This window comes from Asterias rubens, chromosome 5, assembly GCF_902459465.1.
Source record: "Asterias rubens chromosome 5, eAstRub1.3, whole genome shotgun sequence".
Taxonomy (NCBI): domain Eukaryota; kingdom Metazoa; phylum Echinodermata; class Asteroidea; order Forcipulatida; family Asteriidae; genus Asterias; species Asterias rubens.
The window spans coordinates 13,354,384-13,498,562 of NC_047066.1; the positions used below are offsets into that span (position 1 = coordinate 13,354,384).

A 144,179-nucleotide genomic window follows, 5' to 3' on the forward strand; every position below is an offset into this window, starting at 1 on the left:
GAAGTTTGAGACATCATTTAGCATTAAATACTCATAAAAGCTGCCTCTAAATCCCTTCTACCCTGCACCCCTACCCAATAGGAGACTTTCCAACGCTAGGTGGCAGCAGACATACCGGGTAAATTTCCATTGTTTACGTAGTTCTGAACATGCGCATAATTCTGAGAACAATGGATTTACCCGGTAAGTCTGCTGCCCTCTATCGTCCCAGAAAGTCTCCCATTATAACCACAACCACAACCGAACCCCAACCCAAGCATACACACCCTCACTGAACAGCCATGCTGTACCCATAATAAACACTTCTCTTACTATCTTAGGCACTGGACACTATTACGTAGTAGTTGTCAAAGACCAGTATTATTGGTTGGTGTATCCCGTTATGCATTAAAGACACTGGACACTATTGGTAGTTGTCAGAGACTAGTCTTCTCACTTGGTGTATCTCAACATATGCATAAAATAACAAACCTGTGAAAATTTGAGCTCAATTGGTCATTGAAGTTGCGAGATAATAATGAAAGAAAAAAGCACCCTTGTCACACGAAGTTATGTGCTTTTAGATGGTCGATTTCGAGACCTCAAATTCTAAATCTGAGGTCTCAAAATCAACTTCGTGGAAAATTACTTCTTTCTCAAAAACTTTGTTACTTCAGAGGGAGTCGTTTCTCACAATGTTTTATACTATCAACAGCTCTCCATTACTCGTTACCAAGTAAGGTTTTATGCTAATAATTTTTTTGAGTAAATACCAATAGTATCCACTGCCTTTAAACAACAAATCTGTGAAAATTTGGACTTAATTGGTCATTGAGGTTGCAAGAGAATAATGAAGGAAAAAACACCCTTGTTGCACATTTGTATGCTTTCAAATGTCTAATAAAAGGATACAGGCCTGAAGTCTTTTAATATTTGAGTAGCAAATTACGTGTACATGTACCTCCTTCTCAACAATCACATCACTTCAGAGGGAGCTGTTTCCACAGGTTTTTGAAATTTCAACAGCTCTCCATTGCTCATTACAGGTAATTTCTTATGCTAACAATTATTTTGAGCATTTACAGATATATCAATAGTGTCCAGTGCATTTAAACCATGTGCGTGTACATGTGCACGTACACGTACACAACTACAGGTAAACTAGACAGAGAACAGCCAAAACAAAGGTAGAACTCTACCTGTCAATGAAAATACATATTGTGCATGCCCTCCCCCCCCCCCCCCTCGCTAGAGAGTCTATCGAGTAATGCTACATGATGTATAGTATGGCTGTAGTTTATGATATTGGGAAGCTTTGTCATATCGCATTGCAGATGCCTGAAAATTACAGTCGGTGTCATATCTTGTCCCAGAAGACACAGCCATGCTCTGTTCCACTTCGTGTTTTCCTCCTTTTTTTTTTACCCATCTCGCCTCAGATCGGAATTAACAGGTTTAGATAAAAAAAGATGGAACGATCCCTAAATCCTGGCTAGCTTGTTCTGCACGGTGTCATTTAATAATTTGGACGTCGTCAACACTTTGATGGAAAAGGTTCTTGCCCTCTGTGGATTAACGTGTAAACCACACTCAACCCACCCAACTGAAGAAAAATTTTTTTAACAGTACGGAGTTCACATATAAGTCAATAAACTTGGTGCTTATGTACGCGTACTTGTTAATGTTGATAACCTATACAGATAAAAGGCACACGTGTGTGGTGTAGCCTTTTTTTTCAGTGTATTATAATACAATCTTAGTTTGGGTTTTTGGTATAATAACCTTGATGCAAGTTTTGCACCTCGGATTTATGACTTCAACTCCTGGCCAGGGTTTGCCCTTAACTTGGCTAGCCAGCAGCACCAGTAAGCTTGTCATTTCACTGGTCCGTCTGCTTTTTCAGTAGTCCATATTTCAAATGAGCATTCTGACTGGTCCTCAGGTGTTTTAACTGGCATTTGGCCGGCAGACCAAGGGAGAATGCTGCAGGCCCGGAACTACGTACATGGTGACCACGGAGGCCATCTCTAATGCCTCTGGTCTTAAGCTTAGTTTCCCTACAGAGGTTTCCCGAACAATGCTAAATGCCCTACGCTAAAACATGCCTGTTGCATACTTTACCCCACTTAAATTAAATAGCGTTAAGGGTAGAAATATTGTGCACACACCAATGGGTGCAAAAGCAAAAAAACACCCATTTTAATAAACCCCCTGTCCCACCCCAACACAAGCCTAAAAATAACATAATACATGTACCTCCCATCCTCCCAAACCCCACCCTTCCCCCATGATGTCTATGGGCAGGGCAGTGCAGTTATGTTGACCAGCCAAGATCCTATTAACAGCCTCCTCCCAAAGACTATACATTTTCCCTCAAACCCCCAACTACATACATAGTCCACTTCCCATTCATCCCGCTCCAAATTTGATAGTCAGACCCCACGTTTTCCCCTCGATGTCTATGGGCAGTGCAATGCTAAGACCATTATGTTGACCAGTAGGGATCCCAATAACAACCTCCTCCCCAAGACTGCACATTTCCCCTCACCCCCCCCCCCACCTCTACACGACATAGTCCATGTAGGATCATTCCACTCAAAATTTGATAGTCAGACATGAGACACCAGACCATAAATCACCATCAGAGTCTCACCTGCCCCGAACCACTCTCAACCATCTTCCTAATCAGACGCAGAATTACACTGGTCTCCCCTTACACGGGGAGCCAGCTCCCCAACACTGAAGGAAGGATTTCATCATTTCTCGCTATTTGTCCCGTCATTGATAAATGACAACCACTATATGGGGGCTCATCTTAGTTGCTAAGAAAAAAAACATAACCCCAAAAAGCACAGAGATACACGAAGAGTTCATGCTTTGTATAGGCCTACAAATGTACGTCAAGAGCAAAATGATGTGCGCACTCGCACTGTTGTTATTTGATATACTGGTTGCAATGTGCACAGAGGTGAGCGGGGACAAACACGTACTACATGTATGTGTGTGAACGGCTAACAACCATACCCCCACATTCTCTTCACTAAAGACAGCTGAGTTTTCATGGGCAAGGCCACTTTCCCTGATGGGGCGACTCTAGCACATACACAGGCCTGTAAGCTTCATTTTATGAAACAGCAAGGGCACCAAGGTGTTTTCTCCTTGGTAAAGGGCAGTACCTACATGTATGAGGAAATTATATCATCTATTTTCTAAAGCGCACCAAGGCAATGACTTGGAGGCAATCACGAGTTGCTTTAAAGGCACAAAAAGTAGCCAAGCACAACAAAAAGATGCTTACCAGAACAGGGTTATCGGCCAAAAATACCATGTCACATACCATCTGCGACTCCATCCTGCTTCTTTTCGCTTAGCAGAGATTTGTAAAGCAGTTTATGAAATTGGGTCCAAAACCCAGACTGTTTGTGTGTACGTTCGTGTATGCACTATGGACTCAACACGGAGACTTGGGCTCAATTTCAATTTAAAAAAAATCTGTAAGCACAAAAACTTGCTAAGCACAGGAAATATTGCTCAACAGAAACGGGTTACCAGCCCAAACTTAAGTGTACAAACAATGTTGTGGCTGGTGTACTACTCAATTTTTGCTTAGCAAGGCAAATTTAAGCAGTATTTTCTGCTTTTAAAAAGCAGCTCTATGAAATTGGGCCCAGTTGGACTGCAACTTGTAACACAAAACTGATTACTGGGCATTCTGACTGTCATTACATGAGTCCCGCATAGGACTACACTGAACAAGTGTTGAACTACCTAGGAACCTGCCTCTTCAATTATCCACAATGTGAGGTGTTTTGATGAAATATGACCACAGTAATAAAGCTATCAGCTTACTGCCTGGAGGGCGATGAGGAGGGGCTGGTCTATTGTTGATTGGTTGCAAGTTGATGACGGAGTGCAATAAACCTTTATTGTCACACTGGCACCATCTTGGACTGGTACCTTGCCTTGTGAATGCAATGAACTGTTTTCTCAGTCATACAGGATGTACATGTACCATACCAATTGTTACTTCCTGTTCCAATCTTAGTCTCAATTCTTAATTTGACAGACGCAATCAATATCTACTTGTACCATCTGACCTTCCATCTACAAGACTACCTGGAAGAGGGGGTTCCCAAACACTGACCCCACCCACTGTTCCCCACCCACCCCACCCCAAAAATTAAGGAAGGGGAACAATTTGAATCACTTATACACCACCCCAAAGAATCAAACATTTGTTTTAATGATTGGAATAGACTGCTGTCAGGCACCCTGTATACACAAAGTCAATAACAGTTTCAATTCCAATACCACAAAAAGGAACCAGCCTGCTGTCATCCAGCAGCTGTTTTGGAGAAGAAAAAACAATTGCTGCACAAAATAGTAACCAAAAAGCAGTCAGCTTGAACAAGGTGACAGTTTTTTTATCGAAAAGAGAAACGGTCGACATTGGACAGTTAATTTAAACGATGCAACAAGTTACACAAGACTTGTTTACAATCAAAAGTACATTTCAAACATTAATCATGACATTGGAGTGCATTAAACCACATGCTGTCTCTGATACAGTATAATTTTTACCTTCCCATCAACACAACAATGTTCTTGTTAAGCGATATCTTTAGAAAGTGAGCATCAATGAGATCAAACAGAATTCAATATTACATGAACTAAAAATGTTTCCAGGGCATTTAGGTTCTACTACAGAGGGAGATCCAATCACCAAATTGTTCCATTTTCCTTTTCTTCTTTTACATTAAATGAACCCTTCACTTGGTCACTTGGGAGATTCGCAGCACATGCATTTTTCTTTACACTTCTATATTATTTTTTTGTTTACCGATACTTTCGGTGAAACGAGACAGGGGATGGCAAACTGCAGTAACCGATATGACTTTGCTAGTAATGAAAGTGATGCTTGCTGACACACTGAGACAAATGAATGATGCCTCGTTGTTCGGTTTCCCAAGTAGGACCACGGCCCCATTTGGGCTTCAGATGACTTTGGGCAGGTGTCGGAGTATACGGAAAGGCATAAATTTGAGACGGGCTTGCTCATGACAGTGTGAAGGAGGAGAGAAAAGGAAGACGAGAGGGAGACACAAAAAAAAAAAAGAGAAAAAAAGCTTGTAAATTGGGGCTTTGACGAAGGCGGCCGTATGAAATCTCGCTGGCGATGAAATATTATAAGCAATATGGACGGCTTATTATTATCATCAAGCGGATTAGGGGGGTTCCGATTGCACATGGACCCATCAAACTGTCGTTAATAATTGATGGCAATTGAATCAACAAAGAAGCGACATTCAGCAAAAAACATATCAAGTTTTGTCTCGTGAAGAGTTGGGTTTCCTGTATTATGATCAGTTTATAGCGCAGTCATTTTTGTTTTCTGTTGATCTGTTTCTCAATCAAATCTACACAACTACTAAGCCTTTAGTACATTAACTACACAGGGCCAAATTTCTCTGCTTACTGTTAGCAAAACAACTGCACTTACGGAAGCAGGAAATTCCGTGCAAACGTCAAATGTATTTCAGAGTTACATGAAGCATGGAATTTTTATGTGTGATCCACGTAACTAGCCATTCAGTTCTTTGCTAACACAGCTAGCGCAGAAATTTGGTGCTGGCCCAGCAAATGGAGAATGGTGATCGTAAGCACAGAATTCGGCGATAAGCAGAGCCATGAAACTAGGACCTGATCGAGTTAGCAGAAAAAAAGTTAAGCAATATTTACTGCTTTAAAAGCAGCTCTTTGAATACAGGCCCAGGACCCAGTTTCATGGCACTGCTTACCACATAATTCTGCACTTACGGCACCTTGTAAAGCGCATGGTTCTATTGGCTGTAGTAAGCAAAGAACCAGGCATTTTCTAGGCACCAAGCTGAATGCAATCAAAATGCAACACAGCTACATGTAAATGCAGCAAAATGCAACAGAAGATTTTCTTGCATTGTGAGAGTGAACTGGTTCACGCCACCAGCCTTGGTACGAGGCCCATTTACCTTGAGCAGAATGCACAGAAGTTTGCCAGGGACTCTGATTGCGCCTAGCGTAGACATGTCAAGGCCATGTATAACCCTGCTAAATGCAGCACAGTGCAACAGAGTGTGGGATTTAAATTGACTGCTAATTGCAACAAATTACTCAAACTTTTTAATATTTGTCCATTTTGTTGTACGTATTTGGCAGCAATAGAAAAATCTTCCTTTTTAAAACAAAAACATGGTACCAGAAGGAATGCCATGTGAACAGGACACTCTACTTTTGATTTACAAATAAAAGTGCCAGGTAAATAATAAATTCTTCTAAGAACTTGTACAGTTCATAAAATTGGACCCAGCAGCACTCAATTTAACACAGCTGCTTTTAAGCAAAAACTAAGCAGGATACCAGTCGCAGATTGAACACATGACATGATACCTTGGCTGGCAAACTTAATCTGGTACAGCATAATTTTGTTGTGCTTAGTTCCTAGTGCTTTTAAAAGCAGCCCTTCAAAATTAGGCCCATATTAGCGAGAAAAAACCTAAACCTTATCATAACCCTTACCCTAACCCTAATCCCCCTAACCCTAACCCTAACCAAGTTTTAAATAGCTAAGGGAGGGGGCTGTACGATCAACAGAAAGATTACGCATCTTGCCAAGTGATGATTCGCCATGGAAATGTACTGTCTTAGGTATATTTAGAGAATTGATTGACAGACTGACCGAATGACTGACATGGGAGCTTACTTGCCCATAAGCACCATGTGTATTGTACATTATCCGAGCAGAGTCGCGATGAATGCCTGTCATGTGACGCTCCACTGAATACAATAAATATAACTGAATCAACAGACAATCGAGCATAAAATCATATTTCTTCAACACAATGTGCACTTATGAATCAACACAATGCAAACAATAAATAGTTTACAGGCTCGACCTGAAGGCCTCTTCGTATAATACAATAACAGCGTTGTCTTGGTTATGAGGGTCCAATTCTGGAGCGGAAAAGTTTCAGTGCACTGGACACTATTGGTAATTAATCAAAATAATTGTTAGAATAAAAACTTACTTGGTAACAAGCATTGGAGAGCTGGTGATAGTTTAAAACATTGTGAGAAACGGCTCCCTCTGAAGTAACATAGTTTTCAAAAAAGAAGTAATTTTCACACGAGTTTGATTTCCAGACCTCAGAATTAGATTTTGAGATCCCGAAATCAAGCATCTGAGAGCACAAAACTTTGTGTGACAAGAGTGTTTTTTCTTCCATTATTATCTCACAACTTCAGCGGCCAATTGAGTTCAAATTTTCACAGGTTTGTTATTTTGTTTAATGTTGAGATACACCAAGTGAGAAGACTAGTCTTTGACAATGACCAATAGTGTCCAGTGTCTTTAACATTCCATGGCAGCATACATTTTTGGACGGTAGATTTTTGGTGCCAGATATCCCTCATAAATCCATCATTTTCGTGAGCTATTTCAGCTCTCAACCGTTTTAAAACAGTTTTTGCTCTGGTAAGTTCTCTCAAACATAGCATAAAAAGAGATTGCTCCTAGGCTCGTGTTTTAATGTTTTTGTAATGTTTTTATAGGCTACATTTCAGTTATTTTGTTGCCGTGTGTTTTTTATTTTTTCAAAGACTGAATGAATAAATAAATAAGTAGATAAATAAATACGTTAGCCCCACAGGATGTTTATTTGAATTGAGTGTGTACTGCATATCAGAACCATGCAAATACACACGGAATAGGTTTGCCTGATGAAGTGTGTTATTAAAGACACTGGACACTATTGGTAATTGTCAAAAACCAGTATTCTCACTTGGTGTATATCAACATATGCATGCCATAAAATAACAAACCTGTAAAAATTTGTGCTCAATTGGTCAGTGAAGTTGCGAGATAATAATGAAAGAAAAAACACCTTTGTCACACGAAGTTGTGTGCTTTCAGATGCTTGATTTCGAGACCTCAAAATCTAATTCTTGAGTTATCAAAACCAAATTTGTGGAAAATTACCTCTCGAAAACTACGTTACTTCAGAGGGAGCCGTTTCTCACAAGGTTTTATACTATTAACAGCTCTCCATTACTCGTTACCAAGTAAGGTTTTATGCTAATAATTATTTTGAGTAATTACCAATGTGTCCAGTGCTTTTAAAGCTCTGCAGAATTTTAGAAAACATTAAACTTAAATGTTGAGAGCTCAACTTTTTGTAACGAAAATTAATTTATGAGGAAAAATCTAATGTCAAAAACCTTTCCCTCAAAAAATGTATGCTGCCATGGAATGTTACCCCCCCCCCCACCCCCTGCAACTCCTGACCCACCCACACCTACAAAACATGTTATCAGGCTTGGCCCCAAACACCCAGACTCTGACCCACGTCCCCTTGCTGGAAACTTTCGAAACCATTAGTCACTGCATGCCGCAACATGTACGGTGCCAACTTCAGAATACCTGAACTTTAGCCACATTATAAAAGGCGTGCATGCATTTATTCATCCAAGGCTACTTGTGGTGTGGGCGCAGGAAATATGACCTTTATCTGGGTCCGATAAAAAAAAGGGGGAACTGGATGCTAAAAACCCACAAACAAAAAGGGCAAACAAACAAACAAGGGGAAATATCTTGGGTTCACTGGTTTTACAACTTCAACACTATAAACCCTGAAATGAAATATGTTATTATACAAGAAGACCAACACTGGACATCATAAAAAGGGGCTAAACTGGAAGCTAATAACCCACAAACAAAAGGGCAAACAAACAAACAAGGGGAAAACATCTTGGGTTCACTGGTTTTACAACTTCAAAATTGTAAACCCCGAATGAAATATATTCAATTTTGTACAAGTAGAACACTGGACATTATACGCTTGCAAATATTTTAAGTTTCCAATTTCACCTGTAACTTACCTCCTCAAAATTTAGCTCCTGGGAACTTTCAGGGAAAACAAAAAATAGTTCCTGGACTGACAGAGCCTGGTAGAGGCCAGGAACTTCCAAAGGAAATGGGAAACAGTGACTCTACTGCCCTTGAATTCACATGCACCGCAAAAAATTTTCTTACTGACGATTTGAAATTCTAACTAACCTAAGGTGCCCTTTAACAAATTTACTAGACTGCATTCTTCCTTCAGTGGTCCAATGGACAGTTACATGTAATAAACCAGAGAACCAGCCAAAATACTATCTGCAAACATGTATCGTCTGTGACCGGTTTCCTGTGAGATTTTTGCTTAGCCGATAATTGATTATAATATGCGAAGAATTCTGCTTTAGAACTAGCTTTAAATTCTGGCCCTCATCCCTACCAGTACCATGATGACAACATGAATGTAACATATCATGCATTGTCCTTTGAATCCTGGGTCCAACTTCATAGAGCTGCTTCAGCAGAAAAAGTAGCTTAGAACAAAACAATAAATATCGCTTACCAGACTAAAAAAGTTACCAGCCAAATGCCACTCCACACGTACTATCTGTGACTGGTTTCCTGCACATTTTTGCTTGACAGAAAACAATTCAGTCCAATTTCCTGCGAGAGCAAATCTATGAATTTGGACCCCAGTAGAATGAGCAAGCTTTCAAACAATGTATGCATTAAAGCACCAATCCTCATGTACTTAGTAGCCTTACTCAAGCCTAGTAGAGGCCGAAAGCATCTTTTAGTTGTACCATTACATGTATTGCACACAGCCCCCAGCCGTAATGGCTTTAAGAGATAACCTACTCCCACTCAAACCAAAATGTAAAAGTGAACGTCGAATTCCGAATGATATAAATATTCCAGTGTTTCCAAAATAAATGTACACTTTCTAAAATGAAAGCGAAAATACTGTTTTGTATTTCTTTTTTTTTATGACCTTTCTACTGAAATAGTTAACATGTACAACCCAAAATCAAAAATAACACCCATACTAGCAAAGTATCTGTACAAATTATTGTACTGATTGTCCATAAGTGAACATGCCTCTATAAAGTGTAACAACAAGTTTGTTTCAAACAGTTCTACTGCCTCGATTATTTTACATCATTTTACGAATCACCGGATCCGCGGCTTCAAATTACAGCATGCCTAAAAACATTGGGTACCATCCACTAAATGAGTAACTCATTTACTGGTTGTACAATCGTGGAGGCCTGTATACACAGGTGACACTGCAACGTCCTTCTTTCGGTTTCCCTACCATTTCCTGAACTTCCCTTCCTGAACTCTTTCTGTGAAGATGAGATAAAGATAAACCCCCAGGAAGGTAGTTTGCAAGCTAAACACCAAAAAAAGAAAGTTGTCTACACGGTAGCTCAACTTGCAATAAAACAGATATAAATGTATGAACAATGGTAAAGGAACTTCCCAGTCTAAAAGACAAGGTGCGAGGTGAGTCTCATGTAGCGAAAACAAGAAAAACTCAAACATTACAATAGACTATAAAATTAGCTTTCTACGAAATCAAATCTTGAAAAAAAAAAACGTTGTGGTCAACTTTTTATAAACAATTTCAAACTTGGGATGGGCCCCCGGGGATTTACATTTTTTCATTTGTGAATCACCCCAATTTTGTTCAAACTTTACATTTAAAGGTTTAGAACTAATGTTAACGTCAACGTCAGTTGGGCAAAATGTTTTTAAAATGTTTACAAGTAACTGGAAACAGGGGCCTTACTCTCTTCTTGCCAGTTGAAACACTCGAGGACAAGTCAAAATTCACTCCAAGTGGTCCGGCTGGCTAGTTCAGTGTTAAAAAGCATCCCTAATTGAGTATGAAATATGGACACGTTCAAAAGCTGACGGAATAGTTCTAATGAAAAGTTAACTGGTCCTACTGGCTAGTCACTGATGAATTTATGGGCAAACCCTGATTGTACACATCCACGCTGAATAATGTGGTTATTATTTGTCTCCCTGACTCATTGGTAAGCCTACATTTAAGTTTAAAAGTGGGTTTTCAATTGTGATTTCATGTGAACGAATTCAATTCAATTCAATACAGTACAAAATCTATTCCATACTTTCCAAGTTCCATTAGTAAATCAAATTAAGGCAGCATACAGACTAGCATTCATAATCATAGCCTATTACCCAAAGTGTTACTCATACCCTTGGTCCATTTTTTTTTTTTTACAATAATTATGTGCCACTAAATCTTCCTTCTGGTGGTGAAGGGAAACTAAATGCTGGAATATGAGACCAACCTAATACACAAAATGACCCTGTGACCCAGGACCTACCAAAGGCTGTTTCTCCCCCACCCAGTCCAATCAGGGTCAACAGGAGGGTATTGCAGCCAGCCCTGCACTGGCTGGCTGGTCACACACACTACTAAAGACTCCCATAGCATTGGTCCCACGGCCAATATGTACACTCAGTGGGGGTACAAGAAGTGCTACACATGGGAGAAGAAAAGAAAAAGATAACGGCTTTGAACAAGGACAACATTTGCATATTATCCCTGCTATTCAGGCCAAGGTCGAGTTAGGAGGTGAGAGTGTGGGATGCAATAGTTAAATACAGTTATTGTAGTGGTATTGTGTCATTCTATTTTGGAAAGGAATGGATGGCCGACTCTACACACTATGGAGCCCCTAAACCAGGAAGGAAGGACATGCGCCCCTTGACCATACAGGCGCTCTTTCTTTTCTTTACTTTTTTTGAAGAGAGCAGGGAGAAAGTATCCAAGCAATCATAACACACGATGAATATTTCTAAAGGTTATTACTCATCTCCACTTGAGAGAATTGTTAGTGTTATTATAAAAATTGCTAGTCACGTTTTTTGGGGGGAGTAGGATTATATTTTGCGGCACAAACTATGAACTGGCATCCTTATACAAAGATTTCAACATAAGGTGGCCTTTAGTCGGTGTGCCGCATTGTTGATAGGATTCATTTACTGTACTGTAGTTTACTGCATTAAGTTTTATAATTCTAAAACTATTAACTTTAACTTTAATTTTTCAATTTAAAATTGTTGTGTACTACTGATAAATTACAACCAAAATTAACACTTTTTGAGTGCACTAATTTATGAGAAAAAAAAATTGTTTTAAAAATCCACCCTCCCCTTCCTGAGTCCTATGGGGAACAAATCTACCAAAAAACGACTCAAGTGTGATTCAAACCCACAATTCCAGTCACTCTGGAGCAGTAAGTTTTACCACTAGACTACTAACTTACTATGCTAGACCACTAAGAGTATTGTACACAGTATTAACACAGGCCAATACATAACATTGTGGGACTACACGTATACATAATAAACTGTAGTGCAAATCAAACATCAGCGCTGTATGGACATGAACTTGAAGCAAGAAGAATAGTTCTTTTAATGTTATGTAACCTGTCATGCCACGTATGATTTTTTGTTTACTTTTGCTTTAATAAAGCCTATATATGCAAACAACGTCCATCAATACAAATGATATTGATACCAACTTGAACTAAGTCAAATGTATTGCAAAAGAGTTATTTTTAAGAGGATCTCTTGTTTATTTATTTGTTTACAATTAAGAAAATACACATTTTTACAGAGCACTAAAATCAGACTCAAAACAATTTATTAATTTCAAACATGTTTCACCCAATTATGTAGAGCACATTGCAGACCTACAGTGTACTGTACCATGGAGGAAGGAAGAGAAGGAGCTCGAACGAAGGGACTTCAAAAGTCGAACTTGCGGTACCACGGTCGTTTAACAACACCTCGTAATCACCCACATACCTTACACAGACAATGGGCGACTTTGCGTATACGGGTCGTTTGAGCTCCATCTATTCCTTCCTCCATGACTGTACATAACAATATATAGAGGGAATATGAAGTTTTACAAACTTTAACAAAAACATGTTGAAGAGCTTTCACTACAACGAGGTAATGGTTGGTCACTGATTTGTCGTTCTAACATTATTTCCCTTTATGTTAGCATCAGGTCAAAGTGTAACCTGGTCACAATCGCGCAATTTGTTACTACGAAGAATTACAGAGCTATGCAGAAGGGGAAAAAAAATTCTACAAACTAACCACATGTAAGTGTCGGGGCTGGGATGACACTTGATGAATATGTACAAATTATTGAAATGCGCCTTGCTGGATTTGGGCTGCCCCTAAATACTAGACCCAGAACCTCCCACATGTTACAATTCAGAGCGTAGGTTTACAGACTGTGCATCACAAGAAATACAAAACTACAGGCTTGGACACAATGATGAAGACTACATGTGTTTCGTTGCCCCTTTGGCGACTCATTGGATGACATTAGCTTCACTTCTTCCAAGATATTTTGAAGACTCAGGGGGGAAAAAATAAGAAATTAAACACCTGACGAGTGTACAAAAGTTCAGTACTGACTTTGTCCAAACTGTAAACTTACATTCATTTCTGTTAAAAACAGGGAACCTCGCTCTCGTACATAATGTATGACGGTTAAACAGAGGACAGTTCATCCATATTGAATGCATTACATTAGGTGTCATTTTGTGGTTCACACACAATTTTCTTTTTCACAGCCGACCCTGTGAAAGTTTCATGAGACGACGATCGATGGTCAAGTATGTTTATGAAGAAAGCAACATTAATGTACAATTGTACGCATACAGAGTATCTACTCCTAGAACTACGAGGTTCGTTCCGCTATCGTCTCCACGTGCGGAGAAGGAGACGATAGAACCTCAGTCATACTTCTAGTATCAGGCTTACAAGTATTAATTGTGGCAATCAAAATAAGCAACGGTTCCTCCAAGTGCTAAATAGCATTCAGACAAAATATTGAAAATACACAGAACCCACCCTTCACTTTTGCACTGGCTATAATAATCTCCAAAAAATTATGCCGACTTGGTTTGATTCATACACGTCACCAGGCTGAAGTATAAAATAATTAATATGTGTACAACATACAAATACCTAAAAATGTGCTGGATTACACCATGTATTGTTATTCTTTACAGAGAATTTTCTCTGAGAATCCTGAGCTTTCAGACCAAATGAAACCATACTGAACCAATTAAATTATTGATTTTTTAGACAATTAATAACAATCCTGTCACTGTAGTGTCAATGCTAGTGCAGAGAGCAGTGCCCTTTTCTCCATAAACCAAAGTTCAACTTCTACCTCCATGGTTCAACACTTAACAAATCACACACAAAATAACAGACAAACTGACAACGAAATCAATAATTTTACAAACAATTTTATACGGGACAAAAAGGACACAAAGGGATTAGAGATGACTTTGTTCAGCGAATTTGATACTTTCTCATGATGGGGTATGACGTAGCGACAATCCCCCGGGTCGAAACGGCCTTTCCCCCCGGCCCACACTGCGTTTACACACGGACGACGGCCGGGGAGAAACACACACGAGTTAACGGAGTGACAGGGGTCACCGCTGAACATCTGTTTTGTCCCCCACCAAAAGTTCCCCCGGATTCTTAAACCATAAAGGAAATTCTCACCTTTTGGGTCTCCCATGTCTGCTTGATTGTCCTCTTCGATTGGGAATACTAACTCGTCTTGTTCCATCCTTAATTTATGGGGGAAAACCAGGGATTTTGTGGCCCATCCATTTGTAACTTCACCTCCCTCCACAGCCGGTTGCGTTGTATGTTGTTTATATCCGAGTTTAGTACACTTCTCATGACACTGGTACCCGTCGTCATATTTCTACGTTTAAGCAATAGACACATCGAGAGTAACCAATGGGAAAAGCCCTCGCATTGCCCGTGTACAAACTGAGTGGTACGGTATCAATAGGCGGCCTGCAACAACTACGCACGGGACGTCCTCCCAACTTTACTGTGCCGGCCGTGTACACTTTTCATGTGAACTTTTGTTTTTCTTCAAATAAAGTTCTCAAATTTTCTATATTGACCTTACAAACGGTGAACTTTTATTAATTTGTTTTGGTCGAATAAAACGCTGTATTTCATGTTTGAAGGGAATTCAGGGGGGGCCACTTTATTGGTGATTTAAAGTTGTGTGTTAAACGAAAAAGAATTCGTCATCCCCCCCACCCCCACCACACACACAGTCACACACCCACCCCACGATATAACAGTTTCCATTGTACTATAATAAGAATGTTTTTATAACTGTGATAGTTTGTTGTATTGGAATGTTCGCAAGGTCAACTTACAAGGTTTGAGGTTTTCTTTTTCGGCCCAACGTTTTACGTTTTACTATTTCTACCTCCATATGGTTTTACATAAGTTAAATTCTTTGACGATTGGGTAGAGGATGAAACCTCATTTTATGGTGAAACTAAATAAATTAATTGGCATGTAGCTTTCAATTGTGCAACATTAATGTAACTTTCTTTTACTGTTTGTACTTTTAGTTTTATGGGTTTTTTATTTTTTTAAATAAAATTAAAGTAGAACATATGAATTTGACCCCTCCCCATCCACAGCTCGAGCATTTTACAAGGGCGCCCCCACTTCAATTTTAGGTGGTGAGATGATCGAGGGGTAATGATTTTATTGTTTGCGGTGTGGTGTCTAAGGACACTTATGTGAAACACATTAGTGCCACTTTATTGGTGATTTAAAGTTGTGTGTTATGCGAAAAAGAATTTACAATTATTTACTCCCCCCCCCCCCCCCACCCCACGATAATACAGTTTCCACAAACTGTTTAGTTTGTTGTATTGGAATGTAAGCAACGTTTGAGGTTTTCTTTTTTGGGCCCTACGCCCTATTTTTAACCGTCAAACACCTGCAAAAGTTGGCCTGTAGATTATACATAAACGTAAAATTTACGCGCGTGAAAGTATTAGCAGCGCCCTGATTGGTCAATACAAAAACAGGTGGTGCATTTAACGCGCACGACGTTGAACGCTGAAATTCTCAACTTGTTCAAAATAATGTTTACCTTGCGGTGGTATTTTGTAATCGTAAGAAACATGTTTGGTTTTATGGCTGTATGCAAAAAGGTCCTTTAATTAAAAAGCACCTCTGTGTTGTGCTAATTATTAAGGCATAATAATCACAACAAAAATCAGCAAATTCGGTTTTAACTTCAACATTTTTTTTTAGAAGGGGGTATTTTTCTAACTTTGCGCTTAATCCTTACTGTATGGAAATTTAATTAATCAAATAGACTACAAAATTAATGTTTCATCTCCAAAATCATGGCAAAAGCACCTCCAGCAGTGTACAAAAAAATCTAATTTTGCAATACTATGAATGAAATAAAGTGTGTGTATAATATAAATTAGTTTGGGTTTGAAAAAAGCAAAACATTACTGGAGCGGCTCTTGAACTAAAGACCTCCGGATTATTGGCAGTCTTCCCAGTTTTTGTTGTGAAGAAGGCTGAGAACAAGGGGTAAGAAATGGATAATCTCATCCTCTTTGCCGGCTGGGTTTGAGGAACAAATTGAATGCCATTAGGCCTATTATACTTATTAGCACTCACTCTATAAACATGAATTTTACCCCCAAAAATGTCCGCTTTCCAAAAAGCACCATTCAGTAAACGGTTTGTATCTTTTTGCAATTGATGCCGTATAATAAGAAATAATTGTAGCCAACAAAGGCTATTTGCCATGAGATATTCACAGTGCGAAATATGGACTTGTGAACTGTATAAACGGACAACATCGTTCAATGTTCTTTGGAAACTTGTTATAGAAATAAATTATTTGTAATTTTGTATGTGGTTTTTCGTTTCGTTTATACAAAGGTAATTCTTTCGGACCAGTGTTGTGGTTTCGGAAGTATTTCGTAACCTAAGCAATCCCAAGAACACGAGAGCAAATAAGCCGTAAAACCAGAAAGTAGACGGCGACTGTATACCTGGTAATCAAATAAAAAATTCAAGGTATACTTTGTCCAGTTTAGCATTCAGTATTTTAATCAAATTTACTGATATATATTTCTTTAATCTGTTCTGCAAACTATTTAAAGTTTCTTTGAAACCAAGACATGCAAGACGAAGGAGGGAAAAGTGCTCCTGTACTAAAATAAAAAAAACCTCACTCTTTTGAGAGCTGGTTTGTTTGCCAAGTAATGGGATATTTTACAGTAGTTTTCATGACCGGTGCGTTTAGTTTTCTTCGCATCAGGGAAATTTCAGAAAGCTAAAAATTTAGCTGAAATTTGACCCAGGGTAGGAAGCCGATGCGATTTGCAATGGAACTTTATGACTGTATCCAACTATCAGATGTTGGGAAATTTTGAGTCATTTTTCGTGGACACCGTTTCTACGTTTTTTGCACTGCACACCGGAGACCAGTCTTCTCAATTGGTGTAGCTCACTTGGTGCAGCTTATCTCAACATAATGCATAAAATAACAACCCTGCAAAAGAATTAAGCTCTATTGGTCGTCAAAGTTGCGAATGAATATTAATGTAAGAAAAAAATACCTTTGTCGCACAAGTTGTGTACTTTCAGATGCTTGAATTCGAGACCTCAGTTGAGGTCTCAAATTCAATTCATATTAATATTGAGTGAGGAGAAATTACTTCTTTCTCAAAAACTTCCTTTCTTTCAGAGGGAGCCGTTTCTCACAATGTTTTATAGATCAACAGCTCTCCTTTGCTCGTTATCAACAAATAACACTTATTCTGAGTATTTACCAAGAGCGTCTTTAATAATCAACACTCTCCAGCAGTTGGCAGGAGAACATCGAAAGCGGAGCGTTCTCTCCCTACCACCAATGTGCCTCCTTGATTCACGTCTAACAAGGGGAGTGCCATGAGAAGAAGGGGAGGTTGTCCCTATCCTTCCGGAAATCGGAACTCGTTGTTAGTAACTGCTGCAGCCACCGAGCCAGGGCCCAATTTCATAAAGCTGTTTGCACATAGGCCTAAGCAAATTTGTGTGCTTACTGTAGCCGAAAAACGTACGTAAGCATAATTCACCATGATTTCTCAAGTAAGCAGAAAATGTCTAGGCACGCATGTCTTTTTAACCGTGGATTTGCATTGCTGCGTCACCTGTGTGCGCACCCCGTAAGCACAAAACGGCTGCTTGCATGCTTTATGAAATTGTGCCAAGGACCTCAGTGCGGGCACAATTTTTGGCACCCGGGTCCGCATTACTGTTCTGAATACGATTGGAATGTTGTTCACTTTATGAGGGCATAACTTATTTTGTATAGGGAATTTTATTTCAATACCGTCTCCAGCGGTTGGCGGGAGAACTTACCGTAGTAAGTGAAAAGATGATACACGATGGACAAACACGATGGACAAAATAGAGGTCGCCTTTAGTTGGAGGTCTCTAAAAGGGGGGGGGGGGGGGGGGGGGGTTAGAGAGATCGCTCTCCCTTTCGGGTAATCTGAACTCCGCTGTTTTGGGATTTAAGTTAAACACGAAATACCTCCTCTATAACAATTTGATTGTCAATGCTCAACCAGAGAAACTTGTGTTTCGATACATGTACATCGATCCTCCCTCTCAGCTCGCTCGGCCAATCTTGTTATGCTCAACCTCCCCCTCAAACCTATAACAAAATCTAGTCACGGTGGTGCAAAAACAACTCTGCGTATACGTTCAGTTATTAGCTAGATTTGATTGTTCTTTTTTAATATTCTGTTTGTGTCCCGTTAGGGAAAAACTCAACGTCTATCTTGGCTTCTTTCTTTCCTGACATGGTAAGCCGCAATAAATTTCCCCAAGACCAGCATTTTTGCCTACTTGCTAGTGCCGGCGGACGGACGGACACGCCCGGGCCCTCAAACGAAAAGGTCGTTTTTTTTGCGGGGCAGACAAAAGTGAAACACTATCCTTCTGAATACATTGTGTTCGTGACAATGAGGTACAAGTGACAATTTTTGTGCGTTCAGTTTGAAATCGGTATCAAAAATTGAGTTAAATGAAAATTTTCTGGCACAAACCCCCGATGATAAAAAAATTGCATGTTTTCGTTAATGGACTTTTGCAATACCGCCCTCACGTGGTTGGGAAACAAAAACCGGTAATCGGCACACCCTTCATGCACAGTGCGGTTATTGCATTCAAAGCACTCAACATAAGACAGGGTACCAACAATTTGCTGAACTGACGCCACGACGCTGACCGTTTTCTCTCGTTTTGAGGTGAGAAATTTATGACAAATTTAACCAAATATTCATAAAATGCACGCCAACTGTTCAGTTAATTAGCTTGACGGTTACTGCTAGTATGCCAGGACACTGTGTGAATAAACTTCATTGGACTTCGAGGCTTATTTAGCTGGATATTTTGCAAATAATGTAAAGGCGTAATTTGTAAATTTAACGAAAGTACCTGTGCACAACTCTAGCATTGGCTGCAGCTAGAAATAACTACCCCGATCGGGGTAAGTTAAATGATTTGGCGGGGACGGCGGGTGTGAACGTCGATTTAGATTGCATTCGATATGCAGTCAGCGTTGCTACACTGTCTGGCCCTGGGAATTTTACCAAGATCTTGGGAAATTGATACCAATCTTGGGAACTTGGAGAAAAATAGAACATAAAACTTAAAAGGGCAAACCTGTGTACTGTAATTTATCACGCACTTGTCAAACTCAAAATATTGATTTATTATTTAATTATAATAATATTATTAATAATATTAGTAATAGTAGGGCTAGCTAATTAAAAAGCTAAGTTAAAAAAATAATAAATATATATTTAAAGATTTTCTTTTCAAATCTGAAAGCAATCCACCACACAATATGCCGCATCCAAGTAGCATGGATGGCTGCAAATGTTTGATACATTAACATTTAAAGGAACACGTTTTTGTAACAATTTTTGTTATACAATGACTATTACTCATTAGAAAGATATTTTAAAAGAAGAATACAACAATGATACACACAAGTCACAAGTACCGTTAAAAATTGCGTAGTTCTCCTTTTACCTTGTCGACTGACACAATCGGCCATTTATGTAATTCAATGGTCGACCGTGTTAGTTCCCAAAGTAAAAGGAAATTAAAACCGCGCAACTTCAAGGCAAATCTGTGTGGATCAGTGTATTCTACTTTTAAAACATCTTTCTAATGATGCATTTGATAACAAACGGTTACAAACGCTTTTCAAAGATGTTCAGATTTTTTTTCTATTGTAGTTCCTATGAATAATGCACACTGGAAAATACTTTTTTTAACGATCACATATATAACAAACTGAATTTAATTGAATTAAATTTTTAAAAAATGACACACATTCCCATTTTCCCTTTTTCGTTTTTAATGTGCTTTCTGACCATCTCTCTCTCTCTCTCCCTCTGGTCGTACTATATTAGATGGTAAAAGAGATATGGCATCCCATGTTTATGGATGTTTTTCGTTTGCTTATTTTTTGCAGAAAACTTCTGTTAAGAAAGCAAGAGACATTAGCTGTCATCATAGTCACTGTGCAAGATGGCAGAGACCACTCCTCCGTCTCTGACACCAATCAACATGGACGTCCATCCCCAGGAGGCTGAGGTCACAACAACAGAGGGTGCTGTTGAGGTTCAAGAGGTCGTCTCCGACGAAGGAGTCTACATCACCCCCGAGATGGCGACCCGTGTAACCTTCCAGCAGGAGGGCGTATCTATCTTAAGCTGCGATGGGTCAAGAGACACCAGTCAGGTTCCGCAGGTCGAGCACATCACTGAAATTATCATCCCATCTTCAGAGTTTGAGTCCAAGCCGGAAGGTGAAGATGTCTTTAGAGCTGATCTACCTAACAACATGCCCGAGGCTGGGGAGACTTTTCCTGTTGATATCCCAATGGCTGAAAGTATCATCAACTGCCCCGTGGAGCAGCAACAACCTACAGATGGCTTTGCACAACAAGTTGAGACCATCTTTCCTTCACAATCAGGTACGTGATTGTAATAAGAAGTTGAATCTAGATATCAGTGCCGGAAAAGAACTTTGTTGTCCAGAACCAGTGCAAGATAGGAAGATGTGATATTTACATTTTGTAAATTGAATAACACCTATTTGAATGTGAATATTTTAATTTTATTTCAGCCACATCCAACAGCGCAAGCGCCAATGACAGGATGGATAAAAACATTAAATTACATTAAAAAAGCACAATAAAATTGTTTAAACAGACAAAACAGACAGAAATTAAAAAATGTGAATTTTATGTGTTTTGTTTAAAGGTTGTGCACACACTGGTAAAATCGAAATTAACGTGTTCACAGATTTACACAAAATGGTTTAGAGAACATCATGGTGAAAACTTGTTGGCTGAAAGTCTAAGGTTTTTTTTTTAAATGTCGGAGTGAAACAATCAGTTTTGGTCTAGTGAGTCTCAAATCCGATGTTTGAAAACAGTGGTTAGATTTATTCCAATTCTTGTGATCTGATGGGTGTTTGAGTTTAAACTTGCACAGGGCCGTGTGCTTTTAAGTCAACATTTTGTAACTAAACACTTTTTTCATAAAAAATATTTTTAACTTGACTGGGGTGGAGTTTCAAAATGAGTGTTGTGCAATTCATTTATTATGTTTTTAATTTTTTTTTTTTATCAGATGCAGGTTCTGAAATGAAAGACGCCATCGATGGAGTGGAAGCAGAAGGACCCAGGAATAGTAGTCAAGCCCCTCCATCTCAGCAGATTGACCCTATCGATGCCCTTGGCACACCAGCGGAGACACCAGAGAGTGAACCCCAGACTCTCGAGCAGACTCAAAATCCCTCTGACATTGTGCTTCAAGATACTGAGCAGCCGCAGGATAGTGCTGAAACCACGTTGGACAATGCAAACGAAGAGCCTGACCAACAGGATGAAGGCCCCAGTGTGCCAGACCTGATCTTTGTCTGTGTTCACGGACAGACTTTCCGCTGTAAACCCCAGACCGGCACCCCCATCAAAAGCCCTCCTAAGGAAGAACCAGTTAACTCTTGCGCTTGTAGTAAGTCGAAGAAGACAGCCCAGAGTAAACCAGCAGCAGACTCTCAAAATAGCAGATCAACGAGGAAGCTCCGTAACAGACGGCAGAATTTTTACTGCGATAGGTGTGATGAGACATTCACCCAGAAATCTTCCTTTGAGCACCACAAGGCGTCTCACGATGATGAAGAGGATGATGAGGAGGCAGCAATGGAGGAGGAATTATTGGAAGTGGGTGAAGAGACAAGTCTGACTGAGACTACCACCCAGAAGTCTCCAAGTGGACGAGTGCAAACAAGAAGCCTAAAGAAGAAAGACCGCCAAGAAAAACTCTGTCCAGATTGTGGAAAGCTCTTCAGAACTGACAAGGCACTGCAGACGCATAAAAGACAGCATGAGAGAGAAAATTGTAAGGAGGATGGCGGGGAGAACTCCCCGACTAAGGATGGGAAACAACGGAACCTGTCCTGTACCACTTGCAACAAGACATTTACCAGGATGTATGATGTTGAACGCCACATGGAGACGCACATTGACGGCGATCGTAGGAAGTGCCGGTCTTGCGCGAAATCATTTCAGACCATCAAGAGCAGGGAGAGACATGAGACCTTGCACTGTGACACTAAAAGGCAGAACAAGTGCGAGACCTGTGATGTGGTGTTTGGCAGCAAGTTCAAGCTGCTCCGTCACGAGCGCGAACACCTAACCTCAGAGGAGATTGAGAATCTGTCCTGCAAGACTTGCTCAAAAGTGTTCACCAATGCAAACAGCCTGCTGCGTCATGAGAAACTTCACCTCAAAGAGCAGGGTGCCACGATCACCTGTTTGCACTGTCCTGAGACTTTCGACGACCGATTTACTTTTAACACTCACAAAAAGACGCACACTGTTAAAGCCTATCAGTGTGACCTGTGCAGCATGAAGTTTAAGCACGAGTACCTCTTGAACATTCATATGAAGCGTTTGACGTGCCAAAAGAAGCGAGAAAGCCTATGCGATGTGCAGTGCAAACTCTGCCAGAAGATTGTCAAGGGAACGGCCACACTGAAGCGTCACATGCGTACTCACACCAAAGAGAAACCATATCCGTGCCGCATTGGATGCGGGTCTGCCTTTTCCAGCACCAGCAACAGGCTGAGCCACGAGCGTATGTATTGTAAAATGAGCCCGAGCTACCTCTGTCCCCACTGTGGAGAAGTCCTATCCAACCAGGCGAGGTTGATATACCACGAAAGCAAGTACCATGGTATAGGGCCTGTTGTTGCTGGACAGCGAACACAGACCACAGAGTTTCCGTGCAGATTCTGCGGGAAAGTCTTCTTCTTCAAGGGAGGCCGAAAGCGTCACGAGCGCATCCACACTGATGAGAAACCATACATGTGTCAGTTTTGCCCTAAGGCCTTCGTCCACGCTAGCGCTTTGGTTTGCCACGAGCGTGTCCACACCAAAGCGAGACCGTACAAATGCGACGAGTGCGGCAAAGCGTTCTCACAAGCGACTCACCTTAAGACACACACCCGGGTCCACACTAAAGAGAAACCGTACAAGTGTCGCTTGTGCGATAAATCCTTCTCCCACATGGGCACGCGGAAGAGCCATGAGGGAACCCATAAGAACGTGGACCCCGGAGTGCAAGCAGATGATCCCATGGTCCAAAGAGTTAACGAGTTCCAGATAACCCAGCAGGACCAACAAGGGATTCCTGCCGAGATTAAAGTTGTTCACCATGAAGTACCCGTTCAACACAAGCTCCACGCGAGTCACCATGAACATGAGGTGCAGGCAGCTGATGTGATCTTGCAGTTACTCGAGAGTGGGAGTCGAGTCCCGAACTTTGAGGGGTTTGTGCACCTTGCGCCATCTTAAGAGCAAAGGAACTTTGTGTTAATCAAAATGAGCATCTAGGATCCTTTTAAGGGGGGTTCCTTTCTGCTAATCAGACGTATGTAAAAATGTTCAGTTCCAGTTCTAAGGGCTCGTCAAAAGTTTTTGTTTCATAAGTGTTTGGGTACTTTTTGTACGACGCAAAATTCAAAGTAAATCGAACCCATCCTCTACATACATGTATGTAGTTTTCATTTCAACAAACACATCATACAACCTGTGAAGATTTTATCAAAATTGCCAAACGATTTAGGTGCTCCCTTGGGATATTTTGCACATCATATTGAGCTTCTTTAGATTGTGGCAATCAAAATATGTAATATTAGTGAAATCTGGTTTGATTTTTGTAATTTTGTGAGATTAGATTGAAAAACAGCTTGTTTTCTTTCTTTTGTTAAATATAACTGACTACTGACGAATCCTGTGCTTTGTCCTTTACACAAATTTGAATCTTTTTCTTACTTTATTGTTATGTACATGTATATTTCAAGGAACATTACAGAATTGGTTTTGCTAACAAAACAGTTTCTGGCAGTGTAAGCACTCTAGATGTAATCCACCATATACCTAAACTGACAAACTTGTAGAAGTTGGAGAAAATAGTGAAAACAAATTACACATTTTGCATGACATTGATGGAAGGAAACAAATGAATAAAACGCTCACTAACCAAATCGGGTATGACATTTCAGACATAAATATTTCAGGGGATGTTTTCTACTACCATCATCATTAGACCGTGTAAGTTTGATGTAAATCTGTGATCTTCACAGTTTTTTTTCTTACCAATTCTGTAACGTTCCTTTAAAGACACTGGACGTCTTTGGTAATTGCCAAATACCAGTCTTCTCACTAAATAACAAGCCTGTGAAAATTTGAACTCAATTGGTCGTTGAAGTTGCAAGATAATAATGAAAGAAAAAAACATTCTTGTCACACGAAGTTGTGTGCTTTTAGATGCTTGATTTCCGGACTCAAAATCTAATTCCAAGGTCTCAAAATCAAATTTGTGGAAAATCACTTTTTTCTCGAAAACAATAGGTTACTTCAGAGGGAGCCGTTTCTCACCATGTTTTATACTATCAACAATTTTGAGTATTTTTAACAATTGTGTCCACTGCCTTTTGTGTCCACTGCCCTTAAAGGCAGTGGACACTATTGGTAATTACTCAAAATAATTATCATCATAAAACCTTTCTTGGTTACAAGTAACGGGGAGAGGTTGATAGTACATGTATAAAACATTGTGAGAAACAGCTTCCTCTGAAGTGACGTAGGTTTCGAGAGAGAAGTAATTTTCCACGAATTTGATTTCGAGACCTCAAGTTTAGAACTTGAGGTCTCCAAATCGAGCATCAGAAAGCACACAACTTCGTGTGACAAGGGTGAGCTCAAATTTTCACAGGTTTGTTATTTTATGCATATGTTGGAATACACCAACTGTGAAGACTTAGTCTTTAAAGGAACATTTCAGAATTGTGAAGATCACAGAAATACCTAAAACTTACATGGTCTAATGATGATAGTAGAAAACATGTTTTCAAAAACTAATTCTGTAATGTAACGTTCCTTGAAAATAATAATTTACTGATTGACTGTGTTTTTTTAACACTGCATTCATAAGGTTGATTATATTGGCCCTGGTTATAATGCGTTTGTATCAGTAATAACGCACAACAGAATCCTTTGTGAACGTTCAAGTCTAAGCTGAAATTAGATTTGAGAAGTCAGCTTTGAATGATGTATTCCTTGTCTGCAGGCATTGTTACTAAAAGTTTAATTTGCAATTTTAAAGTACATTCAATACTAATTTGCAGCTCACAATGCATGGCATTGCACATAACACAGGGTGCTGCTTTGGTTAAAAAAACTTTACACATGAATCCCTTTGTATAGGCAGGCTTAGACACAATAGCCTTTAGCCAGTCTTTGGAGATTTTTGTTTAAGAATTTTTTTATTTATTGGTTTCATTTGTACTTTATTTGCGCCACTCTACTCGTCGAGCTACCATTCCGCCAGAGCTGTGTGAACGGTGGCTGTGTGTGCGTGTGCTCTGTATGCGTGTACTCACTGAATCGGTCTCCGCATGCGGAGAGTGGTACGAGTGCAGGTGACCTGCGAACGCACAGTGTATATGGGTGAATATTGCGACTAATAATAACAAGGCTATAGACACAAAGGCATTTTAACTTGCAATAAATGTTTGAAGGGGGGAGGGGGTCTGGTGTTTAAAGGTATATACATGTATAGGGTAATATATCTGTAAATACTGAAAAAAAATTCTTCATAAGAACATTCTTTGTGAGGAGCACTGCAGCCATTGATTGCTTTGGATAATTTGGAGTTGGTGTTCGTTCACGAATGGTGTGGCCAATACATACTGTCACCAAACGGGGAGGGATTCGGTGTTGCTTTGAAAATAAGCGAACAGTTTGGGGTTCATTTCTTGGCTAGTAGACACTGAAACTTGTGACTTTAATTGTATTTTTCTTTATAATTTTGCCTATAAAACAGAAAATTGTGACAAAAACCAATCTACTATGTATGACCCTACCTTCATTGATAAAGGCTAATTTTGTAAAAACTGCATTTGAATAAATTTGTTGTATAAAAGCATATAATCGTATCTTCCATAGTATTATTTTATAACATTTACTTTTCCAAGTAAGACTTGTTATTACTTTACCTTTGGAGGGACAACTTCTGTATTGAAATCCATTGAGAGTTTTGGCTGTTACTGGATGTTATGTTTGCTGTGCCAAATTATGCTTCATTATTTCTGTTTAAACCCCCCCCCCCCAATACTGGACGAGATGAATTAATGAATTTCTAATAAAGACAATACATGTAATCATGAATGATGGAATTGATCGTCTTAATTAATTTAATTTTTGTTTCTTATATAGCTCTCATCAGTCATGCAGTGAGGCCAAAGGCGCTTTAATATTTAATAATTTTCTGCAAGGTATTGTGGAGCTACGTTTCTTAAGTATGACACATTTTCCCTTTGCCAAGTAATGGTTTAAAAGGTGCTGTGGTGCAATATACTGCCAGACAGACCTCTTCTTTTTTTCAAAAGTGAACTGTTTCTTTTACGTTCATAACACAAAACACAAAACACATTTGAAGCACGCAGCAATAATGGCTATGTGTCTTGCTTAAAAACAAGTGTTATGTACAGGAACTCGAACCTACTCTGCTCAAAAACAAAAACAGAGTTCAATCCGGTGCTCTTATCCACTCGGCAACGTGCAATGATTGTTGCTGGGAAACAGTTAACCAGTTCACTATTCAAAGACGAAACCGAAACAACGTGTAAATCTTTGCAAGGGTCACAGATATGTAGTAATAATCGGTTGGACTTACTCGGTTTGGTGACACAAATGACTGGACAAAGACACGTTGAACTTGACTGGACGTCGCCATGTTGGGACATGTATTATCATAAACTCAACAGGTCAAGGGTCACTAGCCATGATATATAAATACATCATGCATTCAACACCGCTGCACTGTCGCTCCCTCGTTCATTAGCTTCATGGCAACTTGCAAGGCTCAAAACCAGGTTTTAAGATGCGGCATAAGCAATCAATGAAGGTAGCTGAAGGAGTGTCCTGCAAAATAAGAAATATATGATGTCTGAAAAAAAATCACAAGTAAAATGTGTTCAATGGTTTAATGCACTGGACACATTTGGTAAATACTCAAAATAAAATTAGCATAAAAACTTGCTTTAGATAACATTGAAATAAACACCCTTGTTGAGAAAGGCTTCAGGTCTGAGAAATTGTTTTTTTTTCAAAAACTATGTTTACTTCAGAGGGAGCTGTTTCTCACAATGTTTTATGCTATCAACAGCTCTCTGTTGCTCGTAAATTCAATGACAAACTGAGCCCAAATTCTCTGCTTGCAGGACAAGTGCTGAGTATGTGTGTTAGCTGCGTCTAGAATGCCTAGTTATGTGTACTAGGCATGCGCACAAGCCACAATTCCCCTCTAACACGTCAAATATGCTTGAGGTAAGCACGAACCTCCCTGCTTCAGCAAGGGCAGATTATTTGCTTTAAAGCATGAAATAAGGCCCAGGCTTGCTGGTGGCTCGAATGAACAAGACGTACTTCTTGGTTTAGCAAGAATAGGAAAAGGCAGTTTCCTATATAGAATTGAGTATAAATGGAAACATTAATAGTCAACTTACCACATGAACTCTCTGCCACTTGTTTTGCATTTTTGTGTGTTCACATTTTTGATGACTTTCTCATAACATGACTTTCTTGCAAGCCTGCTCATCAATAATTTACATGTACATGTACATGTACATGCATGTACACACAATCATTCAATGTTGAACAAGACACTTCTGTGCAGTGCTTTTCAGCTATCATACAAAAAAGAGGAAATTAGCTGCTAGGCTATGAAGTTGGTTATTTCCATGTACAAATGTACATGTATTCCTTTATTTCATTTTCTAAAAAGCAATGAAAAAAAGAAAAGAATTAATGATAATTCAACTCCTGCACACACAGAATGTGTACAAGTCAAAATGTTACATACAGCAGGGCACATATCATTTGAGATACTTAATTACTGATTCACACTTGTATTGGTCAAAATTTCCTTAAAAACACACATCAGTGGATTACTTCGGAGTAAACCACTTTTAGTGTACACAAAATGTATTACTGCTTGCTCCTTGAGTCCTTCATGCAAAAGCGAAGCAAATTTCAGTGGTGCAAACAATCAGGGTGCACCATTTTACAATTGTTATACCAAGCAAACTGACTAGAGACGTGACTTATGACCATTTAAAGTTCAATAGTGAGCTTGTAGGCTCTCTACCAACTGAGCTATGTTTGTTGGCAGTATCCCTATTTTGTCAATACCTTTGTTCGGGGGTGCCGTTTTCCAATTGTGGCACAAGAAAATTTGCATCAAGTATTAACCTGGGGCCGATTTCACAAAGCAATAAAATTCATCGCAAGACAATTTTTCAGTATCACCATAGTAATTTGTATTGGGACATTCCCATTTTCATAGCAACTACGATTGATTTGCAGTTACGATCAATCTTAGATCTTTGTGAAATCGGCCCCAGGCATTGCAGTTCACCTTTGATAGTTCCCTATTGAACATTGTTCCTCAAACTCATTAATACACTGAACAGGTTATCTAGGAGTATTCTACACATTAGCAGGCGTGATACTTCAAGGAGGCAATGGAGGCAATTGCCTCCATGCCCCATGTCACTGTCTTGGTGCCCTTGAAATGATCCAATAGAAGTTTACAATTTCCTCAAAGGGTGCCAAGGAGAAAATGCCTTGGCGCCCTTGCCCTTTTTCAAAAATGAAGCATACAGGCCTACATTAATGTAATGTCTGCATTTTTAAAGATATCATTGGTTCAAATCCTGCTCATGCAAGCAGTCAGGTTTTACATAACGATCATTATCTTCAAGTACGCGCTAACCCTCCAATCAGATTCGCAGAATGGAGTGGTGATAAATACCTGTATTGCACAGCTAATATCACTACCTGCGTCTTGTGTGTTCTATGGTTACGCGCCAAGTTTGCTTGAAGATAAAAACGTTATCACACGCGTCCTCCTCGTGGATACGAAAAATATAGCGCGTCTGCATTCCATATCCAACTAGGACTTCGGCTTTGTTGGATATGGGACGCAGAAGCGCTATATTTTCCGTATTCCACTCGCGTTTGTGTGATAACTTATAATGATGATAAAGACAACACACAATCATCAAAGTAAAATACACAAAGTTTTGATTTGAGAACTCGGTGCTTCCAAGTACAGGTTGTTTAAATCCAAAGGTGATTTCGACAGGACTCCAACGCAAGACATCCAAGAGTCGGTGCAGACGACCTAAAAGTTTCACGAACAAGTTTGAACAATGATGAAATATCGGCAGTCGTCCGATGTACTGGCAGCTCACTGTATATTCCACAAGCTGCACAAGTTGAGGTATTGGACCTGCATCACCATTGATTGGTCCCAAGATTAGGTGAGGTTTGCGGTGTAAATCTCTTTACAGTAGAGTTGGTTCTGAAAAGAACAGGTGGTTGACAACTCAACGTTACGATCAGTATGCTCTGATCGTCTTCAGGAGAATGCTCTGTCCGGTATAGGGGTAGTGAAAGTACAGCAAGAAAGAGCCAAAAGAAACATTCCTGCTTCACCAACATCAGAAGATCATTCTCGCCCTACCTCTCCCATGTCCCCTTCCAACCAAAAATGACTTACTCAACTAGAAAATGAAGCTTGGCTGGATAATCTCGCACTCTGGACCTTGGCAGAATCAACTTCATTTAGGTGGGCATGCTCCGTCGAGTCCAATGGAAGTAACAGTAAAGCAAGAAAGAGACCCCCCCAAAAAAACATTCCTGCTGCACTAACATCAGAAAATTATTCTTGCCCTACCCCTCCCATCGTCTCCCCCCCCCCCTCCTCCCTTAAGCTTAAATTAACAACCTCAACTAGAGAATGAAGCCTGGCTGGTTAATCTCGCACTCGTGACCTCGGCACAGACAACTTCATTTAGGTGAGCATGCTTTGTCGAGTCAAGGGGAAGAGGAGGTCTATTCTCGGTTGTTCCAAAGATGTGTTTAAGAGCAGCACGTGCTGCTTCTTCCTCCGCAATGGCCAAGGTTTCACCAGGACCTGTCAAAATATGTTTTAAAAGATTAAAGGCTAGGTATACTTTGGTAATTGTCAAAGACCAGTATCCTCACTTGGTGTATCCTAACATATAATATTAATAATAATAATAATAATAATAGATTTTATACAACACTTTATCACAGCCTGAAAGGCGTATCAAAGCGCTTCTGACATTATTACCCCCTGGTCACTGGGCGATATATTTCATTCCTTAAACCATCTCGGCTCCCTGGAGAGTAAACAGCCGGTGCTGCGAGTAACCGCGCTCCAAGCTAATCAGTCACGAAAACCATCTTTGCCCTCACAGGTACCTATTTTAGGAAGCAATGGTTAAGTTTCTCGCTCAAGGACCAAAGTGGCACGGCCGGGATTTTAACCCACATCCCGATGACTAAACACCAGAACTGGAGTCTTATGCTCTCAGTAATCACAATTTTTGAATTTTAAAGTAGAAAGTATATCATGCCAGCTTACCCCATCCAAGAAGTTTCTTGTCGCTGTAGACGCCAACCATGTACAGTGGCATGATGGTTGAGGAACCGGTCTGACGAAGTAACCTACAAAAACAATCCCAAGATCAATCAATCAATCAATCAATCAATCAACTGTAACATTTATATGGCGCCATATTCCAACGATCATTGCTCATGGCGTCGTACAGTAAGCTCTTGTAAACAGATGAGATTTGAGTGATGTCTTAAAAATCTGTATTGTCGGTGACTGTCTGATGTTTTTAGGAAGACTGTTCCATATCATGGGGGCTGCAACAAAATTTTACAATGCTCGATATGTGGCAGAGGTTGCCTGCCCCCCCCCCCACCTCCAAATAATCGCATATTAATGCGCGGGTTCTACATACCTGGCCTCTGGGGGCGCCCTTCCTTCTGACTCTATTATATCAGCGAGTATTCCCATTGGATTGCCGATGTGCCATAACTCATTCAGATCTTTGTCCACTAGCTGTGATATCACAAAGTCACGGACGAACAAGCCAGCCTTCTCTGCTCCCTAAGGTAATAATAATAATAACAAATTCTTATAGGCCTATTGTATAGCGCGTTTTACAATAACCGTCTCAATGCGCTTTACACTAGCGCCCTGGTCATTGAGCCAATAACATTCATTTAAAGTCACCTGGAAGTGGTATTTTGTCACAATAAAGCTTTTGCCACTTAAATATAATATGTGTTTTGATGAGTAGAATATGAATTAACAGTTTAGTTTCCATTTTATTAACAAACTTTAAAGTAGGCCCGACTCGAGAGGGCGCTGTTCGTGATGTCAATTGAGGCGCGATATTTGAAGCACGCCGGCTCAAAGTGTTTGGTGCACAGCGCTCGAAAAGACGTTGGACCGGACCACTTTCCAAACTGACCCCATTTTTAGTTGTTTTGCTGCCTCCAGCAGCAATACACCAGCAGCAATACACCTGGACGACATTGCCAGAAAAATGCAAGAAATAAACCTTTTTTTGGAATGTCCAAACTCACGACTAGGACTTGCATGTACTTGCACGTACGTGTGTTCGATGTTCGATCAAGGCAAAGTCTGCCTCGATTTTTGTCACAAAAGGGGTAGTCAACCCCCAAACAACTTTATCTATTTTTTAAACATATAAATCGTTACAAACAATTACTCAAAAAATTATTTTATTGGTCATTAACATATACTCTTATGTTTGGAGAAGAAAGAAAAAAAAATTCCAGGTGACTTTAATCTTTCTCAGTCCCCTGGGGAGTATACATTGTACAGCCCGGGCTACCGTGGCGCTCTAAAGGCTTTTTCATACACAATATCAACATCTACTCTCGCAGGTACTCATTTATACCCTAGGGTAAAGAGAAGCAATTTTCTGTTTAGATCAGGCATGATACTTGGTCCTTGGACAAAGTAGGAACATTTCATTGAGTACAAGGGCTGGCCTAATAGACTTTTCAGACTGTTTAATCATATTTTTTCAATTTCTCAAGGGCAAAACAAAATCGAAAATCAGACTTAAGTAGGAAGAATATAATTCCTGTTAGTGTTAGATTATTATTATTATTTATTCGACCAATACAAACAAACCAAAGTTACAATAGCACAAGACAGAACATTTTAACAGGGGAAAAAACAGTTATAAAAAAGCAAGAAATAAAGAAAACAAATACTAAATTTATTGCGAAGAAGATCTTCCAACGGTGAACACCCACACCCAATTCTAAATAAATGTGTTTGGCAAAATGGTACCAGGGTTTGCTCATCTGGAGGTTGCCATGCAAAGACTTGCCCCGAACCATTTTACTTTTTTGCAACTTTCTCCTTAATAGCCTAGGAAATTCAAACGTAAGCTGTAACTTGTGACTAGGTAATTTATTGTACAATACTTTATTAAAATCTAATTTGCAATTGGCTTATTACAGTACTGTAATAATAGCACTAACAAGGATGCACTTTTGACACAGCTTTTACACAGGTTTGTACACAAAAATTGTTGCACTCCTCACACACAAAATCTAAAAGCAGTGTAGGTTATAGCTCTACATGTAGTTAACATAAAAATATATGGCCCTAGGTTTTAAATGAATGAACGGCAATTTTTTTTGGCAAGCCTCCTAGATTTAGTTCCCGTATATTTGTTTAAAAAAATTTAAACAAAAGTAAGGGAATAAAAGGGTAGTGACGAGTTCTTACACGGCCGTTTAAAGCCGGCAGGGTCGAATTGCTGTGTGATAAAGGCCCTCGTCTACGGCTCCGGCCTTTAGCGCATGGCAACGACCCTGCAAGGTTTTAAACGGATGTTTAAGAACGAGTCACTACTCTTTTATTCCCATTCATAAATGCCCTTTTGTTAAAAAACGTTATAAAAATACAATTACAGACACTTTGACAGTTGATAATTCGAGGTTTAAAATATTTTTTTCAAAAACTTTGTATAGAGTCTGTTGCTCGTGTGTACGCGCGCGCGCTTAGAAATAGATTACCTGCGCGCACTTAGAAGTAGGTTACGCGCTATTACTAATAGCTATGAATTGCGTTCCGCGTGATAATCTTGCGCGCCTGACATGCAGAAGCCATCCGTTTATAAACACTGGTCATTTTGAACCGTTTAAACACCCCCACGTGACGCACTCTCCACCAATAGGAGTAGAGAAACTGTCTGGGGTAGTTATGAATGAAGTGTAAAAACACCATCAATACTTACAGAGTCATGTACGATGGCTCCCACCACTGCCTGAAGTGCTGTGCTTGTAACTTCCATAGGTATGGGGAAAGCCTACAGGAATAGAGGTCAATACAAACAAGGTGTCAATAATAATAATAGTAAAACTCTATACAGCTGCAAATCCATCAAGAACAATGCTCCTTGGCGCTTACAGAGAAACACATAAAAACAAAATCCCTATAGATAAACACAGAGTCATTATCAGAAATGACAACAAGGTATAAATTAGAAACAAATGACAAGCGAAAAATGACAAGCAATTTACTGAAATATACAATATACAAAATACAAATATACAATATTGACCCCTTGCACGCGTGTATTAACGCCGCGTCGCCTAAAACGTGCACTTCACTGCATAACGCACAGCATACTCAATGCATAGAGTTATATATGAAAACGCACAGTGAAATTGCCCACCAGTATGGCGCATTCAAGATTTTTCTGATGATGTCAGGTGAAATGGGTCAATACAACGAAAAGGGTATGTGAAGTCTAATAATAATTATGTACATTATAATTTATTTACAGTCTTATACAGTGCATGTATCTACCAATCTAATACTCAAGGTACAATGTACTTGACCAAACATAAATCTTTTAAATTGTATTTCTGGTTGAACATGAAGAAGAGTTTACAAGGGCTGAATTTGAATCAACAACCTCCCGATTAATGTGACGGTGCTTTACCAATTGAGCTTATCTAGACCTAATATTTAAGTACACAAACTGCTTCCGAATTATATTGTGAATAAAACATCTCGACATGGTTACTACACCACGTTGTACAACCTCAGCCACCAAAGTGCATTAACTCAGACCATCCAAAAACGACAACTCAGATGGGTCAGACACATCCTGCAGAAACCCACAAACGAGCCACTCAACATCTACGCTCTGTACTCCCCATCGCATGGCCGGCGCAAACAAAGTCGTCAGCGCCTGCTGTACCGTGAGTACATTGGAAGATTAGTCTCCCCAGATTTTCTGCTCTTCTCGTTTAAGATTCAGAGAATAGCACAAGACAGGAGAGAATGGGAAAAGCTTGTGTCCGCCTGCTGTGCAGTCGACTGATGATGATGGTGATGATTTTAGTACAAGTTTGTTTGTCTCTTGAATTATAAGCGGAACAAAGTGGTGAAATAAAGCTGCGATGTTTATGTGGAGTGCATGTAGTGAATTAATATTAGGCCAATAAAAGGACATGACGAAAATTCTGACTTGGGTCAAGTCTAGGGTAACCCACAAGACTACAAGGAATTGTAGCTCAAGCTACATGTATTTACTGGACCAAAGTGTCTCAAAGTAGTGACTGGACCAGACTTTTGTGTACCAGACCAAAATTGAAAAGAGAATAAAAACATGCCCACACAGGTTAATCAATGAAATTTTTGAATTTGAAAAAAGTGCTCAGAGAAGATTGATCTCAGTTGTACTATGGGTTTAGTATTTTTTAATAATCAACATAAATGTATTGATCAGACTTAGGGCCTTGTTACACGAGGCAATTTTCGGGCAACCAGTTCCAGGCAATCTCCATGTTGAAAAAGCATTCACGTTTGAACATTCACCTATCTCTCTTGTGGATCGTAGGACAATGTTTGAAAAATGACCTGTGTGCTACCAAAGTGGTCCTGCAGCATGCACTGCATTTGGTTGCCTCCAAGTTGCCTGCAAAAGTTGCCTCGTGTGACAAGGACCGAAGAGTCAACATGAGAACACAAACACAAGACTGTCGGACGGGCCCTGTAACAAGGTATTTGCCAAATGCTTAAAATACGGGCCTGCGGGAAGTGTAAAATCCAAGCCCTATAATTTAATTTAATTCTTTGTGCCATGAACTTCGGATTTGCCTATCATTATAATCATGTTCTTTTAATACTTACAGCACAAAGAATGGCGTCTCTCAGGCCAAGGTTCCGTCCAATATGCTCAAATACTTCATGTCTCGCTAGGAATTCATGGATTGCACTGTGGGTGGGGGAAAAAACAAATGATTTATATTTGTATTTTGGTATTGTTTTTTTTTCGTTCCAAAACTGAAATAAAACCAATAACCCTAGGGAGAGTCAGATCAACACAAAGAAAAATCCAAAGTGAAAGTCGAAGCAGAAGATAATTTTAACATTCAAAGACATCATTTTAACTCAATCTTAAGACATCATTTTAACTCAATCTTAAGACATCATTTTAACTCAATCTTAAGACATCATTTTAACTCAATCTTACATTTGAGTTTCTTTTAACACAGACCTGGGTCCAATTTCATAGAGCTGCTTAGGCAGGAAAAGAACCTAGGAAAAAATTAAATTATCCTTACCGGAATAAGGTTACCAGCCAAAATACTATGTACCAATTGTGGCTGGTGTCCTGCATAATTTTGTTAAGCAGAAAATGACTGAGCAAATTATTAGCTGACTCTATGAATTTGGCCCGGTTTGGCTATGTTTTGGGCCCAATTTCTGAGCTGCTTAAGCACAAAAAGAACCTCAGCACAAGTAAATTATCATAACGGAATAAGGTTACCAGCCAAAATACTATTCCACATGTACCAATTGTGGCTGGTATCCTGTACATTTTTGTTACGCAGAAAATGTCTCGCAATGCTGGCTCTGTAAAATTGGGCCCGGGCAGTTAGGCTACAAGTACATGTAGGTTGTGGGCCCTATTTCATAAAGCTGCTTAGGCATGAAAATAATGTTTTAAAAATATTGTTTAAAAGTACACAGATAAAAAGACATAAAATAGCACCACCGAGTACATAAATACATTTTAACAAAGATGACAACAATAAGAAATGTAAATTTGATAAATCATTGAATGAGCATTATAAAAATGCACAGGGTATTGTGGGAACCCTCTTATATACATTGAAACGCCACTAAGAAATGAACCACCAAAAAACAGAGTTCCCTAGCAATTAAAAACCCTAAATTGAACAACCCTAAAAATACATTGTTTAAAAGATTGCCATGAAAAGTACCGAGTATTCATTCATCAAACTTACATTTTCCATAAAACAGTACAAAGTAATTTCTAAAGGAGTAATCAACAGACAATGCTATTCAACGAGGCAGAGAAAAATTAATAAAATAGTATGGAAGCCGAGGCTTATTTATACACTGACCTGATTCCATCTTCAGGTAGCCTTGGGTAGACATGCCTCAAGTAGGACTTGATGTAGTCAGAGATAAAAACCAGACCTAGAGTAGAAACAAGGGTTAAGATAAGTAAAGTAGGTTTATAGGAACTTGTAGGTCTTGCAGCCAGTGATCTTAAACGACAATGTTCTGCTAGCAAAACATCCTTAAAAATACCTTCAAAATACCTTCAAAAGACTCTCCAGTATGACCTTGACTGAAGAATGATTATTGTGATTGTGAATAGCTACATGTAGGTGGCAGCAGACTTACCAGGTAAATTTCCATTGTTTAGGTGTAACCATGTGGACACTACCAAAAATGGATTTACCTGGTAAGTCTGCTGCCACCTAGCGTCCCAAAATCCCCCATAAATTGTCACACATCTCCAGGCCTTAAAACAACCAAAGGTACCCACAGCAATTGCTGTGGTGTCCTGTGCAAAGTTTCAATACTAATTTACATTTTCCTCAAAGAAACTCAAGCTTCAGATGTGGGTGTCAATTGGAATTATATTCAAGATTAAAGAGTGAAGACAAAATTATGGAACTCCAGGAAGACAGGGCACTCTTTGCTCGCATGCTAGTAGTTTCACGCTCTATGAAGACCCGAGGTGCCTATCGCTACCTTCCTAAATCCACAAATCCAGCCATCTGAACCCTTTCCACACGGTGGAAGCCTCCGCAGCACCAACATATCACAGCTTATAGACGACCTCAATGCCATCGGCCTACATGTGCAACATGATCAAGCTGTTCAAGCTGCCCAGGATCAACCTAGATGGCACAGACGGATTTCTAACATTGGACATACCCGTGGTCACAACGTCTTGAGCCGAGTTCGGCCCGAGTAGCGTCAACTATATAGCAGTCTGTGTATTATAATATCCATAACTTAAACAGTTTTCATACAACTCTTGATGACAAATCAGCTTCTATCCTGGTACATGCCTTTGTTTTATCTCGCTTAGATAATGGAAATGCTCTTTTGTTCAATATTTCTAAACACAATCTAAATAAACTCCAACATGCCCTGAATGCGGCAGCTAGGGTCCTCTCTGATTAGCATCAGGCTATCTTCAAAATGAACTTATTTCACCATACATTCCTCAACGCAGCCTCAGATCATCAAAAGTGTCTTCTTGTGACAACAAGTACACACACGTCCCATGGTAATAGGGCTTTTTCATCTGCAGCACCAACCCTCTGGAATACTCTTCCATTAGGCATTTGCACAGCTTCTTCCTTAGACACATTTAAATTGCAACTAAAAGCCTATTTGTTTCCTAAGTCACTTTAATTAGGCACTCTTTTAAACCTTTTCTTTGTATCAACTTCTTTGTTTAGGTTTCTTTTCCTCTCCAGCGCCTCAGATTTAGTTGCGTAGTTAGATGGCGATATATAAATGCTTATTATTATTAGTTTCAAAACCAAGAGATATTGACCTGAAACAAACTGTTGGTACTTATGAATTCTCCATTGCGCCTAGGGCATTGTTTGCAGCAGATGGCTCACTCCTACATTCAACATCGAAGAGTGATTTAACGTTGATTCTTGAAAATCTGCTACAGAAGAAAGAAGTTCCCCAGGAAGACAATAACAAGTCACATCATCAAGTCGACCCTGGCAAATGTGTCACCTCTGTCGAATGCAATGGCTTATCTCCAAACACTAGACAAACCAGAGTGGCTCCAAACCGGTCTTGAAATAGCGGTCTTGAGTATGATGAGGGCATTTGGTATTTGACCGCTATGACATCGATGAATCTATGAAAGCTTCAACTCGAACTGTTGCTTATCACACCACCGATTCAACGACAGTTGGAAAACTAAATATGATCAAACTGCTTGCCCACGCATCAACGAAAGACGTCCTCACTGCATACTTTGCTGAAAAAGTGCTGATACACGGCGAAACAAATGGTAAGTGCCTTGTGGTGCAAACAGAGCAATGAAGGACCTTGCAAGCATCCAGGAAGAATCGGATACATAAATCAGCTTTACATGGCATTCAGAGCCAGAGTTATGATAATAAAGATGTAAATGGCGGCCATTTTGAAAAATTGCAAAATTGCCAACATGTTTTTGTGTGTTCTTTAGTACCTAAATAACATGGAAAAAATGGGTGGGATCTTCTAATCATTCATTTTCTAGGAATCACCATAAGCTCCTGGATTAAGGGCAGAGATGGTTCTTGCGATTGATTAAGCTGAGTAGAGCGTAGCACAGGCTGTATCATTCATAGGGAGCTGAGATGGTTCGAGTAGACCAATGACTAGGGTAATGATGTTGCAGCGCTTGGAGAAGCCCTTTGGGTGTGAAAAGTGAGGTATAAAAACTGCCTATTAAACAATTGCTGGGCCCCTTAAAGACAGAAATTCACGGTCTGCATCTCACCTGTTTGAGCGAGTTCCTTATTGTCGCTCATCTCCAGTTTGGCTGAGTCTCCGGTCAGTCCCATCTCTTCTCTCCTTGCCTCCTCCATCTCTAAATAGCTTCTATCTGTCAGTGCCACCCTCAGGGTTGCGTCGTTGAAATCCTCCCCAAGGCGTTTGCCGAATGCGTACAGCTCACTCTCATAATCCCTGGAGCAAATAAAAAACTCAGGCCTTGAACTTTACTCTTGAAAGGGCACCGCAATGTCCGTCTGGTAAGGGGCATATCTATGAGGATTGCAAAGGGCACCACAGCAAAAGCACAGGGCGCCATGGCAATTTCTGTGGTTGCCATGGGTTATTTCAAGACCTGTTAAATTGTATGGTTTTTGTCATCTCGAAAAATAAAAAGAAATCCTGGTACATTTTTGAGAATGTTACGTACATGTACTTTGTGGCCTGAAAATTATCATATTATTGGATGTAAACCAGTGTAGAAACATAACCGCCCAATTTGCTGAGTTTTCCAAGATTGGTTACATGAGTCAGTAAAATAGAGGATAGGAATGCATTGAGGACTCTAGAAAAAAACCGAACCGACGATGTACTTATTTCTGAGAGTTGAACTCTTACCAGTTTTCCTGGTGTGATCTTGGCTTTTGTTCCTCTGGCCCATATCTACTCTTGATGGAATTAATCTGTCTGCGCAGAGCATGAAGGTATGGTGCAAACCAACGAGCATGATGACGTACACCTAGAGAGAAATAAACAAGGGTCAGAAATATTGTGACGGCTGCAGTATACTAGGCCTATGTAGTTTTTTTGGTACTACTAAAAGCCGACAACAAGCCGACAATGCAGACTTTTCGTGAAGTATTTTATGTGTGCGTGGATCTAGTGTTTTTTTAAATGAATGTGCAATGTTTTACTGTGTAAATTTTTAATATTTTATCTTAAGTGCACTTTTGTAGTTTGTTATTAGCTGGGATCCATGGGAGATCAGTGAGTTTTTCTTACTGAATGGATTTCCCAGGGTAAACAAGAAATAAATAAATAAATCAATCAATCAATAAATAAAATCAGGGTTCTCCACACGCGGTTTGCTCCAGGCGCTGCGCCCGGACAAAATTCTCAAAATATCAAATGCGCCCGGACAAAAAATGTAGCGCCCGGACAAAATCGTCGAGCGTCCGGGCAAAACATTTCAAAAAATACTTCACGGCGAACACAAACCACCATTTCAATGCATAAGTAGATCGATCTTTTTGTATAGTGTGCAGCGACTGGTACCCAGAAGTCGGCTATTTCGTAACAGCATTGCGCGTGCATTTTACTCTGTGTCGCAGGGCATCCTGACTACATTTTGAAAAACAGCTTGGTATAGACTTGGTTCCAAGTCTGTGATCGTGCGGTTTGGTCCTCCTGATATTACTATTGGCTGAAACAGTTCTCTTGTGGACTTGTGGATAAACCTCTGTCAGTCGCCCTGATAGCCGATACATTATTGGCTGAAACAGCGCCCTCTCATGGATAAACTAAGTCATTAGAGCGAGTAAGAGCGTTATAGCAAATCTACACGGGAAGATTGAAATAAAGTCTACGTGGTATTTGGAGACCGATCAGAGATCGAAAAATACCCGGACGCAAGACTGAAACTCGCATTTTTATCAGGCGATCGTGCACAAAGTGAATTTTTAGTACAGGATCAGTTGTTTTTATTCGTGCTGAAATGATTTGCACAAAAATGTTTGCACAATCAGTCGATCTTGCAGGAATGTCATACATGCGCAAATGCCGATCGTGCAGGAATGGTTTGTGCAATTTATTATGCATGAATAGTTAGCGCAATTTGCCGATAGTGCAGGAATAGTGTGCGCAGTATGCCAATAGGGCATTAAGTATTTGCCCTATTTGACTACAGTGCAGGAACGGTTTGCGCACATTTTTATGATAGAGCAGGATCGGACAAAATTCAACCCTGTGGAGAACCCTGAGTTATACCAATGTTGCATTTTTGATAATATTACAAACTCACACATATTCTAATGGTATTTGAAACTTGTTGTCGCCAGTCTGGACTTGTTGTCGGCGTTGTTGGCTTTAAGTAGGACCGTTTTTCTTTTTACATTGTTTTGGGAAAAAGTTTACATGAGTTTGAAAAAAATGTATGTGAAGATTTTAAAATGTGTTTTGGCCGAGCTCCAACCCGAAACCTTAAAAAAAAGATATAGATTTATAGCTTTTCATCTGTACCAAAATTAGGATCGATTGGTAGCACCATCAAATGGGCCATATTTTTGACCGTGTGAGGGCGCTCTCAATCACTTCCGGGGGTATATTCATTCATACCCAAAACAGTTTTTAAAGATTGGAACACATTACCACCACAGACATCTAATCCATCACAGACAATAAGACTTTTAAAGGAGCCGTCATAATCCACCTCTAAAGCAAATTGAAACTACGGCGCAACAAAAGTGACAGAACGCCTATTAATTTGTGCAGGGCGAATCGCGTGTACCCCCGGAAGTGATAAAAATACTATTTATAGCGCCCTCGCGCTGTCAAAAATAAGGGGCATTGTTATTCAATTTTGCAAATGGATGTCGGAGCACCGGTTTTGTACTAAGTGCAATTTTAGAAGTAAATCAAGGAGTATTTTGTTAAATTAACTTAATTTTTTTTACTAATAATAATTAATGAAACGGAAAACTTTTCATATATCCTGCCACCACCTTTTCCCTCATCTATACCAAAAAAGGAAGATCTCCATAATTATGTGCAAATTATTTTTTTTCACTTCATAACAAATGAAAAAGTGGTGGCAGGATATGAATTGGTTTTGATTGAAACTTTGGGATTTCTTGTATAACATTGATTGATTTAACGACACTTTTTATCTAGGGCCTAAACAAAATAAACTTATAATCGGAAAAGTTTCCGTATGGCGCCACCACTTTTTCATTCGATATGAAAAAATAATTATAATAGTATCTAATTTAATAATTTAATTTTACCTCAATAATGAATGAGATATCGCGGAAAAGTTTCTGTATTGCGCCACCACTTTTTCATTCAATATGAAATAATAAAGGTATCTAATTTACCTAAATGAGATATCCCTTTTTGTAAAAATTAGTGAAAAAGTGGTGGCACCATACGGAAAGTTATCCATAAAATGTTTGGGTGGAAAAGTTATAATTGGCCAAATGTTCGGGATATATTGTTTGAGGGCACAACCACTTTATATTATATCCTTGACTTATGTAGTTTATCATTGTCAGGCCCATTCAAGCTAATGAAGTCACATTTAAAAAAATGTCAAACTAAAGTTATAAACCATTTGTCACGTTACTGGTTAAGTAGCATTCCCAATACAGCAAAATTCAAAGGCGGAAAAAATGAAAAAAGTCACTGCAACAAAAGTAGGTCAAACAAAGCAGGACAATTGTTATTTCTAGCATTTTAAACACCTTCAAGAAGTTAAGTGTCATAGTTACCTAATTCCGTTGTAATTACGGGTTTTCTTGTAACCAAAAGTCCAGAAATTCGTCTGAAATTTCTGGCGCAAGTGCACACGTTTCTCACTATCGAGGTTGCCATCTTGAATAGACTTGACCAAGTCAAACAAGCGCGTTTGTGCAACCAAGTTTCGCTCTGATGAGGCGCCCTCTCTAAACGTTTTCACGCATTGCCGGGATTTTAGTCAGGGAAGTAACAACTTTTGTCCTGAAGGCTGATAAAGGGGAGTGGTGGTCGGTGGAAGAGGATAAAGGAGTGCTTGATGGTTGTTTAGTGAATTTTAATTATTAATTTTAAATTATTTAAAGGCATTGGACACTATTGGTAATTACTCAAAATAACTGTTAGCATAAAAACTTACTTGGTTAAAGCAATACATATGACACATTGTGAGAAACGGCTCCCTCCTAAGCAACGTAGTTTTCTAGAAAGAGTAATTTTTCACGAATTTGATTTTGAGACCTACCTCAGAATTAGAATTGAGGTCCCGAAAACAAGCACCAGAAAGCACACAACTTCGTTTTAAGGGTGTTTCTTTCATTATTACCTTGCAAGTTCGACGACGAATTGAGCTCAAATGTTCACAGCTTTGTTGAATAATGTTGAGATACACCAAGTGAGAAGACTGGTCTTTGACATTACCAAAGGTTTCCAGTGTTAAAGGCAGTGGACACTATTGGTAATTACTCAAAATAATTATTAGCACGAAACCTTACTTGGTAACGAGTAATGGGGAGAGGTTGGTAGTATAAAACATTGTGAGAAACGGCTCCCTCTGCTGAAGTGGAGTAGTTTTTGAGAAAGAAGTAATTTTCCACGAATTTGATTTCGAGACCTCAAGTAGAACTTGAGGTCTCGAAATCAAATTCGTGGAAAATTACTTCTTTCTCGAAAAACTAAAACTTGAGCCAGGGAAGTAATAACTTTTGTCCTGAAGGCTGATAAAGGGGAGTGGTGGTCGGTGGAAGAGGATAAAGGAGTGCTTGATGGTTGTTTAGTGAATTTTAATCATTAATTTTAATTTATTTAAAGGCATTGGACACTATTGGTAATTACTCAAAATAACTGTTAGCATAAAAACTGACTTGGTTAAAGCAATACAGCTGTTGATAGTAGCATAATATGACACATTGTGAGAAACGGCTCCCTCTTAAGCAACGTAGTTTTCGAGAAAGAGTAATTTTTTGATTTTGAGACCTACCTCAGAATTAGAATTGAGGTCCCGAAAACAAGCACCAGAAAGCACACAACTTCGTTTTAAGGGTGTTTCTTCCATTATTACCTTGCAAGTTGTTCACAGCTTTGTTGCATAATGTTGAGATACACCAAGTGAGAAGACTGGTCTTTGACATTACCAAAGGTTTCCAGTGTTAAAGGCAGTGGAAACTATTGGTAATTACTCAAAATAATTATTAGCACGAAACCTTACTTGGTAACGAGTAATGGGGAGAGGTTGGTAATATAAAACATTGTGAGAAACGGCTCCCTCTGCTGAAGTGGAGTAGTTTTTGAGAAAGAAGTAATTTTCCACGAATTTGATTTCGAGACCTCAAGTCTAAACGCACACAACTTCGCGTGACAAGGGTGTTTTTTCTTTCATTATTATCTCGCAACTTCGACGACCAATTGAGCTCAAATTTTCACAGATTTGCTATTTCATGCATAAGTTGAGATACACCAAGTAAGAAGACTGGTCTTTGACAATTACCAATAATGTCCACCGTCTTTAAATCAATGTTCTTCTTTCCCTTCAGAGATCATAGCGGCTGCAGGCGGCTGGTACAAAAAATGCCCAGGGCGGCCAAAAACGGCCACTTATTTGAAAACTTACTGTCTACCGGAAATTCTGTCCCATGTGGGCTGAAGGAGAATGTACGCCGGTAATATGGGGTAGACTCTCTAGGGGAAGAATTTCGGTACAAAATCCTCTAACCAGTGTGCGACCCCCCTGGAAATGCTCCCCCCCCCTCCCGTGACGGCTACTCTTGTCCAACATTCCTGTAAACGGGGCCCTACGTTTGACTCAACTTCCTCCGGCCCACAGGCCAAAGGACTTTCAAGGTTCAACATTATTTAAATAAAACCCAATCAAAAGTGTTTTCTTACTATGCTTATCCGTTATGCCTTTACTAATAAGGGTTATACTTGTATGATGTCTGAATAACACAATCAAAACACGTCCTCTAAATAATTTAAACAACAATGTCGCCTTGTGATCAGCTCACTTATTTAAATAAAAAATAATGTTATTTTTTATTGTGACCACTGACATTGGACACTTTCGGTACAGGACAAAAACAAAATTCACAGGTTTACAAATAACTTACAGGGTTTACAGAAGGTTATGGTGAAAGACTTCTCTTGAAATATTATTCCATGAAATGCTTTACTTTTTGAGAAAACAATATAAATTCTCGATATCGAGAATTACGGATTTATTTTACACACATTTCATGACACGGCGAAACGTGCGGAAACAAAGGTAGGTTTCCCGTCATTTTCTCCCGACTCCGATGACCAGCTGAGCCTAAATTTTCACAGGTTTGTTGTCCAATGGCTTTAATAATCAATGACTGTGACAGCCAACTAACGAATTCCATACAAAGACATTGTTTTCTTCTTCTCACGAATTGATGTACCGCACTCGATATTTTTTTTTCCAGCTCATTTCCACCAGGACTTGAAACTGAACAGAGGTCGCCGTGTGTGTTAAAAATAATTCTCAAACTAACTCAGTTAAAGGCACTGGGGAACTTTGGTAATAATAGTCAAAGACCCGTATTCTCACTTGGTGTATCACAATAATATATGCATAAAATAACAAATCTGTGAAGTTGCTAGAAAATATTGCCTTAAAATATTCTGGGTAAGAAATAAACTCCTTCTTAAAAACTACGGTTTCGCCATATTTTTCAAAACTTAAGGCCTAATGACTGATCCGAGTAGGCCGTGGTTGAAAAAGGCCGGAAAAGGCCGTGGTAAATAGCCTTTGCGAAACCACGGAAAGGGCTTGGGCCCCGGCTTCAGCTTGTTCCGCCTGTTACATTAGGCCTTACCACTGGTTTCGAAAAGAGCCATAGTTTATACGAAATGACGCCCTCTGTTGATTTATTCCATAGTCAACACACAAGCAGTGTTTATTCAAAATGTCACAAATGACTGAATTATTGATCCATGCCCGAATCAAGTCAAACTCAACACCAGAGTTCAGTTAGTTGTGATATTTCTTAATCATGGAGAGATTCCCTCCCGGAATGTTTGCCTTCGGCCCAGGGTGTGACAAGGGCCCAGTGCCAACAGATCGGCTCTCGACTTCTATTTACTCAAATAAATAGACAAAAGGATCAATTAAAGGAAGGGCTTTCGTTTCATTACTTGACAAAAGGTGCAACCATGGAGGAAGACAATCCTTCATGGATAAACGAAGCTCACTGAACAAAGCAACCCCCAATCACAAACTACAACCCTGCACAATGTATAGACGAGGTGACCTGTGACATCACATGTTTACAAAAGAGCCAATGGAAGAAATGCAAGATGAAGATTGCACTGTCTAATTCTTATCAACTTTTGATATGATGAAAGAGGGCACACCTCAAAACTTGTCCAGCTTTTACTTTCATAACTCTTGGATTAATGTGGAAATTGTGACACAAAATGTAAACTTTCCAATGACCTGTGCAGTATTGTGCCTGCCAGAATACTAAAAGAATGTACAAGGTCACACTTATTGTAAACAAAATTCACATGGTGACAACAAAATCATCACCAGACTGCTCAGAACAAATAATTCTTGGACTTGGACGCGTCCACCCCAGTTATCCATGCTCATCCCCGGGTCACGGCTCTTGCTTCATACTCCCACACTTGCAGTACCGTCAACTGGGTGGGGATGATGTAAAATCAAGTTTGTGGCAAAGAAGATCGTGTTTCATGTCACCTCGTCCTTGGCGCAAACATTGTTGGAATCACCTGATGATTTATGTACAGTTTCCATTGTCTTCAGTTTTTCCTTTCAATAGAAACAGAAGAAGGATAAGGATATCGAGAAGAACTGTTTTTTTTTTAAATAAAAAAATAACTTTTTAACATTCGGAGTGCTTTTTAAGAGGCAGAATTTCACCGTGAATCTGAGCCTACCAGGTTTAAACTCTTCAAGAGAAAAATCTTTGATTTTCTAATGTAGACCTCGCATGATTTCAAATGGCTTTCATGAGATGCGGAGTTAAATCTGACGTACATGAGTTAACATAAACACAATACCTGTCCTTAGGTGACCAGTCTAAAATTTCCGTAGTCTCCCTTATTGCAATAGAGGGCGCTTTATTATTATTATTTTTTAATAACAAAATGACGGAATTACCTCGAGTTCAATTACCCTGTTTTGAAGGGTTTTAATCTCCTTCGCTTGCCGCTCATTCTCTCGGTCTTTCGTGTTTAGCTGGCTCCGAAGGTCCCGGATGCGAGACGAGAGGTGAAGATTCTCTTTATTGTGTTGCTCCTGTTGAGAAGAGAGAAAGTTGTAAACAAATTGGCCTGAACATCTGACGTCACGCTTCGAGGCTCGTGAATTACGCCAGAGAGTGGCCTTCAGCCTAGGTCATTCCCCGTCCATAACCATATTTCACCTACATTCATTTCACATGGAGATTCTCAGTCAAACCCAACATACATAAGAACTGTACATAATATACAGTGCACACTGCATTTTTAGCAGACGAGTTTTGGTTGGTCCGAGGTTATGTTTGTCAACTGCACCTGCATCTCAAACACAGTATGGAAAGCTTTAACCACTGCACGTTCATCCAATGAAATTACTGGTTATGAACTTGAAAAGCAAGTGGTGCATTCTACTATCCAAAGCTGCTGTATTCTTGACACGCACGTTTTTATTGCCAGTAATTTTCAGAGTTGTTACCAAACATAATGTATTCAGACCCTTTAAAGACATGATGCCTATATGCTCTCATAGTGAAACAGAACGAATCCTTTTTTTTTTATCTGCGTGATATCTTAATTTTAATCAACATTAAAAGGCTATTATCCCCGATGCAACTGAATGAAAAATGGACTCCGGGCAAACCTATCTATTGGCTGGGAACTGGACATTCTTGTTGTTTAATTACCAATTTTTCTGTTAGTCTCGACTGCACTGTACCAATGACATCATTCACCCAAGCCTCGTTATCGTTTTCTCTGGAGGTTTCACTGCTCTTTGAGCCTCGTTTTCGTCGCGACACTTTCAGTGGCATAGGCTTCAGACTCCATCTTGACAAAGCGGGTGAAAAGTCAGCGAGCGGGGTGGCGCTCTCGCGACCAGGCGACGGGGGTTCCGAGGACGAAACGAGCTTATTTCTGCAATGTTTGTAAGAAATAAAATAGTAAAAATGGTATAGTATTTTGGTTTACTTTATAAACATTATCACATTGTGACCCGTGGTCATATTGCATGACAATTTACAAGATAAAAACATCAAAGTTTACTTAGAATAAAACAATTTAAACAATAACAATTATAAATTGAAAAATACCCTACAGTAAAAATGTTACAGAGTAAGAAAAAGGAAATTATACGCATTGCACAAACAATCATGTATATCTGCCTGCCTCAAATGTGTAAAAAGCGTATCAAATTAAACGTTCAATACATTTTTATGTCAGATTTAGCTCAAGATACATTCAAAATATTTAATAGTTTTTTTTTATTAATGAGAAGAATGATAAAGTTGGTTAGCGTGATGGCGTTAATTATCAGAGGTTGAAGAAAGAAATTATAAACTAATCTGGTGCGATCTTTAGTGCAAAAGCAAACACTTCAAAACAAACAATTTGAACTCAATAATAACACTCATACAAATGTAGTATTTCTAATTGTATAACTTGAACTAAACATGGACATAATTTTTGAAGAAGGGGTTTTGAAAATTTTACAATCTCAGAAAGATATCAATCCGTCGTGTAATGATGAACTACCTTGATGATCCTAATGCTGAAGCAGTACGACGTTTACTAAACGCCCGGACTGCACGTCTATCAATATCAGATGCTTCTGTACAGCTCGAGTCTGCAGCACCCATCGGTCGTATCAAACACTCGGACTTCCTACTCGTGTCTAACCGTCGTCTAGCCTCCTCCTCAAGGACTATCTGAATTATAACAACGCACAAAAACAAGAACATAGTTAGCCTACTAACCCTAAGCATAAACATACTAACTCTATAACCCTATAAACCCCAACTCCAAAATTAGAACATCTTATAGTGATACACCCCTACTGGTAAACTAGCTTGTAGCATCTGGGCCCAATTTCATAGCGCTGCTTAACGGTAAGCAAATCTGCGTGCTTACTGTAGCAGACAAATTTGCTTAAACCTTAGCGTATTTCACAGGTCAGCAGAAAAATTGGGCGGCCATCTTGCGTGTTTACCGTGGATTTGCATTGTGACGTCATTTATTTTCGTGCGGTAAGCACCGGAAGGTTAGCTAAAACATTTAAGTTAAAACGAAAAAGTGGTTGGACTTGGACCCCGAGTCCCCCGAATCCCTTGTCTACACTGCTACAATTGCGTTATTGAACAATTTTTTGTTAAACAATTTCTGATCGAATAAGACCGTTTAAGTTCGGCTCAAACAAAATACACCTTCCAAACTTCCTATAACGCTTCAAGTTGTGGATCAGTAAAGAGAAAAGTTACTGGCCGGCATTACTTGTCAATATTTGGTCAGGTCCATCTCGCAGAATGCAGGTACTTTGGGTAATAACATTGATGTGCCCAAAGCTTTCTTATGGGACTTGTCTTACCTGTGCCTGTGGAAAGTCGGTTAACGCAGCCAGTACGTCTCCCTTACAGAGGGTGAAGAGCTCAGAGTAACCCACGGAGCGCACGTCTGCTGTGCGTCTGATGGAAAACAAAAATCATAACTAAGGGTGATTGTGCTAGTTTCCCCCTTAAAACAAATCCATACCCTTTAACCCCGGCCTAACTCTAACCCCATAGAAAACCGTAAATCCCGGTTCATACTTCCTGCGAATGCGATACGAATTTTGGCGTCATAAATTATTCACAACGTATACTTAAAAATAGTTGAAATGTGCTTAACTCTTGCGAACAATTGGCAGCACAAAACATGGCTATGACGTCAATATTCGTTTCGCATTAGCAGGGAGTATGAACCGTGCTTCAACCTCCCCCTTAACCACATATAATTACATCGTCAATGAATCTCACCGGAAGGCGAGTTTTGAAGATTCAAATTTCCCTAGCGCCCGTATTGTGAATGCTACGGCAAGAGATGCGGTGATACCCGGCTAAACGTGTGTGAATATTCGAAGTTCTTAATGAAAATGCCACTACTAATGACTACTTTTAGATGTATATTCTCAATAGTAACACTACATTCAGCTGAATCTCTTACAGGTAACTTTTTATGAACATCTTTCCTGATATTGTTTGCCTTTAAATCATCATTACGCCGACAAAACCAAATAATGACCCCACTGTAACTTGTATCGATCGCTAAATGCAAAAGCTTATTACCTCCATTAATGTACACACGTTACTCTGTTCGGCCATCAACACCCTCGAGGCATGTATACTACCTCTAAGTGCTTCTAAACGAGATTAAAAACTCAAATTCAATGGGCCTTTAAAATAAAAGGTGGCTTTAAACCCATCAAGGGCACTCAAGAAACTAAAAGAGAGAGAGGGAGGTCTCACACCCCAATTGTCTTTTTTCATCCCCCAAAGGTGCTAAACAGAGTTTGGCTGGCTTATTTAAAAAGAAAACACAACAAAACACGCGGGGTCCGGATAGAAAACAAAATAGGCCTAAGTTTGGAGCTGTGTATTATTTTTTCTTCTTCTTCTTTTCACTCAGTTCTGACGCGGGGGGGGGGGGGGTGCGCAATACTGTAAAGGCTTAAGGCCCATAATGTTACCCGAGGCAATCCACAGGCAACCAGTTCCCAGGCAACATGATGAAAAGGTATCCACATTAAAATGTTCAAACTATTCCTGGGGATCGTAAGCTGTTCGAAAAAATTACTCATGTGCTGTCAATGTGTAGCATGCACTGCAGTTGGTTGCCTCAAAGTTACATGGGGTGCGTTTTGGCGGTCGTGACCAATAACTGTTTCGGTCATTGGTCAATGCTTAACCAATTGGCAACTCAACCAAAACAGTTATTGGTTACGACCGTCAAAACGCACCACTGGAAGAGCGTGTCTCGTGTGACAAGGCCCTAAGATTTGAGCAGGTGTTGCATTGGGTAGGGGTGGATGGACATCTTCCTCCTGCCGCTAGAAAATGTTGAAAAACTGCCGTAAAAAAACTGTTGTTCGAAGTTTAGATTCAGCAACATTTATTTCAATGCTGTCATATCAATACTATAATGCACATTTATGTCGAAATTACAAAAGCAATACTAGTATGGATAAATAATGCACGGTTTATTGTAAAGGAATGTATAATGGGTCTAGACTTTGAAGTCATATTATATTTCTTACCTATTTGCCGTACCTCCCAGATTCATGATGCCAATTTCACCGAAAAAATCTCCCGATTTCAGAGTGGTGAGGACAACGCCGTCCGGCCTATGTAGGCAAATCAAAAATATTGTATCTCAATTTGTAACTATATTGGTAATATCTTGGTTTCAATGCACTTGGTTTGGTTTAAGTGACACATTAGTGTCCAGCGCCATAAGCACATGATAGCCTTAAATGATATCCTATGGTTTTGAGGCACTGCATGGTGAGGTATCAATGCTTTTTCAGTTTGTGATAACACCATGTGCATAATTATACGAATATACTATATGGTGTGTCATACACAATCGTGTTACCGAAACTGTACAATGAAAAGCTGTGTTTTACGTAGAGATTCGAACCCACCCCAATAAACAAATAAACTAACCTGAAGTGTTATACAAAATCGTGTTACCGAAAAATGTACAATGGAAAGCTTTGTTTTACGTAGGGATTCGAACCTACACCAATCAACAAACCAACCTGACAACTTCGAGAAGACCGTCCGCTATGATGAACATCTCCCTCGCCACCTCACCCTTCCGGCACACTAGGTCCCCAGGGGTGTAGATGCACGTTGCCATCTTGAGAACGAGGTCGTGGAGAAACTCTGGCGGACACTCGTTAAAGATGCTCACCTGATGATCAGAGTCAAGATCACAATATTTGCAAAAAAATGTACCAATGACAATGTGGTTTATATTGATAACAAATAAATCAATAAGTAATAATACAAATAAAAAAAACATTATGAAATCAATTTGAACGTAAAATTTGATGCCGAAAAAAAAGGAAATGATGTTTGAAGATTTTTTTTTAAATTAATCGTTGTCTGCTGAAAGTTATTGTATTTATCACATGACTGGAGTGCAAATTCCGATCGCGCGGGTGTTTGCTTTGTTTTGATTGGGTGCTAAAGTTCAAGCACAGACTGATTAAAATAACAACAGAAAGCTTGTCATGGCCGAGCAGATAAGAGCACCGGACTCCAGCTCTGGTGTTTCTGATCAGCAGAGTGTGGGTACGAATCCACAGCCGTGACACTTGTGTCCTTAAGCAAGACACTTAACCAGTAATGCTGCGTCCTTCGGATGGGACGTACGGCCGTAAAATAGCCCATGGGTGCACTTATAGAAGGGGTTCGCCCTGGTTTTCCTGCATGATTTGATTGATTGCATGATTCCACCACGGCACTTTGTAAACCATTACATGGTGCTACGAATGATCGAAAAGGTATGACTTCGCACGCTATACGCACAGGGGTGTGGTAAAGCGCTATAGATGGGAACCTAGTATCTGTAGTGTAATTGGCACAGGGTTTTATGCACATTTTTGTTGCACCAATTGCCTTCATCCACCCAAGACAAATTTACAGGAACAACAGTTATTCTTACTTTCTTGAGGGTCTGTAGATGGACGTGCATCGCCAGTTCAGTTCGAATTTTGGTCGGCAGGGGACCTAAACTGTTAACGTCGGTTTTAGATCTTCATTCACGGAAGAAAGGAAAATTCATATTAACAACAAGGTAAGAAGTATAACAACTTAATAATAGTGGCGATTTGTTATGCGCCATGTCTGTCACAGAGTGACACTCCTGGCGAAGAAAAACCTTTTAACAAAACAATATCTGAGATAAAGATGAAAATGAACAGAAGGTCACGAACGTTTTTATTAAAAGAGATGAATTTTGAGATCATTCTTGAATGTGCGGGATATGAAGTCTACTTTTTCATTTTGATGGGGGTACGAGTTCCATTGTTATTTATCAACATAATAATCACAGAACGCAAGTTAATTAAGATCATTAACTGTGGATTTGTTTTTGTTGTCATCATAAAAGTTGTATTTCGAAAACATTTGGTTGATCGTTACCTTCTCCATGTGTAAAAGTACCACAGTAACACGCGGTTCTGTACATCCTTCGCAACGTTGTACATCCGCATGTACTTTTTAGCATTGTCCTAAAAGAAAATGGCCAACGAAGTACAAACAAAAATTATATTCATTGTATAAATACAAACTATACAGTAATATTCATTCTCCTCTACATAACAATGGTGCATAATATTGGTTTGACTCTACGAGTCCGTCATGAATTCAGTGCCTCACTTGAATGCTATCTCTCGGTCTAGTGTATAAATAATTTTGGGCGACAATGAACAAAGACTAGAACAGGACTCTACGAACATGAGTTATCCGGCCTTGTTGCTGACGGTCTCCCTATTTTGCCAATAATTATTTCTGTGTTTCAGTAATGTAATGCGATGCGGGTATCCGTTTTTATCGGAGAATAATATCCAGAAAATGTATGTTTTAGTAGACATCGTCATTATATCGTTTTGTTGAATGAAGCCCTCCTCCATTCAAATCCGTTCTCTTCTGCCACTCTTGTCGTGTCGTTCTTATTCTATATTGCATTTTCGAAATGGTTAATGCCAAATATTTAAATTTCGCCAACTCACCACGTGTCTTTCGAATTCGAGACGTAGAGAATTCCGATTTTCTATGACGGCACCAACTTGCCCTTTAAGAATAACATTTTGAAAAAAGATCAGAAATTAGCAAAAGACGTATTGCAAGATGTTGGGTGTTATATGTTTATGAAACTGCTCCCTATGAAGTAGCGTAGTTTTTGAGAAAGAGGTTATTTCCACTCAAATAATAATATACATACTTCAACTGAGTCCCTTCATGCAAAGTTGTGCAACAAGGGTGTTTTTTCTGTCATTATTCTCTTGCAACTTTGATGACCAATTGGGTCCAAATTTTCACATCAGTTTTTTTTTATTGAATGTATGCATTATTTTAAATTTTTAATTTAAAATCTTTAGACATACACAATAGTTACAAGTTGTACAGGGGCTGTCAAGGTTAAAACAAAAGTATAAAACTGTCATCAAAAGATGTTATACACCAAGTGTGAGTGAATACGGGTCTTTGACAATATTATTACTAAAGGTGTCCATTGCCTTTAATATTTGAATCAGACCCTATTAGCTATACCCCAATATATTAGCTATAGGGTGCCTAACCCAAGCCCGTCTTATCATAGAGCAAGGGTATCATCAACACCTGCTCCCCCGGCCAACCCCACGACATTCAGGGTCATTCACGGACAATCAAACTTAAAATGGCGCAAATAATTGTTATTCGATGGGCCCTGTCTGGAAACATTCAGATAATTGCCCTGCGGAACGTCAATCTTTGTCAATCGGCTGAGGTAACGTGGGCGCCAATGCTGTCACATTGTGGTCCAAAGATCATGTTTATTTAATTAGCTTGATTTGCATCTGTTAAAAAAGAAGTACATGTACAGTGAACAAATACATAGTTACCCCCCAGAAATATTTTTACATACCTTACGGTTACCAGCTTTTCTATTATATTATTTTGTCTTATTAAAGGCAGTGGATACTATTGGTAATTGTCAAAGACTAGCGCTCACAGTTTGTGTATCTTAACATATATGCATAAAATAACAAACCTGTGAAAATTTGAGCTCAATCGGTCGTCGAAGTTGCGAGATAATAATGAAAGAAAATACACACTTGTCACACGAAGTTGTGTGCTTTTAGATGGTCGAAAAAAGCACCCTTGTCACACGAAGTTATGTGCGTTTAGATGGTCGATTTCGAGACCTCAAATTCTAAACCTGAGGTCTCGAAATCAAATTCGTTGAAAAATACTTCTTTCTCGAAAACTATGTCACTTCAGAGGGAGCCATTTCTCACAATGTTTTCTACCATCAACCTCTCCCCATTACTCATTACCAAGTAAGGTTTTATGCTAATAATTATTTTGAGTAATTACCAATAGTGTCCACTGCCTTTAAAGCAATATACAACATAGCCCCTGCAGACATTTGCGAAAGGCCCTATAGCACCACAAAAACTGTCTAAAATGGTTTTAAGATCCCTAAACCAATTCACAATCTGTTATTTGAATAACCGTTATTTCGGATTCACAATCCTATATTACGGATTCACAAGGCGTTCTGACGCATTCAAAAGGCGTTCTTACGGATTCACAAGGCGTTATTTACGGATTCAAAATGCGTTATTACGGATTCAAATAGGTTTTTTTTACGGATTCAAATGGTATTCTTACGGATTAAAAATGCATTCTTACGGATTCAACAGGCGTTCCTACGGACCCAAAAGACGTTCTTACGTTCGAAGGCGTTCTTACCGATCCAAAAAGCGTTCTTGTGTATTCTAAAGGCGTTTATACGGATTCATAATCCGTTGATACTGATACACTATACATAGTCACGGAGTTAAAAGAAGTTCTTACGGATTCACGTTTACTACATACGATTTACAAACAATTAATGACACAAACTCTGTAAGTTGTGCCTGCTGAATAAGGGATTGTGAACCAATAGGAGACTTTCCAACGCTAGGTGGCAGCAGACATACCGGGTAAATTTCCATTGTTTACGTAGTTCTGAACATGCGCATAATTCTGAGAATGGATTTACCCGGTAAGTCTGCTGCCCTCTATCGTCCCAGAAAGTCTCCCATTATAAATAGATTCGCGTGTGGGTTTTTGCGTTATATGCCTCCGTAATATAGACATTACAGCTTTCACTTTAGTATTGTGACCAGTGTAATGCAAAGTGCGAGAATAACATATGAAAATAAATAATAGTTGTCAACTTGTTTTCATGGAATTCGACCTTGCGTGTATTTTGCTGTTAATATAAATCTCACTTACCAACAATTGTTGCAAAGACAATCACTCCGATCAAGTAACTCAGAATTTGAAAGACGTACCTTTGGGAAAAAATAACAACGACAAACAGTAATAATATAAACAATAACAACAATAACAAAAGCAAATGAGTGTTTATTTTGAGCAAACTGCGGATTGACTCTATTTTTATGTGAATTTACGTTATATTATAATTGATGTTTCTGCTTCGTCACTCGGGTTTTATCGATGTTATTTACAAAGATTATTATTGTTTGTTTCGCAATAATTAAACAAAAAGACAGTTGTGTTTATTCGATAGTTGAAAATCAACACTGTATTAACTAGTATCACTGTGTGGTTTTAACCATCCCCATTGTGTTATATAGCAGACTGTGGTATAAGATAAGACACAATTTGAATCTAGGGCCTAGTAAATTTGCGGGTACAACCGTGTGTAAAAGCTTTTTCTCGACGTTTCGAACAGTATACTCTGTTCGTCTTCAGGTTCGAACAGTATGAACTCTTTCTCCCAAAGAGAAGCAAAGTATAGACGATGTGACCTGTGACTTCACATAATTACAAAAGAGCCACCAAGCCTGGACTTCCTGCAGGAAACATAAAATCTAATATTTTATGGAGATTGCACTGTCCAATTCTTATCAACTTTTGATATGATGAAAGGGAACACATCTCAAAACATGTCCAGCTTTTACTTTCATAACTCTTGGTTTTATGTGGAAATTATGAGACAAAATGTCAACTTTCCCATATGACCAGCGCAATATCTTGCCTGCCAGACTAGCCCAAGAATGTACAAGGTCACACTTATTGTAAACAAAGTTCACATGGTCTAAAGTCCCCTTTTCGAAACGTTGATACCACACTGGCTCTTTTCAGAACCAGCACCCACAACTAGAGATTTTTCACATTGTTTTACCCGCAAGTTTATTATATTATCTTTTTTTTTCACACCATTCAAACTTCAAACACCACTTAGGCTTTGACATAATATCCTGTGGTTTTTCAAAACGATATTATCAAAATAATATTGATGTCATTATGGGCAATTGATACGGTAAGCTACTTATAATTGATAGCGCTGATGATGATTCTCAGTTAAGGTATAGAGGTCATCGGAATTGGATGAGTTTGCTTCCGCCTTTATGTTTTGCAGTGTTTTTTTGTTAAGCTTATAACTTATACATGTACATGCCTGTTGAAGGCACTGGACACCTTTGATTTTGTCAAAGACCAGTAGGTCTATTCTAATCTTACATAGGCATAAAAGAAACAAATCTTTTTTGAGTAATTTATTTTTTACCAATAGTGTCCAGTGCCTTTAAAGAATTTGGGTACTCTTTGTAACACAAAACACAATGTCCACTGAGTTTTTAAGAAATTAGTAAAACAATGTCATGAAAATACGTTTTTACATGTTAAAATAATTTCGTCTCGTGATCACCGAGACGAAAATTATTTTCGTGACGTTGTTTTACTAATTTCTCAAAAACTACAGCACCCCAGCAACTAATATTTTCAGGGAAGCTTTTTACTGTCATTATCTTCAAACTCTATAAGTTTAGTGTAATTCTGTGGATATAGTATTTTGTTGTTCTACCAAAGTACATAGACCCTTAAACGAGAGCCTTCAATTTTGAAAATTGACGCCTTCAATTTTGAAAATTGACAGTTATTTTATTCTATTTTGGGCTATTTTCGGGATCATTTGTATAACGCCGTTACGAAATTGCCTCAACACAATTTCTGAAACTTTGTTGTTTGAACAAAAATATTGATGCTTTAGGCACAACTTCTGAACACAACTTTAAAAAAAAAAGATTGACTTACTCCCACTCCGATCCTGGAACAGGGATATCGCCCAATAATGTTAAGGTGAGCGTTGACCAATAGAAGGACATCAGGTACATCCTGGCCGTAGAATTGAACTCGCCATCGAGTGAGGGGTAGACCCAGTCCCCAGTCCCAAAGCCAATCCTCTGGCACAGCATAAAGTAAAACGCGGCAAACCAGTGGACGAGGAGCAGAAGTACATGGCAGATGTTTAACACCCTGAAGACGTTGGGTTCCGTGGCTTTCGCCTCGGCCATGTAGTACCAAGAAGTCATACGGTAGACTTTGAGAAAACGCGGGAAACGAAACATCGGATGCAGTTGGACTGCGTCCACAAAGTATAAGAAATCCAAGGGAGTCAGTGCAAGGAGATCGACGGCAAAGCTCCACGATTTAGCATAATGCTTTGCGAGTTGTTTCCCGTCATGTACCAGTATTCCCTGGTCTAAGAACCCAGTCCTAAATTGCACTAAGATATCTAGCAAGTAGATGAAATCGAAGACGTAGTCTAGAATGAACCATGCTATGCCGCCCTGGTCCTGAAGACCAGGCCAGGCTTCTCTGGCAATCGCAAACCAGATGTTGTACTCGAATGCAATGGTGACCACAAACAGCCAGTAGAAATTGAACTGGCCGTCGGGGTCGACGGTGTAAGTCCGCGGTAGCTCCTTCTCAGCGTCGAACATCCCATCCGTGCCATCGCCGCGATTCTCCGGGTCGTCGTACCCGAAGTTCTCCCTCTGCCGTACGGTGAACTTCTCAAGGAAGGAATCAACCCTCTGCGTGGTTGTGGTCTTACGGGCTCTCTTCTTCTGCGCTAAGAAGGCCGAGTTAAAGTTCACCGCGGCTCGCAGGGACGTCCAGAGACCGGAGCTCCGCTTGCCGTCGGCAGATAGTCCGCCGTTCTTCTCGCTGTCATCCCCGGTGTCATCATCGCTGAGACTGTCGGTGGCAGAGAGACCTTCCACGGGGTGGATCTTCCCGTTGCCGAATAACTTCCCCATGTTTATCGCCGTGCTCTTATCCTCGTCTTGTCCACTCTTCTCGACTGGTCCACCGTTAACAAGATTACTTGAACTACCCTTCTCCTCCTGTTCCTCTTGCAGTGACAATCCCATGATGTTGAATCACTACAACGTCCTCTGATATACTCCTTCAAGCTCTTGACGATTGCGTTTTCAAAGATTTCTTAAAGTGTGTACAGCTCTAAGATTGACAAAAGCGCAAATATGTGCAAACACTCATCTTTGGTTTCTTGACTACATACAACACAAAGTCCCCACCCGAAGGACAACTCGCTGCCCAGGGCAGAAGTTTCTCCAGCAACATCGATGTCTGATGGATAAACTATCAACACACCACCACCAGCCGTAAGTTAGTCTCTTTGTCACAGTTGCACTCAGCCAACTGTTCGCCTCTTTGATGCACCCATCATAATAGAGTATCCGTTTCTACATGAACTCACAATCTTAGACAGGGATTAAGTCGATGGCTTGAAGCGGTAAACTAGTCCCTTTCTCTAAACAACACTTCTTGTAATGACCAGGCAGAGGAGGAAACCACCAGGGAAGCTTGGCACACAATGGACTCTAAATGGACGACTTAAAAAGATAACTATAACGGTTACACGTTACTTATTCATCACACACATCCACATAGCAAAAGAGCTGTTATCATTTTTTGTGTGGTTCTCTGTTTAACAAACACAACGCACGATCAATATAACAATAAAAAAGTTTGGGTTGAGCGGGATTGTAATATAGCGGGATCAGCCTGAACAATTAGCCGTGTTAGTTCTGAACAAATAGGTGACGTCACCCTGCCCAGCGACCAAGAAGTGAGATTATCAAAATGGTGTTTGGAATCCGGGGCCATTGCGGGCAGTTGAAAAATCAACAAAGCATAGCACGGCCCATCCATTAAAGGAACTGGGATAATTTCACAAAGGTAGTCCTAACTTAGGACTAGTCCTAGGCAATGCTAAGAGATAGGACTAGTCCTAAGTTAGGATGAGTTATTGGTCCTAACTTGGGACTAGTCCTATCTCTTAGCATTGCCTTGGACTAGTCCCAAGTTAGGACTACCTTTGTGAAATCCACCCCAGGACTCCTTTGGTAATTGTCAAAGACCAATATTTTGTGTATCTCAACATTATATGTATAAACTAATCAACCTGTGAAAATTGTATCTCATTGGTCGTCGAAGTTGCGAGATAATAAAGAAATTTCGGAATTCGGGATCTCAAAATCGAATTCAGAGATCTCAAATCAAATTCAAATTACCCTTTTCTCGAAAACTACGTTACCTCAGAGGGAGACGTTTCTCACTATATGTTATCAACAGCTCTTGCTCGATACCAAGTAAGTTTATATAACAATTAATTCGAGTAATTACCAATAGTGCATATGTCCCTTTAACCACGTTCTTTGAAAAAGGTATTGTCCGGAAGAAGGAAATCCTGTGACTCGTGTCATCTGCAGTTTGTGAAAAATTTGTACAGAAGGAAGTGATAAAAGGCAAGGTTGGCAATTCGGAAAGTGTGGCATGCCAGTTGAAAAGTACAATTGGCAACCAACAAATTACCTTATACATAGCAATGGACATCAACAGATTGCAATTACAATACTAATTGTCTTTGCCAGTTTGCAGCATACACCAATACAGGGTGTCTGAAACAAAACTAAACTCTTTTGAAATGGCTGCCGAATAAAAAAATGTACGACTCTGGGGGGGGGGGATGTTTAGATGTATGGATTCAACTTTAATTTGACACCAACAAGTCCAAAAATAGTTCATGCTTGGGTGAGAACTACATACTGAAGAACAAGTAGACGACGTCTTGGAGTGAGATTTGTAAGCTCCAAAGGACTTACCTATCACAAATTGTAAGGCTAATTCCTGCACAACCTAATTTCCATACCATTTACAAAAGTGAGCAGTGCGCACCAATCATGAATTATTTTCTGACTTTTTGTGTCATATGATAGTTGAATCCATAAGCTTTCCCTAAATCTAAACCTTTCCCCCAAGTCGCCAGCCATTTCAAAAGTGGATATAATTGTTGCTTGACGACACACGGTATGTGCACCAGTAAAGGACTGTCTGGTCTGAAGACACATGCACGTGTCAAGAAAATTTGATGCTGTTTTTGTGCTCTTTTTAAGTTTATACATTAATATTTTTTAATAGTAATGTTTTTCAATGACTTTTTTGTAAACTGTGCATTTCGGCTTTTTAGCCGCTGTATTGCAGTGTTTTAATAAATAAACCATAAATAATAATAATAATAATAATAATAATAATAATAATAATAATAATAATAATAATAATAATAATAATAATAATAATAATAATAATAATAATAATAATAATAATAATAATAATAATAATAATAATAATAATAATAATAATAATAATAATAATAATAATAATAATAATAATAATAATAATAATAATAATAATAATAATAATAATAATAATAATAATAATAATAATAATAATAATAATAATAATAACATGCATGATAGAGCATAACATTTCGAAGTCCACCTTACACCAATGAAGCAACATTTTTTAGTATGAATCAAGCTACACGCATGGATCAACTATAAAAAAAAATTCCCCACTGCAGCATTGCTTTTAACATTGTCATTCATGACAAGATAGAAACGTGTCAATTATTTTGTAAGCAAAATATTGGAAAAGTGCAATAAAGACAGGCGTCTCTAGTTGCTGCCCTTGCTGGGAACTTTCTTAACACGCGTTTTACTTCAACTTGGGTCCGAAAACGAACAGTTTAACAAAAATGTACTGTTCAATCAAATTCTACAACGCAACAAGAACATACACAAAAGTTTGTTGACGTTTTGTTTGTTTTGTTCGCACCTTGTGTCTTTACTTCGACATGTGCCTGTCTCGTCCTTGCTCTATGGCCCGACACACAGCTATCTTATTGCGAAACAAAATCTGACATGCACCCAAACGTGAGAGCAAATTTTGACGTCACTTCGCTGTGAGTTAAGCACAGTTGGAATTTAGGTCATTGAAATTTGTACATCGCATTCGCATGAAGTATGAACCGGGCTTTTACTTTAAAGTCAGGAACAAATTTGACAGAAAATCATTTTCAAAGTTGCATAATATACTTTTCAACACCTCGATACAAAATAGAACAAAATTATTAGTAAGTAAGTACTTAAAGTACATTTATTGCAAAAATATTGCATACAATACATGTATAATAAATTCAAGATACCGATTGTTAAGTCCAAAAGTGCTAAAATATTTCACTAAAGAGACATCATCTATTTATGGTTTAATAATTGTTTGTAAAAAGAATCATATAGCAAGCCAGTAGCAAACATAAACAAATATTGTGACCTTTATACAACTCCAAGTCCCCTACAGAGTCCAGGGACAGACATTTTGATTGTATTAATTTGTCGACACTAATTTTGTTAGTTTCCCCATATTCCATCCAAGGCACCGTTCACACCACTACATTTGTCTTTCTCATATAAAAAGATAACTTTCTAGGAAAATCGAAAAAAAAAAAATAAATAAAAACTTCTGCAAAACTTTGGACATAGGAACTTTTTTGGTATTGCATTTCCTTAGTAAAACCCCACATAAATATAAAATCAAATTGTACGTGTGTCAACTTAACCAACATGTACAAATGGAAATCACAAAATGAGATCCTCCAATATTTTAACACGCCCACCCAGGTCAACTCAGGTTGGCAAATGAGTACACATGTATATGTTATTTGAGCTTGTCAACATGTCACTTTTGGAGCACCATACACAGCCTCTGTTTTTAACAAAACTTTTAACAAAACTAAAATTAAGTATCTTCCAGTGAGTAATCACAATAAGTGTAATCTTATGTCAACCAAAATACCTCAAGTTGTAAGTCAACAATCTCAAGGTGACAATTACACTGTGATCCATTTTTGTGGCTTTCAAATCTGGATTATATAATATTTTGAGGGACCATAGAATATCAATGAGCATGACGCTCTGTATTTCCCTATAGTAAGGGGGTGCACCCATACCTGCACCTAAAGATGGTGACTTTTAACATAATGTGACGTCATTGTGGGGCCTTTATTAATTTTTGTGTGGTGTCATAACCGAGTGGTTTGAGCATCGAATTTAAATAAGGGTTTGAATCCTAGACGTGAAACTTATGTTCTTGAGCAAGATCCTTTACTATAATTGCTTCTCTTCACCCAGGGGTATAAAGGGGTACCTGCGAGGGTAGAGGTTGATATTGTGTATGAAAAAGGCTTTGGTACGCTACGGTTGCCTATGTTGTACACGCCCCAGGGGGCTGAGAAATATTAAAGGAATGTTTATTGGCCCAATAACCAGGGCACTAATGTTAAGCGCAATGAGCCAGTTATTGTGAACAACGCTACATAAGAACTAGATATTATATTATCATTAATTCAATGATGGAATGTGACACAAGGAACACCATAGTTATCAAGGTTGTATACAATCTTCCATGCAAATCTTCAAGTTACAGTACTAGTCACTTTCGATGGTTCCTCTGTTTCAATTACCAGAAAGATATAATAGTACACAAAAACAACGCACAGTATATTGCATGAAATAACTTTTAACTAAATGAACTATTACAGAAGGTTATTACATCTTTGGTTTTCGGGAAAGTACATGTTTGGCAACTTTCAAAGACCAGTCTTCTCACTTGGTGTATCCCAACATAAGCATAAAATAACAAGCCAATTAAAATTTGAGCTTAATTTTTCATCTAAGTTGCGAGAAAACGATGAGAGAAAAAACACCCTTGTTGGACGAATTTGTGTGCTTTCAGATATGAATTTAGTGAGAACTTACCTCTTTCTCAAAATCTATGCTGCTTCAGAGCATGGAGGAATAAATTTTATTCCTCCATGTTCAGAGGGAGCCGTTTCTCACAATGTTCTATACTATCAACGGCTCTCCATTGCTCGTTACCAAATCAGATTTTAAGTTAATATTTGTTTTTGAGCAATTACCAAACCCGTACCTTCCCTTTAAAGGAACTGGACCCATTGGTAATGGTCAAAGACCAGTATCCTCACTTGGTATATTCCAACATCTGCATAAAATAACAAAACCTGTGAAAATTTTGGCTTAATCAGTCAGGGAATTTGTAAGAGAATAATGAAAGAAAAAACACCCTTGTTGCATTACTTTGTGTGCTTTCAGATACATAATAAAAGGCTTCAGCTGAAGTATTATTTGAGTGAGAAATTACCTCTTTCTAAAAAACTACGTTACATCAGAGGGAGCTGTTTCTCACAATGTTTCTCTCCATTGCTCGTTACCAAGTAAGTTCTTATGCTAACAATTATCTTGAGTACCAATTGTGTCCAGTGCCTTTACGTGTCTTGATTACACACTATCAATTTTGACCTGGTTACGTGTGTGCACCAGACTATTTCTTAATTTCACAACTTTGCATTATCGCCCTAAATCTACTTAGGTTTATTCTTGAGATGGAATGTTAAACTTGTTGCATTTTTTTTATATTTACATCATCTCATCACTACTTAAATTTACTTTCTGTACATCACTGCACATCAGTAAGCCTTTGATCAGTGTTAATGAGTTTCTACAAGTCCAAATATATTTCAGATGTTTTAGGCAATAGTTCTCAAAAACTCTATTGAAATGGCATATACAGATGGTTCATTATGTGCGGAACGATTTTAATTTACAAAAAAAAAGTTAATACAAAACTACACCATCCTATTACAATGTTAATCTTTATATCTTGGTTAAACATTAGTAAAGTATAAATGGTTACACATTAATATGTGTACAAGAGAATAATTTGCATTAACTTTATAAATCGCGTGTTTTAATTTACTCAGACTTTCACTAACAAGTAATTTTTAGCGCATTTTATTAAACAGAACTGTCTACTGAACTTTCAGTGTACAGCGATAATGCTGAACTGCCAAGCCTTGCACTTTTATAAAATTGCGATTAAGATATTAACATTTGCCATAATAAGTCAGTAGCTCTCATGGTATTTTGTTTGATTTGTTTTATTGTTTTTCCAAAAACAATTACTCCATTCCACTCCAAACCTCCAATCTTGGATCCTTGGAAACATGTTGGTTTCAAATCTCTGTACAATTTTACAATTCAGATGTTAACGTTTGCCCATGAAGCTATTCAAAATCAAGTTTATTGCTCCATGGTTTACCACAACAAATCAACAACTTTCATGATACTTGTTTTATTCTTCTTCATAAAAAAATTACTCCTTTCCCTTCAAAACTTGGATCCTCTTGGAAACAGGTGGGTTTAAAATCTGTGACGGTCTCCAATGTTGAGGAGGCTATCATTGGTTGTTCTGAAGGGCGTCCTCTACTGTCAGGTTCCTGTTAATATACCTTTTCACAAATATCCATTGCTCAAGCGCTAATTCGCTTGACCGTCAAGGACCGCTGGGATGGGCTAATCAGCTTGCACAGATTCTTATGTCATGCATGCAGTGCATAGAAATATGGCGCAGAGTGAGTGAGATGCATAATGGGATTGCACATTAACCAATGAGCGTGCTTGACACGTTTGCCCATCCCAGAGCCTTTGGTTAATACAAGGTGCTAAGGACGAGCGAAAAGCGCTAACTGTTGAATGAGGTGCATGCAGGTCTAGCTAGGGATCGAACTTGAGCGCTAGCTACATGTAGACCAGCATGCACCTCATCCAACACACGTACGGATAATTTGCGATACGGTCCATGAGTATTATTTGCTGTTCTGAAGGGTGCCCTCTACTGTCAGGTTCCTGTTAATGTCCTCTCTTCAGTTCCCTGTCTATTTATAACCATCCCTTCCCTTTGTCTCCTCTCTTTGGACTCATGGACGAGGGTAACCGCTGCGAACACAATCAGCGCAACGGCCTGCCCAACGGCCAACATGTAGAAGTAGAGATCCAGCCGCCCTATGTGCGGGTTTCCTATCGCCCATTTGATGCTTGGCAAGGCGGCGACTTTCAAAATGGCTCCGCCAAGGAGGGCCGCCAGCCCTATTGTGAAGTAGTAAAGGCCCATGATCAAACCTTGCATAGAGCGAGGGGCCATGGCGTATGCAAACTCAAGACCTATAAACATCAGAATAAAATAGAAAGGTCTGCTTGTTTGTCTGTTTGAATGATCTTCTCGCAGAAGGCCAAGTCACACTGCAGCGATAGCGAAAACGATAACAATCCTGACGCAAAGAGAACGCATTCTGTTGGTTTAAATGCTCCTCCCGTTATCGAGGCCTGTGGGACCAGGCCTTCAGGGAAACTTGGCACACTCCCAAAAGGGGATATAAACACCAAGCTGGCAACAGCCAATCTCTCTCATACAAACATTGATCTATGTCTATGATTATGAATTACACAAATCAAGAAATTGTGATTCAGTAACTAGACGACAGCACTTATTCTAGTCCTTGTAGAGTCCACGGTTAGCTAAGGGGTTTGAACCCACAACCTTGTGATTGCAAGTCCTGTAGGCTAACCACTGGACCAAGGTGACACAAAGGTCAGTGCAGGGCTTTTGCGTGAATCACTCGCCTCTCTCACCACTGTGGCGACGGTTTGATTCCCAACTGAGGCCATTAAGGCAGATAGATAGATAGATAGATTAGATAGATAGATAAAACTGTATTATCCCTCACTGGGGAAACTAAAATGGCCTTGACAAAGAACTGTATGCATATACAATACAACCATACAATCAAATATTATATTAAAAAACACACACACACCAATATTTTTAAGTAAAAACCCTATACATAAATTGACAAGAAGACAATTTGGTAAGAAGTAATCAGAGCCAGCCACATGACGGCTCATCTCTCCAACTGCTCATTGAACCATTGGATTGGGTGTTTTTTTCGGTCACCTGTGGGAACGAGGTTGATAACATGTGGAGTGAGATCGATCACCTATTGGAACAAGGTTGGCACAAATCCGCTTTGAAATCGATCACCTGTTGGAATTAGGTTGACACAACGCACAGCGAGATCAATCACCAGTGGTAACGAGGCTGACACAAATGCGCGCGAGATCGTTCACTGTGGGTTTGAGGCCGACACAAATGTGTGCGACATTGATCACCTTTGGGTTTGAGGCTGACACAAATGCGCGCGAGATCGTTCACCTGTGGGTTTGAGGCTGACACAAATGCGCGCGAGATCGTTCACCTGTGGGTTTGAGGCTGACACAAATGTGTGCAAGATCGATCACCTTTGGGTTTGAGGCTGATACAAATATGCAGCAGGATCGTTCACCTGTGGGTTCGAGGCTGACACAATGCGCAGCAAGAGCAGCCACACAATTAGGTCGACACAAAAGCGCAGTGAGATCTATCACCTGTGGGAACAAGGTTGACACTTACCAGCTACACTTGCCAACACCTCGCTGATCCCAATCAGTGTGTACTGTGGTATCTGCCAGAAGACCCATATATCGGCGCCGGGGTACGTCGTATTCCCGATGGTTTGATTGATCTGATGAGAAGGGTCATACTCCAACCTGACATGTTCCAGAACCCCCGCCGTGATCATGGCTAGTACACTGAACAACATGCCCAGGGTCATGCGTCTCAGCAGGGTGAAGTTAACGCCATGTCGGTCCAGCCAGGGGTAGATGATGCGGTCTAGGAAGGGTAGGAGGAGGATCACGGCGATGGCGTCAAAGAGGGACAGCCAGGCTGGGGGAATCTGAGAGACAAAGTTTCAAAATCAAGAAGGTAATGATAGAGACTATGATAAGAAATACCTTGTACATTCTCTAGCTACATGTAGTCTGGCAGGCAAGATGTATCTGCACTGGTCATATGGGAAAGTTAACAATTTGTGTCATAATTTCCACATAAATCCAAGAGTTTTGAAAGTAAAAGCTGGACAAGTTTTGAGATGTGGCCCCTTTCATCATATCAAAAGTTGATTTTAGACAGTGCAATCTCCATAAAATATAAGATTTAGTGTTTTCTTCTTTAAGGCTGTGTACAAATTGTGCCAGGCTTGGTGGCTCTTTTGTAAACATGTGATGTCACAGGTCACATCGTCTATACAAGACCGGAATATCAATGAAAACAATTTTTTTTACACAGTTTCACATTTTAACTGTTTTTGGAACAAGCACAAAGAGAAGATTGATCTCATTTTGCTCTTATCAGTAATACTTCAATACTCAACAAAGTTGAAAGATTGTATTTATCAGTTTCAGTTAAAAATGCAGTGAGGTGTTGATATTAGAGAGGTTTCGCAGAGTTGCGGATACGAATACGCACCCAGATATCGAACCGTACGCGTTCGCGTCAAGTGAGCTGTGTAGTTTTGTTTCACAAAATTCTAACAAATACCCTCAACTTGAGGCTCAAGAGGGCGCGAATAACCAAAAGGCTGCACCCATGGACAATCGCCGCGAGAAGATTAACTTCGCTTGGCCATTTAGTCCATTTCTCTTTTTCTGAAGCATGGTGGTTAACAAATGTCCAACTACATCCATGTATGATACCTCTAATAGACATGATGAAAACCTGGTACATTAAAAAATAACAACCCTCTACAAAAACATGAACTAAATATACTCTTTGTTTACTTACGTGTATGGCGACAGATTCCCGTTTTGAGCGACTATTCTAACTTGTGTACGACAGTTATACGTCACATGGAGCTCAAAAAGTGATGACGTATTATGACCTATCCGTTCACGTAAGAGTATCGGTGACTCTACGAAACCTCTCTATTAAAAAACATTGCCGGACTTGTACGGTCATAAGTTTACTGGCCGGATGCTAAAACAAATTACCTGGGGTCTGTTGTCTAGTGATCTTTTTCAACCCTGCGATATTGACACGAATTTATTTACAGATAAAGCCTGGTTTACACTTCCCGTGAATGTGAATGCAATACGAAAATTGAAGTCACAAATTCGCAACAAATAATTTACAACAGTTGACTGATTTGGCTCAACTCCTGGCAAAACATCACTGTGACGGCAAAATTCGATTTGCATTTGCATTTGCAGGAAGTATGAACGCTCATGAAGTATAAGAAAGCTTCATGTACTTGAAGCCTATGGGTATTCTACCTGGAATTTGTTGGCGGGATGCACGTGGTCAGTTTTGTTGTTGTCAGTGTTGTTGTAGTCCGGTGTAAAACGCATGGAAAGCCCTTGAATGAGGAATGTAGTCTGCATCTGTTATAAAATTATAGAAGGTCAGAAAAAATAACAAATAAAAAGATACTCCAGGTTTTGATGTTAACATGATAGAACAGTTACTGCAACTCAGCTGACCAACCTTTATAACTAAGGGAATCAATGTGCGGTGAAGAGGTTTTAAACTAGTGGTTTAAACCCAACGAGGCCTGGTTCTTGATAATTTTACCGAGACGAAGTCGAGGTAAATTATAAAGAACCAGGCCTCGGCGGGTTTAAAGCACAAGTTGAAAACCTCTTCAACACACTTTGATTCCCATAAAAAAAAAAACACAACACCCCTCCAGCTATGAAATGGTAGAGCCCTCCGCTGCCCTCGCGTAAACAACTCCTTATAAGGGAATGCTGTGAGCGTCGTGCGCAACGTGTGATGTAGCACAACTGTTTCAGCCGTTGCTCTCGACCAATAGGAATGAAGAAAATGTCTTATAAAAACAGGTGCAAGGTCGCGTGTCACGCTTATGAATTAACACTTTTTACCGGTCATTAACAAAAGGTTTATGCACACCCACGTGACGCGCTCTCCACCAATAGGAGTAGCGAAACTGTCTGGGGTATTTATGAATATATGTTTGTGTATTGTAGAGAGTGGCCTGAAACAAAGGGCCCTTGTTGGGTCCGTATAACACTAGAATAACGTTTCTACACAGGGTTGAATTCATTCAACTCGACCCCAGAGAGAAATCCTTCAGAAAAGGGAACAATTGAAGGACCTCACAAAACCCTCTCCCTATAAGTTTGTATCCACAGAACTATCTTATAATCTACATGTACATGAACATGTGCATGCTGTGCAAATGCATACTTAACCACATTATTGCATCCATTCTGACCAAGAGGGGACTCACATTGCCATGCTTAAAATTGCATTATGAAAAAGGTGAGGAAATGTTGGACTCTAATGCTGCATGCTGCTTAAACCACTCCTAATTTATACTTCCACCATGCTAAGTTTCAAATCCTGCTTAACATTGACAAGAATGGAATCGGCAGTGGAAAGGAGGGCATGAATTGATGAAGCAGTAAAAATCTATTATGCCTGATGTGTTAGGATGTCAATGCTGACAACAGCCATTGAGAAATCCATCCGCTGCCAACCTTGAATTTGCCCTGCAAGACGACATTAATCAATCATACACAACATGAAAATCATTTGAAGACAATCAATTTCCTACTGTTTCTTGACAAATATTGACTGCAATATTAGGTTGAGTGCTGTTCTAATTAGAAATATCAGAATTTTAAGTTTTTTTCTCATATTTATGGTAATGAAACCAAGGATGCTTCATAGGTGAGCTTAAAGACACTGGACACTGTTGGTAATTGTCAAAGACCAGTCTTCTCACTTGCTGTATCTGAACATATATGCATAAAATAACAAACCTGTGTACTCAATTGGTCAGTGAATTTGCGAGATAAAAATGAAAGAAAAAACACCCATGTCACACGAAGTTGTGTGCTTTCACATGTTTGATTTCGAGACCTCAATTTCTAAATCCGAGGTCTAAAAAAACAATTTTGTGGACAAACTACTCCTTTCTCAAAAACTACTTTACTTCAGAGGGAGCCGTTTCTCACTATGTTTTATACTATCAATCTCTCCCCATTACTCGTTACCAAGAAAGGTTTTATGCTTATAATTATTTTGAGTAATTGCCAATAGTGTCCACTGCCTTTAATCAACTGTAATTTGCAAGCCTGAGGAAACCTGTAACAACGGTGCTTGCTATGTGAACCACAAATACTGGTTTGTGGATAAGTGTTGGATTATTGATCCTTGTGCATGATACCTATGGCTTAATGTCCAATCCAAAAGGACAAAGCAATTTGTGTAAAGTATCTAACTCAGGGATATAAATGTAAGTGTCATGACCGGGACTCAAACCCAAACTCTGCTAATCAGAAACACCAGCATCCAAATCAACTGTCACCGGGAAACGCATTGCCACCTACTTCTGGGGGCTGAAACAAGATTACCCTCTTCACAGTCTGCAAGGATGTATAGGCAAGGGTATCATTCACTATGAACAGGAAACTGGCTGGTAGTGCAGAGTGCAATACCTTCCCAATCTTTTAAGAAACAATTATTGTTAAGTGCCATATGCCATTATTTGCGAATCTTTGCCAGGTTTTCCAGGAAAAATTCAGGTCTGTTTTCTTTCGTTTTTTTTTAAAGGTTTAACTGTTTTAAAGGTTTAACTGCCTAGAACACCAAGCAGGGTGGATACGTGCGCATCACAAGTCTTTATTATTATTTCATCTTATACAGCATGCAAAAGATATAATTTTCCTTTGAGCCAGCTCCTTGAGTCAGGCCTTAATCTCAAGGGTCTTTCTCAGGACCCTAACATTACACTGGGCCCCTGTCTTTATCCACAAGGATAAAGACAGGTACCTGCTATTGAGATCCAGTGATTCCATTGGATACAATGATATTGGATAAACGTGCACAGTGACATGAGCTTTCCATTGCATGCCCAAACAGTTCACTCCTATCACTCTATAGAATTTGACTGCAAATATCTACATGTGAAATGAATGTGGGTCAAGGTGAATGTTCACGCCGGTTTGGAGGCAGGCCCCTGGCGTTATTCACTAGCCTCAAAGTGTGACGTCAGATCCTCACATTTGTCCCTATTCATTAATATTATCATAACTAATCTCACGTTAAAATCTAACCTGAAAGTACACCACCCAGTATGGAGTGAGTCCTAGGAAGACAAGGATGATCTTCTTGAGGGATTTGACGTCGTCCACCATGGATTCATGGAAGCTGCCTCCAAACCGCACCTTAGCCATGTCAAGAAAGCTGGGCTTCGGCTGGCTACTCAGAAGCTGAGAGCTGTGCGTAACAAAAACACAGGAACAATGGTTAACAATAATAATAACACTAAAACGTGGTTCTTGTCAGGGCTCGAATTTAGGGGGGGAGGGGGGAACCGGCCGACCAAGAAGGGCCGACCAAAAAACAATGTCACAAAAACTAGTTTTACTTGCTAAAATAATTGTTGTCTCACTGAGACAAAAATTATTTTCTTGACTTGTTTTACTAGTTTTTCAAAAAACAACAGTGCCACCTAAGTACGTAATATTTTAAGAGAAGCTTTCTTATTTACATCATTATCTTCAAACCATGTAAGTTTAATGTAAATCTGTGGACATTGTAATTTGTGTCATACAAAAAGTACCCAGACTCTTTAAGTTTAGCTTTCACCTTTATGGCCGTTTGGCCATGTGATGTTAGGTGACATCATATTTCCAGACAATAAGTATTGAAAGCGCAACTAATACTGAAGAACAAATACATAAATTAGGGAAAAAAGAAATATGACAAATGCTTGCCAAGAATTTTCACCCTAAGAGAAACTCAGCAAATTTTACCCAGGACCATTACCTGTCTGGTCTTGCATAAACGGCTTCTCGCATTCGCCGCTTCCTGAACGCCTCAAAGATAATCTTCATTGTGTTTGTCAGCACACTGCCCATGGGCTTCCTGGATAGGTACCACGTCCGGCCGACCAAGAAGATGGCCGCCGCCAGAACGAGAGATCCGAGAGGCACGAGGAAACCACAGAAGAAGTTGACGTTCTGCTGCAGGGTGGTGATGCCGGCCATCGCGATGAGGGAGCCCACATTGATTGCCCAGTAAAACCAGTTGAAGAACATTCGCATTATCTCGGGTCCTTCAAATCTAACCTGGTATTTGAGGAGAATAACGCACACAGAATTAATATTTGGTCCTATAGAAAAAAAGTAATAATAATAAAAAGTAATAGACCGTATCGAATTTGATGTAACCATTAAAATACCTGCCCTACAAAATGGCGTCTGTGAGTGTGTGCCATACAAATCAGCATCTGCGATGCAAATTTAACATCTCTTATTATCGTTGCGGTACCCGCTGCCAAAACATAGGATTCGAACCTCAGAAGTCTAGTTGGTAAGACACTGATTTAGAATTGCAAGGGTTGTGGGTTCGAATCCCACCCGAGTAATATGCGCAGAATTTTTTTCACAGGACTCGGGAAAGTACTGAGTATACAGTGCTAACACACATCGGTGTATGGGTAAAAAAAACCAAAATTAATACAAACCAGGATTGCTGCGTGATTAATTTATGTACGCTTTAAGACGCGCAAGATGGCCATTTTCATAGCAACAAAGGGGTTATTCAAGTCACTAAGCAGAATTTATAAAGTGCCCAACATCAAACCAGTCGCTTTACAATATTATAAAGAGTCAAAAACATCGGCACTAAATAATAATGATAATAACTAGTATTTAGTACACTCTTAATAGTACATGTACACTATATGACAGTGTTTACACAAAATAATAATATTATACAACACACAGATGAATTTGATCAGAAAAGTTACTTAATACACAATGAACTTAACCAACCATCAAGTACAAAGAGCTGTCCCATGGTGTAGGATTTAATAGACTTTTCAGGCTATTAACTACAATTAGTTTCTGATTTTTCGTGAGGGAAAAACAATCAGAAATCAGACTTTCAAGCCATTGGACCCTTTCGGTAAACAATTGTCCAAGGCCCACACTTCGTTTATCACAACTTCTATATCAAATAACAAACCTGTGAAAATTTAGGCTCAATCGGTCATCGGAGTCGGGAGAAAATAACGGGAAAACCCACCCTTGTATCCGCGCGTTTCGCCGTGTCATGACATGTGTTTAAAATAAATCCGTAATTCTCGCTATCGAGAATTGATATTGTTTTACTGTTTTCTCAAAAAGTAAAGCATTTCATGGAATAATATTTCAAGAGAAGTCTTTCACCACTAGCTTCTGTAAACCCTGTAAGTTATTTGTAAATCTGTGAAAGGGTCCAATGGATTCAAGACAGTGGACACTATTGGTAATCGTCAAAGACCAGTCTTCTTACTTGGTGTATCTCAACATATGCATAAAATAACAAACCCGTGAACATTTGAGCTCAATTGGTCGTCGAAGTTGCGAGATAATCATGAAAGAAGAAAAAACTTTGTCACACGAAATTGTGTGCTTTTAGATGCAAGTTGATTCATCTAATTCTGAGGTCTCAAAATCAAATTTGTGGAAAATTACTTCTTTCTCGAAAACTAAGCTACTTCATAGGGATCCTTTTCTCACAATGTTTTATACTACCAACCTCTCCCCATTACTCGTTACCAAGTAAGGTTTTATGCTAATAAATATTTTGAGTAATTACCAATAGTGTCCACTGCCTTAAACCTATGTACAATCACTGATACACTGAGTCACTTATTTGTTAAATTTTGGTAAGACCTTGTTTAAATCTGAAAATTACAGGCACTGACTCTACCTAACAAAAACAACAATTTGCGTAATGCCAACAAAATGTGCCCCCCCCCCCCTAAAAAAAAAAGGTACGACTGGTCATTACAACAATAGTTGCATCCCCTCCCTTGTCTAAGCAACTCAGCACTATTTTGCTCTTGATTTGTGTTCTTTTTATGTGACTTGCCATGCAATTATTTGTTATAATTTAGTCACTGGCACAAGCCAGTTTAATTTTGAATGTATTAAAACAAATTGTATTTCTTAATGGTTTTTCTGTAATTTGTAACATATCTATTTTTATAAATCTCTGGTGTTAAATAACTTCTCATTACCCTCCACTTCACTTCTGCCGAAGAACTTATATGTTGTATATATTCTGTACATAAAGTATAAATTAACCTAGTTTAAAGTTGGTTTTCCACAGGTCCCTCATACCTATTTTTAAAATCATCATACCTTTGATCTTGCTATTCTTATTAATTGACCATTGTTAGTTGCATCATGATGCAACTTGCTCTCTAATCCTACCCTTTCATGTCTCCCTGCATTGTTGTCGAACAATACTTTTACCACTTTTATGGTCCAGTAACCCTTCCTTTCATTCTAAACATCCTTTGTCCTCGCCACTCCACTCCTATTGGTTCATAGCCACCAATATTGTTTCTGAAATAGGAACTTTGATTGGCTGTTATTTTCCCGCTTCTTTCTGGATCCTTTCCTTAATCCCTTTCCCCCTCTCTTTTTCTATAAATGGATATGTATTTGTTTGTACTTGTTTTATGCCTCTGAAGAAGGTCCGGATTGGATCGAAAGCTAAGGCCATCTACCCTATTCATTATATTATTTTTATAAATCTCTGTATTTTAAATTTAATTCAGCCTTTGGCTGCAATGTTTGAATGTTTTTAATTAACAAATAGTAACAATAATAAAATAAATGTACTTACTTTGTTTTCTCTTTTTTTCCCCAACCAATATTGAAACAAATATAGATTGAATTGAGCCTAATTTCCTAGAGTTGCTTAAGCAGCAAATATTGTTTTACAATTTTCTGCTTAGTATAAATAGTTCATAGTTCATACCTGTAGTTCAATTTATTTCCACTCAATCTGTATAACATTACAGGAGAGAAAACTTTATAGATTAAAGGGAAGGTACACTTTTGGTGATTAATCAAAACTAATATTAACTTAAAAACGGACTTGGTAATGAGCATTGGAGAGCTGTTGATAGTACAAAACATTGTGAGAAACGGCTCCCTCTGAAGTAGCATAGTTTTTGAGAAAGAGGTAATTTCTCACAAAAATAATAAAAGACTTCTAGCCAGAAGTCTTTTATTCCTATCTGAAAGCACACAAATTCGTCCACTAAGGGTGTTTTTTCTGTCATCATTTTCTCACAACTTCGATGACCAATTGAGCTCAAACTATCACAGGCTTGTTATTTTATGCTTATATTGGTATACACCAAGTGAGAAGACTGGTCTTTGACAATTACCAAACGATTTCAGTGCCTTTAAGTGGGGGAGGTCTCCTAGAAGCAAGCTTGTTGGAATGAGCAGGATACCGGTCACAAATTGTACATGTGAAATGGTTATTTGGCTGTTTGTTTGTTTTTCATTCTGGTATAAAGCATTATTAATTTGTGCTTAGCTACATTTTGGGGTAAAGCGGCTCTATGCAATTAGACCTTAATGCAAATTATTAATTGTCAATGCCATCTATTAAGGTTTTATTGCCATGTTTCACAAGGTCATCCTCTCCATATTTCCGCCTTCTTTGAATTCTACAGGAAAAATCATTTCACACCGCTGTGCACTCCATAAACTTCAAGTAATTGAATTTTAAATCGGAAGTTGTGAGCTAGGTCCAATTTCATAAAGATACTTGAGCAGCTAATATTGCTTCACATTTGTTTGCTTAGTATAAGTGAGCAGGATACCGGCCACAAATTGTACATGTGGAATGGTTAATTGGCTGGTTTCCTTATTCTGGTAAGCATTATTTTGTTGTGCTTAGCTACTTTTTGTGCTTAAGCGGCTCTATGAAATTGGGCCCGATGCAAAACTAATTCCCAATGCCATCTATTATGGGTTTTATCGCCACATTTAAACAAGGGCATCCTCTTCACATTTCCCCTTCTTTGAATTATACAGGAAAAATCATCTCACACTGATGCACTCCGTAAAGTTCAAGTAATTGAATTGTGAATCGGAAGTTGTGACCTTAAGGTCCAGTTTCATAGACCTGCTTGAGCAGCAAATATTGCTTCACAATTGTCTGCTTTGTATAAACTCGCAAAAGGCTGCCTTGGGCGGCCTCTTATGAGGCCAGGCCCGTAACCAGGATTTATTTATTTATTTTTTGCGGGGGAAGCGTGGGGGGGGGGGGAGCCTAGGGAAGGAGGGGGTTGAATTTGAAAAAAGTACATCAGCGTGTTAGGGTTAGAATTGGGCATGTGATTGACTTAAGTAGCAGCTTGGCCCACAAGCGAAGTGAAGTTTGTGAAATTGCGTTTTTGACAATCTTTCCCCTTAATTTCTGGCCTTAATAATAGTGTTTTCATCAATAAGTTCAGCAAATTTCATGGATTAGTAGTTTGAGGTTTGGTTTAATAGAAATGGCCAGGCATGAGAATCTTTTTTTTATATATATATATATATATCAAATAATAAACCACAAGGGAAACTGACTGGGTACATTTTTAAATGATTTTTGGATTGAACAAAGAAAAATTGACTAGAGCGGGAATTGAACCAACGACCTCCGGTTTAACGTGCCGGCGCTCTACCAACTGAGCTATCTAGCCCTATGTTGGTGGTCTCCCAATTTTGTCAATATCTTTGTTCGGGGGTGCCTGTCAGAAGCCATTAAACCGCAAACTGCCGTGTAGCCAGGGATCACACCCGGGTAAGGATACAACCTGGGAAGCGGCAGACAGGGGATCACCTTAAGGGGATGCGACTTTTTTTTATCAGATATCAAATAATAAACCACAAGGGAAACTGACTGGGTACATTTTTAAATGATTTTTGGATTGAACAAAGAAAAATTGACTATATATATAAATATATAAATATATATATATTTTTTTTTGGGGGGGGAGGGGCAGGGTTTGTTGAATGAAATTTGTAAGTTCGATGATGATGTAATTTAACATAACAATGCTGTTTTTATTGAAAACTACTCGGGAAGTGGAAAAGCAGTTGAAATTTAGTACAAGTATTTTGTTGACAATCATAGTAAAATTGTTCTTTAAACCCGATGATTACACCTCCGAAATGTTTGAAAGTATAAATGTTTAAAGTATAAGGAATTAAATTGTGTAACACTCATCTCAACAGATATTTACTCTACCGTAAAAGAGAAAACGTTTGATTCAACTGAAATCACTGTCTGTATTCAAATACAGGTACACTGCAATATTGTTAAAGTTGGACTGTGGTACAAATACTTAATTGTACTTGTAATTTAACCTAACAATGCTGTTTTTAATGTCAAATTACTTTTGGCACTGTTTTGGAATGTCTGCTCTAGTGCTGCTGCTATTTCTCTGATGTCTTTAGAATGATTCTCTTTCTTCGGCAATAGTCTACAGGAAGACAACATTGATTTCACACAGCACTCAGATTCCTCTCAACTTAAGATGGGTTGCTTGCCACAGCTATTTGTATTGTAACTCTAATTGCGTCCCTCCACTTACCCGCCACCCCCCCCCTTTACCTTCTTACACCATCTACATTTGCAGAATTCTATACCTACACGTAAATCATAATAATTATAATAATATCGAAGTCTCATATAGCGCACGTACCTAACAAACAAGGTACTCAAGGCGCCGAGTATAAACAAACTTTCAGAAAGATAGGTTTTTGCAGTGATGGATTCTGAGACCCAATCTATGTAGCACCTTATAAGGGTTTACAAGGTGCTACAGCGCATGAAGCAGCCACAACCAGGAACACTGGGGCGAACCCCTTCTCTTTTCGATAAGCGTACTGGATTCTTTTACATGCGTTTCACGACACACGAGAGCAACGGCTTTACGTCCCATCCGAAGGACAAAGCAATGGTTAAGTGTCTTGCTTATAGGACACAATTAAGTGTCATGGCTGGGGATTCGAACCCACACTCTGCTGCTCAGTAACACCAGAGTTTGAATTCGGTGCTCATAACCGCTGAGCCAAGACACTTCATCAGCTGCACTTTATTACCTTGTGTTCGTTGATCCAAAAAAGTATATGAAATAAATCAAATGGTGAAATATACAAAGAAAATAAAAAAATCAAAACCCACTAGTATGATCACCGGCGCGAAAAAATGCTGCAAGAAAATTTGCAGCCCGATCTATACAGGCACCGGGGAATGTTTTCTTATACAAACCGGCCTGTTATTTGCATTAGTATTCATACATACCTGTGGCAATTTCTCCATTTTGATAAGTTGAGAGGACATCACTTGGGGTGTTTAAACGGATGATATTACACCAGTAAAAAGTGTTTAATAGCCTATGTGTAGCCATTGAATCAGCACAACTTAGATTTCTGACGTTCTAACCTCGTCCGTCACTTTGTATTTTAACCAAGCAAGCTGAATTTTTCCCTGAGGGTTCTGAATCTTGTGGAAATTTAAGGTAGTGTGTTATGGCTATTTTTGAAACAATGTTTAAACAAATTGTTATTAAAATTTGTTCTTGACCAAAACCATACAATTATTCATAGTGAAAGAGCTCGAAAAGTTGAGCGAATGCACTAAAGTGAATGTCATCTGCGGCAGATTCATTTGGTCTGATTCACAATAAAGTCTTTTACGATTAGCTGTGATGAGAGGCAGAAACAAGATGTTAGTTTCATTTATTAAATTGGCTCATCAACATGGATAGAAAATAACAAACAAATCGCGTACGATATCCGAGTGTTGAGCGGCAAAGCAAGCACTGTATCAGAATTTCGTCCTCAAATTTACAGTTTTTTTTAAACATTATGACGGTAAAGGTTTTTATAAATGGGAATTAAAGTGTGTTGAATCGTTTTTAAACTACTAGTTTAAACCCGCCGAGGCCTGGTTCTTGATGATTAATATCGACTTCGTCTCGGTAAAATTATCAAGAACCAGACCTCGGCGGGTTTAAAGCCACTAGTTTAAAACCTCTTCACCACACATTGATTCTCTTATTAGATGATCAGAATACTGGTCCAAAATCATACAAGTGACATGGTTATTTGGCTGTTTTCCTTATTATTCCAGTAATCGATATTGAGTTGTGCTTAGCTACTTTTTGTACTTAAGCAGCTCAATGAAATTGGGCCCTGATGCAAAGTAATTGTTAATGCCATCTATTATGCTTTTTTTGCTCCGTTTCACAAGGCCACCTCTGCACATTTCTCCTTCTTTTAATTCTACAGGAATACCATTTCACTTGAAGTAATTGACTTGTGAATGGGAAGTTGTGACCTAGGTCCAATGTCATTGAGCTGCTTGAGCTCAATTTTCTGCGTAGTTAAAATGACCAGGATACCGGTCACAAATCGTACATGTACATGTGGGATGGTTACAGGTCTGTATGCTTCGTTTTTGAAAGGTCGAGGGCACCAAGGCATTTTCTCCTTGGTAAAGGGCACCCTACGAGGAAATTGTGAATTTCCACTGAAATATTTCAAGGGCACCAAGGCAATGACCAGGGGGCATGGAGGCAATCACCTTTGTTGCCTCCGTGAAGTATTAGGCCTGTGGTTATTTGGCTGGTTTCCATATTCTGGTACAGCATTATTTAGTTGTGCTTAGCAACTTTTTAAGCGGCTGTATGACATTGGGCCCCCGATACAAACCCGATATTGCACATTTTTCCTTATTTGAATTCTACAGAAAATAATTTCACACCGATGTGCGCTCCGAAGCTTCTGGTGGAATCTCCACCTGCCAGTCAATATAATAATGTGCACAAAAAAATCATGATAGTGTCAAGTATCTTATCGCAACCACCCCCCCCCCCCCAACAATCTGAATCGTTCTACTATAGATTTTCAGTGACACCACCAACTGCATTCATATGGTCGTGGCTTGGACACATTTAAGCATAAAGCCTACGAGCATTAATGAACATTGTTTTGCTAAATGCTGTCTATTTGTAATGAATGATCTTTTTTTTCCCATCAAGGGAACTTTGCAAACTCCCGTAAGAGGATATAAACACAAAGCTGGCACGACTCTTATAAAACATGTAAGAGTGTGTTTTTAATTGGTCTCAACGTTTCAATTAGCTTGCTTTATAACACTCCTTACAAAAGTTTTGCCTTTTCATTTGTCTTAGCGCGTGCATTACCCAGACGTCTTTTTACCCACCTCGAACCCAATCAGTTGTACGAATGTTACGTGTACGAGGATGATAAATAGTTTGTTGGGGGTGTTGACTAACAAATATTGACTGATTTTACTTGTGCAAGTGGTTAAAACCTCGGTGATCCTCAGACCGTTCCATTCTCCAAACTAGAACGCTCCGGGGATCATCTCGGGAGTCGTAGTTTTAACCATACACGTCATCGTCAGGAGACTGAAAAAATGTGAGAGAAGTTGGCTTATAGGGGTTCAGAAGCTTCAGTTTAGAGTCAGTCACTGCTCTGATTGGTTCTCCTAAAAGGAGACCTGTGGTTGGTTGGCTCAGGGCTATTGTGTGGGTTGCCCATTGTCTGACGACAACACTTATTCTAGTCAGTTTGAAATCAGCACCAGACAAAATTAATTCACCGTATCCTTGGATCTCAAGTTCTCTTAGTTCAAATTGTCACAACGATGGCCACTCTGATGAAAGCTTGTGTGATTTTACTGGTTTATCTTGCAAGCGGGCGTCACGACACTCTTGCGAGATGCAAACCTAGGAAGGATGCATGCCCATCAGCATGGACTCTGTGGGGTGGTAGCTGCTACAAAGCCATCCCGAACGAGCTAGTATGGTCCGGTGCACGGGCAGAGTGTGAACGGATAGGGGGCAAAATGGCTACTCCAAAAACCCTTCAAGAGGGTCAATTCATGGGAACCTTGGCATCACGCATATGGATCAATTGCAATGACATACAGCAAGAAGGTAAGCTTTACAAGTTTTTCCCTCATTATATTCAATTTATTTGACAAAAACAACCATCCACAAAAAAAAATCTCCACCAAAAAGGAACTCTACATTGTACAGTGTTAGAAATTTACAGTGGACCACAGGCCCGCGGCCAACGATGACAGTACCTGACCAGTAAAGTCTGATGGTTTTGTGTTTTTCAACTGAATAATAATGCTTCACTTTTTATAAGACTGGGCAAGATTTGCGCTTATTCAAACCTCTAGGACCAAGTTGGTCCTGAACATGGGTTCTCCACACGCAGTTTTGTCCGGGCATTGCGCCCGGACAAAATTCTCATAATACCACTTCAATGTGCCGGACAAAAAATGTAGCGCCCGGACGAAATCGTAGACTGGGGACTGGTACCCAGAAATCAGCTATTTCGTAACGGCATATCGCGTGCATTTTATCTGTGTCACATAAAATAATTTAAATAATAAATAATTTGGGGGGCTACTCATCCTTACTCGCAGCTAAGAGCAGAATTGCGAAGGACGCGACTACAACAAGTTCGAGGAGCAGGCGTGCAAGGGCGCCTCTGACTGCCAGCCACATCAACCCAATATGACCACGGAGCACAGCCAAGATCGAAAGTGTTTGATTTTTCTCGAGGGAGAAAAACCGGATGGTCTGGAAAACCCTCGTGGCACAGCAGAGAACCAACGCACAACTCAACTCACATACGTATGGCCCCGGCAGGGAATCAAACCGGGGTGACCTTGGTGAGAGGCGAGCGCTTTACGCACACGCCAACCATGCCACCCTATCAGCCTGTCTACATTTTGGGGTTTTTCATCAGAGCGAGTTTGAGCGTGCTAGCAAATCTACGGGGGAATTCTTAATGCTAATGCAGAGAAATAACCGCAGTCTCAGACTTGAAATCAAGTCTTTGTGGTATTACAATGTAGGAGACCGATGAGATAGAAAAATACCCGGACGCAAATCTGAAACTCGCTTTTTTTATAGGGCGATCAGGCACAAAGTGGATTTTCAGTTGAGGATCAGTGGTTAATTCTTCGTGCTGAAATGATTTCCCAAAAATATCTGCACAATCAGTCGATCTTGCAGGAATAGAATGTGCAATTGTCAATCGTGCATGAATTGTTTGCGCAATTTGCCGATAGTGCAGGAATAATTTGCGCAATATGGGATCGTGCATGAACTACATGTATTTGCACAACTTGACAAAAGTGCAAGAACGGTTTGCACAATTTGAATATAGTGCAGGATTGGTTTAGCACCCGGACATAAGTTAACCCTGTGGAGAACCCTGTTTTTTTTGCATGTTAAAATTTTCTGAGAAGCAAAATAGTTTTGTGCTCAGTTTGTTTTTGGTGCTTAAAGACAGTGGACACTAATGGTAATTGTCAAAGACCTCACTTGGTGTATCTCATCATACAACACCCTTGTCACACAAAGTTGTGTGCTTTTTAGATGGTTGATTTCGAGACCTGAGGTCTCGAAATAAAATACATGGAAGATTACTTCTTTCGCGAAAACTACGTCACTTCAGAGGGAGCCACAATGTTTTATACTATCAACCTCTCCCCATTACTCGTTACCAATTGAGGTTTCATGCTGATAATTATTTTGAGTAATTACCAAGTGTCCACTGCCTTTAAAGGCACTGGACATTATTGGTAATTACTCAAAATAAGTGTTAGCATAAAAACTTACTTGGTAACGAGCAATGGAGAGCTGTTGATAGCATAAAACATTGTGAGAAACGGCTCCCTCTGAAGTACTGTGTAACATAGTTTTGAGAAAGAGGTAATTTCTCACTGAAAGGCTTCAGGCCTGAAGCCTTTTATTAGGCGTCTGAAAGCACACAAATTTGTGCAACAAGGGTGTTTTTTCTTTCATTTTTCTCTTGCAACAACTTCAATGACCAAACTGAGTCAAAATTTTTACAGATTTGTTATTTAATGCATATAAGATGGGACACACCAAGTGAGAATACTGGTCTCTGATAATTTGCAAAGGTGTCCAGTATTCACAAAGAGTTAAGACTAGTCTTAGTTCATCCTAACCTAGGACTAGTCCTAAGTTAGAACAAGTCCAAACTCCTTGTGAAATCGACCCTTGTGCCTTTAAAGGGTCTATGTAACTTTTGTAGGACAAAAAACACAATGTCCACAGATTTACACTAAACTTACACAGTTTGAAGATAATGATAGTAGAAAGCTTCCCTGAAAATATTATGTGCTGAGGTGCTGTAGTTTTGGGGAAATGAGTAAAACAATGTCATGAAAATAGTTTTCGTCTCATGAGACGAAAATTGTTTTAATCATTTACAAACGTATTTCCATTACATTCTTTTACTCATTTCTCAAAAACTACAGCACCTCAGTAAGTAATATTTGAAAGGAAGCTTTCCACTATCATTATCTTCAAACCCTGTAAGTTTAATGTAAATCTATGGACATTTTGAAAAAGTACCCAAATCCTTTAAGCAGTTCTGAAATCTTTCGATTTCTCGTAGGAGTGTGGAATTGCACCGATGGAGTGACTGAAATTCCATACAGAAATTGGTACAATTCAGAGCCTAATAATGAAGGTCAAGGAGAGAACTGTGTGTTCATGCCTAATCAAGGAAACTGGTTTGATGTACCTTGTGATATCGACCTCAAAACAGTATGCAAACAGCCTATCCAACCATACACTCCGGTGGGCACATACTAGAGAGTAAGCGACTTATATAGCCCTTTTAAAGCCATTGGACACTTTCGGAACAGGAAAAAAAAAAAATAATAAATTCACAGATTTACAAACAACTTAATGGGTTCACAGAAGGTAATGGTGAGCGAAAGACTTCTCTTGAAATATTATTCCATGAAATGCTTTACTTTTTGAGAAAACATTAAACAAATTATCAATTCTCAATATCAAGAATTACAGATTTATTTTATAAACAAATGTCATGACACGGCGAAACAAGCAGAAACAAGAGTGGGCTTTCCCGTTATTTTTCCCGTTATTTTCTCCCGACTACGATGACCGATTGAGCCTTTCACAGATTTGTTTTTTTATATACAAGTTGTGATACACAAAGTGTGGGCCTTTGGACAATACTGTTTACCGAAAGTGTCCAATGGCTTTAACACTACTTTTTATTGCCCAGTTGCCCCCGGGAATCAATCAGCCTTTCACATTATGATCTCTTTACCCCTGGTCTGCCCCGGCAAATGGGCATACCCCTGGGGAATAGCCCCCCCTGCTCTTGAGTAGGGGTATTTAGTAATACCATGGAATATTCTTTGAGAGCCAGTGGACACTATTGGCAATTGTTAAAGACTAGCCTTCACAGTTGGTGTATCTCAACATATGCATAAAATAACTAGTCTGTGAAAATTTGAGCTCAATCGGTCATCAAAGTTGCGAGATAATAATGAAAGAAAAAATCACCCTTGTCACACGAAGTTGTGTGCGTTTAGATGGTTGATTTCGAGACCTCAAGTTCTTAACTTGAGGTCTCGAAATCAAATTCCTGGAAAATTACTTCTTTCTCGAAAACTATGGCACTTCAGAGGGAGCCGTTTATCACAATGTTTTAAACAATCAACCTCTCCCCATTACTTGTCACCAAGAAATGTTTTATGCGAATAATTATTTTGAGTAATTACCAACAGTGTCCACTGCCTTTAAAACCTGCAACCAGAATTTGAAACAGCTACACAGTGTGAAAGTGCACCAGGGTATTTTACCAGGGCCCAATTGCGCTGCTAAGCACAACAATTTGCTTAGCATGAAATTTCTCCCTTGATAAAAACAGAATTTCCACATGATTTTGAGGACAAGTAAACAACAACATATACCAGTAAGAAGCAACAAATTTGGCTGGCGATCTTGTTTTTTATCAAGGAAGAAATTTCATGCCATGAAGCAAATTTGTGTGCTTAGCAGCTCTATGAAATTTGGCCTTAGTGGTGTAAAAAAAAGTTCTGTGGCCTCCCCAGGGCTGTATTCCATTCAACGGGGGTAGGAGATGCAGTGTGGAAAAGCGCTTATGGTGAATCATTCAATGGGAAGGTGACCTAATACCTAGGTTTTTTAAATAAGGGAATAAATGAATAGGTGATGTTGTCTTAGACAATTGTTTAAAACTGGAAGTGTCATTGTCTACAAAAAACTACGCCCCTGTGATAAAGTTTAAAGTGACTGTGGTCTTAGACGATTGTTAAAACCCAAAAGGTCATCGCCAAGCAAAAAAAGAAAATCTACTGCAAAAAGGGCCATCGTCGCGCAAAATAAAACTACTCCCCTGTGCTCAAGTTTAAAGGGCCGTGGTCTTATGCGATTGTTGAAAAACGGAAGGGTCATCGCCACACAAAAAAAACCTTTGACCCTGTGATCAAGTTTTAATCGCCGAGCCAAAAAAAACTTTGACCCTGTGATCAAGTAAAAACGGCAGTGGTCTTAGATGATTGTTTAAAACCGGAAGGGTCATCGCCGAGCCCAAAAAACTTTGACCCTGTGATCAAGTTTAAACGGTCGTGGTCTTAGACAATTGTTTAAAACCAGAAGGGTCATCGCCACACAAAAAAACTTTGACCCTATCTGTGAAAAGGGTAAAACAAAAATTAATATTCTTAAACCAAGATGCAAATTTAACATCTCTTAAATACATGTAGATGCTGTACCTGCTGTTAAAATATAGGATTCAAACTGTCTCTAGCTACAGGGCAATCTTGGTGGTCTAGTTGGTCAGACACTGCTCTAGAATGGCAAGGGTCGTGGGTTTGAATCCCATCCGAGTTAGATTTGAATATTGTCTGGCATGTCTGGTACAATGACTTGCTTAGTTACAATTCACCCCTTACATTTGAATTCCTCAGACTATCGAGACAGTTACTACGCCCAGGATTAGGGGCAAGCTTTTGCGTACAAGTTATGTACGAGACCGTTAGGATGTGTATTGCACAATGGTACCAGGGTTTGCTCATCCTGGAGGTTGCTAGACAAAAGCTTGCCCCCAGTCACGTGGCGTAACAACTGTCTCGATAGTCTGAGGAATTAAAATGTAAGCGGTGCATTGTAACTAAACGAGTCATTGTACCAGACATAATTCAAATCTAACTCGCAAATGGCCAATTGTGAATTTGTCAAATTAGGGGATTTCATTTTGTAGGGGAAAGAAAACCCTAAAACAAGTATCCAAAATTAAAACAATGGAAAGCAAAGAGAAGTCCTTGGCTCACTGGGCCCTCAAACATTTAGGATTATTATATAACAGAATTGTGAAGTTTTATTGGTGGAGAATCAATCATGTGATATGATACAAAAATAAATGTACCATGGCTAACGATGCGCGCTACTCATAACGCACAGGGCAAGGGTTTTGTTTTGTTTACCAGTGTACGCTACCTTGATCGTTCCAATCGTTGGTTGATTCCAAGCGCTTTGTATGAAACAACTCCAAGTTCGAGGGAACAGTAAGGAATTGTTTCATCTACTTATCAAACCACTGCATACTCCGCCATAATAATGTTGGAAATGACAAGAGAACTTTGAGAAGAGGAATAATAATGTTACCAAGGTTTAACAAAACAATTGTTGCACGCTGTGACGGGGGCCCATAGGTATTGTAGCCCTCGGGGGCAAATGGCACACTTGGCAGTGCCTTGGGTGCCATTTTCCCTCTCGGACACACAAAACACCATGGATCCTGATACAGCATGTAATAATTCAATTGATAACGGGCACATTGTTTGAGAAAACCGGTGCATTTTCAATGTTTTACTTTAAACTGGTAGTATGACGAAATTGTAAATATTAAATGTGTGGATTTGATAGCTGTGTTAAAGACAGTAGACACTATTGGTAATTGTCAAAGACCAGTCTTCTCACTTGGTGTATATAAACAATATGCATAAAATAGCCTAGCAAACTTGTGAACATTTGAGCTCGATTGGTCATCCTAGTTGTGAGATAACTATGAAAGAAAAAAACACCCTTGTCACACGAAGTTGTGTGCTTTTCTATGCTTGATTTCGAGACCTCAAATTCTTAACTTGAGGTCTCAAAACCAAATTTGTGGAAAATTACTTCTTTCATATGCATAAAATAGCCTAGCAAATCTGTGAAAATTTGAGCTCGATTGGTCGTCAGAGTTGTGAGATGATAAATTATTTTGAGTAATTACCAATAGTGTCATCTAAACAACCATGTGTCATCTAAACTGCTCACAAGAAGTTAGGAAACTTTTTTCTATCAAGTTTATTTTGATTATGTATTACTCTCTTTGTCTTATACCAATGTAAAGCTGAAGTGTTCCTACTTTAAAATGGCACCACTTTTGCAATGATTACGTGTTGCTGGACTTGGCCACATCAGTGAGAAAGAGACAGAGTCACACATCGAATGTGCCAAAATTAGAAACTGTATGAAAAGCAATTGACACTGTAATTCAAGCAAGCAAGGCAACTTACTGATCTTAAACCACTTTAAATAGAAACAAGAAGTTCAGTTGAGTCTTGCGAATACCCAAACAAGGTGTTTTTCATGAGATGGGGGGGTAATTGTGTGCGGTGCTCTCACTGGTGCAAATCTGTTTGTAAAACATTCATGGTTCTGAAGCTTTACCGGTTTGATTATTGATCATTACCTATTGACTGTTTAGTACAGATGACGGTAATTTTGGCGCATTTGATTTGTGACTTTGCCTCATTGTCATTCATGTAGCCAATTTCAGCAACAGGTCATCATTGCAATTGTGGTATCATTTTAAAGAGGAACAGTTCAGCTTTGCATTGATATATAACTTAATACAAACAGAGTAATAAATGATATAACATTTGTTTTTATTGTAAAAAGTTTCCTAACTTTTTGTGAGCAGTTTATTTCATGTAATATTGAAAGTGCCATAACCAAACATGTAGGCCTACAATCTTTTTTATGTACTAAAACAGTTTCATCAATCAAAAGTATACATATACATGTAATGTACAACCAATAGTACACATGTTATCACGAGAGGGCATTATCACTCAAGAATCACTAATGACTTTGGGATATACCAAAAGGCAACACAAATAAGCAAGATATATTTTCTTTGATGAGAAAGAACTTTTTTTCTTTTCTTAAATATAATATACAGAATTTCAAACTAAATCAAAAAGCTAGATATTTTAGGTAAAAAACTAGCGGGCACTGAAAGAGTTAACAACATAAACTTCAACTTCGATTTAATTAAAAAACAAAAATTTCACTGATTGGCCTTAAAGGCAGTGGACACTATTGGTAATTACTCAAAATAATTATTAGCATAACACTTTACTTGGTAACGAGTAATGGGGAGCTGTTGATAGTATAAACCATTGTGAAAAACGGCTCCCTCTGAAATGACGTAGTTTTTTGAGAAAGAAGTATTTTTCCACGAATTTGATCTTGCGACCTCGGATTTAGAATTTGAGGTCTCCAAATCAATCATCTGAAAGCCCACAACTTCGTATGACAAGGGTGTTTTTACTTTCATTATTATCTCGCAACTTCGATGACCGATTGAGCTCAAATTTTCACAGGTTTGTTATTTGGTGTGTATGTTGAGACACACCAAGTGAGAAGACTGGTCTTTGACAATTACCAATAGTGTCCAGTGTCTTTCACACTTAAATTGCTGAGACTTTCAAGGCTAAGTTAAAGACTCAATTGTTTAGGTAGGCATACAGTCTGTACTTATTTTCATGTGCATAGCTAGCTTTTACGATCTTCTTATTCTTCACTGTGTTTAATAAGAAGGTGTAGTTATTGTTCCCCCTTTGGATAAGGGTTTTGGCTTTGGTTGTTAGTAGTTTGATTCTGCTTCTGTATGTAGTTGGTACAATTTTTTTTAGGGCTGTATTGTGTGCATTTTAAATGACTTTTGATCTGGACACAGTTTTGTGGCTCTGCTCACTCTTCAGCAAAGAATCGCGCTTACGGAAATAGTATACATGTTATCACAAGAGGGCATTATCACTCAAGAAATACTATTGACTTTGGGATGTACAAAAAGGCAACACACATCAGCAAGATATAATTTCTTTGATGAGAAAGACCTTACGGAAACAGGGAATTCTGCGCTTATGTCAGGCATAAATATTATCTCAAGGGTAAGCAGGGAATTTTTTGCTCAAGTGCGTTTGCATTCTCCATGTTACTGGGCATTCTTCACTCACACACACAGTGAAGAATGGTGCTGCAGAATTCGGCAGTAAGCAGAGCTATGCAAGTGGGCCCTGATGTATTTTTTCTCCCGACTCCTCAGAATCAGATTTTGAGGTCCCGAAATCAAGCGTCTGAAAGAACACAACTTTGAGTGACAAGGGTGTTTTTTCTCATTATTATTTTGCAACTTAAGTTCAAATTTTCAAAGTTTCGTTAGGCCTATTGTGTGCATACAATGTATGTTGAGATAAACCAAGTGAGAAAACTAGTTTTTGACAATTACCAATAGTGTCCAGTGTCTTAAAAGGGTATCAAAGTTGGAAAGTCTGTAAAAATATATCTGAAAATTGTCTATATCTTTCAAATTTCCAGGCTTTGTTTCGGAAGGGTCAAAATTACACTGATGCTCAATGAATGTGTACAAGGACGCATGCAAACAGATTTTAAATCGAGTACTGGTATGGTAGTTAATTGCATTTCACGAAAATTATCGAGATGCTTCACCATGTGTGCCACGCCTATGTTTAAACGTTTCTCATGTTTTAAAATAGCCACATGATGCCCTCTCGACCAATCAGAATGGATAAACTGTCCGAGGTTTACAAATTCAAGATTAGGCCCTCATAGATTAAGGCTTTCCCAGAAAGTGACGCCATTTCACCAATGGTGTACCCTCCTCTCCTACGTCACCCTATAACACCAAATCGTTTAGACTTGGATTAGATTGCTTGACCGAGTTACAACCCTGCAAACCAAGGCTGCAGTTGACAGCGACAGTCAATCCAGTGTCCTACTTAGCCATTACCTGCTTTATGTAAGACTCAACCTTGGGTAGTTATTAATAAGCCATGATGGAACAGATTATTAAAGATGTGCTACTTGCACTGGTTTCTCAACCCGAAACACATCTGTAGCAAAAACTTCTGAACATTTGCTCACCATATGTCACGTGTTTACCGTTAACTGTGTGAGCGCGGCACATAAAATCATGTTTTTTATTGGGAAAAAGCTTTTTAAAAGTCTCTAAACTAATAACACAATTACATACTCGTAGTTCAGTAGCACGTTCCCATATGACCCCCCTCCTGCCCGGCGTTGTGGACAAAATTTCAGCTGTGCAATTAATGTTACACAGACAGCTGACTCCCTGTGTGCTACATGTTTGCGCACATTGTACAGCGTACTTTTCGTAATGGGTTGCGTTGGATTTATAAACAAGTTATAACAAAAAGTTTTAAGAGTCACATGTGAAAAGTTGCAGCAGTAATACTTGCTGAGAAAACATTAACATCGATGTGTGGGCTTAAGTTAAAAGATCAACTTGGAAATTACTGTCTTTCTAAAACTGAAAGATAGCATGAAATACATGCAGGTTAATAATTTAAATAATTTGAGTTGATTTTATGTTTTCATAACTCTCATTTCATTATAACAATAAATTGACTGAAAATATTGACTTTTTCTTTTCCGACGACTTTTGATGAAAATCTGAGGGTGGTTTTAAAACAAAACCTTTTGAAAACCACAAATGAATTAAGTAACTTTTTCTTCAGTAGAAGCATACAGTATACATGGTTTCTGTCACAAATTTCGCTCTTGAAGGGGCACAACAATTGTCCTGTGATAAGTAGGACTTCTATGAGGAAAATTTGAATTCGTGTTGGAATTTCGCAAAGGGCACCATGGCAATTGCTATGGGTTGCTTTAGAGGCTTGACTATTTGAAAAAATATCCGACTCATACTGATGCAAAACTGTAACCTTTAACTGACTGAATTTCTTGTGGGAGACCACCCTTCCGTTAATGGAGACAGGCATCGACACACAATCCCGCATGACAAGCCAAGGGTACTTGCGCTGATAATCAATAAATGGCAACAATAGTAAACCGAAGAGGTATTACTTTGCAAAAAAGTCCTTTCAAATCTGAGGTGACGACCAGTAACAAATAAATTACTGACAGATTGTGCTTCGGTTTCGCTTTGAGACGACCGGTTTTTATTTTCTTCGAAACAACTATTGGTGTAATTTTGAAGAAATCTTTTGAATTTGGAAAAAAAACCTACACTTTTACAAAGTAACAATAATGGCAATGCTCCATACGCTGAAGGTCAGCATTTTACTTTTCTGCGCGCTAAGTCAACACTTGAACAAAGCTAATGGGAGATGTCTCCGTAGAGCTGCAAAAGAAACTTGTCCCGCAGGATGGGGCAAGTGGAAAAATCACTGCTACAAGGTTATTGAGCGCCTTGAATGGGCTAATGCAAAAAATAAATGCATTGAGATTGGGGGCGTGATGGCCACCCCAAATACTCTGGAGGAGCAGTCACACCTCCAGAAATTTGCACTTGCCATTTGGATTGACTGCAATGATATTCAAGAAGAAGGTGAGTGCTAAATATATTTTGATACACTAAAGTCACAAGTGTCTGGACACATCAGATAAAAAAGATGGTAATTACACATTGTGTAGGCAAGGCAAACGACCATATAAAGAGAGCTCAATGTCTAGTTGTTAATGATGGTTTTGTTTCCCAATGTGTTTTTCAACTTCACATTGTTCAACCACACTGTGTATTCAAACAACCTTGATCTTGCTTGATCTTGGAGTATCCTGTACAATGCACAATTTGGTGAACAACATAAAAAACAACCCACAAACTTTATCGCTGGATTTAACATGACCCACATATCCCACAATATTGCTCTCTGATTGGCTGATGTTTCCCATATTGATGATTTAAACGTAATCTAGTTTTCCATTTTAGCCTTCATAAATGACTGCTTGCTAGTCATCAGGTCGCTAACATTTCGTGCACCATTTATTTGAATGGTTAAATTTTATCACTTAGACACATTTAATATATATTTATTTGGTGTTTTTTGTGCAAATGGTGACACTCTGAAAAACAGGTGACATACATTTGTAGCACCCTTAAGAGTCCTTTTCCAATTTTTTAAACTAACTGTTTTTTGTGTGATAAACAACTATTCCTATGTGTTGTCTATCCTTGTCTTTAAAGGCACCTGGGAGTGCAAGGATGGAGCAACTGATGTTGAATTCAGGAGTTGGGGAGAGGGGCAGCCTAGTAGAGGAACTGCTGGGAATTGTGTTATGCTGTGGTCTACTACAGGCTGGGCTGATGGGCCATGTGATGGTATGTCCCAAGCACCAGCAGTGTGTAAGCAACCAGTGGCATAAAAGTACCAATACACACAATCAGGGATCAGTGAATCACACTGCCATCATCTTGCAAACAAAAATCACAACGATGACACTAATTGACTAATCAAACTCACCCCTAGAAAAATTTGAACGGCAGTTACCGGATAATCTCAATATTTTAACTATTACCTTTTTTTGGCCAAAGAGAAAGCACTTTTACGCTTAAAATTTGCATTTTAGTAATAAATAATTCAAGTCAAGATCGCTTCTCTGCCGCGTGGCTTTTTCAACCGAGAGTTAAAAAACGGCTTATCTATTATAATGATATGACCCAGTGTCTTAGCCAGGAATTTGGAAAGTGGGAGTGCAAACTGAAAAAGTGTGAGTGCAACCTAAAATCACTACAAAAAATAGAAACATTGTGTCAAGACAAGTCTGTCTCAGCCCCCCCCCCCCCAAGGGCCCTGGAAGCTCTGGCTACTGAAGGTGCTCTTTTTGGGTACCTATTTCTCTGTTACAAGTAAACTATTTTGATTTAATTTTTGTTTTGTTTTCAACTCGAAAATGAGAGGCTTTAAAGCACAGATATTGTAAAGGTGATCGACGTCCACTATTTTTGCTCCTTGTTTGTAATAATGACCAAACATTGTAACAAAGAAGATGCAAACAACAAATAACACATGAATCATTTCAAACAGATTACAACCAAGTCTACTTGATTTGTGTTTTTCAATAACGACTGGCACAGTTCAATTTACAATATTATGTCAATCCTTCGTTTTTGTGGCACTTTAGTCATATGCCAGTTTGACCATGGAGCTATTTCTACCTCCATGGTTTGACAAGGTTTGTATTTGAATTTAAAACAAATACACATCATTAAACTCTAAAAAAATGTTTCTGGGGCAATATTAGGCCAGTTCAAAGCAGTTACTTGGACCATGGAGCTTGGACCCATTTAGCCCGAAATGATTTAAAAGCGATACAAATAACGCAGTACAAGTTTGCTGTCATACAAGTTTCCTTGATACAAATTTTTGCTTAAAGACTAAAAAAAAAAATGAAGAGGTATTGAAGAAATTAAGAGTTATCATTATACTAATGTTCAACAACAAAAAAATCATAAAAGGTTCAGTAATTTTCAATGAAATTATTAGACAGCACGGCTTCAACCAAGCAAAATTTTGCCCGTGTTTTCAGCCCAACTGGCCATGCTAACACGGCGTGCACAGCTCGCTAGCTTACACGTTGCAATGACCCCTTGGCGTCAGTGGCGATTTTCACCAATTGGATTGGATTTGGACTGGCCAACTGAGGGCCCTATTTTCCACATCAAAAAGCGCCGATGACATCACGATTCCTTTGTCGCGCGGGTGTGTTTGACCTCACGTTTTTCAGAATTTTGGCTTGGAGTATTTCAGAGAAGGAAAATTTTTACCATGTTTTAACGCGAGGTACATGTACATGTAAGAGACTAGTTATATGTTTTTTCTGTTCTTCTATGGACAAAAAAATGTAACAATTCAATATTTCTGAGCATTCTGTAGCCGCTGTTTAAGCTATAAACACTTGAGGTCTGCAATGTAAACAAAACCAATAAATTGTACAAATTTATGTTTACTATGAAAAACCTTAAAGGGGATCACACAAATGAACATTAGGCTACATAGTGTACATTTTGTACTAGTGGTATAACAAAATTGCAATTTTAAATAATTTAATGACCTTGGCCTTTAATAGCCTTTTACATTGTATTACAGTATGTTAAACTATTTCAGTGCCAAGGTTGTGTAAGCAAAAGTTCTATTATGTATAATGTGCAATCTTTTTTTCTCTTAAAAGTGTCCTCAAAGTACGACCCTTAACATACATGTTAAAATGCGAGGGCATTGTCACACAAGAAATACAATTGACTTTGGGATGTGTACCAAGGCAACACAAATCAACAAGGTACATTTTATTTGGTGAGAAATACATGAATATTTATTATTATCTTAAAAAAAATTTTTTTACAGAATAAAAAAAAAAAGCAGGTTCAAAATGCTTGATTCCGCTTTTTTATCAAGAATGTATACATTTCTGGTTTAATTTAATCCAAAACCTAAATGGAAATTCGTTGGGAATGAAAATTTTACCAATATTTGTTGTTAAAAACTTTAATTGCTGGGGCTTTCAAAATAAATTAGAGACTCACTTGTTTAGGTGTATGTAAGCATACGTGTACATTGTACAGTCCGTACTTATTTTTGTGTGTATACACTGTAGCCAGCTTTTACTTTGTTGTCTTTCTTTACTTAACTGTGTTGTTCCCCCTTTGGGTTGAGAGTTTCTGATCCTTTAACAATTTGTTTGTAGATTGATGCTGCATTTACATTTGTTGGTACTAGGCTGTATTGTATAATCTTTCATGTGTAATTCGTTCCATGCCTAATATGCATTGCTCTGCTTACTTTTTAAAGCAAAGAATCTCCATGTTACACACATCATGCTCACACAGCTAGCGCAGAATTTGGGCGCTTGCAAAATAAGCAGAGATCGGTGATCCTATGCAGGATTCGGCAGTAAGCAGAGCTTTAAAATTGGGCACTGCAAAATTTTGTTTTAAATCTGAAAGTTTCATACTAGTGTTGTGCATGCTGTATTTAATTGACCATCCGTTTGAACACAGCTAATGAAAACTGTTGAATGTAATTTATGGACCATAAGGTGTCTAGAATAAAAGCCAAAGCACCGGAAAACCTCTCACAAGTTTGGACTTTCTTTGATACCCCCCAATGTATATTGGAAAATCTACCATGTCATTTAGAAATTAGGCCTACAAGCATGTTACAACGTGTCTGAAAGACATGGCCTATAAAGAAGAAAGAATAAACAAAATGAACAAAATAGTGTGACAGTATATACCTTACTACATGTACGTGTAGAGGCTCAATAGAGAGGTTTCGCTAGCGTGCGGATACAGTATACTGATGATAACCGTATCCGTTCACATCAGCCACGTTTTGGATTTTGTTTCGGAAAATATAGGTACATGTATGTATGTGTCACTTGAGTGCGCTCGCATTCATCATGAGTGTCTTTCCCGCTAAGCATGACCTATAGAGACCCCGTGTTTTATACACTGCATTTTCTCTTTGTTTTGCTTGGAAATGACTAACAATTTTCTATTATATCAAGCACGATACCAGTTAAAGCAATTTCAATGGGAAATGATTTTGATCCGGAACAAAAAGACAGCTAAAAGGCTGCAAAACAGTCTTGTTCTTCTGTGACGTGTATTCTACTCCTGTATCCGTAGCTAACGCGTACGTGCAAAATACGATAGTCGCAGATACACGTCGCGTGAACACACAGAGCGTCGACGTATAGGTATCTGTATACGTGTATCCGTAGACTTGCAATAATCTCTCTAATATAAGAGACTGTTAGCAGTGAAACTGAGATATTGTATGCAGTGAGAATGAGATACTTGTGGGTATTAAGAAAGAATAAAGTTTGGAAAATCAGTGTTTGTTGGTATACTCTCCTGCGCACAAAAATCCACAGCCTAAAGCTGTGTTTGCATTTGACTTATTTTAGGTAAAAATAAACAAGCAAATGGGTTCAACTTAACCATTTTAAGCCCAGTGCGAACAACCCAGGAAGTTTCCCTCCCAGTAACAACTTACCAGACTCAAATGGGTAGTTTAAACGACCCATATCTGCCAGGTTAAAACTAGGTCAGTTTAAGCACGAGCCGAAATGTCCAGTGTGAATTAGTTCTGGGTAAAAGCCACATCCGGTCCCCCTACTCTCTGCCCACACAGCCGTGAAAGGGTGATTGTTTACATGTACACGGAAGTTTGGTTGCATTCTCAGTCATGCACCCCCGTCAAAGGTTACTGTGATAGCGCCGTCTTTTGTTTGTTTTAAGTTAGATAGTTAGTTTCAACAATTACGAGCATTGGTTATTAGTACCAAAAACGGGGGTACCTGCTGTACAAACATGACAAACTGAAGAAACCTGTGTACCTAATACTACAGTCTGAGTGTTTTTTTACACAGTGCAGGGTCAACAATATGGCACTTTTGTTTTCATTCTTACCTGGTCACCTCCAAATGGGGGCACGTTCACTCTCACCGCTCCGGAACCAATGGCGAGTGTGATGAGGCTAACATAAACAGCCCAGCTGCAGTAGTTGGAGCCGTTCTGGCTACGCGTCCCATTGCAAAAATAATTGCCAAATTTTTCTTTATCATCCAGAGAAACATAGCCGATCATCACCAGTATGATACTTCCAATGATATAGATGACAAAACTAAGCATGATGGTTTTAAAGCGTCCGAGTAAAGTGTCTGCGATAAGCCCTCCGACGACGGAAAAGGCGTACGATATACCCAGGAAGAGCAAGATGGCGCCCGCTGCATCGTAGGCCTTCCAACTGAAGGGGTTCCCATTGAGGAATAGCACCATGTTGGAGGAGATCCCATAGAAAGTTAGCCGCTCGAACATGACCGAGAGCAATATGGCACCGCAGGCCCCACGCCTTGTCGATTTTGACAGGCCGTAGGTTTGTGTCTGATGTTGCATAACACCCTTTAAGGCAGATCCATCACTGGGACCTGCTTTTGTTTGATCCCCATTGAGCAAGGGTCTCGACTCTTCACTGGATTCCTCAGCCATGGTGTGCTGTAATTTTCAATAAAGAACGATAAAAAAAGTCATAAAGTATTGAAGAGCACAAGGGAAACTGACTTGGAAAATTTTGAAATAATTTGGGGTTGAACAAAGAAGAATTGACTAGAGCGTGAAATGAACCCTGTGACCTCCGGATTAAAGGAACACGTTGCCTTGGACAGGTCGAGTTGGTGTTTGAAAAGCGTTTGGAACTGTTTGTTATAAAATGCATATGATTAGAAATATATTTTTAAAGTAGTATAATGATCCTAACAAATATCAGTCGAAATTGCGTGGCTTTCCTTTTACCTCGTCGACAAACATGGTCGGCTATTTATGGGAGTCAAATTTTTGACTCCCATAAATGGCCGACCGTGTTGGTTCATAAAGTAAAAGGAAAACCACGCAATTTCGAGGTAAGTGTGTAGATCATTGTATTCTACTTTTAAAACATCTTTCTAACCATGCATTTTACAACAAACGGTTTCAAACGCTTTTCAAAGACCAACTCGACCAATCCAAGGCAACGTGTTCCTTTAACCAGCTCAGCACTCAGTTGGAAGAGCACTGGCAAGTTAATCAGGAGGTTGCAGATTCAAGTCCATGCTTCTTTGTTCAACCCAAAATAGTTCATGGTTTCTAACCACTCACACCATTGCCCCTTGTGGAGAGTAACGTCCGTCGATGTCTGTTTTTTCCCATAACCGATATATCAAAAATTTAATATCGAGTATACTCGATATATCAAGTATTTCCCGCGCGCAAGATGGAAGCCTAAAAACACCACTTGGTATACTCATGGAGGTAGAAATATATATACCATAGACTGACAGTTTAATAGGGTTACATTTCAACCTGTTTTTGTCTGATTCCCCGAACTTGTTTGTAGTCCAAACAATTTCAGATTGCGTAGTCCCGCCCCGATTATTTCTGGTTTTACAACAAAGTATGATCGCCGCTACCGCTGGCTTGGCCAATTGGTGAACGCTCACCACAATTCTCGATTCGTGATTGGCCATGATTGGCCGTCTCAAAATGACACAGAGCCTTTGTGAGTTGCGTGACTCGCCGACATTAAGGTGTCAGTTGCCGATGCATTGACGTAGAAGTGTCAATCAAGTTGTACGACGGGCGCGCGGACTACCTTTACGGTTGAAAATGGTTGAAATAATCATCGAAAAAAAATCACTAGAAAGTCCCGCAAAACACAGACCTACCACTCAGCGATCACAATATACAACGCACGCAGCATGCAGTCACATAGTCTCCAATAAAGGCTCGTAGTCTTTTTACTTTGCATTCTATAACAAAGGCAAGAAACATTGAATGCTAGAACGCCCTCTATTGTCGAAATAACGCAGTGCATCACGCGATACTGCCTTGACCAAAGACTGCACGTGTCTGCGCATGCTTGGGCAAACGGGTTTTCCCCCCGAATTGCAATAACCATACACGCTGGTGTGCACGCTTAAACTGACAACAGCATAGTCTTCGCTGGTACGCACACAATAGCCGCCGACAGCGTGGTCTGCGAAGCATATAGTTCCTCGGAAATGTTAGCTTGTTTACCGAAAACAACACAACGTGTAGGCTTTATTTGACCAAAATGACGCCATAACGATACCTTGGATTGATAGAAAGATTATTTTACTGTATAACGTAAGATTGTTTTCTTCCTTGTTTTGTTTTGGCTTGTTGATTCGGGGAAGTTTTTGCGGGGTAATTTTGCAAAGTCAATAATGCTGTGATGAAGACGCATTGATTTTGATCACATATGCACAATGGGAAGTTGCATCTTAAACAGCCGATAGGCTAGGGCAGCAGCGGCGGTTTCTTTTGAGGTTTTACCGTGCGCTCGCCGCGGGGTCGTGAACTTCTGCGGCGGGCCGGCGGCTGATGGGCGAAAACACAAAGAACATGCAGACATACTTGGTTGTAAAACGTATTTTATTTAATAGGGCAACTCAAAATGATGAAACTACATAACGACGACGGCTTTTCTAATACTCAAACACAGATTTCTTTTAAATAATCGGACACTCTTTTGGTATTTTCGATATCATTTAGGAACATCAAAATTTTCAAAACATCGAAATTTTCGATATATATCGAAAATCCGATATTACGATATGATTATAAAAGTGACATCGGCGATTTCGATGTCAAAAAAATATCGAGTTTTTGAGTATTTGCGATATATCGACGGACGTTAGTGGAGAGCACATGCAACTGAAAAATGTTCAAGCTCAATTTGGTGTGATTTTATGAAATGTTTTGCAAAAAAACATTGTCGGCGGCGCCATGATGTTTGTTGATGTGCAAACCAGAGAGAAGAGAAGTCTTTGGGTCAATGCAGTAGGCTATTCTTTGCTCACAGCGCCAACAAACCAACAGACCAACAAAAGTAATTACTTACCTTTGAATTCGTCAATTTACCGTCAGAAACATCGTTTCAACTCCGTCGTATTTGCACTACTTCAACTCTACCGTCGTAAAAAAAATAATAAACTTTTAACAATACAAGTCTGGAGCCATACTACTACATAGTTTAATGTGGTGTTTCACACGCAGGGTACTAGACATAAAATGGGCAGATTGGGTCACGTGCTTTTTTGTTATGCCGTTCTCTCTGCTTCCCTTCTTTTGTAGGTCAAAAGGAGGAGGAGCCAGGGCTCAAAAAGAGGGGGGGGGGGATAATTGGTCAATAAACACAACAAAGTCATGTTCCTTCATATCAAGTGAGCTTCCATGAACAGATGTGTTTATAGTCGATTAAAAATAAATAAATAAGAATATAAGGAAAGATGACTTTAGTTTGAAAATTCTTTCCCTCAAGTTTTGTTGCAGCACAATTCCCTCAATGTGGACAACTTTTTGAAAAACATTTCCACTTTTCTACAAAAATAACATTTTTTGTATGTGTTTAATCAAAAGGGAAACTGCATAAGGCTTTTGTGGATGGAAAAGTACACTCAACTAACTTCCTGCAACCTCCCTTTTATTGCATTTTTACCACCCGCCCCCTCCCCAAAGAACACATTTATTCATATACAAAACTATATCCAACAGATACTTTTATAAGTTAGTTCTCTTCTTTCCAATGACAAAAAATCTTCAATCGAAATCCTTTTAAATATGGAACCCTAGTTCAAACTAATTGATATAAGGATGATAAAATAAGTGGGGCACCAGTCAAAACTGTAAACTGTTTGGAATGTTGGTTTGTGAAAGCTGTTTTTGCCCTGCAAGATTCTTTTTTGAAAAACTAGTGGTTTTGTCATTGAAAAAGTTAAGAGCTTAAACCCTTCGTAGGTATGATTTGCAATTCATAACAAATCCCACTTATATAAATCACACAACAGACAAAAACTAATATTGATGCAGTTTATTTCCATGATAAAAGCATATAGCATAAAATGGTGCTAAGAAATTAATTTCAATGGAAGAAGTAAACGGAATGAATAATAATAATAATAATAAAGAATATTTATAGGGCGCAAAAAATCCACCAAAATGAGGTGCTCAAGGCGCACAGGACGGGGAACCACACACAGCAAGGAAAATAAGACAAATAGATCCAGTTACACATAGGCGAGATTAAACAAAGTAGTTTTCAACTTAACCTTGAAAGTATTGATGTTAGAAATATTGCGGATTTGTAGAGGCAAGTCATTCCAGAGTGTGGGTCCAGCATGGGAAAAAGACCTATCGCCCCATGACTTGCTACTCTTAGTAACCTGTTGCATGCATGTATTGGAAGATCGGAGAGATTGCACAGGAGTATAAGCTTTTACCAAAGAAATGTTATACATAGGAGCAGAACCATTCAAAGTGCAGCTTATCCCCACCACAAGAGGGCGCTTTTTGAGGCTTAAGTTTGTATGCGGGTGCTTTTAAATGTCTGAAACATTGAATGAAGTATGAAGATCGTAGAAAATACTTTACAAAAACTAGACTTTACAACGGGTTACGGTCTACCACAAAAAGGCACACTCACTTGGAAAATATGCATTTCTGAAGAAAAAAATTATTATTCAATCACATTAATGTTTCAGACATTTAAAAGCACCCGCATACAAATTTAAACCTCAAAAAGCGCCCTCTTGTGGTGGCGATAAGCTGCACTTTGAAGCTTGCAAGCTAAGAGCTAAAAGAGGTGCTATTTCAGCCCGTTTTCATCTCTTTGAAAAAAGCTGACTTGACCAGCTGTGGTTTAACACCAAAGATTGAATAGTGGAATCAAGATGTGCTACTATACTCTACTCAGGCTGAAATGTGAAGTATGCACTCATGAACGCCATTTTAGTAATCAACTCTTTGGATGCGATAATACTAACAGATGGGAGTGCATGTATATGGAGACAATGTTTACTAAAATGGCGCCTATTCCATACTCCAGTTGCCCATCTTACCCCTTATGGCATTTCTATTTTCTAATCAGACTAAAAGGTTACAATTTGGTCGAGTTGTACCCTGAAGAGTTGCCTCAGAAAATGGAACCAGAAAAGCACAACATTTACAATTTTGCACCACAAATTTATCAAGAAAAAGTCTGCATTAATAGCACCTTTAATCTTTTCGCTAAAACATGCACAGATGGGCAAGATAATTCAACTGTACACTTACAGTGATCTTTTAAATAATTTATTTGTATTCATATTTATGATAAATTCATAAATAATTAAATATATTCAACCTAAAATAGAAATTTTCAAAGTCTTTCTCTACAACTCTGTAGCATGGTTACTTTAAAGTCACCTGGAAGTGGTATTTTTTTTAAAATAAACCTTTTGTCACTGAGATATGTGTTTTTATGCCGAGTGGAATGTGAATAAACAATTAACTAATTGGTTCGCAAAAAATAGTTCTCATTTTATTTACAAATTTAAGAGTAGGCCCCGACCCAAGAGGGCGCTATTCGTGACATCAATCGAGGCGCGATATTTGAAGAGAAAATGTGTAGTCTGGCCCCGTACAATGTACACTACGTCTGGGTACCTGATCGTTATTATGTCTACGTACAGAACTACGGTCACGGAGCAGACTGCACGCACTACGGCTGCTGTGCGGACGGTCCACTCGGATTACCCTGCACGGTGAATCGCAAGCTAAAACAAGTCCTCATAGTTGCCCAAATTTTTCACGTTTGGCATATGCTCCTCTTTCAGGTCTTTCAGGTAGCTTCTTTGATTTCCCACTCTGATAAAGTTGTTGGGATGGCGCCATCTTTTAGAATAACTTGTCTCGTCATGTCAAATGTGTGCCCCCGAAAGCACAACGACTCAAAGTGTTCGCTGCATGCACAGCGCTCTAAAAAAGACGTCGGACCGGACGTCTATTACTCTTGTGAGTCTGACTTTCGCAGCCCACAACCACCTATACTTGGGATCTGCAGGAAACTCATGCAATCTGAACCCATCTTTAATTGTTTTGCTGCATCCAGCAGCGTAACACCAGTGGGCATTACCGGAAAATGCAATAAAAAACCTTTTTCGAAACGTACAAACTCACGACTTGGACCGTACATGTACTTTGCACGTGTGGTTACTCTACGCATTGCAGGCAAAGTATGCCTCGATTGATGTCACAAAAGGGGTAGGCGGAGTCAGCCCCCAAACGACCTTTATCTATTTTTTTAACGTATAAATCGTGACAAACAACTAAAAAAAACGTTTTATTTTTCATAAGCATATACTCTTATGTTTGAAAGAAAAAAAATTATATTTCCAGGTGACTTTAATTTTATGATAAGTCTCATATCATTGGCATTATCATACACAGAGAAAAAACCCATAACCTTGAGATGTTTGGTAAACAGTTATCATTGCATATGACCAACATTGTTGATGAAATGAGCACTGGCCGTGAGTTGTGAGCAGTGCATACATGCGTGCACTTTTCCATTGTTTATCATCATATATGGCGGTCGAGGAGCTTTGTGCAATCCATTTGTTCAAAAAGTACAGCAAAAAGTAACCTATAAGATAGCATGTGCACAAACATACATGCCCCATACGAACAAGCTCTAATACCCTACCAACTAACTGACGTATCAACTTGTTCGTCTTATGGTTTTTCTGCTAAATTCTTGATCTCTTCCCAGGTCGAAATTCCAGTTGAACCTAGTTAAACTGGGTTTAACTGGAACTAGTTGAAACCAGTTGATAAACTAGTTAAACACAGTTAAAACCAGTTGGTTTAATATGGAAAATGGACAGAGACCAACTGGTTTATAATTTCAACCTAGTTGAACACAGTTAAACCTAGTCCAAACCAGTTGGTTAATATGGAAAATGGACGAGTTTGATCACTATCCAGTTGAACCAGTTGACCCCAGTTAACTAGGTTCAACTGGAATTTTGACCTGGGTTCGCTTAGCACTTTGGTGATATGCATTGCCTTCTGAGCCTCTTCACCGCCGATCTTCTCCAGGGCAATTTGAGCAGCTTCCCTTACATTAGAGATGGCATCATTTCTCCTACATTAAGAAAAGCAAAAGAGAAGAAAGACGAATGTTGTTGGTTTTTATCTATATACACCGATGTGTATTTTAATAAAATGCTTTTAAGCGCTTTGAACTTTCCAGAGGCAAAATCCACAGGCAAATTACTCAGATTGGATTCAAACTCACCTTAACATTGCCAGAGCAGATGTCTTACCACTAGAACACCGAGCTAGTCCGATAGCTATGAGGCAGTTTGAATCCTAAGTGTTTGGCAAGAGATTTTGGTGCCACACGCACACAAGCATACCACATACATGGTCCAGTTGTTAGACTGCATGACTTGCAATCACAAGGTAATGGGTGCGAATCCCCAAAGCTAACTGCTCATTAAGATCGTCTAAACAAACAAACAAACAAACAAACAAACAAACAAACAAACTAACAAACAAACAAACAGTCTTGTGGGTTTTCTTCCTAAACTTCTCCTCCCAGTTTACCCGACTACTCAACTTACCAGAGGTTGACAAGTTCTGAAGCAGCCTCGGATGCCTTGATATGCCCCAGGGCTAGGCAACCACCTTCTCTGACCAGCATGTCTTTGTCCTTCAGTAGATGCATCATGCGTTTTATGCCGTACTTATTGCTCGGTTCTGCGACCCGGGCAAGGGACAGAGCAGCAACTGCACGTACGTTCTCGTCTGGGTCATTGCAAAGATCCAGGAGTGCTTCCACGACGGAGTTACTGTGGAATTTGCCTGAAGAAGGGAAAATTGGAATGAGAAAATAGAATGTGCTGTTGCAAACTGCTCACCAACCAAAAGGACATTTGGCAAAACCCAAAATGTACTAGTGGCCTGACGCTTCAACCCTAGCAGAGTGTGTGTGTTGTGTAGTCATTTATCCTTAAAACGGCCAAATGACTACACAACTCATCCACATAAACACAAATACAAAAGCAGGTTTGATTTCACAAAGCACTAAAGCTTTATTTTAAGATGAGTTGGCAATATTACCATAGTGATTTGTATTGTGACATCACACTTTGCTTAACAATTAAGATTTGATACACAATTAAGATATCATCGTAGCATAGCGTGTCATGGTCGAGCGGTTAAGAGCACCGGATTTGGGTTTGAATCCTGGTCGTGACACATGCTACATAAAATTGAGAAGGTAGTGCGTTCTGCTCATAGAGTTATATATAAGAACTAGAGGGCGCACTGGCCTGTATACGCGCTCTGGCATGTGCGCAGGCGGCCATTTTCTAAGTTGACAAAACTGGCATCTCACAGCATGTGTTTGTGCGGCCATTTTCTAAGTTGAACAAACAGCATCGCGTGAGCGTTCAATACAAAAAATTCAAACGTGTATTTCATATTCAACGCGCGTGCAGAATGATGGCTTGTCACCTTGCGGTCCCCTGGCGTTTGTGCACGAAGCATCACTCGTGCGCCCTCTAGTTGTTATATATAACTCTAGGGTTCTGCTCTACCGGCCAGGCTTCGGACTGATGATACCCAAGCCTACATCCGTATGGACTGTAAAAGGGGCATCCCTGTTTCAGCCCTAGGAGTAGGTGGCAACGGCCTCTGGACAAAAATAATTGTAGCCCACACCTTGAAATGGCTTTCAGGCCTCGTGTTTAAAAGAGAGAGAGGCATAAAGCACACAGGATGTGAACCTGCCACCTCCAGATGTGGTTTATTGCTTGATAACTTAAAGGAACAGAATTGGTAAGATAAAAACTCCTCAAGATCACAGATTTACATAAAACTGACACAATCTAATGATATTAGAAAACATCCCTTGAAATATTTCTGTCTGAAATGTCATTGTTGATGAGAAATACATGTATAAAAACTAATTTCCCGCTTGGAGTTTATCGCTCAGTCAGAGTTTTATTCATATTTTTTTTTAAATCGATGTCATGCAAAATGTGTAATCGGTGTTTCACTATTTTCTTGTGGACGATCGATCTCAAACTTCTACAGGTTTGTCAGTTTATGTATACGGTGGATTACATAAAGTACTTACACTGCCAACAACTGTTTTGTTAGCAAAAAAACTATTATGTAATGTTCCTGTTAGTGTGTATGACACTTCATTATTGTACTCACTGAGATTCTGTATAGCGTCAATGCGTACAGTAGAGTCCATACTGAACACCTCCCTCATGGTGTAACTCTCTAGAGCTTGTTCCTGTACTCTCTGCCAAAACTCAAACGACTCATCATTCACGATGCAGAACTCTACAGCCAAAAGAGAAACAAATTATAAAATTAAAGTATCACATGCCCTCTCTTCTTCATTAGGCCGAGTAAAAAAAGAAACATGTTTTTATAGCGTCCGGGTTTCTCAAAAAAAGGAAGGAGGAGGGGCTTTTTATTTTTTATTTCAAGATGGCCGCCAGTTTTTTCTTCTACTCAAACACACAATACATAAATGAAACATTTTGGTCACGACATTCAGATTGTTTAAGCTGAGATCGTTTAAAATAACCCTTTTTTCAAAAAACAAAAACAAAAAGTCATTAATTTTTTTTTAAAATTAAGTAAAAAAGGAGGTGGCCTGTAAAAAGTAAGCAGGCGGGGGACGCTACACATGTTTCTTTTTTTACTTGGCCTTATAGACAGTTTCTCTGTGTGTTGCAAAAAAAGTCGTTAGAAAAGCATGCATTTGTACCCACGATTTTCCCAATTTTGAAGCCAATATTATTTCATTTTGCCAATCTTGGCTTGGCTTAAAACCATCTTGTTATTGAAAAAACTAGCAAAGCTCCATTTAGCTGGATGCCATTTTGCAATCGGCTCACAACATTCATGTGAATAGCAGTGTTTTGAAACCCTCCACTTTTTTTTTAAGTGCAAGCACTTTGTTTTCTTCATAAATTTGCACTCAACAACAAACATACAAAAAATAGAGGACAAAACATAGAAAACTTATCAAGCAACAATTAAATTAAACCTCCACTTTGTGAAAAACTTATGAATTGTATTTGAGCCAGTCACAGTTTTTTTTTCTTCTAATTCATAATTAAATTTTACTAAATTTACAAGGGAATACAAATTTGGCCTTTGTTGATTAAACCTCCTTCTAAATATCATCTTCTTTGTCAACAAAATGCAAAGGTTTTAGTATTAAGTCTGGCTTGTCAGTGTTTTGACCAAAAAGAATGAATTTAAAACTTAAAGTTATTTCCTCTACAAACTCTTGTGCGACAACTCTTTCCAACAACCTTCAACCTCTTTCCAAATAGGTGGTGTAAATTCACAATAAAAAACAAACGCTTAGTTGTCATCTCAGATAATCTTACATTAGTCATCAAACAATAAATATATTTATTTTATATTGAAAAATTCTTGTACTGACTTCCATACTACACTGATAGGGCAGGGAATGGATGTTTTTCCATTCATTCGTCATAATACCCAACTCTAGATTAAAGTCACCTGGAAATAGAATTTTTATTTTTTCAAACATAAGAGTATATGTTTAGTAACAATAAAACAATTTTTTTAGTAATTGTCTGTCATGATTTATATGTTTAAAAAATAGTTCAAGTTGTTTGGGGGGTTGACTCCGCCTACCCCTTTTGTGACATCAATCGAGGCAGACTTTGCCTTGATGCGTAGAGTAAACACACGTGCAAAGTACATACAAGTCCAAGTCATTATGTTTGTACGTTTCGAAAAAAATGTTTTCTTGCATTTTTCCAGCAATGCCGACCAAGTGTATTACTGCCGGATGCAGCAAAACAACTAAAGATGGGGTCAGTCTGCATGGCTGGTCAGACTCACAAGAGCAATAGTGCCTAAGTGGTCCGGTCCGACATCTTTTTCAGCACTGTGCAACATTTTCTCTTCAAATATCATGCCTCGATTGACGCCACGAACAGCGCCCTCTCGGGTCGGGGCCTACTCTTAAGTTTGTAAATAAGATAAGAACTAATTTTTTAGAACCTTAGTTAACTGCTTATTCACATTCCACTCATCAAAAAACATAGTGACAAAAACTTTATTTTGACAAAATACCATTTCCAGGTGACTTTAAATTTGGTCTGAGCAGTTAGATGAATGAATATCCTAGAAGTAAACATTTTATGGATCTCTTTTGTAGAAGGATTTGCTCTTGATTTACCTGCAATGTTTGTTTCTTCATTAACGAGCCCAGAATGACCATGGGCGATGCATATTATTTCCCTTTTCTTTGAAAACCCCCTCTCAGAGTTTGTAGCTGAGATGTTAAAGATGCTATGTCAGATTTTTGTCCCCAAACATTAAAAAATAGATTATTTTGAGTGAATGGTGTTTCAAAGAGTATCACCCGCTCTAATGAAAAAAACTTTTACTTTTAATGGTCAGGAACCATGAAAAAAATTTAAAACGTTTCTTATAAAACACATAAGAATTGGTCACGTGATATATTGTCGGGATCCCGACAGAAACTAATTTTGAGCACTTTATTTCACTGCTACTAATAATTGGCGGACTTTTTATTTTCGAGCAATGGCTCAAATGAAAGCTTGTAACTTTCTCGACCCCCATCAAAATACCTATTGAATTTTAAATCAACATTTTTGGGTCAAATCGGCCAAACATCTGACATAGCATCTTTAAAACATGTTAACTAACTACAACAGTCATTTAAAAAAGCAGGTCTTAAAGTCAGATAAATCAATTTCATTGTAACCAGTGCTTTTTCAAATTAATTTTAACCAGTGCTTTTTTAAATTAATTCAAAATGCTGCATAATTATCATACACAAACATGGTAAGTGAGTAAACTCCGTAAAAACTAAGTTTGAAAAGATACTTCTTTCAATATCATTATATAAAAACAGGAATTTTACTGAAATTGTTGAACATTAAGTTAGCTTAAACTTGTTAATCAAATCAAAGTGTAGTTTTCGAGAAAGAAGTAATTTACCACAAATCCGAGTTCGAGACCTCAGATTTAGAATTTGAGGTCTCGACATCAACCATCTAAACGCACAAACTTCGTGTCGGTCAAGGGTGTTTTTTTCTTTCATTATTATCTCGCAAGTTCGAAGACCGATTGAGCTCAAGTTTTCACAGGTTTGTTATTTTATGCATGTTGAGATACACAAACTGTGAAGGCTAGTCTTTGACAATTACCAATAGTGTCCACTGCCTTTAATACCAGTATAGAGAATAAGTATAGGGTAAACATAGACATTTTTCCAACAGATACAAATATACTGAGTAACTCTTTGCAGATCTTGTGTTTTTACAAACTCACAAACTTTGTACTCATCATTGGCACCGCGATTGTTAATCGATAAAGACTCATTTTGTTGGGTAGATACGTGTACTTGCACTATATACAGTCTAAACACTAAAGAGTTGAATCCAACACTTGCATGAGTTCGGTGAGTGACTACACTTTGAAAGTGTTGAATCCAGCATTTTATATGTTAAATCCAGCATTTTAAAGTATTCAGTCAACAATTCAAGTGCCAGTTTAACGATTAAAAAGCTGACCAAACAATTCCCAAAATTATTTTTGAGAAATGTTGAAATAACACTTAAATTGTTGAATTAACCCTTTTTGAGTTGGATCAACAGTTTTAAATGCTAGATTTAACAAACTAAACGCTGGATCCAACACTTTCAAAGTGTAGTCACTCACCGAACTCAAGCAAGTGTTGGATTCAACTCTTTAGTTTTTTCCCCGATAGCCTCAAAGTTTCCTACATCAGGCCGCTCATCAAGAAACCAAACCTGGACAAGGACATATTCAAATACTACAGACCGGTTGCAAACTTAAAATATCTTGGAAAAGTCATCGAACGAGTAGTGTCATCACGTATTTCTGATCACATTCATACTTTCAACCTGTCCGACATGTTCCAGTCAGCATACAAGCCTTTCCATGGGACCGAGGCTGCACTAGTCCGTGTGAGCAATGATATTCTCTCTTCTATGGACAATGGTAACCTTACAGCACTAGTCCTGCAATGCTCTTCTCTACAGTCTTCCTAACAACCAGATTTCCTGACTTCAACGGCTCCAAAATACTGCTGCCCGCATTGTGACACTGTCTAGAAAATCCTGTTCTATCACCCCCATTCTGAAACAACTTCACTGGCTCCGTATCTCTCAACGAATCATCTTCAAGCTGATGCTCATTGTCCACAAAGCTCTAAATGGCAAGGCTCCCCACTATATTTCTGAACTGCTTCAAGTTTACACTCCATCAAGGAATCTTCGATCAAGTTCCATGCTTCTCCTCATTGAACCTAAGTCTCGACACTCATGGGGTGACAGGTCTTTTTCTTCAGCCGCGCCAGGCATCTGGAACTCTCTACCACTTAATCTTCGATCTTGTGTTTGTACCGCAAAATTCAAGTCTCTTCTCAAAACTTATCTTATGTCACAGGTTTTCAATGACTAATTTTGTTGTGTCTGTTTTTCTTTGTGTTGTGTTTTGTTTTTGTTTTGTTTTTGGTTTTACTGCGCCTTGAACACCCAGCAGGGTGGATATGTGCGCATTACAAGTCTTATTATTATTATTATTATTTAGTTTTAAAGGCAGTGGACACTTTTGGTAATTACTAAAAATAATTATTGGCATAAAACCTTTCTTGGTGACGAGTAATGAAGAAAGTTGATGATACAAAACATTGTGAGAAACAGCTCCCTCTGAAGTGCCATAGTTTTCGAGAAAGAAGTAATTTTCCACGAATTTGATTTTGAGACCTCAGATTTAGAACTTGAGGTCTCAAAATCAACCATCTAAACGCACACAACTTCGGGTGACAAGGGTTATTTTTCTTTCATTATTATCTTGCAACTTCGATGACCGATTGAGCTCAAATTTTTACAGGTTTGTTGTTTTATGCATATGTTGAGGTACACAAACTGTGAAGGCTATTCTTTAACAATTAGCAATAGTGTCCACTGCCTTTAAGAGTGTATAAGACTTTGATAGTATTATTATTATTAGCTGTTCCTATCCAGTCGGAACAGCTATTGTTTTCGTCGAGATTTTTATTATTTTTATTATTATTATTATTCTTTGTTTCCGCCGTTTTTTGTTTATATCTTAGCTCCTAAACCATAAGGTCAAAAGAGTTAAATCATATATCAAATTGAAGCTTAGAACATAAGCTTTACTCTAACAAAAAAGTTTTAAAATTCTTAGTTAATTAACCACGTGACCCTCATTTGCATATTTAATTGGGAAATCTTTGTAGCACCATATCTCAAGAATTACACAGCCGTTTAACAGACTGTTTGTAGATATAGACTCCTTGGGGATTGGACTAACTGATTGTAATAAGAGATGTTTCAGTCCATTAAAATCAATCAAAGTACGTCTATAATTAACGATTAATTAAAAATCTTGGCATCATGGGTACAACGTAGTTCCTCATAAACTGGATGCAGTCACATTCAACGCATTGCAATAGCTTCTCCACGGTTAATGCAATTCAAAATTGAGATTTTGCAAAAGGCATTGGATTGGGGTAAGTTGCATACCATCGTGTACCTTATGAAAGTTATTAGTACGAAAAATACAATTTTAAGACTGTGACGTCATCACATGTTATTTTATGCTAATTAGAAGCTTTAATGAGTTTTTCTTTGCAGCACTATATCTCAAGAAGTGTACGACTGATTTCAAAGTTTTTTTCAGTATTAGACTCATTAGGCATAGGGGAATTGCCTCGGGTAACCGTGACCCCGATTTGACCTCTACTTCCGGGTCAACCGGAAGTGGGACCAAATCTGAAGAGTTACACAACCGATTTAATTTTTTTCTTTAGTTATAGATTCCTAAGGCATTAAATTTTGTTGGGGAAAATCCGTGACCCCATTTTGACCTCTTCTTTTGGGTCAACCGGAAGTGGGACCATTTCTCAAGAACTACACAACCGATTTTCAATTTTTTTTTAGTTATAGACTACTTAGGCATTAAATATTAACTTTGAAAACTGAGACCCCCATGTTGACCTTTATTTCCGGGTCAACCGGAAGTTGGACCTTATCTCAAAAACAACCCAATCGATTTTCAGACTTTTTTCAGTTATGGGCTCCTTTGGCATTGGGCAATCGCATCGGGTAGGTATGACCCCATGTTGACCTTTATTTCCGGGTCAACCGGAAGTGGGACCTTATCTCAAGAACTGCACAAACAATGTTCAAGTTCTTTTCAGTTATAGACCCTTTGAGCTCTAAAGATTGAACTTGGATTACCTTGACCCCAAATTGACCTTTACTTCCGGGTCAACCGGAAGTGGGACCATATCTCAAGAACCATGCAACCGATCTTCAGTTTCTTTTCAATTATAGACCCCTTGAACCTTGAAAATTAAAAAGGAACAGCTCTGTGCTTGTTCACAAACACTTGATGTCTAGTTACTATTATTTTTTATTATAATTATTATTTTGGTGACAAAACTGAGTGCACAAGTAATTGACATGTGCCTCGGATCGGTCGAGTTGGTCTATGAAAAGCGTTTGAAACTGTTTGTTATGAAATCGATATGGTTAGAAAGATGTTTTAAAAGCAGAATATGAAGAACCACATGAACATGCCTCAAAATTGTGTGGGTTTCCTGTTACTTTCAGAACGAACACTCTAGAAAAAGGCGTACCGTGTTACAATTCACAATGTAAACCATGCAATTTCGAGGCATATTTGTGTCATTCTAGTTTTAAACAACTTTCGAAACAACATACATTTCAGAACAAACAGTTTTAAACACTTTTCGTAGACCAACTTGCTCGATCCAAGGCAGCGTGTCCCTTTAATTGCTTTTCCTGACCAGTCCTTGACTGTCTTTGACTTTTTGTGCTTAAGCCGCTGTATGCAATTGGGTCTAATGCAAATAATTAATTGTCAATGCCAAGTCTATTTAGGTTTTATTACCACGCTTCACAAGGGCATCCTCTACACATTTCCCCTTCTTTGAATTCTACAGGAAAAATCATCTCACACCATCGTGCACTCCGTAAACTTCAAGTATTGACTTGTGAATCGGAAGTTGTGAGCTAGGTCCAATTTCATAGACCTGCTTGAGCAGCTAATATTGCTTCACAATTGTCTGCTAAGTATAAACGAGCAGGATACCGGTCACAAATCATACATGTGGAATGGTTATTTAGCTGCTTTCCTCAGCATGTATAAGCATGATTTATTTGTGCTTAGCTACTTTTTGTGCTAAAGCGGCTCTATGAAATTGGGCCCCGATGCAAACTAATTGTTGTAAAAAATTGTGACCTACACACGTAGGTCAATTTCATAGAGCTGCTTGAGCAGCTAATTGCTTTCAAATTGTCTGCTAAGTATAATTGAGCAGGATACCAGTCACAAATCGTACATGTGGAATGGTTATTTGGCTGGTTTCCTTATTATTCCAGTAATCATATTTAGCTGTGCTTAGCTACTTTTTGTGCTTAAGCGGCTCTTTGAAATTGAGCCCCGATGCAAACTAATTGTTAATGCCATCTATTACGGGTTTTATTGCTACGTTTCACAAGGCCACCTCTGCACATTTCTCCTTCTTTTAATCTACAGGAAAAATCATCTCACACCATCATGCACTCCGTAAATTTCAAGTAATTGACTTGTGAATTGGAAGTTGTGATCTACATGTAGGTCAAATTTCATACAGCTGCTTGAGCTCGACTTTCTGCTTAGTATAAATGAGCAGGATACCAGTCAGAAATTGAATATGTGGAATGGTTATTTGGCTGGTTTCCTTATCTTGGTGCTGCATTATTTAGTTGTGCTTACTACCTTTTAAGCGGCTGTATGAAATTGGGCCTCAATACAAACTAATTCTCAATGCCACCTACGTACATGTACATGTATTTGGGTTTTATTGCCACCTTCCATTGTATTGCACATGTCTCCTTTGAATTCTACACAAAAACATTTCACATCGATGTGCGCTTCTGGTGTCACCTGCCAGTCAATGTCATAATGAGCACAAAAAAGCATGGTCGTGTCAAGCATCTTATCCCACCCCCACCCCCCCCCCCCGAAAATGAGGTTTCCGAATCGTTCTACTATAAAACTTCAGTGATATAACCTACTGCATTCACATGGTCGTGGGGTGGACAAATTTAAGCAGTCAAGTACAGAATACAAGCCCATGTATTTGTACATTCCCACCAGAGGATATAAACGCCAGGCTGGCAACTTCTCTTTCATAAAAACACAAGTTCAACGTCTATAAATGAATTGCACGACTCAAGAAAATTGTGATTCAGTCAGTTTTGTATACGTAATGGGATTTGAGGCATTGCATAGTGTGAGGTACCAATATATATTTGGTTTGCGATAACACCATGTGTGTATCTCCTTGCAAGGCAGATTTTGTTCTTGAGAACTGTCTCGCGGAGTAGAATTTCGGAATTTGGGAGACTTCTCAGTTCTCAGAAAAGAACTATCCTGCCTTTGAACTACATGGGCGGAAGTTAATAACTCGGCTGGGACTACCACTTCACTACCGCAGAGTGTGTTCTTAATTGGTCTCAATGTTTCAACTAGCTTGCTTTGTAACACCCCTTACAAAAATTCTGCCTTTTCTGCCTTTTTAAAGGATACGTCTTAGTTTTACTAGAAACCTGGCGGCTGTGTGCAAGTTGTTTGCCATGCAATAGTTAAGACCTGGCGCGCGGTACCCAGACATCTTTTTACCCACCTCAAACCCAATCAGTTGTGTATCTGTGTATTTGAAATGCATGCACGAACGTTACGTGTACGAGGATGATTAATAGTCTGTTGGTGTGTTATAAAACAAATATTGACTGATTTTACTCGTGCTAGTGGTTTAAACTCTCACTCCCTCGGTGATCCCCGGACCGATCCATTTTCCCTCGGCTGCGCGTCGGGAAAATAGAACGCTCCAGGGATCTTCTCGGGAGTCGTAGGATTAACCATAGCACTCAAAGCAGTCAATATTTGTATACTAGTCATCGTCAGGAGACTGAAAAAACGTGAGAGAAGTTGGCTTATAGGGGTTCATAGGTTTCAGTTTAGAGTCAGTCACTGCTCTGATTGGTTCTCCTGAAAAGGAGACCTGTGGTTGGTTGGCTCAGGGCTATTGTGTGGGTCGCCCATTGTCTGACAACAGTACTTATTCTAGTCAGTGTGAAATCAGCACCAGACAAAATTATTTCACCGAACACTTAGATCTCAAGTTCTATTAGTTCAAATTGTCACAACGATGGCCACTTTGATGAAAGCTTGGGTGATTCTACTGGTTTATCTTGCAAGCGGGCGTCATGACACTCTTGCGAGATGCAAACCTAGGAAGGATACATGCCCATCAGCATGGACCCTGTGGGATGGTAACTGCTACAAAGCCACCCCTGACGAGCTAGACTGGTTTGGTGCACGGGCACAGTGTGAAGGAATCATAGGGGGCAAAATGGCTACCCCAAAAAGCCTTCAAGAGAGTCTATTCATGGGCACCTTGGCACTTAATGTATGGATCAATTGCAATGACATACAGCAAGAAGGTAAGTTTTACAAACTTCCCCTCATTTACAGTGTATTTAATTTACCAGGCATGCATCTGCCCGTTGAAAAAAAGAGGACAATTTTCAAAGGCACAACGCAAGTGCGGAGCGAGGCAGCCGAAACGCCACGGGACATGATACCCACAATGGTACCCTAGAAAATGTTGAGGTTTATTATGCTCTTAGGTGCATTTTTAGCATGTACTAGGCTTATATTACATGATTGAAGTTGTACACTGTTATTACATGTACTAGGCTTAAAAAAAAAAATCTGAAAAAAAAACCCACAAAAAAAACCCCGCGGAATTCCGCGAAACCGTGGAAGAGTTGCATGCCTGATTTACTTGACAATAAAAACCATCTACATTTTTAAAATTATTAATCTACACAAAAAAGAAAGATACATTGTACAATGCTTGAGATTTACAGTGGAAAACAGTCCCGAGACCTGTGATTTTTAACATCTGGCCGCTAACTATTGGCCGGACAAGACAGGTGGTTTGGTTTTTTAATTGAATAATAATGCTTTACTGTGTTAAATTTTTCTGAGAATTAAAAATGTTCTGTGCTCCAAGTTTGTTTTTGGTGCTTTAAAAGGCACTGGACACTATTGGTAATTAGTAAAAATAATTGTTAGCATAAAAGCCTACTTGCGTATCGAGCAATGGAGAGATGTTGATAGTATAAAACTATGAGAAAAGGCTCCCTTTGAAGTAACGTAGGTTTTGAGAAAGAGGTAATATCTCACTCAAAAATAAAAAGGATTCAGAATGAAGCCTTTTACTACAATGTAGGTATCTGAGAGCACACACATTTGTGCAACAAGGGTGTTTTTTATTTCATTATTCTCTTGCAACAACTTTGATGACCAATTGAGTCAAAATTTTCACAGGTTTGTTGTTTTATGCATACATTTATGTTGGGATCGATACACCAAGTAAGAATACTGGTCTTTGACAATTACCAAAGGTGTCTAGGGTTGGATTTCACAAAGAGTTAAAGTCACCTGGAAGTGGTATTTTTTCAAAATAAAGCTTTTGTCACTAATATATGTGTTTTGATGAGTGGAATGTGAATAAACAGTTAACTAAGGTTTTAAAAAATCAGTTCTTATGTTATTTACAAATTTAAGAGTAGACCCTGACCCGAGAGGGCGCTGTTTGTGACGTCAATCGAGGCAGACTTTGCCTGTAATGCGAAGAGTAAACACAATTGCAAAGTACCAGGTGTATTGCCGACCAGGTGTATTGCTGCTGAATGCAGAAAAACACTTTTTGAAATGTACCAACTCACGACTTGGACATACATGTACTTTGCAAGTGTGTTTACTATACGCAGTTTGAAGATAATGATAGTAGAAAGCTTCCCTGAAAATATTACGTGCTGATCATGAGGTGCTGTAGTTTTTGGGAAATGAGAAAAACAATGTCATGAAAATAGTTTTCATCTCATGAGACGAAAATTATTTTAATCATTTACAAACGTATTTTTTACTCATTTCTCAAAAACTACAGCACCTCAGTAAGTAATATTTGAAAGGAAGCTTTCCACTATCATTATCTTCAAACCCTGTAAGTTTAATGTAAATCTATGGACATTTTGAAAAAGTACCCAAATCCTTTAAGCAGTTCTGAAATCTTTCGATTTCTCGTAGGAACGTGGAATTGCACCGATGGAGTGACTGAAATTCCATACAGAAATTGGTTCGATAATGAGCCTAATAATGACGGTGAAGGAGAGGACTGTGTGTTCATGCCTAATGATAAAGGAAACTGGCTGGATGTGCCTTGTGATGGCCCCCTCAAAACAGTATGCAAACAGCCTATCCAACCGTAGACTCCAAAGGGCACATTCTAGAGAGTAAAGGCCGAGTCACACTGCAGCGATAACGAAAACGATAACGATCACGACGCAAAGAGAACTCATTCTATTGGTTGAATTGCTCCATGCAGAATACGCACACGCTCATTCAACCAATGAAATGAGTTCTCTTTACGTAGTTATCGTTATCGTTATCACTGCAGAGGGACCGGGCCTTTAGTGACTTGTAGCCCTTTTCACACTAGTCTTTATTCCCCAGTTGCCCCAGGGAATAATGGTCGGCCGATCACACTACGATCGGATTGCCCCCGCCCCCCCCCCCTGCTCTGGAGTAGGGGTAATTGGTAATACCCTGGAATATTCTTTTAAAGCGTGCACCCAGAACCCCTTGAAATAGCTTCACAGTGTGAAAGTGCGCCGTGCCGGGGTATTACAGGGTGGTACAAAATGTTCAGTGGCCTCCCCAGGGCTGTATTCCATTCAACGGGGGGTGGGGGGGGGCATATAGTGTGAAAAGGGCTTTATGTTGAATCATTCAATGGGAAGGTGACTAATACCTAGCTTTTTAAATCAGGAAATAAATGAGTAGGTGATATGGTCTTAGCAATTGTTTTAAACCAGAAGGGTCAACGCCGAGCAAAAAAACCTACGCCAATGTGATCAAGTTTAAACAGCCGTGGTCTTAGACGATTGTTTAAAACCGGAAGGGTTATCGCTGTACAAAAAACTTTGACCCTGTGATAAAGTTTAAATGGCCGTTTAAGACCAAGCCACAACTCTATTATACTCAGTCAGTAATGTCCTTCTATTAAAAATTGTAGTGACTTTTTTTCTTCATAGAAAGTATTGAGTACTATACAAATAATGAATGCTTATGAGTGCAATGGTGCGAATATTTTCATGAGTTGAAAGATGGAAAGTTCTATTCAATACAGGCGGAGCCGAGTTGAATGGAACATTCCAGCTTTCAACGAATGAAAATATTTTCAATATTGCACGAATGAAAAACATTCGTTATTTGTTTTATATAACATCCAAGTAGACTTTTGTCATTTTGATTGGAGGATCATTCAAAACAAACTAGAACAGCGAAGCTGCCATGGCGAGCTGCCGATCACCAGATAGAACCAATGACAGAAAGAAAAACCAATCATTTGATCAACTGATGGTCAAAGGGGTGGGGACATTGACAAGTATGAAGTTATGACATTTAAGGTTTTCATTGCTTTAGCTCATTCAACTGGAACCAGTGATCTTTGAGTTTTATCTTTTCATATTATACATCTAAGCAGCAATATTTGATTAAAACTTTGCACTCTTCAGTGATGCAGAGTTTTAACGTTTCATATGCATCTTTATGTAAAAAGAAATATTTGATTTAGGTTTCAAGTCAGTACATCATGGAAATAAGGAGTTATGCCTATTTGTTAATTGTTTTAGCTCATTCAACTGAAACCAGTGATTAATTCTTGGAGTTTTTTCTCTTCATATAAATCTACATCTAAGAAGCAATATTTGACTTAAGTTTCAAGTCAGAACATCATTGCAATCAGGAGTTATGACCAATAAGGTTTTAATTGTTTCAGCTCATTCGACTGGAACCAGTGATGCACAAAAAGAGGTTTATCTTTTCTTATGAATCTATGTAAAAAGCAATAGTTTGAAGTCAGTTCATCATTGAAATAAGGAGTTATATCTCTGAAAATGTTTCATTGTTTTAGCTCATTCAACTAAACCAGTGATTAATTCTTTGAGTTTTATCTTTTCATATGAATCTACATATGTAAGAAGCAATGTTTGACTTAAGTTTCAAGTCAGTACATCATTGCAATAAGGAGTTATGACCATTTTATGATTTACATTGTTTTAGCTCATTCAACTGAAACCTGTGATTAATTCTTAGAGTTATCTCTTTTCATATGAATCTATGTAAAAAGCAATATTCAACTTAAGTTTTAAGTCAGTACATCGTTGCAACGTATCAATATCTGTACGGTGTATCTGTACACTTGCGAAACCTCTCTATTATCACTCAAGAAATACTGTTGACTTTGGGATGTACCAAGGCAACACAAATCAATAAGATATTTTTTCTTTGATGATAAAGACCTTTTTTCTTTTCTTAAATATAATATACAGACTTTCAAACAAAATCAAAAAGCTAGATATTTTAGGTAAAAAATGAAGAAAGAAAAAAAAATAGTGGGCACTGGAACAACATAAATTTCAAGTTCGATTTAATTAAAAAAACAAAAGAGAAAGAAAATTTTACCGTTTGGCGTTAACACTTAAATTGCTGAGACTTTCAAGGCTAAATCAAAGACTCAGTTGTTTAGGTAGGCATACAGTCTGTACTTATTTTCATGTGCATAGCCAGCTTATTCTTATTCTTCACTAATTGTAGTTACAGTGTTTGGTTCCCCCTTTGGGGTGAGGGTTTCGGCTTTCTAAAAATTTGTATTTAGTTGGTACATTTTAAAATATTTTTAGGGCTGTACTGTATGTATTTTAAATGCCTTTTGATCTGGGCCCAATTTTGTGGCTCTGCTTACTGTATTAAGCAAAGATTTGTAAGCAAAGAATCGCGCTAAGCGGAAACAGGGAGTTCTGCACTTATGTCAAGCATGTATTTCAAGGGTTAGCAGGTAATTTTTTGCTTGTGCGCTTGCATTCTCCATGTAACTGGGCATTCGTCATTCACACAGCCAGTGCAGAAATTTGTTGGCTGCAAAGCAAGCAGAGAATGGTGATCTTAACTGCAGAATTCGCAGTAAGCAGAGCCATGAAATTTAGCCCTGATGTATTTTTAAAGATCTGAAAGTTAAAAGTTAGCCTACGAATCTACTGGAAAATTAGTGTGTTACCAGCAGCTTGAAACCATGGCAACAACAGCGACAACAGAATCAACAATCTTTCAGCTTGAAATGCTCCATTGAAACCTTGAAGGTCAGAAGCGCACGCTGAATACCCATCATTAACGCGCCTGAAAGACTGTTGGTTTGTTTTTCATTTCTTAAAAGGCACCGGACACAATTAGTAATTACTCACAATTATTGTACGCATAAAAAGATACTTGGTAATAAGCAATGAAGAGATGTTATTAATAGTAAAAAACATTGTGAGAAAGGCTCCCTCTGAAGTAACGTTTGAGAAAGAAGCTATTTCTCGTTCAAATAATAAAATACTTAAGGCCTTGACAAATCTGAAGACTACACAAATTTGTGCAACAGGGGTGTTTTTCTTTCATTATTCTCTTGCATTTCAATGACCAATTGAGGTGTACAAATATTCACAGACTTGTTATTTAATGCCTATATGTTGGATACACCAAGTAAGAATACTGGTCTTTGTCCCCGATATATACAAAATGAAAAAGAAAGGAAGGGCATGAGACCGAGTTTAAGACCGAGTCACTATATCTTTACATGCCCATTACTCTTAATGTTTAAAGGCACTGGACACTATTGGTTATTACTCAACATAATTGTTAGCATAAAAACTAACTTGGTAATAAGCAATGGAGAGCTGTTGATAGTACAAAACAATGTGAGAAACGGCTCCCTCTGAAGAAACATAGTTTTTGAGAAAGAAGTAATTTTCCACTAAAATATTTGAATTTGATTTCCAGAATAAGATTTTGAGGCCCCGAAATCAAGCGTCTGAAAGAGCACAACTTTGGGTGACAAGGGTGTTTTTTCTTCCATTATTATTTCGCAACTTCGATGACCATTTGAGTTCAAATTTTGACAGGCTTGTTACATATTTTGTGCATATGTTGAAATACACCAACTGAGAATACTATTCTTTTACAATTACCAATAGTGTCCAGTGTCTTTAATAAAAAAAGGCAGCGTGTCCCTTTAATTGCTTTTCTTGTTATGTCTTTGACTTAAATAAATAAATTTATAACAAATAATAAATGTGTTTATTATGTTTCCTTTTTCAATATTAAATTGAATTGAAAAGTTGTGACCTGAGCTCAATTTCTCAGCGTTGCTTAAGCAGCAAATATTGCTTTACAATTTTCTGCTTAGTATAAATAGTTCATTCATACAGCTGTCCAATTTATTTATGACAAACATAACGTTAAAGAAGAGAAAACTTACATGTAAATAGATTGTAGGCATTTAGTGGGGGAGGTCTCATAGAAGCAAGCTTGTTGGAATGACCAGGATACCAGTCACAAATTGTACATGTAAAAATGGTCATTTGGCTGGCTTCCTTATTCTTGTAAGCATTATTTAGTTGTGCTTAGCTACTTTTTGTGCTAAAGCGGCTCTATTAAATTGGGGCCAGATGCAAACTAACTGTTAATGCCATCTATTATGGGTTTTATTGCTACGTTTCACAAGGGCATCCTCTACACATTTCCCCTTCTTTGAATTCTACAGGAAAAATCATCTCACACCATCGTGCACTCCATAAACTTCAAGTATTGACTTGAGTTGAGAGCTAGGTCCAATTTCATGGAGCTGCTGGAGCAGCTAATATTGCTTCACAATTGTCTGCTTAGTATAAACGAGCAGGATACCGGTCACAAATCATACATGTGGAATGGTTATTTGGCTGGTTACCTCAACATAGTAAGCATGATTTATTTGTGCTTAGCAACTTTTTGTGCTAAAGTGGCTCTATGAAATTGGGCCCCGATGCAAACTAATTGTTGTAAAAAATTGTGGGCTACATGTAGGTCCAATTTCATAGAGCTGCTGGAGCAGCTAATATTGCTTCCAAATTGTCTGCTTAGTATACATGAGCAGGATACCAGTCACAAATCATACATGTGGAATGGTTATTTGGCTGGTTTACTTATTATTCCAGTAAGCATTATTTAGTTGTGCTTTGCATTTCTCTCTTTTCATTCTTTACTTTACTGTGTTGTTCCCCCTTTGAGTTGAGGGTTTCTGATCCTTTTTAAAACAATTTTTTTGAGTGCATTGATGCTAGGGAAGCAGGGAATTATGTGCATTATGTCATTAAAGTATACTCCAGAGGTTAGCTGGGAATATTTTTGCTTACAAGTGCGTGTGCAATACACACATCATGCTCACACAGCTAGCACGAACTTCCGGCGCTTGCAAAATCAGCACAGATCGGTGATCCTATATAGGATTCGGCAGTAAGCAAAGCCATAAAACTGGCCACTGTAAAATGTTGTTTTAAATCTGAAAGTTTCATACTAGTGTTGTGCATTTAACCATCCAGACTGGAATAGATCCAGACTGGAGAGACTTTGTTTAGGTGTAGGGCCAAGAACTTGGAACTTCCACTGGAAGAAGCGGAGCCGGACACAAATGCCGGAGGCTCATTCTCCCTCCTGCATTACTAAGGGAATCAATGTGTGGTGTATGAAGAGGTTTTCAACTAGTGGTTTAATCCAAACGAGGCCTGGTTCTTGATAATTTTACCGAGACGAAGTCGAGGTAAATTATAAAGAACCAGGCCTCGGCGGGTTTAAACCACTAGTTAACGCTTATCTCAAGGAAAATGAACTGTACAACAAATGTCAATCTGCCTATCGCCAGTTCCACAGTGTTGAGACTACACTGCTTCGGGTAACTAATGATCTGTTATGTGCCGTGGATAATCACGATGAAGCCATCCTTGTTCTATTAGACTTATCCGCGGCATTCGATACGGTGATAAATCTGTGGACACTGTTTTTTTTTTGTCCTACAAAAAGTACATAAATAGCTCTTTGTGAGATCTGTCCCAGTCAAGTGGAAAGAGGTTTAAAAGAGAGAGAGGCATAAAACACACAGGATCTGAGCCTCCCAACTTTCAGATGTGGTTTATTACTTGATGACTAAAAGGAGTATTACAGAATTTGTAAAAAAAAAAACTCCTCCAAGATCACAGATTTACATTAAATTTACACGGTCTAAAAACGATGATGATAGTTGAAAACATCCCTTGAAATATTTCTGTCTGAGATGTCACTGTTGATGAACAATAAAAAACCTAATTTCCCGCTTGGAGTTTTATCAAGCTGGATGCCATTTTGCGTTCGGCTCACAACATCAATTTGAATAGCAGTGTTTTGAAACCCTCCACTTGGTAACATCTGTATATTGCTCTGTGGTCTTGGCCACCAAATTTGTAATGCAATCAAAGCTAGATGAGTCGGTTGTCAGAAATATCAGTGGAGAAATAAGCCAAAAACAGGGATGGAATTTTTAAACAAATTTGTTTTGGAAATTTGCATGCCGAAGAATATTTTGTCATTATGTGCCAATCTTCTTTCTGATAAATACCACCATACACCTTCCTAGAACTCGAAAACACAAGCTTGTTTGTAAAAGAAAGATCCAGAGTCAGCCTTGGCATTTTGAAACACCAGGGCTTGAAATTAACAGTTGTACATCTCAAAATGTGAAACAGTGTTCATATAGTTCATGTGCTCCTCTTTTTGTTTCTCTATTAGCCTGTCATTGGTCTGTTTTTTTTGGGTTTTTTTTTCTTGTGTTGCCCTCCCGTTGTTAATGTTAGGCGCTCTGTTCTTTGTATAGCGCCTTGTAAATGCTTTGTATTATTATTATTATAGTGTTCTTCTCATTTTGAGTTCTGACTAGTAACAAATTCTCTGGTCCAGTTAAGGTTTTGAACTACAGTCCCAGTCGTCTTATGGATTTTTCCTGAAATTCCACTCTTGAACACTGAGGAAAGATCAAAACAGCCCAATTTTTTCATCATTTTTGTAACTACAGGCCCATCAGTCTTGTGGATTATTATCTTAAATTTGACCACTGAACACTGAGGTGTGAAACAGCCCAATGTTTTTATCTTGTTGTTTTTATAATCATTTTGAATCCATGGCAACGCTAAACAAGAAACTGGATCCCTGGTGGCTGGCTTTATAATTAAATCAATTACAATTAGTTCAATTCAACTCAGCCAATGATCCATAAACTTAGTAGAGTTGTGCTACCTTCAAGGTATTACTGTATACAAAGATCCAGGAGTGCTTCCACGACGGAGTTACCGTGGAAGTTGCCTGATGGAGGGAAAATTGGAATGAGTTAACTATTTGAGAAAATAGAATTAGCTTTTGCAAACTGCTTACGAACTAACAAGACCTTTGGCAGAAATGCAAATAGTAGGAGTGGCCTGAAGTTTCAACCCTGGCAGAGTATGTCTCAAAGGCTAAATGACTATCACAACACACACACCTATAAACTGGGGTGTGTTCCACTTGCGCAAACGTTGCCAACAGTTTCGCACGTTCACCAACAATTTCAAGAGGAACGAGTTGTGTGTCGCCACCGTTGGCAAACGTTGGCAACTTTAGGCGAACATACTTCTGAGGTGTTTGCGAGTGGTTTTTAAAATGGCGGACAAGCATACGGTATTATTTCTTTTTCACAAACATAATTACATTTTATTTTCGGTGATTTATAATAAAAATTTAAAGTAACAAAGTTAATTAGTTAACAAAGAAATGATGTAAAAAAGAGGACTACATACAGCAAAAACAAAGTTTAAAAAAATACTACGTTTGGTGCGCGCCATCTTCATTTTCATATTGACATCGCGTAATGCGCACCAATCGTTCCAAAGATAAAAATTGTTTGCGCGAACAGTTGGGAGTCATTTGCGCGAGTGGAACGCACATACAGAAGCAGGTTTGATTTCACAAAGAAGCTGCATGGTGGTTTGTATTGTGACATCTTGCTTAGCAATTAAAGACACTGGACACTATTGGTAATTGTCAAAGACCAGTCTTCTCACCTGCTGTATCTCAACATATGCATAAAATAACAAACCTGTGAAAACTTGAGCTCAATCCGTCATCGAAATTGCGAGATAATAATGAAAGAAAAAAACATCCTTCTCACACGAGGTTGTGTGCTTTCAGATGTTTGATTTCGAGACCTCAAAATCTAAATCCGAGGTCTCAAAATCAAATTTGTGGAAAATTACTTCTTTCTACTTTACTTCAGAGGGAAACGTACTATCAACAGCTCCCCATTACTTGTACCAAGTAAGGTTTTAAGTTAATAATTATTTTGAGTAGTTACCAATAGTGTCCACTGCCTTTAAGATTTGATACAAATAAGATATTATTAGCTCTTTGTGAAATCTGCCCCAGTCACGTGGACAGAGGTTTAAAAGTGAGAGAGGCATAACGCATACAGGATTTGAACCTGCCAACTTTCAAATGTGGTTTATATTGCTTGAAACATTACAGAATTAGTAAGAAAAAAACTCCTCTAAGATCACAGATTTACATAAAACTTACACGGTCTAATGACGATGATAGTAGAAAACATCTCATGAAATATTTTAGCATTGGGCCAGTAAACTGACGACCGAACAAGTCCAGCGGACTTCTCTTTTCGATAAGTGCACTGGGTTCTTTTACATGCGTTACATAACACATGGGACCAACAGCTTGACGTCCCATCAGAAGGACCAAGTGTTACGGCTGGGGATTCGAACCCACACTCTGCTGATCAGAAACACCAGTTTGAATTCAGTGCTCTTAACCACTTGGCCATGACACTCAACGATCAAGGTCTTATCTAAGGTCATATCTAAGTCTTAACATGGTGTAAATTTGAAGTTGATCTGATATGCAACAGTTTTGATTTTGTGTTTTTTGTGTTTGTTTTTAGGAAGACAAACACAAGCAAACTTTGACCTTTATGCATGACTCAAAGTAACTGTCAAACAATTTGGGTGTTAACTTTTCAAATGTTTCCCTAATCTTGATCAAAGCACTTTTTACTCCTCATTGACTGCGATTGTTAATTGATTAAAATAACATTTCTGAGATAACTGCTACATCTGTGATTTTAAAACTGTTCTTGATAAAATGGGAACAAGAACAAATGTGTAGGCATGATTGTGGCTGATGTGCACTATGTATGTGAACATTAAACCTTTTATAAAAAGAGTGTGGCGGTCAGCAGGGGGTAAAGGGCGTGGACAATATGACCATGAAGAAGGTAATTTTTACGCTGTCGTGGCAGGTGTGCTATTCCTGACCTGCAAAAAGCTATTAATTTTGCTATAAATATCAGAAGCTACATGTAATCATTGAGGTGCTCGCCATTGTACACATTCCTAGGTCTCAAAAGCAAAAGCTTAGTAAAAAAATAAAGATCCAGAGTCAGTCTTGCATTTTGAAACACCAGGGCTCAAAAGTAGTACTAGGCAGCAGGCCAGAGGCCAGTGGTTTTAGCATCGGGCCAGTAAACTTCCGATCGTACAAGTCCAGCAGTCTTATATGCTTTTGATTAATAACTACCCACTGCATTTTAAATATAAAATTTGATCAAAGGATTGGTAATAAACAAAAAAGATCAAGTGTCAGCCTCGGCACTTTGAAACACCAGGGCTTGAAATTACCACTGGATGGCAGGCCAGAGGCCAAGTGATTTTAGCATTGGGCCAATAAACTTACGATCGAACAAGTCCAGCAGTTCATATGTTTTTAAATAATAACATTTCACTGCCATTTTTATTTTTTAAACCGACATTACAAATATCTTTCAATTGTGTTGAGCGTTGAAGTATTACCCATAAAACAAATGAGATAAATCCTCTCATTTCAAAAACAGCTCAAATTTGGTATTATACTACATGTATGTAGATAGTATCTTCTCATTTTGACTCCTGTCTTGTAATAAATTCACTGGTCAAAGTAAAAAAAGGAAATTGAGCTACATGCCATGCAGTCTTGAGGACTTTTATTTTAAATTAAAGCCCTGGTAACACTGACAAGTGAAGTAGCTCAATGGTATTCATCTTGTTGTTTTATAACCATTGGAATCCATGGCAACGCTGAACAAGAAACCAGATCCCTGCTGGCTGACTTTATAATTAAATCAAATACAATTAGTTTCATTCAACTCAGGCAGTGATCCATAAACTTAGGAGAGTTGTGCTACCTTAAGGTATTACTGTATACCACTATACAGGATTGGTAAAGGGGTAAAAAAATGCAATTTATCTTGATAAATTTAAAATGGTAACATCTCTTTGTGAAATGTTTGAGAGGGATTAGGGACCTTGTTGTACAGCCCGATGTCAAAGTCATGACTTGTGGCAAAATATTTTATTTTATTTTTTTAAATTTATACTTCTCGTTTTTTCTCAAGTGACTATCCATGGTGGAAATAAATGTTGATAAATTGAATTGAATTGAATGCAAGGTCAAATGGGGTCAAAGTTTGTGTAGAATTTGCTACATTTTTGAAGACCTCTCCAATGCTGCAGAGATTTTTAAAACAGCTCAAATTCTTCTAGAGTTATCTTTTTATTTTATTTTGCCCCAGAACCAGATATTTTTTATTCGGCAGCCATTCCAAAATATTGTTTTTGTTTTTGTTGAGTTTGAGACACTTGGTATTGTTCTTTGATTCTACCATAACATAGACCCCGATATTGAGTGTCATTTTGCTGATGACCGAACACCTAAATAGAAGGGAAAAAACTTTCATTGAAAACAAAACCTGTTCCAGCCGGCTGGGTGTGGAATAGTTAATTTAATTATCTTGTGCGCACAACCTCTGGTATAAAGTAGCTCAAGTGCACACACCGTGTTGCAAACACTTTGATCGTCGAGTTGGAGAACGCAACCAGTGACACTGTGCAGCACACGGGTACATAATCAAAACTTTAAAAAGACAAATTAAAGTTTTATTCAATTTCTTGTGCCCAACTAAGCCATGGCGTCGCTAAACTTGAAAATGGTGAAGCTTTTTCTCATCTTAGTTTTAGTTTTAGTTTTATTAGACTTTACACTAGCATAAAAATATAGAAATACAAATCGATACATAAAGAAATAAAGAATCAAATTAGCTATAAAAAATACCAAGCCAGTGAGTGACGAGGAGGAACAGGTGACCAGCACCTCTACAAAGCCGTCCTGTCACAAGAAATGTCCCCTGAAACCCACCCCATAGCAAAAAACCACCCAACCCACAAAAAAGAGGGAGCGCTTTAAGGCGGGACTGACAATTACAGACGACAAGAAGAGCAATGGCAGTGCGACACCCAAGTGCAGACATCATCCGCTGAAAAGTCAGATGCAAACTTGTCCCTGTAAAATTGGAGAAGAGTCTTAAATGCTGACAAGGACACGCTAGATCTGACCGACAGCGGAAGCTGGTTCCACATGGGGACAATCCGCTGAAAATAAACGACTTATGGGACTCTGTTTTACAACGAGGAACTGATAATTTGAAGGGATCAGAAGACAGTCTAGTGGCAGGACGGCCCTGTGTAACATTAAAACTTACATATCTATTAACATTTATGTCAATTTGACCGTATTTACATTTAAAAAACAAAATAAGATCACAAATTTCCCTTCTAAAAGAGAGTGGTAAAATTGAAAGCTGTTCTAACCGGGTCTTATAGTCATCTTGAGGACGATGCAAAATGAATTTGGTGGCTCGTCTCTGGACACCTTCAACAAGTTTTATATTACGTTTTGAAGTTCCACTCCAAATTGAACTACAGTATTCTAGGTCACTTCTAATTAATGCAGTATAGAGAGATTTAGAAACTCTGCTAGGAGCGTCGTAACCAATAGTGCGTTTAATCATACCCAACTTTCTATTGCACTTGGCAGTAATGCGATTAATTTGAGAATTCCAAATAAAATCAACAGAAATATCTACACCTAAATCACGAAAAGAGTCTGTTCTTTCAAGATGAGAATTATTCAAGCTATAATCAAAATTAACACACTGTTTACGTCTAGAAATAGACATAGTTTGACACTTCTGGATGTTAAAGCTTAAGTCCCATTCAACACTCCACGAATACAAAGAATCTAGGTCATTCTGAAGAAGCCTACAGTCCGATGTGTTTTTAATGGACTTAAAGCATTTAGAGTCATCAGCAAATAAAGCTACAGTGGAATGTTGAACGGAACTGGGCATGTCATTTATATACAAAAGAAACAAAAGCGGACCTAAAACAGAACCCTGTGGAACCCCCGATACAACGGGGCGCCATTCAGAACTACTCCCTTCAACAACCACCCTTTGTTGGCGATTACGTAAGTATGAATTGAACCACTCTAGTAAGTTAGAATGGAACCCAAAACTCTGTAATTTGTGTAAAAGTAATTTGTGAGAAACGCTATCGAATGCTTTAGAAAAATCGAGGTAAACCAAATCGACCTGCCCGGCTTTGTCCAAAACACAGCTGACCTCTTGATAAACAGACAAAAGTTGGGAAACAGTGGAGCGGCCTTTGACAAACCCGTGCTGTAAGTGATGAAGTTCACCCTGAATGGCAGGAAATATGGTATTAAAAATGGCCCTTTCCATAACCTTGGAACATACGCAAAGTAACGAAACAGGTCTATAATTTTCCACACAACTCTTGTCTTTTTTCTTGAAAATTGGAACGACATTAGCCCTCAACCAGTCACTTGGTAATTCTTTGGTAGACAAAGACAGGTTAAATAAATGACTCAAAGGAGATACAATTTGATTAGCACATTCCTTAAGCAATCGAGGAGATAGTCCATCGGGGCCTATAGCTTTAGTGACATCTAAATTATTAAGTATTACAAGTACATCACTTTCGCTGATGGAAATAGAACCCAACATATCATGTCTATATGCGACAACATGAGGTAAAGCATCATAGTTTTTAGGAGGAGTCAACACTGAATGAAAATAAGCATTGAACAATGTGGCTTTGTCTTTGGCATCCATCTTTGTTTATCTAATGCCTGGATATTACAAAGCTAATGGGAGATGTTTCCTTAGAGCTGCAAAAGAAACTTGTCCCGCAGGATGGGGCAAGTGGGGAAATCACTGCTACAAGGTTATTGAGAGTCTTGAATGGGCTAATGCAAAAAATAAATGCATTGAGATCGGGGGCGTGATGGCAACCCCAAACTCTTGGGAGGAGAGGGCGCACCTCTTCAATATTGCAAATAATATGTGGATTGACTGCAATGATATTCAAGAAGAAGGTGAGTGCCAAATATTTGATTTTAGTATTCACTGAAATCACAAGTGTCTGGACATATCAGATAATGATGGTGATAGGTAAGGCATACTACCATACAAGAGTTCAATGTCTAGGTGTCATTGTTTTTATTCAACCTCTTAATGGATCATACATTTGCAATACAAAGCATTTTAAATGCAGCCCCCTCCATACCTGACATCTCTTCTGAACAGTTAATTTTCGCATTACACTGGTGATTTCTCTTGTTAGTTTCTTAATATTTTTAAAGGCAGAGGACACTATTAGTAATACTCAAAATAATTATTTGCATAAAACATTACTTGGTAAAGAGTAATGAGGAGCTGTTGATAGTATAAAACATTGTGAGAAACGGCGCCTTCTGAAGTAATGTAGTTTCGAGAAAGAAGTTATTTTCCATGAATTTGATTTTGAGACCTCAGATTTAGAATTTGGCAAATGTTTACCCCCCTCCCCCCGAAAAAAACAAAACAAAAAACAAACACACAAAACAAACAAACAAACAAACTAACATTGAGTCCACTTAACTTTTGTCTATCCTTATCTTTAAAGGCACCTGGGAGTGCAAGGATGGAGCAAATGATAGTGACTTCATCAATTGGGCATATTGGCACCCTTTCAATAGTGGAATTGTTCAGCACTGTGGTTTTCTATTGAGTTCAGGCTGGCGGGATCGGATGTGTACTCTTGGGCTCCCATCAGTGTGTAAGCAACCAGTGGCATAAAAGTACCAATCTACACACATTCAGGCATCAGTGAATCACACTGCCATCATCTTGCAAACAAGAATCACATCAATGACACTAAATGACAGATCAAACTCGCCCCTAGCCAAATTTAAGGGGGGGGGGGGGAAATACATGTTGACTCCTGTAAAAAAAAAAACAAATTGTATAAAAAAACCTTTACAGGGGATCACATAAGTGTACACAAAATGGTAACTGGCACTTATAGTTCGAGAAATCCAGTGCATTGAAAAAAAAAAAAAAATCTCTGTACATACATTTACTATAGTGGTATAACAAAATTGTAGTAATTAAAAAAAAAATAATGAGTTTGGCTTTGGATAGCCGTTTTATTGTTTACAGTATGTGGAAATATTAATTATTTCAGTGCCAAGGTTGTAGATTTATGGTCTATCTTTTCTTGTACTAAAAAAGTGAATGTGCGACCCATAACAAAATACGTTATCATGAGAGGGAACTATCACGAACAAAAATACTATTGACTTTTGGGATGTACCAAGGTACCACAGCATGATGCATTTCTTTTGGGTGAGAAAGAGTAGAGTTATTATTATTTTCTTAAGAGTCCCTGCCTGTAAGAATGTACCAAGTGGTGATTCATGGGTTCTCAGATCTTCTTCTAAAAAGTTAGAGTGATACATTATCATACCAAACGAATAAATCCAAAATATTAGTTTGCTGACGCTTTCGGTTTGGGAGTTATCAGTTATCAAAGTTTCGGCCTAAAAGCCTTCGTGAAACGAATAGTACATTCCCTGTAAACACAAAAATGTGCGCCAAGGTCATCCCAACAAAAGTAAAACATTTTTTTAGACCTCCAGTTGGGCTTATAACAAAAGTTTAAAAAAATTGGGATCTCGTTGGCGCATCATGTTACGCGCACCTGAACTTTGACGATCAGTGCCCTCGTGCCATTTTCAACGCCTCATAACTCAACGCGCCTATACGATCCCATGAATTAAACAAGTTCACATAAAAGAGCTTGCATCCCTAAAACAAATTGAAGTGCAAAGTGCGTGGGATCTCGTTGGCGCAGTGAGATAATAGAGGTCAAATTTCAAATTTTACCAATATATTGCGTTTTCGCACCTCCGTAACTTCGTGCGCCAACATAAAAAAATTGTTTTAATGACAACCGGGTGTTGGAACAGTTTTCATCTAATGACAAATGAAAAAAGAATCTTGGGATCTCTGCAACTTGCATGTTAAAAGATTTTTTGAAAGTTTTCTAAAGTATTGCCATTCCACACATTTTGGCCTATTTTGGCACAACATTCGCTTTTCTCATCACTGCAAGTATCTGTGCCAACAAGATCCCATCAATGTTTTCTTGTATTTGGTTAAGTTGAGTGTTCCTAAACAGATTTCAATTGAAAAATAATTGGGATCATGTTGGCCCACCAATATAACAAAGGTCAAAGGTGATATGAAACTACACTACATCCTATTTTGGGCGATTTTGCATCGTCTAGAAATCCACGCGCCAATATGATCCCATTAAATTGTCTGCGCTTTATGATTATATAGATTCTCAGCAACACATAAAAAGCAAAAACCAAATGGGATTTGAGTGGCGCTAACAAATTTTACAGACCAAAGGTCACAATACGTGCCTGCTTGTCATATTGCATTGCTGTGGCAACCGAAAGTGAGAAATTTCTCCCAATTTCAAAATGTTTGCAAACCATGAAGGGGATAGGTCTCCAAAACAAATTTTGGTCCAGATATAGATTGGACTCGTTTTTACAAAGGTGTCAGTTTAATGTTGGTTGGTAACTGTTGCCAAGGTCAAATGTCACAAAGAACATGAGTGTTTTTTATATTTTCTGTCAAGAACCAACTTCAGAGCCTTTTCAAGTTTTTATTTAAAGAACAAGGGCTCTTTCTTTTCAGTTTGGGACAGCCACTTATAATACCTAGGCACATATGGTTGTCCCAAATTAATTATAGAGCCCTTCCTTATTTGATAAAATGTTGACAGGGCTTCGAAGCTGGTTCTTGACAGAAAATGTATTACAAAACACCAATATTCTCTGTGGAGAACCAACTTCGTAGTCCTGTCAACATTTTATCAAATGAACATGGGCTCTATAAATAATTTGGGACAATCACATGTGCCTAGATATTATAAGTGGTTTTCCCCAACATAAAGGATAGAGCCTTTGATCATTAAATAAAATATTGAAAAGGCTCTGAAGTTGGCTCTTATCAGAAAATATCGTTTCCCGAGGGTCTTTTGGCCCAAACTGGTAACTCCAAAACCGAAAGCGTCAGCAAGCTAAAATTTTGGATTTTTTCGTTTGGTATGATGGTGTATCACTCAAATTTTTTAGAAGAAGATCTGCGAACCCATGAATTACATCCCCCCCCCCTCTTCCTGAGTGGACATATTCACTCCAGATTTTTTCAGATATCTGAAAAACATGACCACCTTTTGAAATGAATTTTTTATTGTATACATAGATTTACATACGATTAAAATTTATTGGGCGGTTTCAAAAATCAAAGGTATACCTTGCCTTCAATTAACTTTCGATATTGCCTGATGATTCAATAAAGTAATGTGAACAAGAATAACTTGTATGATTTGTTTGTAGTAGGAATGTAATTTAATTCAATGGTAAAGTAAAAAAATAAAAGAAATTGATAAACAATGTACATTGTAAGAGCAGTCAGTCAGTAATGTTTGGCAATTCCGCAGTCACTCATGTCACATTGATCACAGAAATTAATCTAACCAAAGAATCACGCTGTGTAGATTGTAATGAATAGAACTTATATATTGTTCTGCTACCCTGGAGTAGATTTCAAAAATCAAGGTGGGGTTGGGGGCTTATTGAATCTGAATAGGGGGGGGGGGGTAGGGGCCAGGCGGATTTCACAAAGAGTTAAGACTAGTCTCAACGTCCTAACTAAGGACTAGCCTTAAGTGTTTAATATCTCCCTAACTCGACCCCTGGACTACCACTTAGCCTAGTAGGGACTTCTTGGGTTTTACTTCACCACCGGCAGTAATCCTTGGAACCAGAGGTTTCACTGTAGAGTCAGCACTGCTCTGCTTTAAGACTTTTTAAAGCTTGTAAGGACTCCGCAAAAACCCTGCCATGTCGGTAAATTAGTATTGTGATGCACTCATTTTCTAATAGATAGAGTGCATAAAAGGATGGCAAAGTTGCAAGTATCTAACCTGATGTCCAAATGGTGCAAAAAAATAATAATTTGACAATTTTTGAGTGAGATTTGAAACATTGTCATTGGAAAACAAAAACAATTGGGTCTGTACATTCTTAAGAGACATTTCTGCACCAGTCATTAGCACCAGTTCCATGCCGTTTTGATTGAATATCATCAGAGTTCAGAAAGAAACCAAGAACTTTCAGTACAAAAGTTGTACAAACAATTGTTTGAAATGTGACATCATCAAATGGTTTTGGACTTTGACTAATAATAACACTTGAATGGTATCACCCACAGTGGCATTTAGGGTAGCATCATTTCAACGAGGGGTAAAGGAGACTCGGTTTTTTCCCTACCATTTTCATATGGACTCTATCTATTGGAAAATGAATGTTTTACCATCAGGTGGAAACCATGGCAACACTCTTTCAGCTTGAAATGTTCCATTGAAACCTTGAAGTTCAGAAACGCACTATAAGTATAATATCGATAACAAACTGTGGCGTACCATTGGCCCCACCACCCACCCCCCCCCCCCAAAAAAAATAAAATTGTTGGATTGGTTTCAATCCTTCAAAGGGAGGGTACAACCATTAAAAAATACTTACACAAAGAATCTACAGTTTTTATTTAAAACACAACTGGTGTATGATGAAAGTAAATAATACTGATATTCCCCCAATATACAATGACAAGAACAGCAGAAAATAAAAGTAAGCTGATTGTAGCCACAAATTAACTTCACAAAATGCATAATCATATTATTTGCATCTTCACGAACCAGTTGGCAACAAAATGATTTCAGAAAAAACACTTTCCCTTTAAATATAGTCAATAACTACAAGGTCTTGGCAAACAGAAAACTGCCTTTTAAACACAACAACGAAAATTCAATATTCTTGTGGTGGCACACCGTTGGTATAAGGTATAACAAATACATGAACTCAAACCTGTATTTCAAACACTTGGATTGTTCAGTTGGAGAACGCATCAAGTGTACACTGGTACAAAAACAAAACTTTTTATTTACAAATCTAGAGAAAAAAGACAAATCACAGTTTCATTCAGATTCTTTTGCCCAACATGGCGTCGCTAAACTTGAAAATGGTGAAGCTTTTTCTCATCTTTGTTTATCTAATGCCTGGATATTACAAAGGTCATGGGAGATGTCTCCTTGGAGCTGCAAAAGAAACTTGTCCCGCAGGATGGGGCAAGTGGAAAAATCACTGCTACAAGGCTACTAAATGAGGGCTTTACATGGGCTAATGCAAAAGATAAATGCATTGAGATCGGGGGCGTGCTGGCCACCCCAAATAGTCTGGAGGAGCAGTCACACCTCTATGATCTTGGAGGTGGTATTTGGATTGACTGCAATGATATTCAAGACGAAGGTGAGTGCCAAATGTTTGATTTTAGTGTGGTAACACATTTGCAGGCTAGGTATTCTCAACCAAGTGTTTGGACATATTAGGCTTCATGACAAGTATGTGCAATCACAGCAGATTACAAATCTCCATTTATTTAAAAATGGTGAAAGGTGAAAAAAGTTATACATAGCCACTTTGTTGTCTATCCTTATCTTTAAAGGCACCTGGGAGTGCAAGGATGGAGCAACTGATGTTGACTTCAGGAGTTGGGTAGACTTGTGGACAAGTCGTTAAATCGGCCCCATGCGCTGAGATAGTGCTCCCCCGACAACACTGCTCTCGCGCGAACTCACTGCTCTCGCGCGAACTGATGGCGAAATCGGGGAGCCATCAGTTCGCGCGAGAGCAGTGAGTTCGCGCGAGAGCAGTGTTGTGTCGGGGGAGCACTATCTCAGCGCGTGGGGCCGATTTAACGACTTGTCCACAAGTCTAGGAATTGGGGAGCCTGATAGTGGACCTACTGGAAATTGTGGCAGGCTGTGGGCTACAGGCTGGGTTGATTTGTCATGTGATGCGTCACTCCAAGCAGTGTGTAAGCAACCAGTGGCATAAAAGTCCCAATGATCACACACAATATGACACGTTAACTGACTGAACTCACCCCTAGCAAAATTTAAGCAAAACATTTTATGTGAGTTTTGCAATGTAAAAAAGTACGGATCATAATTAGGACAAACTGAAAAGAAAAGAAAATCTGTAAAATTTGTTTTGCCAAGTCCAAAAAGCTTCTGTAAAAAAACGCTTTCCCACTGAGCATAATAGGTGACCGAATTTACCAGCATAGGTCCTCTCTGCCGTCAATGGTTATTTTGCTATACTTTGGAAACTACATTGGAGGTTATTAGAGAGGCTATCGCCCAAGTGTTTGCTTGACATCCTTATATGTAGCTGAGATTCATCATAGGACAGACAAAGCCTTTTCTCTTACAACTAAGCTGAGTTCCATGTATGACAAACCGAACATAAAATCGGGTACTTTGGCAAATTTTCTGATACACTCCAGTCTGCACATGCGGATGCCAAACTGCGTTTTAATAAGCTGTGCTGTTAAGAGCGCATCGCGATTAAGTGGTCCTTTTACATTTGCTGACATGCTGACCTTTGACCTAGATGATGACTATTATAGGTCATTTGGGACAGGGTGGAATCATTCAACCCAAAGAATTAATTAATTATTTATTACACTGTCATGTAACCACGTACAATATATTTGATGGGAGAAAACCAACTAAACACATGTTTAACCCCTTGACCTTTGACCTAGTTATTTGGAAAGGGTCAATCAATTTAGATTCTCAAGGTCAGCTTTCTATTCACCTCCAACACAAACCTTGTCCATAAAAAGAATAATTTTTAGAGATAATTGAGCTTAAAGATTGCTAATTACCACCTAATTTAAATATGCAAATTAGGTTCCTTCTGGCTTGAAACTCTTGTCCGATTTTGGATATGTCATCAATAACCACCCTACAACCAAGAATCAACAATAAAACAAACCTTGCAGTTTGTGTGACTCAAATGTCTAGATCTGGTCCTCTATAAAGAAAATTTAATAAAAATAAAGAAATTAATGACGGATTTCTTAAAAAAAAAACACCCAAAGCAAGTTTTAAAAATGACGTAAAAACCTGGGACATGAATGATCACAAAAAGATGGTTTGCAGAACACAATGCATTTGTAATGATCACTTATCTTAATATAAACGGTATGAGAAATTGTATATAAACAGTGACTGTAGTTATTAAATGTTGTATTAAAAGCTCACATTAAAAGATCAAGTTAAATGAAATTAATATAATGCTCTTTTGATATACATAGAAAGGTAAACAAGTGGATGGTAACATTGTATGAGAGCCAAAAAAACTATTTTAGATGATGTAAAAACTCAATTTGATCAGCATCACACTTGGCATAAATGCAGAGTTTCATGAAAAAACCCCCAATCAGCCAGGAATCATAACAGCACTGCGACATCAAACTGTGGACTCGATCCAAACAAGACAATAGAAAATGCCTAGCAACGAAGACAAACAACCTTCATCAGGTCCGTGTTGTGACAAAAGATATGCCACGACACGGAGTGGTTTGACATTGGTTTTCTGAGGCACTGGTACTTCAGTGTTGATTTCACTTTTTATTTATATCTGGGTACTTGTTGGATACCATGGAGGCGCCACCAATGGCAGCAAAAAACACTAGTTCCAAAATCAAAGGGGGTGGAGGCTCTACGGTGGAGGGTGGTGAGAGGGGTGGGGCTAGTTTTTACAAAACAAATTTCAAACAAATTACAGTGAGGAAAACTTAACACTTATGACCAAATAATAATGGAACACAAAATATATGAGGATATTAGTTTGAACGATTTTGTTCAAGTTAATCTTTTAGTGCAATAAAGGAAACATTAGTTCAATTGTTAACCCAGAGCTGCCAATATTTGCACCTTGCAATCACAGAGATTGTGTCCTGACAAAAATCATTCAGTTATTTTCATCATAACTAGAGACAATTTCCGTAATCGGGAACAGCGGGAAGTTTTCGAATTGTATACAAGAACATGGAAAGCTTTAATTTAGTGACACACTTGTGTTATTTGCTTGTAGTATGAATGTAAATTAATTCACCTTCATAAAGCAATGAATAAAAGAAAATGTTATGAAGAATATGGTGCAGTCTAAAGTTGGATTTAGAAAAGAATAAAAATCACCATTGTGATTTATATTGTGGCGTACTTTGCTCAGCAATGATACACCGTTATTATAAACCGGTTAAGGTCAGTCTTGGCTCTTTGTGAAATCAACCCAACAGGTCAGACAAACTGGTGGCACATTTACAACGATATCTGTAGGAAAGACAAAGGCTTGCTACATACCTACGGAGGGAAAGAGGTTGCAACTTTGATACGCACTCCACTAGCAAAAAACCAATTCTGTAATGTTCCTGTAAGTGTGTATGAAATAAATGAAATCACATTTCATTATTGTACTCACTGAGATTCCGTATAGCGTTGATGCGTACAGTAGAGTCCATACTGAACACCTCCCTCATGGTGTAACTCTCTAGGGCTTGTTCCTGTACTCTCTGCCAAAACTCAAACGACTCATCATTCACGATGCAGAACTCTTCAGCCAGAAGAGAAGGGGAAACAAATTATAAAGTAAAAATATCACACAAAGAATAAGAAAGTTCCTTCTCTTCTTCATTATACAAACTTAGTTAGATGCGCTTAGAAACTTTCTCTGTGTGTTGAAGCAAAAATCACCTTTACTATTTGTTTATTCTTTACTTTACCGTCTTTCAGTATTTTGTTTCCCCTTAGGTTGAGAGTTTCTAATCCTTTAAAAAAAATGTTCGCGTAATTTTACGCTGCATTATTACATAGTTGGTACATTTTTGTATGTTTAAGGCTGTATTGTGTGCATTTTGGTGTATTTTTGATCTGGCCCCAAATTCACAGCTCTGCTGACCATTTTAGCAAAAAATCAGCACTTAGTCCTGCTCAAGCAGTGAATTATGCATATTTCACAGGTTTGCAAGGAATATTTGTTTCTTGACATTGTTGCGTACTCCACGCTAATGGGCATTCATCACTCACACAGCTAACGCAGCAATTTGGCGCTTGCCAACATAAGCAGAGATTGGTGATCCTATAAGTGCAGGATTCAGCAGTAAGCAGAACCATGAAATTGGGCCCCGATGTAATTTTGTAAATAAATCTAAAAGCTTCATACTAGTGTTGTGCAATGTATTTAAATGACCATCCATTTGAACACAGCTAATGAAAGCTGTTTAGACCATAAGGTGCCTGGAATATAAGCCGAAGCACAAGACATTGTTTGAAAAGTTTTGAATTTGTTAGTCAATATGTTTGTTTGGGGTGCCAGTCAGAAGCAATAACCTTGGCGGTTCCTTACTTTTTTATAATCAAAAACCACTTGTATCTACATATTTTAAGTTAGTTAATCCTAGTTAGGTAGTCCAACTTAGGACTAGTCCTAGGACTAGTCCTAAGTTGGACTAGTCCTAGGATCCTGGGACTAGTCCTAAGTTGGACTAGTCCTAGGATCCTAGGATTAGTCCTAAGTTGGACTAGTCCTAGGATCCTAGGACTAGTCCTAAGTTAGTTAATCCTAGTTAGGTAGTCCAACTTAGGACTAGTCCTAAGACTAGTCCTAAGTTGGACTAGTCCTAGGATCCTGGGACTAGTCCTAAGTTAGTTAATCCTAGTTAGGTAGTCCAACTTAGGACTAGTCCTAAGACTAGTCCTAAGTTGGACTAGTCCTAGGATCCTAGGATTAGTCCTAAGTTGGACTAGTCTTAACTCTTTGCCAATTGACCCCTGGACTACCTATTAGCCTAGTGGATCAAGGGGACTTCTTGGGAATTACTTCACTGTCACAAGTAATTATTGGACTCAACAAGGTGACGGGCCTGCTCTAGTCATCGTCAGGCATGTCAAGAGACTGAAGAGTGTTTGAGATGATGGACTCTTTTTATAGGAATCAGATGTTGCAGTGATGCACTCGTGATGCACTCGTTCTCCAATGTATCGATAACTACATGTTCCAATGGCATAACTAAAACACCATTGATTTGATACTCTTTCAGAATGAGATTAAAAACATGATGTCATGAGATAGGGGAAAAAATGGGTCTGTTCGTTCCAAAGAAGATTTCTGCACCAGTCAGCAATACAAGTCACATGCCATTTTTGGATGAATACCATTAGAACTCAGGAATAAACTGAGAATTAAAAGTACAAAATGATAGAGCATTATTTGAAATATCACATCAACAAATTCTTTGGGATGTTAAATTAACTTGAAGGATATCACGCACAGTAACACTTAGCATTATTTCAACATGAGCTTAGAGACTTGTTTTTTAACTATTATTTTCAATAGGACTACATCTACTGAAAAAAAAAATGAGTTTGTTTGTGTAATTTGATGCTGCGTCATCATGTAGCTGGTATTCATTACCAGCCGCTTGAAACCATGGCAACAGCAGCGACAACAAACTCAACAATCTTTCAGCTTGAAATGTTCCATTGAAACCTTGATTGTGTATTCCAATTAGTTTTTACAAGTTGACATTACCGTTCTGGATGTTTTGGCAACCACTTTTTGAATTTTTTGAATTTTTATTTCCAACAGTACCCGAGACGAGTCAAAAGTATTTCAACATGGACATGCAGGCTTAAATAAAGAAAGAAATTGGAGTTGATTTAATTTGCCCCTAATGGATTGAAAAACCTTTTCCATTAATTTTTGCTGGAAATTTGAGGGTTGGTTGAAAACAAAAACACTTTAGAACCCAACAGATGAATCAGCTCAAGCTTTTTTAAATTTAAGCCCACATGTCCATTGATATAATTCATATTATTGACAGACTGTTTTAGAGGTTTCTGTCACAACTATTCAGGCCTTAAATTTTGTTCTTAAAGGGGCACAACTATTCAGGCCTTAAATTTTGTTCTTAAAGGGGCACAACTATTCAGGCCTTAAATTTTGTTCTTAAAGGGGCACAATACTTTTCCTCCGGTAAGGGGCACTTCTCTATGAGGATTATTTCAATATAAACCATTGAAAGGGCACCACATCAAAAAACACAGGGCACCATGGCAATTGTTGTGGGTGTGCTGTGGGTTATTTTTTAGGCCTGACTATCGGAAAAACTGCTCACATGACGGTAGAAAAACTGGTATCCTTTACAAACCTTCCATTAACGGAGGCAAGCTTTGGCACACGATCCTGCAGGAGCCAAGGTATCACGTGCGGATAATCAATAAGTGGCAACAATAGTAAACCACTAAGGTTGTGTATTACTTTGCCAAAAAATTCTTTGTATTCTAAAGCTGCAATTTCATAATTAATGAAACGCTACCTTCTATCACCCATAAGCTAATACCAAATGTGAGGTAAAGACTGGTAACAAATAAATCACTGACAGATTGCGCTCCAGTTTTGTTTTGAGACGACAGGTTTTTATTTGCTCCTGAACAACCGTTGATGTTAATTTGGGGAAAACGTTGAATAACAAAAATTAAAAAGAGTTTAAATAATGGCAATACTCCGTGCGCTGAAGGTCAGCATTTTACTTGTCTGCGCGCTAAGTCAACACAAAGCTAACGGGAGATGTCTCCGTAGAGTTGCAAAAGAAACTTGTCCCGCAGGATGGAGCAAGTGGAAAAATCACTGCTACAAGGTTACTGAGCAACTTACATGGGCTAATGCAAAAGATAAATGCATTGAGATCGGGGGCGTGATGGCCACCCTAAATACTCTGGAGGAGCAGTCACACCTCTATGATCTTGGAGGTGCTATTTGGATTGACTGCAATGATATTCAAGAAGAAGGTGAGTGCCAAATATTTGATTTTAGTATTCACTGAAATCACAAGTGTCTGGACATATCAGATAATGATGGTGATAGGTAAGGCATACTACCATATTACAGGAGTTCAATGTCTAAGTGTTATTCGTGATTCATGTTCCAATGTGTTTTCTAACATTATTCAACCAGAGTGTGTATTCCAACAACCCTGAATTTGTTCAAAATAAGCATGGGGAGAGCAAGCAGCATCCAGACATAGGAGATCCCACCCCGACCAAACCACGCTCATTGAGACCCTTCCACGTTTGGCCGCTGATTGCTCCGCGATTGGCCACGCTCTCGGTAATGTTTCCATTGCAGTAGACGCGGCGTCTGTTTGTGAACGGGGTATTAGCTTAATCTCGTTTTGGGGTTATTGCTTGGACAACATTTCTTTTGTTTCAGCCGTAATGACCTTTACATTTTTATATGCCCTTTTTAACATGTTTTAAACATGTTTATCAGGCAACTGCGGGATCGTCAAGTCCCTGTCCTGAGGCGCGGCACAGGTTAGGGAGTGCAGAGCGCAACAACGATGGTTCTCTGACAGCAAAGGGGGCAGGGGAGGACCTTGCACGGTGTTGGGACTTGAGTCAAGTCTACAGAGGCAACGAAGGCGATTGCCTCCACGTCCCCTGGCCTGGTCATTGCCTTAGTGCCATATGCTCTCTAAATTTGCAAAAATCTCATAGGGTGCCCTTTATACCCATAACGGAACATAGTACGCACGGAGCGATAAAAAAAAATAAATATTCACCACTTTGGGTGCACGTGGAGAGCACGCGCGATGTAGTTCATAATACGGGCTGTACCATTTTGACACAGGGAATGAGTACAATAATCATAAGAATGGGCGTTGCGTATTACTGTGATACTCAAAGTTTTACGCAGTCATTGTGGTTTAAGAAATTAAAACGTGAGATGAAGCTTATATAATCAGCTATCAGATCAAAGTTTTGCAATGATTGCATTAAACAGTATTTTCCTGTATGGACACCCCCACTTTCCCAAAATGAGCTGTCCCTGTACTAAGTCAATGGCCATGTGTTTATGTGAACACGCGCTCGCACACACAACACACGTAAAGTTTATGCTACAAAACTATGTGTTCCATTCTAAGGAGGCAACAGGTTACAGTTAACCAATCATCAACATTGTTACATGAATGGACCGATAAACTGTTCAGCTTCAAGAAGCCGTTTGATCCAGGCAACTGCGGGGCGCAATGCACGAGTTCTGGCAAGTTATGTAAAAAGAGTAGTGGCACGAGAGTTTTTCACTCCCCGTCATAGGCGCGAGAAAGAAAGTCAATTTGTTAAAATAAAAAGGGCATCAAGTTCCCTATTAAATAGAACTAAATAGAAAACGTACATGAATTTAAAAAAAATAGTAAGTTCCTCTTCAAAATACTGAATGATCCATAAAATTCACTTGTTGCAATCTCGAGTTATTACGGATTTTGTCAGAAATTCTGCATTCTAAAAGTGTATTTTGTGCGGATGTTTCGTTATAAGGAGAAAATGTGTTAGTGCCCTTGCCCTTTAAAAAATGAAGCATACAGGCCTGTGAGAGGATTGTGGGATATTTGTGACATGATTGCAACCATAGAGCTACATGTTTATATAGCTCTGTGGTTGCAACTGATCAACTGTTCTGAAATTTGTTTTGTTGTTTTCATTTTTTAACCTTAAGTAAGAGTATGAGTATGTGCAATCAAAGCAAATTAAGAATCTCCATATTATTTTAAAAAATTAAACTGATAAGATTCATTTTTAAGTTCAAGTCATCAAGTATCTACAATAAGAAATTTAAATGGAAATATTTTGAAGTTTCAAAAGAAAGTGTCAATTTTCACTGATTGTTATTTGTTTGAAGGTATAGCAGCGCATGCTACTTTGTGGTGTCCGTAACAATTTATTTAAAAATGACAAGACGAAAAAAGTTATACTGAGTGAAATTATGTTGTCTATCCTTATCTTAAAAGGCACCTGGGAGTGCAAGGATGGAGCAACTGAGGTTGACTTCAGGAATTGGGAAGATGGGGAGCCTATGGACAATTGTGGATTGCTGAGGATTTCAGGTTGGGGTGCAGAGCCTTGTGATTGGCGTTTCCGAGCAGTGTGTAAGCAATCAGTGGCATAAAAGTCCCAATGATCTACACACATTCAGGGATTAGTGAATCACACGGCCATCATCTTGCAAACAAGAATCACATCAATGACACTAACTGACTGATCAAACTCATCCCTAGCAACACAGCAGGGCTATAATTTGGGATTTAACATTCCACAAGACTGCAGGCTGGTTGCTCAAACCTTTTACCGGACCATAATTTATTTTACAAGACCAGAATCTAACTAAGAAAGAACTTTCCTCACAGTTTATCATTTTAAAATCAGTTTAACATTTAATTACAATAACATTTTAAGCACTAAGGGGGAAGATTAAGTTTGATGTTTCCTAATGG

The 144,179-nt window shown here is 38.7% G+C and overlaps 6 protein-coding genes across 8 annotated transcripts; 2 read left to right on the plus strand and 4 right to left on the minus strand.

The window, feature by feature from the left end:
- The first annotated feature begins 18,953 nt into the window (after positions 1–18,953).
- Positions 18,954–24,175, plus strand: LOC117290868 (zinc finger and SCAN domain-containing protein 2-like). Of its 3 annotated transcripts, none has more exons than XM_033772423.1 (3): positions 18,954–19,017; positions 20,256–20,759; positions 21,421–24,175. In XM_033772423.1, exons 2-3 carry the CDS (start codon positions 20,312–20,314, stop codon positions 23,646–23,648), a joined length of 2,676 nt encoding a protein of 891 aa, XP_033628314.1. In that variant the 5' UTR covers positions 18,954–19,017; positions 20,256–20,311; the 3' UTR covers positions 23,649–24,175. The 3 variants fall into 3 exon arrangements, with proteins under 3 accessions (XP_033628314.1, XP_033628316.1, XP_033628315.1); XM_033772425.1 differs by having other exon boundaries at positions 21,427–24,175; XM_033772424.1 differs by lacking the exon at positions 18,954–19,017 and adding an exon at positions 19,352–19,439.
- Positions 24,176–30,129: 5,954 nt separating this feature from the next.
- LOC117290952 (39S ribosomal protein L44, mitochondrial-like) lies at positions 30,130–42,674 on the minus strand. Its single transcript, XM_033772534.1, has 9 exons — positions 42,558–42,674; positions 39,691–39,811; positions 39,080–39,267; positions 36,672–36,747; positions 35,431–35,515; positions 33,524–33,595; positions 31,199–31,347; positions 30,814–30,896; positions 30,130–30,339 (listed from the first exon to the last, which is right to left on the minus strand). Exons 1-9 carry the CDS (start codon positions 42,658–42,660, stop codon positions 30,152–30,154), a joined length of 1,065 nt encoding a protein of 354 aa, XP_033628425.1. The 5' UTR covers positions 42,661–42,674; the 3' UTR covers positions 30,130–30,151.
- Positions 42,675–46,273: 3,599 nt separating this feature from the next.
- LOC117290191 (cyclic nucleotide-gated cation channel alpha-3-like) lies at positions 46,274–58,771 on the minus strand. The gene is made up of 12 exons (XM_033771448.1): positions 57,651–58,771; positions 55,824–55,882; positions 53,570–53,631; positions 52,980–53,068; positions 52,501–52,591; positions 51,590–51,744; positions 51,086–51,172; positions 49,382–49,478; positions 48,553–48,725; positions 47,706–47,934; positions 46,943–47,080; positions 46,274–46,591 (listed from the first exon to the last, which is right to left on the minus strand). Exons 1-12 carry the CDS (start codon positions 58,769–58,771, stop codon positions 46,511–46,513), a joined length of 2,382 nt encoding a protein of 793 aa, XP_033627339.1. The 3' UTR covers positions 46,274–46,510.
- Positions 58,772–63,976: 5,205 nt separating this feature from the next.
- On the minus strand, positions 63,977–99,772 carry LOC117290708 (solute carrier family 15 member 4-like). Its single transcript, XM_033772240.1, has 7 exons — positions 99,687–99,772; positions 96,698–97,282; positions 72,288–72,589; positions 71,573–71,735; positions 68,765–68,872; positions 67,065–67,389; positions 63,977–65,779 (listed from the first exon to the last, which is right to left on the minus strand). The coding sequence occupies exons 2-7, from the start codon at positions 97,274–97,276 to the stop codon at positions 65,457–65,459; spliced, it is 1,800 nt and encodes a 599-aa protein (XP_033628131.1). The 5' UTR covers positions 97,277–97,282; positions 99,687–99,772; the 3' UTR covers positions 63,977–65,456.
- Positions 99,773–101,529: 1,757 nt separating this feature from the next.
- Positions 101,530–106,465, minus strand: LOC117290192. Its single transcript, XM_033771449.1, has 5 exons — positions 106,441–106,465; positions 105,833–105,964; positions 104,230–104,470; positions 103,635–103,748; positions 101,530–101,602 (listed from the first exon to the last, which is right to left on the minus strand). The coding sequence occupies exons 1-5, from the start codon at positions 106,463–106,465 to the stop codon at positions 101,530–101,532; spliced, it is 585 nt and encodes a 194-aa protein (XP_033627340.1).
- Positions 106,466–114,914: 8,449 nt separating this feature from the next.
- LOC117290193 (C-type lectin domain family 4 member M-like) lies at positions 114,915–117,045 on the plus strand. The gene is made up of 2 exons (XM_033771451.1): positions 114,915–115,209; positions 116,864–117,045. The coding sequence occupies exons 1-2, from the start codon at positions 114,915–114,917 to the stop codon at positions 117,043–117,045; spliced, it is 477 nt and encodes a 158-aa protein (XP_033627342.1).
- The last annotated feature ends 27,134 nt before the right edge of the window (positions 117,046–144,179 follow it).

Excerpts from the sequence above, each read along its gene's own strand:
- LOC117290868 (XM_033772423.1), top strand. The coding sequence starts at position 20,312 with ATGGCAGAGACCACTCCTCCGTCTCTGACACCAATCAACATGGACGTC. Across the intron at positions 20,760-21,420 it reads CATCTTTCCTTCACAATCAG|ATGCAGGTTCTGAAATGAAA; the intron begins GTACGTGATTGT and ends TTTTTTTATCAG.
- LOC117290952 (XM_033772534.1), bottom strand. The coding sequence starts at position 42,660 with ATGGCAACCTCGATAGTGAGAAACGTGTGCACTTGCGCCAGAAATTTC. Across the intron at positions 36,748-39,079 it reads TAAGGAACTCGCTCAAACAG|GTCTGGTTTTTATCTCTGAC; the intron begins GTGAGATGCAGA and ends TTTCTACTCTAG. Across the intron at positions 33,596-35,430 it reads GAGACGCCATTCTTTGTGCT|GCTTTCCCCATACCTATGGA; the intron begins GTAAGTATTAAA and ends CTATTCCTGTAG.
- LOC117290191 (XM_033771448.1), bottom strand. The coding sequence starts at position 58,771 with ATGGGATTGTCACTGCAAGAGGAACAGGAGGAGAAGGGTAGTTCAAGT. Across the intron at positions 52,592-52,979 it reads TACTTTTACACATGGAGAAG|ATCTAAAACCGACGTTAACA; the intron begins GTAACGATCAAC and ends CCGTGAATGAAG. Across the intron at positions 49,479-51,085 it reads CTGGGAGGTACGGCAAATAG|ACGCACAGCAGACGTGCGCT; the intron begins GTAAGAAATATA and ends GTTTTCCATCAG.
- LOC117290708 (XM_033772240.1), bottom strand. The coding sequence starts at position 97,276 with ATGGCTGAGGAATCCAGTGAAGAGTCGAGACCCTTGCTCAATGGGGAT. Across the intron at positions 67,390-68,764 it reads ATCCCGCCAACAAATTCCAG|ATTCCCCCAGCCTGGCTGTC; the intron begins GTAGAATACCCA and ends TTTGTCTCTCAG. Across the intron at positions 65,780-67,064 it reads GGTGTTGGCAAGTGTAGCTG|GTCTTGAGTTTGCATACGCC; the intron begins GTAAGTGTCAAC and ends TGATGTTTATAG.
- LOC117290192 (XM_033771449.1), bottom strand. The coding sequence starts at position 106,465 with ATGGTTTTAAGCCAAGCCAAGATTG. Across the intron at positions 104,471-105,832 it reads TGACGCTATACAGAATCTCA|GCAAATTCCACAGTAACTCC; the intron begins GTGAGTACAATA and ends TCCCTTCTTCAG. Across the intron at positions 101,603-103,634 it reads AAAGTGCTAAGCGAACCCAG|TATTATCGCATCCAAAGAGT; the intron begins GTCAAAATTCCA and ends CCCATCTGTTAG.
- LOC117290193 (XM_033771451.1), top strand. The coding sequence starts at position 114,915 with ATGGCCACTTTGATGAAAGCTTGGGTGATTCTACTGGTTTATCTTGCA. Across the intron at positions 115,210-116,863 it reads CAATGACATACAGCAAGAAG|GAACGTGGAATTGCACCGAT; the intron begins GTAAGTTTTACA and ends GATTTCTCGTAG.